The sequence below is a fragment of the Gymnogyps californianus genome, chromosome 2 (genome assembly GCF_018139145.2).
Source record: "Gymnogyps californianus isolate 813 chromosome 2, ASM1813914v2, whole genome shotgun sequence".
Classification (NCBI taxonomy): Eukaryota; Metazoa; Chordata; class Aves; order Accipitriformes; family Cathartidae; genus Gymnogyps; species Gymnogyps californianus.
In genome coordinates this window covers 89,700,332-89,844,510 of record NC_059472.1, presented here as the reverse complement: position 1 = coordinate 89,844,510, position 144,179 = coordinate 89,700,332, and the positions used below count along the sequence as shown (strand labels likewise).

General features: G+C 39.6%; 2 protein-coding genes across 2 annotated transcripts; one reads left to right on the top strand and one right to left on the bottom strand.

Annotated features, from left to right (window-relative positions):
* Window positions 1-26,398: 26,398 nt before the first annotated feature.
* C2H5orf22 (chromosome 2 C5orf22 homolog) lies at window positions 26,399-42,204 on the bottom strand. Its single transcript, XM_050890886.1, has 9 exons — window positions 42,100-42,204; window positions 39,303-39,448; window positions 37,950-38,099; window positions 35,161-35,623; window positions 33,115-33,177; window positions 30,880-31,001; window positions 29,890-29,956; window positions 29,116-29,255; window positions 26,399-27,717 (listed from the first exon to the last, which is right to left on the bottom strand). Exons 1-9 carry the CDS (start codon window positions 42,202-42,204, stop codon window positions 27,588-27,590), a joined length of 1,386 nt encoding a protein of 461 aa, XP_050746843.1. The 3' UTR covers window positions 26,399-27,587.
* A 2,907-nt stretch (window positions 42,205-45,111) lies between these two features.
* DROSHA (drosha ribonuclease III) lies at window positions 45,112-117,936 on the top strand. The gene is made up of 32 exons (XM_050891971.1): window positions 45,112-45,962; window position 46,031; window positions 49,219-49,301; window positions 50,910-51,141; window positions 52,053-52,194; window positions 55,304-55,458; window positions 58,549-58,629; window positions 60,703-60,789; window positions 60,897-60,983; window positions 64,146-64,217; window positions 65,784-65,865; window positions 67,169-67,243; window positions 70,665-70,834; window positions 75,497-75,621; window positions 78,830-78,929; window positions 81,918-82,025; window positions 86,763-86,870; window positions 88,539-88,677; window positions 89,358-89,418; window positions 91,356-91,415; window positions 93,412-93,511; window positions 96,222-96,324; window positions 98,794-98,864; window positions 99,959-100,003; window positions 103,023-103,180; window positions 104,036-104,141; window positions 107,777-107,918; window positions 108,888-108,970; window positions 109,084-109,187; window positions 111,234-111,326; window positions 112,134-112,180; window positions 115,155-117,936. The coding sequence occupies exons 1-32, from the start codon at window positions 45,112-45,114 to the stop codon at window positions 115,283-115,285; spliced, it is 4,002 nt and encodes a 1,333-aa protein (XP_050747928.1). The 3' UTR covers window positions 115,286-117,936.
* The last annotated feature ends 26,243 nt before the right edge of the window (window positions 117,937-144,179 follow it).

Below are 144,179 nucleotides of genomic sequence, written 5' to 3'. Positions count from 1 at the left end.
TAGAGGACCTACAGTTCTCCCTCAACTCTTCTGGAGGTCAGCAAAACACTTTGATTTTTCCTGTCCTGTGTTTGGGATGTCCTTGTTCCTGAACCCAAGGCTCCTGCAGTGAGAAGCTGGAGTCAGACTGGGATTCCAGTCTGTAGTATCCTAGTGTAACCTATACACTAAAGCATTTCTTCCTGAGAAGACAGCCATAAAGTACCATTTTACCTCATCAGAAAGCAGGAGATTTCACATGCAAAGGCTTTGCATTATTGAAGAGTTCTCTTACTTTAGGAATACTGGCTGGTCCCCTAACTAATAGGGAGCAGTAACAGTGAAGACTGTATGCCATTGACTAAGGACATGAAAAGCAGGCAGAGCAATTTATGACCAGCAATGCTGAAGTATTACAGGAAATAAAACCTCACTTAAATATAATTAATATTAGGAAGATCTCAATGACAAGGTCTCAATGCATACATTTTGCAACCAATAGCTCAACTTTCCTTTTTATCAGGAATTTTGTGGTGGATGACAAAGACAATAATTGAGCAGCTTAACTATCAAATATGTGAAAAAAGTCTTTGCAGAACAATCTCATGTTAATTCAACTCATAGAATAGAATCATAGAATAGTTTGGGTTGGAAGGGACCTTTAAAGGTCATCTAGTCCAAGCCCTCTGCAATGAGCAGGGACACCTTCAACTAGATCAGGTTGCTCAGAGCCCAGTCCAATCTGACCTGGAATGTTGCCAGGGATGGGGCATCTACCACCTCTCTGGGCAACCTGTTCCAGTGTTTTACCACCCTCATAGTAAAAAATTTCTTCCTTATATCTAGTCTGAATCTACCCTTTTTTAGTTTAAAACCATTACCCTTTGTCCTGTCACAACAGGCCCTACTAGAAAGTCTGTCCCCATCTTTCTTTAAGTCCCCTTTAAGTATTGAAAGGCCACAATAAGGTCTCCCTGGAACCTTCTCTTCTCCAGGCTGAACAACCCCAACTCTCTCAGCCTTTCCTCATAGGAGAGGTGTTCCATCCCTCTGACCATTTTTGTGGCCCTCCTCTGGACCGGCTCCAACAGGTCCATGTCTTTCCTGTACTGAGGACTCTAGAGCTGGATGCAGTACTCCAGGTGGGGTCTCACCAGAGCAGAGTAGAGGGGCAGAATCACCTCCCTTGACCTGCTGGTCATTCTTCTTTTGATGCAGCCCAGGATATGGATGGCTTTCTAGGCTGCAAGCGCACATTTCCAGCTCATGTCCAGCTTTTCATCCACCAGTACCCCCAAGTCCTCCTCAGCGCTGCTCTCAATCCCTTCATCCCCCAGCCTCTCCCTTTATTTCAGTTGACCACCACATTAAGTAGTATTCTTTAATAACAATTAGTTTCCCAATTTTTCTAGTTATTTCTCCTTCATCTCTAGGATTCCACTATCTCACAAATCCAACATGGTTTTTAAAAAGTGAAAGTTCCTGCCATTTTATTTCATGTTTTCTCATTCTGAGAGAAAAAAGGGGATAAAATGCATGTAGTCCCTGGCTACATACATTACAATATTACACAGTTCCCATCCTCAGCAATAAGAGAAAACCCTGGGTGACCTTTTCATTATGAGGGCACTCCAAGAAATGAGATATCAGCCTAAATGCGTTCAGTGAACAAATGCTGTTTACCCAAGGCTACTGAGACTAAACAGTATGCACTGCTCCAGGTTATTTTGGCAGCCCTTTTAGTTTCACCTGTATAATCCAGCAAATAGCTGGGACTGGGGCAGCTAATTTAATAGAGTAGTTTTCTTTCATAAGCAGAGGGCTAACTCCATGTCTCACGCAACACCACCAGTGTTTTGAATGATCCAAGTTTCCAGGAAGCACTGTTCCCCACATGTATGCAACTCCAGGCATGCTTCCCAAACTCAGTCTCCAGTTACCCTCTCTAGTTTCAACAATCTTCTCCCACCCACTAGTTGATTAACGAGAAGAAACCCAGTGGTTCCCAGTCCCTACTCATAAATATGCACATCACAGACCATTTTCCAACACAGCCTGGCTTTCAAGCAGCTCCTCAGACCCACACCACAGCTTCTTCCTCCTCCTCTGCTTTTCCCTTCTCACTGTGTCACACATCCTCTTCACCAGCTACCATCTGCTACAGCCACTAAACACCACTTCTGCCTCATTACAGCTACGGATTCACCCTATGAACTCCCTGGCTCCTCAATTATATGATTTCCCCAGTAGAAGTAGAGCTTGTGGCATCTCCTTGTAAAGGTCTGTCACCATTCTTAACATGCTTTTTATCTATCTATCTCCTTGATATATGAGGAATGTTGAAGTATAAACCCATTTGATGAAGTGTAAAAATCTAAAAAGAGAGCTATAACTAGTTACACTGAGTTGGGGAAAACTGAAAAAAGCCTGAGGGTCTCATACTCTCTGGGTGAAGCAGCTGTTGCCCTTACAGCAGGTAATTTAAAGATCAGAATTACCAAGTACCTAGACATCTCTAAATGGCACACTGAGCACCGCAAGTAAAAGTAAATGAAGCGTTAAGCTACCCACAAATGCCTTTCATTTTCTCACAACGACAAAGAAGTGTATGACTATGTAAGACCAAAGCAAGTAATTTTATTTACAGATCTAGAACTTTCCAGATGACTGAAAGAGCAAAGCCTGTCAGTAAAGGCCTAAGATAAGCTACCACAGCAATTAAATACTCCAGGAGGAAAAAAAAAAAAAAAAAAAAAAAAATTTTTGTGATTATTTCCTGAGTCTTGTATCTCAGTGTGCAGTTAAAGACTAGTAGGAATGAAATCTGCTGTACACATATATTACTGATTACTTAATTTTTATAGGAGGTAATATCCAGCCCCTTTAAATGTCTTGAGGTCCCAGGTTTCACTTTGCAAGATGAGGTGGTGAGACCACCTTTAGCAGCTGTTTTATTTTCCAGTAAAGAAGCCTTCTAAAGTATCAAAAGGGCTCAACTTTCAAAAGAGTCAAAATTGTTATAATCTTCCTTTAACCCATAGAAAAGGGAATAACTATTGTCTGCAGTAAAGGGCTGATTCAGATGTTTTTGTCTTTGATGCTGCTGTTGCTATTGCCCAAGATGCATACTTCCCTGATTCTCCTTGGACTGTCAGACAATTTCTACTCAGTCTCCAGCAGCATGAAACTCATTTGTTTGATTAGCTGGAAAACACTGTGTAAGAGTCCACATTTCCTTCTAGCATCCCCCTATCCCATTGTTAGAAAAACCTCCAAAACTAGTAAAAGTATATTCACAGACAAGTGTCATCAGAGTCAAAGTATGTCTTTCTCCCAGGCTCTGTGTTGCACAGGAGTTTCTTATCTTGGGCAAACAGTGGTGCAGAGAACAGCTGTATCCATTGTACTCTGAGTTACTGACCTCGATTTTAACTGTGTTTTCCTGCTGCAGATGTTCTGGAGCTGTCTTTGGTCCCAACAAACCTCTGGTTTGCTGATCCATGAGTTTCCTCTTCATCTCTGACTGCTGCATTGTTTCTCATGGTTGTGTCCACACTTGCTGTGTTTCACCCTAGACGCATAAGAGGTGACCCCTGGGATAGACAGCTTTAGCCCAGACCATGGCAGGCTGGGTGAAGATCAAAGAGACTCAGATAGACTAGAACTAAGGAGGCTTCTTTCCTTGTGCAGTTGTGTCTTCTGCGTGATGCCATTGTGTCAGAGAGACTAAGCAGCTTCCAGACTTCTCTCCACCACTGGGAGGTCCAGAAGGGTTGTGTGCGTGTGTTTGAGTGTGTGCATGCGTGCGTGTGTGTGTCTGTGTACTCTCTAGAGTCTAATGAAGAGTCGGTTCATGCTGCTGCCTCACTGGGAGCATTTGTAATGTCTCTTACCAGTTCCTGGTTTGCTCTTTACACAGAGCTGATGGGAGGGTGAGGCTGACAAGTCTGAGATGCTGATCGTCTGTAGAGTTTGCTTGAAGCAGATCAACGGAATCGGCACTCATTTCGGGGAAAGGGAAGATGAAGGACAACAGTCACACTCACTCCCACACTGTGGTGGTAGATGTCTCATTTCTTTAGGAGGCTACACATTTTTGAGAACTTCTCCAGCTCTCCTCCAGACCAAATTGTTTCTCTGTCCTCCATCTACAGAATGGATAGGGCTTAAAATGTTAATTCAGCTCCTTTTCCTTGATAGCTTATTACAGAGTGCAGGTAAGTAGGTCTGTCACTGTCCCTTCCTTCCAGGAATGGAGAATCATCACCAGCATCCTTTGTTGTCCTGAAATATTCCTCAGCTTATGAAGTAATTAAAGCTTCTAGACCATAGCTGGGAATATTTTTCTGCCCTATCAAATTCCCATGTTACTTGTGTATGTGACTATATATGATTTCTGCTTCTGGAAAAAAAAAAATAGAAAATTGTTTTGTCCATAATTTCTTTCAGGTTTATGTTTTGGAACTGGAAGATCAATTTTCCAAATGTGGCAAATACAAACAAGACATTATTTTCCTTGTATGTTACTTTCTTTTTTTTAAAGAAAAAAAAAAGTTTTTCCCTCTCTTTAGCTATCATTGTTTGAAAACAATATATACAACTCAACCTTTACCAGCAGACAGCTCATATCTAATGCTATTCCATCCTTAGGAAATACATAATTCTGAAAATCAAAACTATATCATCAAAACATAGCCACAGTATTAATCCTGCTGGCCACAGGGAGAACTCTCAGAGAATAAACATATTTGAGATAATGTCAAAGGTACTTAATATATTAATAGTCATCCTTTCAGTGACAACTTCCTGTGTTTTCGCTGGTCAATCAGAAATACACAAAGAATCAGGGAGATAAAAATTCTGCAGTGACAAACATGATAAATCATGGAATAGCATTTCCTTCTTTCTCTTCTCCTTTACTCAGTGGAACACTCACTGTGATTGAGAAGGTTGAATAAAGTGTAGGTTGATTTAAGATTTATGTATGTCTAAAAGAAGTTTTAATAAAAGATGAACTGCTATACACTCTATAATTACAGTTGTGTGTACAGTTATAGGTATGCACTAATGTACATATGAGGGATCGTATCGTACAGGTTCCAGCTACAGAATTTAGCTACAGGTTCTTCTAAGACCAGAGACCAACAAGCTGTTTATAACTCTATATAATGCTTTCTACGGGTAAATCTCTACAGCTGTTGATGACATATACTATTCATACCTGCCCTATATTTACAAGTTAAATCACGTATTAACTTGTCTTAAGTGATTCTTAATATGCCATGTTGCAAAGTGTCATCAATACAATGATCGCTTTCTTTTTATACCTCGGTAAGAAGGTGAACGTAGGATGGTCATATTCACATGACAAAATAACTTTCTGTTGGGAACAAATAAGTACTGGCCTGATTTGAAAATCATCAAAGCTAAGAAATGGGCACAGACAGTGGAAGGAAGTTTTTAGAAAAAAATACGTAAATATTATCAGGAATAAATAAACTCTTTGGTGCAAAAAACAAACATTGTGGAAAGCTATCTTTCATTCATGCAAAAAAGCAAACAATTGCACATAGCAAACCAATTTGTAAAATCCAGAAGTAGGTCATGCTTTTTACTAATAGGGAAGAAAGCTAAATGTAGTAAATAAATTATTTACAATAAATAATCTAGCTGTTAAAGCCCTTTCATCAATTTTATCGATTACTCCTGTGGAACTATGGACGTCACTAAAAGGGAGGTCTTGGAAGCAGACTTAGAAGCTGCTGTGACTTGCAGACTACTGTGGTGGGTTTTTTTAAATGAACTCTTTCTTCTTTCGCATTAGATAATGTGACATAAAATATGACAAGGACTGCTTCTGGAAGAAAAATACAAAAGAAATTAAGTACAATAAATCGCCAACCCACAATTGTTAAGTTTTAGACAGTATTTTAGCATCCTGGTTGACAATATTTTTCTTGTTCTTAGCTACTGTTAGTAAATTACTATATTTTTGTATCAGAAAAATGTATTTTTCTTCTGAAATATATAAGTTAGAATGTTTTAATATTATTTCAATTAAAAGTTCTCATTTTTCAGATGAAATTATTTTTATTCACATAGTTCCTTAATCTTACGTAAAAAAATATTTCAAAGACTCCACATTGAAGCAAACACATCACAAACATAAGCAATTTTGACCAACTCAGTATGAAAAATTTTTACAAACTAGTAAAATTACAGATAAAAATGCTTAAGTTTCATTACTGCCAGTGAATCAAAAGGGAGGTGGATTTTTTTTTTTTTTAAATGACCTAACCAATATTTACCAACTATGAGTTATAAAATTAGGCATCAAAAATTAGACATCAAAACACAAAAGGGAGAAATGGAAACTGAGGGAGTATCTTTTGCAGGGTAAGGAAGGATATAAGACACAAAAGAAGGGGATAATACAGCACATTTATATTGGGAAATTTCTCCTAAAATACCTTTAGGTATGCAGACTGTCTTCTGTTTCCAGTCAGTTTTTAAAAGGTTATTGACCTGCGTCAGGTATTTACCAGGCTTTCCTCAGAAACCTGAAGAATCACAAGCAGCACCAAAAATAAACACATTAGTGGGAAGTCGTCCCCAATAGCATTTGGTGCTTTAAAAGTGTTTCTTCTCCATGGGGCCAGTCCCAGGCACTTTGTTCACTGACTAGTCCTTTTCAGCTGTTGGACCTAATTATGAGGACATTTTGGCAAAGGGCTTAAGCAGCATGACTGTGTAACTACCTATCCTCTCTTTAATAAGATGTCTAGTTTGACGTTTTTAGTGTTACTTTGCATTGTGCACAGGGTTGTGACTTAAAGTAGGAGATTTAATACTATGGCATTAGAAGTGGCTAAAGTAGGATATTTAATACTATGGCATTCAGGGCTTAGAGCTTTCTTGTGCCTTATGTGTTTTTAAGGCTGAATGTTGGGCACAGCTCGCAGCTCTAGCACACCCGTGTTTTCTGCTGTAACACAGAACCCAGGACCAGGAATGGCAAAAGGAAGAGCCTGAAAGTCTGAGGCAGTAAGAGTAGCTTTCTGTTCTCTGCTTGCCTGAATTGAATGAAAGAAGTTGTGTAATTGATCAATACAAAGGCAAATTAATAAGAAAGGTGTTTTTCAGAGTATGTGAGGCATGAATAACTGTTGTCTAAAGTCAGAAAATATCAACTGAATTAAAAGCTTAGAAGCAAAGAGGAGAGAACCAAGGGGAAGGAAGTAGATTTAAAAAAAAGGATGAGCAGCTGGGAGGGGAAGGAGCAGAGGTTTTGTTGCTGGGATTGCTTGCCTCCTTGAAATCTGAGAAACAAAGGAAAAAAAAGGGAACTACTTCCATTCTTCTGCACTGTCTAATGATACATGAAGTGACTTGTTAGAAAAGAAGAAGCAGCATCCATAACCTCACCAAAGGCAGGAATTTTAATCCACAGATTTTATTCTGTCAAACCTCCGAGAACAGTATCTCTTTCCTAGGGACTGAAGGACTGAGCAATTTGGGTTTTTTGCTGTCAAGCACCCTGTGTATCATATATATTTTATAACCCTATTTCTATTCTTCTTGCAATTTATAAACAAGGAAACAAAAAATCCTATTAGTGAAGTATTTCTGTCTGACATGATATTGTTGCCTGCATTGAAACTTTTGGACTATCTGGGAAATGGAAGTCACTAATGCATCAGCTTTGAATTGCGTTTCTCAGGAACTTTAATGAGCCAGCTGTGAGGAGTCTCATATTTACTTGAAATAAAATAGCACTTAGAGGCATGGAAACAGAAGACGTCCAAGATCTGGTTTCAGTTACAGGAATTTACAAAATGCCACACTTTAAAAAAAAAAAAAAAAAGTTGTCTTTTTCGGTGTTTAAGGTGTGAGGAAGGACTGAGATTTATCACATCAGAGTTGCTTTTTGAGAATAATTAGCCCTGTGTGCTGATTGAAGAGGACCATCCACCTCCCAGTTTAATGACTAGCCTAGAGCCAAGGTAGGGAGGGACTTGGAGAAGCAGTGGGCTGCCTGAAACAAGGGGGCATTCGAGTTCGGGCAATTGGAATTACAGAGATGATAGCAGAAATTCAGTGTTAATGGGAATTGGGTAGCTGGCAACCTGTACTGCCTTTAAGTGAAAAAATAAATAAAGCTGAAGTAAAGAGAAGAAAGCCCCAAGGCAGGCTTTGATGCACTGAAGTCAGGTATTTGAGTTAGCTTGGATGTTAGCATTCAGAGCTGAGCGAAATCAAGCGGCAGGGAAGGACCACCTTGTGCAGGGCAGAGTGTTCCAGAAGGCTTTCATACGCCATGGAGTCTTATTAAATTTGTGTTTTCCAAAACTTGTTTATGGCAATAACAAGAATGGCTGGAAGAGATGCTGGGTAGCAAGCAGAGTACAAAGGACATAAACATTAGAACAGAACATAGTACAGTGAGATTCAGCATATTATCTCAGCTTCATATTAATAACACTGCTGTGAGATGTTTCTTGACTGACTCACACTGTACATTGAATAAATCTAAGATTTAATATCACTTACAGCAGGTGAGGGACGGGCATATGTTAGAACTGTTTTAGGAGGTCTAGCCCTAAGTTTGCACTTAATGGACCTCATTCTGTAGTGTAGTGAAAGACAAACACAAATGTAATATTATTTTTCTTTGTTTTGCCAAGGGCCTTGATTAAAATTATATGCTAACAATTCTGCTAAAGGTAAGCAATACCATATGAAAGCTCCATAGCAGACAATACAGTCCCCTGTGCTAGATGTGCAAAACCATTAGGATATTTATGGAAACTGCTGAAAATATGTAAGTAGCATTTAGCGAGGGAGGGCTGGAATGATTTGTCTCTCTCCAGTGAGGTGGCTCCTTCCTTGAGAGGGCTAAATATCCCCACTTGAAATTATGTATGCCCAAAGTGAATTGCAATTAAACTGTAAAAAAAAACCCAAACCACAAAACAGAACCAGATGAAAGTTCAGACGAGCGCCATTTCTTGAATGTTTGGGGATACGGTGAGCAGCAGCTTTTCCTTGCAGAAGAGAGTTCCCTTATCTGAGAGAGGAGGGAGGTAGGAGTCCCTGTAAGGCTGCGGGGAGGTAAGCACCAGCAAAGGGATCCAGCACCTTCGCGAGCTGTGCTTGTAACAGAGAAGCAGGGCAGCCAGGGGCCCACAGACTGAAAGAAAGGTAAGGAATTAATCTGCCTTTGCAGGGGTGTTATGGTACTCCCCTGTGGTCGTTGTGGACCTAGACAGACTGCCGCTCTCCCGAGATGGGTCTGTGGCTGAAGCTGAGGGTGAGGGAGAAGGTCTGAGCCAAGGCAGGAGCTGGGACTGGGTTTGCTGGGTCCCTGACTTCCATCTGCACTGAGGTGTGGGAGCTGCACCTTCGCTGTGGGGACAAAGGAGTTCCTCCTGCAAGAGGCACTGAAAGCTGAAGGCAGAAAACTGATATCTTTCCTCTCATCTTCCCTCCTGAGAGTGGATGGGACATGCAGAGGGTTTGTGGCACTGATGGGGCTAGCAGGGGCCATCAGGCAGGCCAGGAGGGGCCCTTCCAGGTGGAGGCATAAGGAGACAGGACCCTTATCCTGGGTCTCCTAGAAATGGGTCTCTTCCCCCAAGACTAACCTTGCTGGAGAGTGATTTTTCTTCCTCAACAGCAGCAGCAGAAGGAAAATGTTCATGCAGTTGACTCTTTGGCCCCCACAGTCCAGCTCGGTCCGTGGCTAGGAAGATCGACTCACAGTGCAGTCATCAGGGGAAAGGAAAGGATAGAGCTGCCAAAGACAGAGACAGAAAGCCTGCAATGAGGGGAAGAAATGGTAACAGAGGGCACAGTAACCTCAGCCATCTGACTCATCTTCTGTCCATTTTTCCTGAAAAAACTCATTTCCTTCCACAGTGACAAGCAGGGATACTGCAGTGTGGCTGGGGTGGAGAGCTGGTGATGCACAGGGAAGACAGTCACTGCTCGTTATATCTGGTTTAAGACCCTATTTTGTATTGCACACAAATGCGTGATAGTTTTACTGTTTGTACCAAAATGCTCAGGCTGATGGTCCATCTTGGAAGCTGAGCCACAATTAAGATAGAGCTATCTCTGCATACCTCTGCTGCTGAGGAATATCTATAAATGCCCTCCAAAGTGGGCATACTCACTCCTCAAGTGGTGCCAAAGGGAGCAGCAGGGCTAGCAGGGGCAGCTAGCTACAAGAGACAATGTGGAGCTGCTGTCCTGTCTGGCACTGCTATGCTGATATCCCCAAGTGGATATTTCTAATGGGCCTTCATGTCCCATCCTTACAGCACTGATTAGAGGTGTCATGCATTACAATTTCGCTGTCTTGCTCTGCATAATAGATATTGAAATAAGCTGAGAGGAAATTTAGACAAACACAGGTAATGGAGGATTTGTACATGTGGTCAATAAATAAGCTGTATCCAGCAGAAGCGAGAAACAGAGATACCTGTTTCTGGTTTTGTTTGATTATTTTTTGCCAAAGTAGAAAACAACCTTGTAAATGTCCTCTTAGTGTAGAAATTAATGTCTTTGTAACTATGTAAGACTGGCTTTTTTTGGAACATATTGCACCGTCTGTGTTAGTCATAGATTTCAGATGATACCAATTTGACATTCATGAACAAAAACTGTGTCTGAAAGGCACAAATAACTTGGCTAACACATAGACAGTTCATGATGTTACTTTAATTCTGCAGAACCATAGTGAACGTGTGTGTGAGAGTCAGCACAGACAGGATGCAGGAACAACCACCACACCATGGACGAAATGCAAAGAGTAAACTTATTTTCGCTTCCTTGCCAACCAGGGGATCCCCAAAGCAGGACCCAGGCAGAAGCACACAGGTGGGGATGCAGGCACCGCTGAGCTTGGTCCATGCTAGAGGATCCCCCGGATGGCAAGGTAATGAAAATAAATTTACTCTTTGCATTTCGTCCGTGGTTTTGTGGTTGTTCCTGCGCCCTGCCTGTGCGGACTCACACATTTGGCTTAGTCGGCAGGATCCAGGAACAGCTATACCATGGCCGGCAAAAAAGCTGGGGACTCGGGAGGCCACGACGGTGACTCCCTGTGTTCCAGGATGGCCCAGTGCTGAGTGCTGGACCTCCGTGGCCACTTTCCTGGCTGCATTGGCTCCGCCAGAAGCATGGCCTGAAATAGATGATGGGGGGGTGGTTACCCCCCAGACAATTGAAACGGCTATGTGCAGATTGCCATGGAAAGTGGCATCAGAGTCTTCTCGCAAGTTAGCAGGGAGATTGGGATGGTTATAAGTTACCGGTCTTAGAGCTCTTGATCGTGAAGTTGTAGCATTATGGAGTAAAATGAGAGAATTGGAAAGGGAAGTCAGGACTTTATAAGATGCAAAGACGATGGCGCAAGAAGTAATTACTACTCAAGCAGAGCAGTGCCATGGGCTGCAAGGTACTGTAGAGCAGTTGGTAGCACGTATTGCTAATAAACGAAGGGACAGATACGGAAATAGTAAGGTTTCGATTTCCCAAGTTCATGCTCTCACCACAAAACCTTCATGGGATCCCGAGGAATGGGATGGAAATATCTGGAGTGAATCCTCGGACTCCGAGGTGGAGTTGGATTTAGAAGGCAGGGAAGTGGTGGAAGCACGACCCCTCTTACAAATGAGGGGGCAGCAGGAACAAGAGGATGGGGGAATGCAGATCATGTGTACTTACACCCCAAAAGAGTTAAGGAAATTTTTAGAGATCTATCAGCAAAACAGGAGGGTTGGTGATCCTCTAGCACGGACCGAGCTCAGCAGTGCCTGTGTCCCCGCTTGTGTGCCTCTGCCTGGGTGCTGCCTCGGGGATCCCCTGGTTGGGGAGGTAATGAAAATAAATTTACTCTTTGTTTTTCGTCCATGGTTTGGCAGTTGTTCCTGCATCCTGTCTGTGCTGACTCACACAGTGTGCTCCAGTTGAGATACGCTACCAGTGATTTTAACAAAGAAACATCCAGACATAACTAAAGACAGACAAATGAGTACATAAGAAACAAATGGGAATTTTATTGAAGACACCCATGTACTGTAACAGTAGTATTTACAGTCTTAAGACTTTTATCCAGCACATTACAGAAGGCCCTGTACTTTTGCAGGGAAAATATCTATACCATGTTTGGGTCAAGACTGTTACTAAAAAAACATATTCATGAGATGAGGAGGTTTTTTCCCTTAAAAATCAGGTATGTTAGGATACTTTGTCAGTGCATTCTTCATATTTTCTTATTTTACTTGGAACTATCCTATTTCTTTGCAAGTTTTTTTGGAGATGCATCAGCTATTAAAATGGTAAAAAGTAGTGCTGAGCTTTCAATATAGAAAATCCTTGAATACCCAGGAGGGAATTATCCCATTGCTTTTTCATGATCACAGTTTAGTCAGGGGATGAACTTGCAAAGGTTCCAGGTTTCTTCCACCTCATTTCCAGCCTTTCAAGCAGCTTTCAAATGATGCATTTATTGCTCCACCTAGTGACCACAACAAATATCTCCACGGTCAGTAAGGATTCCTCAGTTCAGGAAACAATTGCAACTCATGGGGTCCAGGAATTGGAGGGTCATAAGAGGATGGTTAGCTGTTTAGATGCTTTGAGCTGCACAGAACCACAAAGCAACATGATTTACTTCTCCAAACATCACTTTTGGTTGACATAGAAAGTGTCTGCACAAAGGATAGTGGTGAGTGATGAATCTAATGCTAAGCTGCACGAAGTTGAAAAGTCTGCATTTCATCCCAGGGTGGGATGCAACTGAGTTTTGAGTTTTTTAAAAGACAGAGAACTGTCTCCAGTTCAGTCCCTAACCCAGGGACTGGATTGGGCTTGACTTGCTGTCTGAGCTTCTTCTAGAGTTTCTTTCTGGACTTCCTTCACTCCAAACCTAAGACCACTCTTCTAACTAATAGCTGATTCAAAGCCTGTCGTTTGCAAGACTCATTAGGATCATTGCCTATTACAGACTGGTTAAACTAGCAAAGCCCTAAATGTTTGTTCACCCTTGGGGTGACTTTTGACTCCTTCTAGGGCCTTTGGTTTCCTCAAGCAAAAGGTGAAAGCCAACTAAATGTGATGAGCTCCTACATGAACTGGGATTCCAGCCTTTCCAGGGTTTTAATAGACCTCTTTTTCTTCAGGCAGAAATCTGACGGCTGTGTCTAGCCCAGGATGAAGTGGAATGTCTTCATATGCTGTTTTTTTTCTGTTGTTTGAAAACAACAGAAAATTGTAAAATTCAGTTTCACTTTGGTGATTCCAGGGGCATGTGTGCATCCATAAAAATAAGATCTAGCCTCAAGAAATATGTGTTTAAAAATGTGTCCTCTTGTACATGAAGATGATAATATGGATGAAGTAAGTGATGTTTTTAGTCAAGAGATACCACTTGGTTCCCTTATTACTGCTGCATACTAAGAAATTTGAATTCATATTGCACGTCCTGGTTCAGTACTAATACACAGCTAGTGTAGCTTAAGCCAGCTCATCTACAATGTGTTCCTCTTTAGAAAGTCTTCTACATTTCTTCTGATTTTCTTAAGCATATGTAACATATTTGTGCCAGAAGGAAATAGCCAAACTTCCTACAGCATTCTTGCTTTTTGTACCCACACAAAGCAAAAGAAAGCACAGGTGTTACCTTCTGCTTCTGAACTTGAACTCTCCATTCAGTTCCGCTTTAATTCTCTGTCAAAGAGGAAGCCAAAGCTCTGCTTTTTCAAGACTTGTTATAAAGTTTGTGTGTCCAAGAAATTACTGCCCATTTCTGGATGGCTCTGTGGCTTTCCATCTGAGTTTTACCCAATCCTCCATCTGTGCATAAATGCAAATACAATCATTGCCTATCTCCAGTTCATAAGGCTGCACCAAAGACTACATTTTAAAACATAAAGACCATATTGAAGCAAGGTTAGCTATTCTGTGTTTCAAAGTAGTAGTGGATAAATGCAGTTTTAAAAGGCTTTTCCTCTTAAAACTTGAAGAAAAAAAGGCTTGTATTGCAAACAGGCTCATCTTAAGTGACTCCTGTGTCGATGTCTCAGAGAAGAGAAGAAAGCATCTTTTACTGCAGTGCTGAAAAATGTCAGTTTTATTCCATTTTTTGATGCAGAAGAAAATCAGTGCTGATGGATTTAAGAATAAAAATGGAAATCAAGTGTCATTTTAAACAGTAATTTGAATTCTAATTGTAAGAGAAACCCCACAACATTCTCAAACTTGCACTTCGTTGTAATACACTGCTGCTGTTCCTGGCTAATTAATCCAAGTCAGTTATCTAAGTATAAGGAATAAAGAATATCATTATGTGTTCAAAAGATTATGTATAACTGGTATGAAAGTCTCAGAGCGAATACTAGGTCTAAGATGAATGTTTCCACGGAGACAACCATCTTGACATGCAGACATCTTGAGAACTACTTAATATAAAAAATTTCTGGATGTTTTCAGTTCTATTCCCAGAGTCATCCTGGCAATGTCTTGATTAAGGTCAAGTAAGTGCAAAAGAGTAATGGTAAAATTTCAAACAGCAAAAGCAGATGAAGATGCAGAAATCTGTTTTTGCAGTGGTGATAACCAGATTGCGGGTGGGCTATTTCATTCAGTTGGCAAAGACCTGCCACAAAACACAGTGAAGCAAAGGGCAAATTAAAAATCTCATCACTCAAGCTGCAGAGAAGGGTTCCCTCTCCTTTATTCCCCTTTTAGATGAGTTTCTGCCAGTGAGCACAACTTGCATTCCCTACATCTTTAATCTTTGCTCCTCCATGGGAGGTGTAGACCACCAAGGAGTTAATCTTGACTGTTTTTGCTTCTGAAGCTGGAAATCTACCCTGACAAAACAGTAGATTTCCCTGGCAGGATCCAAATCTTGATACCTCTAAAATCCAGTGTAGCTGATGTTAGCAGGGGCCTGAGGGGTAGCTGAGGCAGGGATGACCTGAGTCCATGGTGGTAGCTATCAATCAGCCAGGACGAGGGATTGCCAGGTGTCCCCTAGGCCTGGTGTAAGCCCAGGGTTGTTGTGCTTTTCCCCCTGTGACTCTGAATGTGCTGGGGCACCAAGGGGGCTCAGCACATCTCCCAGGTCATTTCAAGGGGGTTGCAGTCTACACGTTGGTGACTGTGTTAGAGTGGCTAGTCATTGCCCTGTTATCCTAAGCGCCACTTAAGGGGCTTTATATGGAGCAGAGCATGGCAAATTTATCAATAATTTAATTATTACTGCTTCTGCAGTAAAGGCTGGAGATTTCTCGAGTTGTTCTGTATGCTGCCCGGGGTTTGCACAGGCTCTCAAATTTCAGAGGTTGATGGAGTAGTGAATACCTATATCAGTCACTCTGCTGTTATAGGTGCTATTTAAAATCAAATCCATTCTTCTCTTAAAATTGGCAGCTGCTCATTCCTTGCAAAAAAATGTTATTGTATTCTTTATTTAAACTGAATTAATTACAGTCCTGGTGCCTTCATGTTGGTGTTTAAAAGCAGTATTCTGATCAAATTTCTTTAATAGCATATCTGTACAAGACAGTAAATGGCTTAAGCTTGTTTCTAATAATTTTATTTTTCCAAACACAAGGATATAACATACTTTAACTGTATTACTTAAGTGTATTACTTAAGTAATGCATACTTCCAGTTCATTTAATTACAACCTTTTCCTTTATCCTGAGGAAGTTCTTTACAATGATGTACCTTATTTTTTTCTTTCCTTTTCTAGATGAAAAATGTGAAATGTTAAATGCAAAAGTGTCCAATGGTACTGGGATAAGTAAAAACTTATATTGCACCAACTCCTTTTGCAAGAAACAGAAAAAAAACACAGCGGGATCTAGGTCACTGAAAACATTCCCCATAAAGAAAACTGTTACTTTGAGTACTCATTGCATTTGTTTAGACAAAGATCCTGACTGGTGAAGTGTTTGCATTAATAGGTTCACAGCAAAGTGGATCACAGGAATTTCTCACCTATATGTGTTCTTCCAGTGTCAACCTGTGGCAAAACAAGCTACAGGAGTTAGGCAAAAAATTACTTGTTGGTCATCTGGAGGGACTTGCAGAGAAAGGTGGAGTGGGAATTTAAAAAATATATTCTAAAGTACAGGTATGACCTTCTACAAGTAGCCAGTAAGTGAAAGCAAGATGAAAAAGTTGCATTGTGCCAGGCAAAAAAACCCAATGAAGACAGAGTTCCTGTTGTCTGACAGACTAAACTCTGGATAGGAATGCTTTTTCGGTAAAAAACTTACTCTTGACAAGTAAATTATATGTTGTAAACCCCATTTGCTATGTAGTTGCCAGATATCTCATGACAAGCAAATTAAGCCAGGCTCAGCAAAGATTCTTTGAAAGTCACCAACACATGTGATAATAAAAATTAAGCCCTCAGACTCAAATTCAGTTTTACCCACCCTAGCCTGAATTCAATAGGTGATGAATCAGGCAGTTTTTCATCAATGCTATGGACAGACAGGTTCTTGGGAAGGCTTTTGTTTGCTTTCCAATCTTTCCTCTAAAGCCCTGTAAGCTGGCTATGGCATAATCATATAAGCAAAAAGCAACCCCACCTGAAGGTGGCTGGTTGCAGTCCACATACAAGACAAATAGCCACAAAAGAAGTGAAGGAAACATTAAATTATCTCATGTTTGTGGGAAACTGTGGGATAAACAGACCAGGTGTAACCCACTAACACAAGGAACGCTGAACCTGAACTGGAGCTTGAGCTAGACTTCAATTTGGCATAGAGCATCTGTCAGAGGAGTGTACACTGGTTTATAAATTCAGCCTTTCCAGATGAATCACAGTAAGTCTTTTCAGCCAGAAACACAGGCTGCAAGGTGCTCAGCAGCACCCGCTTCTCACCAGTTCTGTCCTCTTTCTGAATGATTGCCTTCCTGGATGCCTACTTCCAGACTGGACATGAGCTCTGAGTTTCCCTTCCCTCTGTCCTCTTTGGGAAAAAATGAAGAGTTAATCCTTTCTCCCCGGGTCAGCAGCCTGCCTATTAATTTATCACAGCATCTCCAAAATGAATTCATTTGTACACCATTTTCTAATATGAATTTCAGGGTACTCAGAGACATTGCACTCATACTTTATTAGAGAAGGGTAATTTTCATGGGTATAAGAATTATCTTGTCCTACTGACAGGTGCTTCTGAGAGTGGAAATTAGTGCAGTGCTAATTGCAGAGAGAAATGAATATACTCCATTCAAGCAGGAAGCTGTTTCTGCAGCAAGGAAAATATTTGATCCCTGAAAAGGCAAGTCTAGCTGTAATTTTTTTTATAGCATCAGCAATGAACTTTCATCTTTCTAGTGCCTATGTAGGAGGAAGGACACAAATGGCAGAAATTTCAGGTAGAATTTTTTGGTACAGCCAAATTCACTTAGCATCCATTCTCAGACATGAAAGCACATAGAAACACTGTTAATTTTGTCTTGTTGGCCTTCCTTAATGCTTCTGACCTGAAGACAGCAGAAAGGAGGGCTACACACCGCACAATACGCTTAGAAATACCCCAGAAGTGTACTTTGGTGCTCTGCCTGGACTCTAATACCATCACAGGAGGTACCAGCTGTTGCAGAACTGTTCTTGATCTGAGAGCAGATTCCTCCTGTCAGATCTTCTGAGAAGGACCAGCCTGATCCAGTGCCCCTCAATAGGCTGGGGACCAGCTAAAGGCTCTTCTTTTGGGTAACTTTACGACAAGATTGAAATTAAAGGTCTTTTTCCATCAGGTAATAATTTCAATATCTAACAGCTCCATTTTGAAAGCTTTTTTAACCCTCAGGGGCTATTAAGAATATCTCAAGTTTCTACATTGTTTAAAAATTCTACAGCAGAATAATTCAAAAAGACACTTGCTTTGCCCTTTCTTGAGCTCCTTCCAGACCTTAACTATAGATTTCCTCTCCTTTTAAGTGTTTTTAGTATTGTGTGTGCCTTTTGGCTACGAAAGAAAAGCAAGCTGTGAACTGAAGAGACAACATTACCATCTGTGGTCCTGAAGTAAAACTGGACTAGCTGATGTTAATGTGCAACACAACTTAATTGTGTAAGACAAAACTAGTAACATTGGTGTAATCTTTTCCTTTATTTCCTAATACTGCATTTAAAAATAGCTTTTTTTCTGTAAAAGTGCCATTGATGAAGGTGACTGTTGTGACAAAATCACAAGTATGCTGGTGGAAATAGGAGGCAGATTTGTGATTTTTGTTAGCCTTTCTGAACATGTATAATTGAATTTGGATCTCTAACACTACTGCAAGGGCACTTTTCTCCCCACACTCCTTCCCATTGCACTAAAGTGCCAGTGGTTGGTAAAAACTGCTCCAAAGAGGCAAATGTTCTTGCCACTCAACTTGTTACTATGCAGTGATTTATTTCTGAGTCCCGAATGGCCCATCTTTCTATATAAACAATAGGAACCAGCTTCAGAGACTAAATTCATCCCTCTGTCTACCTAGTAGGTGAGGACACATCATGGGGAGACAGATGCCACAGATACCCCATCCTGATCTTGTTACTTGTCCTGTGATGGGGTTAGAAACTGAGGAAACATTAGGAAGGAAGGTGTTGCATGCTTCACAGACACATAGAATCATAGAGTCATAGAATAGCTCAAGTTGGAAGGGACTCTAAGGATCACTGAGTCCAACTCCCTGCTCCTCACAGGACTACCTAAAACTAAACCATATGACTAAGATCGTCGTCCAGATGCTCCTTGAACTCTGACAGGCTTGGTGCTGTGACCACTTCCCTGGAGAGCCTGTTCCAGTGATCGACCACCCTCTTGGTAAAGAACGTTTTCCTAATGTCCAATCTGAACTTCCCTTGACACAGCTTCATTCCATTTCCTCGTGTCCTATCACTGGTCACCAGAGAGAGGAGATCGGCACCTCCCCCTCTGCTGCCCCCCTTGAGGAAGTTGTAGACTGCGATGAAGTCACCCCTCAGCCTTCTCTTCTCCAAGCTGAACAAACCGAGAGACCTCAGCCACTCCTCATAAGTCTCGCTCTCGAGGCCTTTCACCATCTTGGTCACCCTCCTCTGGACACACTCTAATAGTTTGATGTCCTTCTTATATTGAGGTGCCTGAAATTGCACACAGTACTCGAGGTGGGGCCGTACCAGTGCAGTGCAGAGTGGGACAATCACCTCCCTCAACTGGCTAGCTATACCGTGCTTGATGCACCCCAGGACACAGTTGGTCCTTTTGGCTGCCAGGGCACACTGTTGACTCATATTCAACTTGCCATCAACTCTGTCGTGGTTTAACCCCAGCCAGCAACTAAGCACCATGCAGCCACTTCCCCCTCCCCCCTCCCAGTGGGGTGAGGAGAAGGAAAGGAAAAAAAAAAGTAAAACACGTGGGTTGATATAAGAACAGTTTAATAACTAAAGTAAAATATAATACTAACAATAGTAATAATGAAATATAATAACAATAATAGTAATGAAAAGGAATATAACAAAAAAGGAGGGGGGAAAGGAAAAAAAAAAAACCAGTGATGCACAATGCAATTGCTCACCACCCGCTGACCGATACCAGAGCCGCGATCTGCGCCTCCCGGCCAACTCCCCCCTGTTTATATACTGGGCATGACGTTCCATGGTATGGAATACCCCTTTGGCTAGTTCAGGTCAGCTGCCCCGGCTGTGCTCCCTCCCAGCTTCTTGCACACCTGCTTGCTGGCAGAGCATGGGAAACTGAAAAGTCCTTGACTTAAGATAAGTGCTACTTAGCAACAACTAAAACATCAGAGTGTTATCAACATCATTCTCACACTAAATCCAAAACACAGCACTGTACCAGCTACTAAGAAGAGAGTTAACTTTGTCCCAGCCAAAACCAGGACAAACTCAAACCCCCAGATCTCTTTCCGTGGGGCGGTCTCCAGCCTTTTGTCCCCCAATTTGTATGTATAACCAGGATTACCCCATCCCAGGTGGAGAATCCAGCACTTGCTCTTGTTAGATTTCATACGGTTGGTGATTGTCCAGCTCTCTAGTCTATCCAGATCTCCCTATAAGGCCTCCCTACCCTTGAGGGAGTCCACAGCTCCTCCTAGTTTAGTATCATCAGCAAACTTACTTAACGTACATTCAATTCCTGCGTCCAGATCATTTATAAAAACATTAAAGAGCACTAGCCCTAAAATTGAGCCCTAGGGAACCCCAATGGTAACTGGCCGCCAGCCTGATGTAACCCCATTTACTACAACTCTTTGAGCCCAACCCATGAGCCAAGTGCTCACCCAGCATATTACGGACTTGTCTAGCTGTGTGCTGGACATTTTGTCCAGAAGGATACTGTGAGAGACAGTATCAAAAACTTTGCTCAAATCCAAAACCCCACATCTACTGGCTTCTCTTGATCAACTAGATGGGTGACCTTCTCATAAAAGGAAATTAAGTTAGTTAAGCAGGACTTTTCCCTCATGAACCCGTGCTGGCTATCACCAATAACTCCATTGACTCTCAAGTGTTTTTCAATAACTCCCAGAATAACCTTCTCCATAATTTTACCAGGCACTGAGTGAGACCGACAGGCCTGTAATTACCAGGGTCTTCCTTCTTACTCTTCTTGAAAAGTGGGACAACATTTGCCAGCTTTCAGTTGACTGGGACCTCTCTAGATTCCCAAGACCGTTGAAAAATAATGGAGATAAGTCCCGTGATGACATCAGCCAGCTCTTTCAATACCCTGGGATGAAGCCCATCAGGCCCCATAGACTTGTGTGCATCCAGCTGGAGCAGCCAGTCTCAAACAAGTTCAGAGTCAGTTGGGAGTTTATCATCCCCTCAGTCACGGTCTTCCAACAGAGGGCTCCAGAGGTCCCAGGGCCCATCACTGGTGTTAAAGACAGAGGCAAAGACGGCATTAAATGTCTCTGCTTTGTCTATGATGTCCCTATTTGTGAGGTGACCAACCTCATCAAGTCATGGACCAATGTTATCTCTGATCCTCCTTTTGCTGTTAACATATTTAAAAAAGCCCTTTTTGTCGTCCTTCACAGTCCTGGCCAGCTTGAACTCTAACTGAGCTTTGGCCACATGAGTTTTCTCCCTACAGTGACAAACAGCATCTCTGTAGTCCTCCTGTGTCACCTGTCCTTGCTTCCAATGTCCATACACTTTCCTTTTCCACCTATAGTTCTAGAAGAAGATCTCTGCTTATCCAAGCCGGCCTTCTGCATCGCTTGCTTGACTTCCGACACTTTGGAATTGCCTGCACCTGTGCTCGCAAGAGATGGCTCTTGAACAGTGACCAGCATTCATGGATCCCAATACTTTCAAAAGCAGATTCCCAGGGGACCTTACTAACTAGCTCCTTCAGCAGCCCAAAGTCTGCTCTCCCCATATCCCGGGTCAAAGTTTTACTGGCAGTTTTCCTCCTATCATCGCCAACGATTTGAAACTCAACTGCTTTGTGGTCACTGTGAGCAAGACAGCCACCAACCACCACTTCGCCCACAAGACCCTCTCTGTTTACAAACAACAAATCTAGGAGGGCACCTTTCCTAGTCAGCTCCCTTAGTACCTGCACCAAGAAGTTATCTTCAATGTGCTTCAGGAATTTCCCGGACCTGTTTGTGTCCGCTGTATGATATTCCCAGTCAATGTCTGGGAAGTTAAAATCACCCATAAGCGCAAGGACAGCTGATCTAGAGATATCCCTTAATTCCTTATAGAATAATTCATCCATGTTGTCGTCCTGGCTGGGTGGTCTATAGTAGACTCCCACAACAACCTCCGCTTTATTTGTTTTCCCCTTCATCCTTACCCAGAGGCTCTCAACCATGTCATCGCCAACTGCAAGCTCCATACAATCCAACACCTCCCTTACACATAGCGCCAAGCCCCTGCCACGCCTGCCCTGCCTGTGCCTCCTGAAGAGCCTATAACTCTCCATCATGGCACACCAGTCACAAGGATCATCCCACCAGCTTTTGCTTATGCCAATGATGTTGTAACTCTGGGACTGGGCCAAAGCTTCTGGCTTCTCTTGTTTATTCCTCATGCTGTGTGCATTAGTATAAAGACATTTCAAATGTGCTCCAGTGTACTCAGCACATCATGGAGCAGACTGAAGGACCTCACTAGCATGCTGTCCCTCAAACATTGGCATGACGTCCCATGGCTTATCACTAGTGAGCCTGGTTTTATCCCTTTCCCCCTTCAAATCCAGTTTAAAGCTCTTTCGATGAGCCCTGCTAACTCTTGTGCAAAGATCCTTTTCCCCCTTTGAGGCAGGTGTACCTTGTCTGTCACCAGCAGGCCTGGTGTCATGTAGACCGATCTGTGATCAAAAACCCCAAAATTCTGCTGGTGACACCAGTCATGGAGCCAGGTATGGATCAGCTGGGTCTGCCTGTTTCTTCCAACATCATTCCCTGCAACTGGAAGGATAGAGGAAAACACTACTTGTGCTCCTGATCCCTTAACCAGTTGTCCCAAGGCCCTGAAGTCTCTTTTGATCGCCCTTGGACTTCTTATTGCAACTTCAACACTGCTTACATGAAAAAGCAGCAGTGGATAATAATCTGAATGATGAGTGAAGTGAAAGTCAAAGTGAAAATACTGTGCCTGCAACTACTGCCTTCAACAGAGGCAGCCCCCTCTATTCACAGATGGCTTAGTGAGGAAGCCTTTGTTTAATCGTGGCACTTCTTTTCCCAGCTCTCAAATTACCTCGGCCGTTTTGCTACAGTATTTAGTCTCCCTCATGCTTCAGACCATGGTGAATCAGATGATCAGACTCACATATAAGGCCAGTTAAATGAGAAGTGTGCAGAGGCAGACATCTAAAGCAGAGGCTGCTGCAAAAATCTGTACTAATGGCCGTGGGCTATGGCCACAATGGGCATCGCTTTGTTTAAAAGCCTTGAAGTTGGCAAAAATCACACGTGTGGAGTCAGGGAGCAGTGAGGGCCACTCTTGGCAGTTGGATGGCATCTGCCTCCATGGGCTCCTCCTCCGGGGATAGTAAGGGAGAGGGAGGAAGACATGGCTGGGCTTACCACAGGGTGCAGGTAGGCTCTCCCCTGCGTGCTGGATGCACCTTCTGACAGCGGCAGCCAGGTCCGGCAGGCAATGCTCCAGGTCCTGCGGGGAGGTCAGCCCCCACCTGTGGGGGCTTCCGTTGGCCCTAAGCCACAGTGGGTCATAAGGGCTCACTCTTCCCACCTAGCTTGTGCAGCCAATTTCATGAACCGACACTGTGCAGCCCGATGGCCAGGCCCCATGGCACCCAGATCGGGGAGAGTCATGGGGGCAGGCCCTGGTAGAGCCCAAGGGCTGTGCCTGGCAACGGCCAGCTCAGGACCCAAGAAGGCCTGAGCTGACTGTCAGGGCACAGCAATGGCAGCTGCTCCCTCCAGGCTGGGAGTGGACAGCCAAGGGTGGCCCTGGTGTGGGCCAGGCTGTGCCCACAGCAGTGGATCCAGGTGAGCAGGGCTGGGTGGTGACAGCAGCAGGTCTTATCAGCAGTCCAGTGATCACTGGGCAAAAGCACAGAAACAAGCCAGGTCAGGAAGGGCTGTCAGTACCCCAGAGCCCTGATGCTGGGTGAAGCAGGAGACGTATCATAGACTAATGAAAACACCTTTCACCTTCCAGAGACAGCTCTCTAGCTGTGCAATGATTAAGAGGTATGCTTGGCTACTGTCGTGAACGATGGGGCAGTATAATGTTGTCAGATCATTTTGCATCAAATCAAATGGCTTATCCTTCCCCTTTCTCCCAACACACATCCTACCTGATGCCTCTGCCAACTCCAAAGCGTGCTATGAAAAGTCCCATCTTCTTTATCCCATTTTGACAGTGCTGATTATTGTCTTTCTGATTGTAAATCCCTTCTAAAAATTATGATTGTAATACTGTGCCTTTGTTCAGTAATCAGTTCAACCCAGTAAATATCTTGGGGAGTCTTTCAATAGCCCTGGTACTGTCTTACCAGACAATAAAGCAGATACGTGTTTACTTAATAGATCTATTAATGTGTTACAGTCTTTTTCATGTTCCTCTAGAGGGTTCTTCTCAGTAAAATAAATTTATTCCTAGCCTATATTGTGGTACTCTGTGGTGAGTTTAACAGCAGAAAAAAGGACTTTTATTCTTTGGCTCAGTCTTTAGGCTACAAAACAGCTGAATATGGACCATGAGATATTTCCCTAAGGGCGGGCAGTAACCTTACTGGCTTTGTGGCTGTGAGGGCATTGCCTGAACGGACGCTAGCACGACAGGTTCACAGAAGCAACTGGAAGTTTATTATCAGTGTGGAAAGATTTCAGACCCCTGTTTTCTCTGGGTGCTGTTCTGTGATGATGCTAACTGCTTTGTGTATCAAGCCAAAAGTTGCTTTGGCTGATGTTTTGTTTTGAAAGGGGAGTTTGAGGAAGGGAAAAAAGAGGAAAGATGGAAGTTGGCTTTTGTGTTTGTTCTGAAGCACGGATCAAACGTTTTTGAAATACGGCAATGAAAACATGTCATGGTGTTGTGCCAGACAGAGGTCAAGCCATCCTTCTTCCTTCATTCAGAAAAGTACAGAAGAGGGGGACTGATTTGACAGTAAATTTTGCAAGACGTGATTTTTCCGTTAAGGATCTTTCCTTGGGACAAGTAAATTACACACTGTAAATTACACACTGTATTTACTGTAAAGCAATAGGCCCACACTCTTGTCAAATCTCACAATGTAGGTAGGGCTGATTTCTTTAAAACTGTTCCCCCCTCCAACTTTTAAAGAAAGTGCCCCAAACACCTTGAGTAAACAGGAATTCCCTTGATCTACATGCAGTTTTACCTTCTCAGCCTGTGTTTGGAGAGGCTAAGCAGTCTTGTAGCATTTCTATCAGGAGATAGGTTCTTGAGGAAGAGTATTATTTCTGCAAGAACTGCCCCGTGGGATAGCAGTCAAGCAACGGGGCTGCGGATCAGGAATTCTGAGCCAAGAAACTAATTTGATTCAATGTCGTAAATAAAGTCCATATCTATATATCTAGATCTAAATCTAGATCATCTAGATGGGATGGTGGGGTTAACCCACCACACTCATAAATGAAGAGCTCATTAGAGGACTGACAGGTATCTTTCCTCTTGTAGTCAGAAAGATGGGACAGACAACTGGCTCAGCAGCAGCAACTTTTCCCCTCTGCTCCTTCCCTCCAGCTATCCTGTGAGGGTTGTCGCCTCATTGCATTGTCTTATATGGCCACGGACCTTCCCATTTCCACCGTTACTTCCTTTGGAAACAACTGGAGCATTAGAGAGTCGGTAGCAGGGCTGCATCCCTGGGACTAGGCTGACTTGAGAGCCTGGGCACATCCTGGCAGTGAGAAAAGCTAGTGCAGGACAAACCTGACGGAGGGTGGGGAGAAGTCACCCTCGTTACAGCCATGGTTCCAAGGGGCTGTGTTGTCTGGGCCTGCCCCTGAATATCTGAGCTCCCAGGGCATGCTCAGGACATTTTCAAGGACAGTGATGGGATGGGACAGGGAACAGCTCCTCCCTGCTACCCCTTCCTCCTCACACTTCTCCCCTGCTCCAACATGGAGTGTTCCATGGGCTGCTGTTCCTTCAGGAAATATCAACCTCCTCTGGTACAGTCCTCTCCCATGGGCCACAGGGAAACACCTGCCCCACCGGGGTCCCTCCCGGGGCCACAGGGGCATCTCTGCTGGGGCGCCTGGAGCACCTCCTCCTCCTCCTGCTCTCCCCTCGGGGCTCGCAGGGCTGTTTCTCACCCTGTTTCCCTCAGACAGCCCTGGCTGCCGGGCAGCGTTCTGCCCTTTCTTACCCAGGCTTTCCCCGAGGCGCCCGCCCGTGGCTGCGGGGCTCAGCTGTGCCCTGCAGTGGGGCCGCTGGAGCCGGCTGGAGTTGGCTGGAACCAGCTGTGTCCAGCATGGGGCAGCCTCAGCTGCTCCTCACAGAGGCCGCCCCTGCAGCCTTGCCCCCCGCTGCTGCTGCTGCTGCTGCTGCCAGCACCTGGGCACCTGCACCAGGTACAAGCTGATGTGCTGCAGGGGCTCTGTTTCAGGACATGGAAGCAGAATACCAGTTAGCCAGGCAGAACTGTGCTATCGCACCCTGCACTCTTCTCTTTCTGGGGCTAACATAATTCTCCACAGCGCAGGAGTACCCCTGGCACCTTTAATGCAATGTTTTTTTTGTTTTCTACAACCTTATTCAAAGCCCAGCAAAGAGCATCTCTTACTTTAGAAAAAACAAAAACCTAAAAACTTTACACAAGCAGTACGTGATCTGACTCAGTTTCTGTATGCAATGTACGGATGTTTATGGAGTATTAAGGATCTTGGATCCAAGGCTAGCCACGTCTTTGTGACAGAATGCATAAGAAAATGGGTCCATGGTCATGGAATTTATTCTACTGGAAGAAATATTTTAAAATAATTATATATTTACAATCTACAATATAGTGATTTATATCAACAGCAGAAGTAGTAAAAAACTGTAAAAGTGCACAAAGTCTCTGTAGAGCAAATACTAATGATAACAAATGAACTTAAGTATTTCAGAAGAAATTACAAACAAAATTTATTCATAATAAAAGACAATATTCTATTTTCTCTTTCCCGTTTCAGTTTCATTCCCAAATAAATCCTGTGGGTTTTTTTTTCCTCTGGAAGTGGCAGTTTTCTCTAGAACCAGATTGCTTTCTAAATTAAATGATTCTAAACCTGTTATTTTCCAAATAGCAATACTGAAATGAGCGAAAACCTGGCACAGAAGGTTTTGCTGCTGACTTCAGTGAAGTTAAATCTTTGTTTCTGAAGAAATCATCAATTCAACTCCTTACAGGATTCAACAGATAAAAGCATGCACATGCACTCAATACTTTTTATTCTCAAAAATAAGTAAAAATGAAAATACCAAGCCAATGTCTGTACATCAGGGATATTATCTGAATCACCAATGAAAGACTCTAAGGCAAAATAAGACAATATTAATGCTACGGAGTATAAATATAAATGATATTCTGTGGATGGGGCAGAAGCCATAAGCTGCTCTAGAGAAATGAGAGGGGGATGCCTGGTCATCTCGAGCACAGCAGTTAAGAAAGATCACTATGTAAACCTAATGTCTTACTGGCATTATTGAAATAATTTTTTAAAAGGTACAATGCAACTCAGGAACATGTCTGTTACTCACCAAACTCCATTAAAAAAAATTAAGTACATAAAAGAAATCCATTTATTTTAAGAAGTTACATTTTTTTTTTTTTTTAAAAGACACTTAAAGAAATCAGGTGAAAAAATACATTTTATGGACAAAAACCAGTTTCTCTTGCACCAATATTAAGAACAAGCAAGACAGTAAAAATAATAATCACAGAACTAATCTGAACAAAGCCAAACAGGTAACAGTTCAGATGCAGCTGACTTGGAGAAAGCAATGCAACTCAAAACTAGCTCTTGGTCAGCTTGGGTTCTAGTGCCACCTGCTGAAATAACAGTATTTTTCCCCTTGCAACCATAGCTAATATGCAATTTAAATTAATCCACTGCATTAGAGGGCAACACATGAAGAAAGGTCACTATGAAGATGAGGTGCTTAAGTGATCTAAGTGCACATCCAGGGTGCCATACACCGAACTTAGTAAACTGAGAACCTTCTCTTGAATGACATCAACCTGCTCTGAAGGGCAATAGTCATCCAAACTTGATCTGTAACAAGGAGTTGAAAAAAGCATGAGAGAGCACAGATATCACCATCATCACATTTTGTATTCTTGTAATGCTCTGTGTCTAGGCTGAAGCTACTTTCAAACTGTGGTGAGTTCTGCCTCCCAGTATCCCTTCAAAGAGTAGTGCTGTGCTTCTTCTCACTACTTTCAACAGTAACAGTTTGCCTGAAGTGGAATAGAAAGTCTGGAGCAGATTAGGAATGTGACCTGTTCATCCTTCCAATTCTACTCTCTTCCTGACTCTGACAGAACATGTTGGCAGTCAAAGTTCAAGCAAATGATCTAATTAAAGGACTGGTGGAAAGTTAAGATTGAAAAATTCAAATGCTACTACTAAAAAGGTAGGAAAACTTGAAAATCAAATCTTTACAATCCCTGGGATATAACATTATTTACAGTATCTACTAGTGAACTGCAAACAGCTACTAGTAAAAAAGCAGAGCTGACATTTCTTGGAATTTGTACCTGTCAAGATCTACATAAACAATTCTGTATTTTCTCTGCAACAGTGGATGATAACCCTGCAGCTGGCACAGGAAATACAGCTTTCTTTTATTGTAGGTATTAGCCACACTATTTCTTGTTGACAAAAACAATTTCATGTCAGCTTCTGCTATTGTTGCCTGCCCTTTAAGGGCACAATTAGTATTTTTGAAGTGATTAAATTACAACAGTTTGTCAGATACACTGTGGTCTTCAAATTAAGTTTTCCCAGGACAGATCCCTGGTTCTCCCAGGTCCCTGGCATCAACTCCATCCTGTTCTCCCAAATGCTATCCTTACAGTCCTAGAAACATAACTTTTACCTCATACAAAGCTTTACTAGAGCTTTCTAGAATATAAATCCCTTCCAGCCTATTAGATGAAAACCACTTCCATCAGAAGTTTCACTGAAAACAGAAATCCTATCTGTAGTACAATAAACCCTAGAGCAAGAGACTAAGGACGGTGTGATTTCAGCCCATGCAGGCTTGTCCAAGCTAGCTTTGCTCTAACTAACACAAGTAATAAAAAGTAGTGGAGATGTATGAACCCCAGTGACAGCTATCAATCTCAACAAACACAAGGCCACATCACAGGCTTTATATACCCTCTGCTGAAGCTCATTAAATCATCATGTTTTCACTGCTTTTGAAATCTGTGCTAGCTAGTCCGAAGTCCACTAAAACTGGCCATCAGCACAGAACCTTCCCTTAGCTGTGTAGACACTGTCACTGCCTTACGATCAACATTTTCAAATGTCAATTTTCACTACACTGTAAGGCTTCCACTTCATGACAGAATTTAAGTGTGCCAACCAGTGCTATATTGATAGAATTATTTAGCTTCGTAAGCACAGTCTGAGCATTTTAAAGTAAAAGTTTCTACATAGTCTTACCGAGCAACTGTCACAAGCGTGGGCTTAGGCATATCTTTTAGTAGAACTTTAATGGATTGTATGAGGCCTTCAATCTCCTCTTCAGTGCTAACATGGTGAGGAAGCTCCATATAATCACAGGTCAGACCAGCCTGATGGACCTACATGTAAATTAAACAGATTTAATTTCTGTTGATGAATTATTGATATAGCTTATCTGTGTAAAAAGTCTCTAAGATACCATCCCCAGCCCAGTAGGTAACTTACACCTCTTCAGGCAGTAAGAGTTGGGTTTTTTTTTTCGCCAACTTGTTCTTTAAACAAAAAGAATAAAATTCTGGAGGTTGTATGGATTGTTTCATTATCTCCAGTACACTGTACCTCTCCTATGAATTCAGAGTATGCTGCAGCCCTTGAAGATAATAGGTCTGATCTTTTACAAATAGGTACTTTAAGTTAAGTTCTATGAAGTATATCAACAGACCCTGGTGAAACAAAACCTTCCTTCACAGGAAGCAGCCTGAGACATCACAGTCCTGAAAGATCACAGTCCTGAAAGATCACATTAATGTTGCCTAAATATAGACAAGCAGAGTAGAATTTTAGAAGCTTTAAAAAGAAAAGCTGGCCTAAGTAATAAGACAAAAAAAAAACAAACAAAAAAACAAACTACCAAAATCTCACAAAGTCCTGAATCAAGAAGCAAGTCTGAAATGAAGCATGATCTTTTCCCTCCCTGTTGAAGCTATGCTTTTGAAATCTGTCTACTTCCTGCTCTTTTACCTAGTCACCTACCATTTCGTAGTCTGGGCTTTCCATCCTGGTTTTCAAACTGTGAACTAGTTGAACAAGTGGCTTCATTCTGGAGTTAAAACAAAACCAAAACTTGTTACATAAACAGTTGGAAACACACATATTTACCTTAAGTGGTTTAAAAAAAAAAAAAAAAAGAGAGAGAGGGAGAGGGAGGGAGAGAAAAGAAGAAAGTAGAAGTTATCATGGCCTAGGATTTGAACATGAAATTTGCCCCTCTGTGTCATCTTGCACCTCAGAAAAATGGAAATTATCAGTACTATTGTACTGTTTCACCAAGTCTTTCTTAGAAAGCCCCTACACTCATACCTGCCTCTGGCAAGACCTCTTTGCGCTTCTTTTAGGGCAGACCTGGAGAGAAGCTGTTGTAGCTCAAAGTTGTATGAACTTGATAGGAAATGCTTGTGGTCACTGTTACACAGGTCTGGCAATAACTGCTGCATTTGATGGGGAAAATGAGTGATTTTCCTATCAAGGGAAAGCTCGGACTTTTTCTGTTTCTTTTCAGCTGAAAACATTTAGTTTAAAAGCATAGTGGATGCTGCTGAGATGTTTTGTGGACACCGTTGCTCAGGTACAGCCTTTCATTCACTTCCATTTTTCCACAGAAAGCAGAACGTTCAGGAGCACCAAAGAAGTTCTTCTCCATATCCTCCGTAGTTTGTTGCTTTTTTGAGAGCTCTGCTTCACACAGATCACTAAAATTTTAGTCACCAAATGTGCCTCCCTCCACAGACAACAGAATTTGCATGAAGCTGTACAAGGCTTATCTTGGAAGGCTTACCATGGCACTGAAGACAGCAGGCTGCCTTTCCTCTTGTTTTGTCTGACTCTTTCTCCTCTAGAACTAAAGGAAAAATGGTAGCCTTGCATAGATCCTATCCAGCCTCTCTCCTTTTCTGTTAGCAAAGTGCTGGGCTAATCAGTTCCCCAACTACTGCTTGCATTTTAAGCCATTTAGAAATCTCCTACCCAGGATATGAAGCCCACTTCTGTAGGGTCTCCTCGTCATCACTGTCACACAAATCTGCAAATGCTGCTTCCAGATCTTCTAGCTGATGAACACGGTTTTCAACACAATCCAGCAAGCCCTCCTTTAAATAAGCACATATAAAAGTATGTTAGGAAAAAAAGAAGTAAGAATGTCATGGCTTAGCCTATGATTTAAATTCTGAAATGATTGATCTACTGAAAGTGGGGACTCAGAAACAACTGATTCATTAATACAAAACATCTTTTCAAGAGGATCAGAATGAATGCCTGCAGGAGCTGCTATACCTTCAGAATAAATCACCTCTCTTTGCTCTGTCTTTCCCACAACAAATAAAAAAAAGCCACATCTACATTCTGGCAGAATACACTGGGGAGAGCTAAGAAACTGTATATGACTAATTGTTGGATTTGTTTCTATAGCGCTGAAATGCTCAGATGAGTACAAGCTTTACATTTTTAAATTTTTTTCAGTTAAAAAAAACCCTATTAAATCAAATGCATTTTCAGAAAAACAAAACAAAATTTGATGTTTTGAGGTTCTTGCAACTCTGTATGCCTGAAAGGACATGGAATTAATTTAAAATGTCAGTTATTGCTCTGATCCTACAAAGGTTTATGCCCTTTCTTAAAAAGTCCAGAACACATAAGAGGCAGTCTTCTTGGAGTAAGGCTACATACATGAATACAGTTGTGCATACCAAACATTTGCAGAAAGAGATCCTACCTAACATATCAAATGAAAAGCAATGCTTGGCATATTTGGTATTAAAAATGCTCAGTGCAGTGGTGTGTGAAGGAAATTAAAAAGCACTTTGGAATAGATAGGTAACAATTAAGAACATAACAATTCCCTCTTAGGATTCTGCTGGCTGTATCATATAACAGATGCTGCTTCTTTTGGCCAATGATGTCAACTCTGGGCTCATTTTTAAGAGGAGCTGAGGGGTTATCAATCATTCATGAAGTACAGCTTTATGATTCTGTCCTGGGATATGAGTAAGAGACTTTTCTAAGAATCACCAGTAACTAACCTTAAAGACACGTCCGATCCCCCTCTATACTACTTAAAAAACAAAACCAAACAAAAAACCCCAAAACAACACAATATTATCTTGTAGTATGATAGAAGTGTAACCATACTCTGGAACTTTAAGAGACTAGACATCTAGGATATTTTCTGAAACTTTGAAAAACACAAAGTTCACTAGTTTTCTACCTTCAAACCCTTTAAATCGACTGTCTAACTATAAAACCATCCATGAATCTGGTCTTGCCTTGTTCAGTTCTATACCTATCCATTACTCACTGTCTGCTAACCATTTCAGTTGCCTCCTATAAATTTGTTACCTTCTGTAAATAATTTATGCCCTGAAACCATATTGGGAACTTAAATCACAAGTGTTTACCCCTTTCACATTTAACTACCTTTTAAATAGGTAACTGTTTTTATTGCTGATTGACTAAGAAACATGAAAATCAATTTGACAATCTTAATTAGGATTCATTAATCTGTGATAATTATATGTGTTGAATCTCTCTGTAACAGTGTTCAGATGACATTATGAAAGCAAAGACAAGATCTTGTTTAGAAATTACTTGGTGTAGTGACCATTAACATGGCTGTCTCCACGGTTTGGGCTCAGAGCTGAATGGCTATTTTGGCAGCTACAGCAGGCTTACATTTCCATGATTCAGAAGCATGCAACGCATACAATGAAAAGTACATTACAGTGGTATAACACTGTCCTTTCCACATCTAAGTAAATAGGTAAAATACCAGTTAGGCACTCAGCACAGCTCTGACTGTCAAGGAAGAGCAACTATGGCAAGGAAGGGGAGAGCCTGGAGGGAAGAAAAAAACCCAAACAAACAAAAAACCCACAAAAAAACCCCCAAACAAAAGCCCTGTTGAGCCATAAAAAGAACAAGATTGCAGATGACTGTTTTCATTTCTTCCTTGTCAGTTACCACTTGTTTACAGAAATTGATTTTCACACTCACGCTAAATATTTATGCAGTTCACACATTTAACCAAAATGTTTAATAGGAAAGAACTCCTAAGATGATGCTGATTAGCATTCAGCATGCTGTATAGCTTAATTGGAGACCACTTCATTAAGCACCTTTCATGGGTTCCTTCCTTGTCGTAACTCATTTTTATTGGGTATATCAAAAGAATCATTCCCTCATACATCCCACAAGGAAATACCATACCTCTGTTGCATTTCTATGAGGCTTCTTGAAATTGTACAACTCTTGCAAAAGCTCATATTCTGTCTTTGAAAAAGAAAAAAGAGGTAAAAAATTAGGCTCTTCAGTTGAGAAACAAAGCCCTCCTTCAAAAAAAGAATTTGATCACTAAGATCATTCTGCTACTCCAGTACTGCAGACAACTCTCTATAAATACAGGTGAAGAGGCTGTGAGGCTTGAGAAAGCAATAGTTCATGGCCTCAGCCAAAGATTTTGCAATTGCTTAACTTTAAACCTGACTGCAAGAACACAGCTTTAAAAGCTAAGTATTTACAGTCTGTTAGTTAAAGAGTCTCTGATTTTAAACATACATTTTGCTGAACTATGGTCCCAATGGGATGCTGAGTAAAACTGAGATAGCAGATTTAGGCAGACAAAACCAACAGGAAAGTATGATTGTAAAGGTAAAGGTTTCAGGCTTGTTGGTCAAGTTCACAAGTAAACTATTACAGGGGCTTGTCAGCCCTACTCCTTGATAATATTCAGGTTTAACTAATCAAGGATAAACAGATCTCATTATTTATTTAACAGCATTCAAAAGGTGAACACTCATGAATTTTTCAGGAGTAGAGAGAGAAAGAAAGGATAGACTAGTCAATTTTTACAAAAATACAAAGCATCTTTAGGGCAATGTTTTGGATTTTAGACTTTTTTTGGTGGGAAGACAATACTCTTTGTATTGGTGAACCATACTTGCTTTTTAGCTTTTCCTTGTTTGTTACATTTCAAGTGTTAACTTGTGAAAAATTTTTGGCTGGAATTATTGTAATTTACAATAGAGGGAACCTAGTTAAGAAATATTAACTGCAAATGAAATTGTTATATCAAAAAAGGTACACTGGGTGCTCTGCACAAGTCCACCTCCAAAACTTGTTCCTAGAACTGAGAACCTATCATAGCACAAAACCAAAAAAGGCACAAGAAACAAAACAAAAAAACCCTATCGCCACACAACCAACCCCCCCAAAAACAACCAAACAAAAAAAAAACCCCAAACTCCTCCATTATTTTATTCAGAATGTATTTTACCTAAGAGAGGTATTGAATTTTACTCTTATATGGCAAGACCCCCACGGTGCTTTCCCTTTGCTGTACGCTTCTCTTTGTGATTCAGAACAACTGGCATTGCACATTGTCTGAAGATACTGTGATCCTAAACACTGAATGTCAGAAGCTAACAGAGGGCAGGGACACTATATTCACTTCTTTACGGCGAACAAGGAAGCAGTAGTCTAGCTGAAACTCAAAGATGTCAGATGTTCTCCAGCATAGGCTGAAGTTAAAACAGTGTTCGAAAGAGATTTAAATGCTAAAAACAGTCAGGATATTGCAGAAGAATTTGTAAACCTAAATGCCACACCTGATTATCAGGGCAGATTAGTTCCTAAAAATCACGCTCATGTCAAGAAAAGCTGCTAACTGCTTTGCACCTTTGAGGATCTACATATTTATGACTCTATACAGGTGAGCTACCTTTGCTGTGTAGGCAAGTAAATAAATGCAATACAAGGCAGAGTCTTAAGCTCAGAGCCATCGCATCAGAGAGAACAGCTGCTTGCTCACCCTTATACTCAGCAGTTCAGACAAAGGAAATGAGAGTTAACAGCGTCTCATCAGGACAAGCTACCACTCTTTGGAGGTAAAAAAATGATACAATCTGTCATGCCTCCCTGATGAATCTTGCTGTGGGTATTCGGAACACTACCTTTGGAAACCCAAGCATAGCTTTTATGTCCCAAGCAACAAGCAGAAGTGAGCCATACATCTTTGAGCTTGAACGTGCACTCAATACCTCTTTCAAATATAAGGATCTACCCCTACTAGGTTGTTGTACTTCTTTGGAGTGTACATTCCCTTAGAATGTCTCTCCTTCAAATATTACCATGATTCATTAATCATGATCAGCTGATCTGCTAATTTAGCTTAGATGAAAGTTTCTCCATAGACATAAATGCTAGGACTGGTACTCTTTCGTGAATGGTAAGAGGCCTCTCCATTGTCATGCTCACCTGTGTGTACATTTCTTTGAACGGATTTTTAACTGAAAAAAAATCTAAGTCAATGTCTAAAACATATGCATCCCCTTTCTGCAGTATTTGGCAGACATCTTTAACAACTTCCCTTATTGGGCATTCACTGTTTCTGAGAGAGCCTGATGCTGAGCACTCTGACAATGTTTCTGCCTTGTTCAGGGCACTTGCATTTTGTACTTCCTTTTTCTTCAGACTTGGGGTGCTGTGATCAAGGTCACCAGGAGCCACTGATGAAGAGGCAGAAGCGGTGCTTGCTGTGTCATCTGTATTTAGCTTCAGTCTCTTAGCAGATACTACTTCGCCATTTTCTTCCCGGCTGTTTGATGCTTCAGTAGGACTGATGAGAATGACATGCAAATTTAAAGGCTTCTGGTTTTCTAGCTGATCAGCAGGGACATAAAGACCATCACTTAAAAAGTAATGATCTGTACCTGTAACCCTACAATTGACAATAACTCACAGTTAATATACATCTTTGCAAAGAGCTTAGGAAAAAGCATGTGCACTTAAGGGATTCTGAGAAGAATAAATAGATGATTGATGGGTAACAAAAGCAATAAAACGGTGTACACAAAATTATTTATTTTAATCTGCAGGTTTTTAAATTGAAGTTTTTTTATACTTCTTTATTGCTGAATCAATATATTAAAATTCACTCTACATTTTTTATGATAGCCCTACAAGATTTTTAATGGATAAGAAAAAGATTCTACATTATGTGCTACTAAGATTTGCCATTGAATTGCATTTTAAAGACAACATTCAGAATTTAGCAAGATATTGTCAATATTATGGCATATAAGACTGCAAAGCTATGGATATTTCATCTTGGATTGCCTATTTTTTAAGGAAAATTCTGTTAGTTGTGTTTGAGAATTGCCCTGAAACCCATGGATATAGATTTAGTAAAAGTAAAATATTATGAATTAATAGGTAGCATTTAACTTTTCTTTACCACCAATATAGATTCCCTGTTCTAAGTGGGGGAGAGCAGGTAGCTCGAGGATGAATAGCTACATATCAATCGAATCCACGTAATTAAAAACAAACACACACCAACACTAAAAACTCCACTTACAGTGAAAATTTAAATAATATTATTTTCAAGCCATATTTCAGTACATTAAACCTTAAGCATCATAAATTCAGATTAAAAACCAAGCTTAAGAAGAAGTGTGAACAACTGCTCACTTGTGTTAAGGCCTCATTTGATTACAGGATATCATCATCAACCAGCCACAAAGACAAATAATTTCATGAGCAGCAGACATTTGAAGCTTAGTTCCCCCGTGTCTTGTGGCTGGATTATCCTAAGCCTGCTAAGGTGAGAGCCTGGATCACAACTTTATCTTGTTGATGGGGCATTCACAGGGCCTCTTCTCAGAAATTCTCCAAGGTTCAACACGAGCTCATGCTACAGCCTTTCCCTTAGTGGGACACTAAGCTATCTATTGCCTATCCAGCCACCTGTTGTCAACAAAACTTTTAGGAAGTTCACATTTCTGAGGATTCTTTCCCTTTCTTCCTTCATGATTTTTGTAAGCCTAGAACCTAAAGAAAAGATACTTGACTATCTTCAAAAGGCAGCTTGAAATGTTGTTTTCAAGGTTGCTAGCTAAGGTGACCAGAGGATCTGTGGGAGAGCTATTCAGCCATCATGAAGTCTTTCTACATGTGTGCTAGTTCTCATGGTTAAATGTAGCTGAAAGCACTAGCTTTTGTCTTATTATTTAGGTTTACTTTAGGCCTCAGATTCAGAATTGTAGAGCTTCTGTGTTTTTAGGTGGTAAAACAAAGTATTTCTCTGCTGTCTTCTGTTAAACGTGCCTCAAAAGATTTATTCTGATATGCTGGCAAGAGACATGATTTGTAAATGTCCATTCAAGCTGTACAAAATCACAATGCAGTGCATATGGTGAATGCGAAATTGTCATTGACTGCATCCTGCAGAATTGTGAGGCACTGTCACTGGAACTTGAATCACAGAATGATTAAGATTGGAAGGGACATCTGGAAGTCTCTTGTCAATCATCTCATTGAAGCAGAACTAACTTCAAAGCTAGATGAGGCTGCCCAGGGCCTCGTCCAGTTGAGTTTTGACTTTATCAAAGAATGGAGAATTCTCTGTCTGCCTGTGTACCTGTTTCACTGCTTAACTAGCAGATTAACCTAAAAAAAATGACAAAAACAAACCAATGAAAAAACCCAAACAAAAAAAACACACATGAGAAAAACAGACTCATCAAGGGAAGGGAAGAGATTTCTCCTCTTATTCAGCACCAGTGAGGTCACATTTGACATACGCTGCCCAGGGTTGGGCCTCCAGGACAAGAGAGATGACAACAAACCGAAGAAGGGCTGCTAAGGTGATTAGGGGGCCAGAGCACATGATGGGGAAGCTGAGGGAACTGGGTTTGTTTTGTCCTGATAAGGGAGGACTGAGGAGGATCTAATTGCTGCCCTCTGTTACCCAAATCCTCTGTTAAAAATTACTGCTTTCTGAGATTTTTACTTTAATGAAGAGAACCAATTTAAAACTTGGGTAACTGAAATGAAATGTGAATAGCTAGAATTACCTATAAAAAAAAAGAATTTAAGGCACAGTTTTAACTGTACCCACTCACACAAACAGTCAGTCATATTAGGTCCTAAGGAACTCACAAATACGAATTAAATTTTCATCTTTATCAAAGAATACAAAAAAAAAAAAGAAAAGCTATAGAGATAGCATTTATATTACTAGCATATGACAGCAGACAATTTACCTGATGGTAGTTGTTGATATGTCTTTCCCAATTAAAAAATGGTGTTTTCCTTCTGAGATCTGCTGAGCCCATGGTGGGTGAAGCCACACTACTTGAGAAATATGGCCAGCATAAACAGCAGGCATAATCCAGTTCTCAATACTTAATTCACTGTAATGAATGGAAAATGACTGGAGATAATACTGTTACTTTCCCTGTAAGTAAAACATGGTCAAGAACACAACAAACATCTTCCATATCTTGAAAGCCCTCATGCAAATCATCTGAAATTAGTGCTCTGTGTAAGGTTCACATGATCAAAGAAACAAAAAGAAGGAAATCTTTATTCGTAAGACAGACCAAAAATGTCTACAGTAGCGTTTAAAAAGTTAGGATTATAGAGTGCAATCAGCTTCACTCTTAGTATGGCACTTCGAGTATAAACTACATGGATTTGTTGTCCTTTTTCTCTTGATACATCACACGGAGGAAAGTACAAGGAGCATCATCAACACTATTCTAAATAACTTCAAACTGACCTCAAGGGAGTATTTTACTGTAAACTGCTCTAAGTAGATTTTAAATATAATCTCAGTAAATAAAGTGAGTCAATCAGCACCTACAGAATAGCAACTTTCCTGATTATCAACACACCATTTTTTTAGGTGTACGATATAACCCACAAAACTTCTTATTCATCCAACAAAGAAAACAAAATATTGGCTATGGGTAGCATGATACTATTACTTACATACCAATTACATCATCTTGTCATTGCTGTAAACCACCATAACACTGAAGTAATCAATACTTATTTTAAAAGAGGAAAAGAAAGACAATAGCAAACATCACTCTGTGGCTTGTTACCTACCGAAGAAGTTGGGGGAAAAGATTGGTCTTAATGATCTTAATAGGAAAATCCTGTTCAACTTCACATATTCACCATGTCAACGTAGGAGATGTTATTTCAATCTCAAAGTCAATTTTTCAGTATGAAAAGAGAAAGGCTGTTTTAAAAATCACAGCTATTCAGACATAAAGCATCCACTCAGGGTGCTGTCCTGTTACTCAGAGGAACTACTAATTGGCCTAATAACATGATACACTACTGAACAACTGAACAAAGTAAATTTGTAAGTCTTAAATGGCTTGATATGCAACAAATATTTGACCACATTCAAAAAACACCAACATAACTTTTTTCGTTAAAAAAAAAAAAGCGTTCAGCAAAAGTGAAAAGACAGAAGAAACAACTTGAGGCTGATTTACATATCTTCTGTTCATACGTCCTATGCAGTCCTACCAATATTCACTGTAAATCAAAGGCAGCAGGAAGTAGACACAAAGTATGCTCATGCAGTACACAGGACTTACCTAAAAAGAGCTTCTTTGTCAAATACAGTGTCTGCAGGCATATTCACAGGAATGAGAAGGTCTGGATGGGAATCAAGATGAACAAAGCTGATGTTACTGGCAGGAAGATGCTTTGAACCAATGGCACGATAGATGAAAGGCAGCACCTAAAACAACACAAATAAAAATATTTCCATTGTAACCAGTGAGCTGAAAAATGCAATGGCTTTAACAGCAAAAACACTAGTTCCACTCTTATTCCTTTAGAATTTGAGTTAGAGGGAGGAGGAGATGGAAGACAATACAAAGGAAAAACAACTCCAGTGGCAAGACAGCTCATGGACTGTAATCATTATGAGCCCAAGAGTTCCACACATGAGAAGCTGCTGAAGAATCACAGCTCTACTTCCTCTTTCCTTCTTTATAGGAAGTCTTGTTTGCAGAAGCTCTTCTCACTAATCATTCAACTCAATTCCTAGTTTTTTTCATTTACAGCTGAACCCCAGGAATGCCTTTCCTCTTCTGCAGAACATTGCCCCTGCATTGCCTTCTCCATGCTATAAAGCTTCCTCACCATACATGGGTGCTGTGGAGATAAAAACATCTCATTACTTGTGTTTTAGAAGTTAACTGATAGAGAATGAAAACTGACCCCACCATCATTTAAACTGTAGCTGATCTTTTAATTTATTCCCCTTGAAGAAAGGGCTTAATTCCTAATCCCTACATGATTTAGTGGCTGCAATAAAGAGACTACCTTTCTCAACTGCCCAACCTTATCCCCTGCTGAAGGTCTTCACTCAAAGGTGGGAAAAACAGGAGATGAGGCAACTCATCAATTTATAGCGCAGCAAACCACTGAAGTGCAATAATGTAGGGTGGTAAAATGAGAAAACTGATGGCTGATTCACGATACATCTTACACTGAACTGCAGTACACGGAGTCCCTCCCACAGTTACGGGACACTAACTGCCTTAGCTGCCAGAACAAATCCAGCAAGGATTGTGACTCACAGCCCTATTATACAGAGAATGTGAATACTGTAAAAGGACCGGGCAACAACAATTACACATGATCTCTACATTGCAACAGAAACAGAGCTAATTTTTTGGCATAAAACTGATTAAGAAGACAAATCCTGTTGTACTGCGTGGGCATAACCATAAAACATGACTGACAGCTGAAATTTGGACTGTATTCCATCTGTCCAGTAATAAATTCCTCAGTTTACCCACTACATATGCAGTTACAGGTACACTACTGTAATAGTAGATAAAACAAGGTTAAAAATAACAAGGGTTCCCTGATCCATGACTTTTACTTCTTTGGAAAAAGGAAGTAATCTGGCCGACCTAACAATCTACAATCTTTGCAATTGAAGTTTCATCTCAGGTAAGTGTTACTACACATTGTGAGACTAGGAGAGGATGGAGGAAGACATGAGCGACTGAGATCTCTAACCTTGCAAGTTCTCCTGCTTTGGATTAAGAACAACATTTCCTTTACATCAGCTGTTATTATTAATCAAAGTATGATGCTTCTAGTGACACCTTGCCCTAGAGGAACATCCGTGTCAGCAAAGGACCACATAAAGTTTCTATGAAGTTCTTACACTTTGGGATGAAAGGCCATATATGCTTTATGCAAGATAGACCAATGCATATACACAGATATATATGCTGTGTTTTCAGTATATTTAGTATGAATAGACTTTGTTAATTTAATTGAAAACAGAAGTATAGAGAGTAAAACAAAGACGAATCATTAATAGTCATTATCTCAGTACTCCTATCACAGTGACACTCTTAGTCCTCGGTTACCACAGAAAAACAGCTATCACAGCATCATACATTTCAGTGAGTCTTAGCAAAAATTACCTGTGTTAAAACTATTTACTTACAAGTTCAGAACATTATTTTCTTTAATAAACTTTATTACACTAAAATTTCTGTTTGCAAGACACTGATAGCGTTAATATTTTTCATTTTTATCTCCACAAGGTCTTCATGCCCCCAGCAATCCTCACTGAAATCAGTGGGCTTCTGCACCACTGGGTAAAGAATCTGCTTACCTAGGACTAATGCCTCAGCTTACGCTACTATAGACAAACCATATGGGAAACCAGAAAAAGCAGTTCAAAAGCAACTCCTTCTTCACCCCCTTGTTTAATTACTTAACTAAAAAAGGAAAGTTCCAAATTTAACATTTCTCATCAACTGGCAGTCATTCTGCTTGTTAGGATTTGATTATATTTACCAATTTGCTGTCGACATGTCATACACTGTGTAGGGTTGAGTTTCCAAGTACTGCACTGATGCCTAGCTAATTCTAAGAGCAGTGTAATATAGATACTATTTCCTTTCAACTATAGCAACTACGACCCAAAGGAAAAAAAAAAAAGTCAGCAATAATTGGTTAAAAAGATGGCAAAATCCGATCATGGCATTAATTAACCTGAATCACTGAATCAGGAAGGAAATTCAGGTCACCTGAGCATTGAACTTCATTTATGTTTCAGTAGTGAAAAAGAACGCAAGTTTTAGGTCTGTGCATGGCTGTGGAGACGAGGACTATTCCCAAGGAAGCGCCCAGAGTAGGGAAACCCCGGTTACACCGCGGGAAGGCGCATCCTCTCGAGAGGCCGCCAGCGACTGCACAGGGGATCCACCGGGCACCTCCCCTCGCTTCCACCTACCGGACTAAGCCTCCGCACCGCGGAGACGGAAAGAAACAAACGCAGCTACTCCCCATGCAGCACCTGAGGGACTCCCTATTCCACCGCCCGCCCGGCCCCGCCGCCCAGCGCCGGGCACTCACGTCCTGGTGGTCCTCCACCACCCACACCGGCAGCGCCGAGTAGGCCCGCAGGCAGCCCCCGCGGGACCGGGCCCCGCTGCCGGCCACCGGGCCCCTGCCGTTCATGCCGCGGCGGCTACGGGCTGGGCACGGCGAGGCCCGGCAGAGCAGCGCAGCCCAGCCTCCCTACCCTGCTCCCTCCCGGCGGGCGGTCCTTCCGCCCGCAGCGCCCTCCCACCACTTTCCTCTTCCGGAGCCGGCGCGCAGCGGGCCAAGCTAGCCTTGGCGGCGGGGCGCCAGGTGGGCTCGGCGGGCCCGGCTGCCTGCCGGGGGGCCGCGGGGCGGGCGGGGGCTTCCCTTGGGCCGCTCCGCTCCGCTCTGCTCGTGGTGCCGCGGTTCTCCGCGCGGCGCGGGGGGGCCTGGAGCCAGGGCGGGCGGCGGGGTCAGGTCTCCGGGGTGGGGGGGGGGGGCGGCGCGCCGGCGCTGGCGGGGGTCGGGGTGGCCGGGCCCAGGCGGCCCCTGCCGGCAGCGCCTCCCGCGGCAGCCGCCCGGCTGGCCTGCGGCTGAGGAGACCTCTCGGTGTGGGGAGCGGGGCCGTGCGGCGGGAAGGCAGCGCGGCCGAGCCTGGCCGGCCGGGTGTCGATCTCATCGCCGGGTTTGTCTCCGTTCTGTTTTCTGCCGACCCTTCGGTGGCCGTTGGAGGCCGTTACAGACCGTTGGGAGGCCGTGGTTGGATGAGGCCGGGTCTCAGTGCCCTGTTGCGCTCAGCTGTGCGTCTGCAGGGAGAGAAGAGTTTTTTCAGTGTTTTTTAAGAAACCTGTGTTACTTTTGTGTGTGACAGCTTCCACCAGCACAATAAATTTCCTCTTCTAGGTGACAGGAAAAGGAGAGTTTGTCCTTTCCAGTGTTTTTGAACTTGCTTAAATTGAAATGACAATTGAATGTGACCAAAGTTTGCAGCAGAGGGAGCTTTAAAATAATTTGGGCATTTAAAATCATTTCATGTATCTTTTTTGTATTTTATTGCAGCTGTGATTCTGTGCATTCTGAAGCACTGAATTTAAGGTGGTAGAACCAGAGCAGTTCTCTGGTGTTGTGGAAGTCTTAGAGTTCTGTTTAAGAGAGAGCTGATAAACAAGACCTTTTGTTTGAATGTTTGAATGAAATAACATGTTAAAAAGAAATGGCTTTAAGGCAAGGCACCATGGTACAGTAGCCTTTGCTTTAATTTGTTTAAGGTAATAAGAGTTTAGCTCAGCCTGTTTAAATAAAATGTGTATATAAATGTCAGCAAAGTATAAAACAGTTTTCTGTTACAAGCCTGAGCTATGTAAGATCATGACTGGAGAACTAAAGCAAAATTCATTCAGGATCTAATGTATTAGAATGAATAATGACAAAAGGTTGCACTATTGCAGACAAAGTAATGGAAATGGACTTCCTCCCTCCCCCTTGTTTCTTTTTGAGAGCTTTTACAAGGTTGGAGGGTACTGAGCAGGCACAGGCTGACTGGAAGGAAGAAGTGGCTTTACCATCATGGCCACTACCTCCTAGAAATGCGGGATTCTCACTTTGGCCTTTGGTTGCTCCGGAGAGGGAATGAATGCCACCGCCACCAATTCTAGTGGCTTCCACTAAGCCCTGTGTGTGTAAGGAGAGACTTAAGGTCCTCTTGGTTCTGAACCCTTGATGTCAGTCCTTTCCCCCTTCGTTTCTTTTCCTTTTTCCCTCCGGTTCACCAGAAGCTGTCTGCTGTCTGTCAGCAAGCTACATCTCTTGCAGCACTGGCACCAGAATGCAGCTGAAAGCAGTGCTCTGAGCAGTCCAGGTTGGCCATGTTGCATGGTGGCAGGTGGGAGAATATTCTGTGTGTGTACTTCAGCATCAGCAAAGCCTCAGTAAAAGGGAGGCTTTGTTTTCTTTATGTAGTGATCTTTCCAATTATGTGTGTGTCTTTCCTTTCTTTCTCTCCCTCCCCCTTATGGAAAACAGGATTTGACTTATGCAACTGCTTAACTAATTTTTTTTTTCCTCTCCTTCCATTCCAGCCAAGACACCGTGAATGATTTTTTTATTTTATTTTAAATGTTTTTTTCCTTTTTTCCAGTTCTTGAAACTTAACATTGTAATTAAAGAATGAATTTTAACTTTAATGAAGCACAGTGGTTTTCATTTATAAACATTAATACAATGCATTAAATACATGCATAGTTTTGAGCAAGACTTAAGCCTACTTGAAGCAATGGCAATTGCTGGAAGGGTAACAGGGCCAAGGAGGCAGCTGAGGGATTTTTTAGGAACCATTTATTTCAATGAAAATGGAGTAACAGCACAGTCTATGTAATTTTTTTTTCTGTAACCTGTAAGATTCTCATTCCACAAAAATATACTTACCTAGCTTAAAATACTTTGAAGTATGTGTTGAATTCAGTCCTTTACTAAATTGGGGTCTCAATTGTGAATGTAAATTGCTACTATCTCATTTAAAATTTACATGATTTGTTGGACCAGGTGACTTGCAATGAGGTGTTAGTAAAGCCATTCTGCCTGAAGTTTAGAATCATGTTCTAGAAAGGACTCCTCATTATGGGACTTTGGATGACAATCGCAGTTGTTAACATGAGTGGTTTCTTTGGTGTGGGGTAGCTGAAGGCTTTATATCAAAGTGTCTAGTGAGTACTAGTAGAGGTGCTTGTATCCTTGGCCAGTCATCATATCAATCATTTGTTGAAATTAACATTGCCTTAAGTCAGAGAGCATGGTCCAGTTTGGGTTCTGGATTAAAGACAGTAGAGTGTTTTCATGGATTAGAGGCTTAAAGGAATCAAAGGGGCATTAAATGACCTGTACTAGACGTCCAAGGAGCACAAAGCTCCCAGTGAAAGTCAGTGGACATCATTCACTGCTTCTGTTAAAGGAAACTGCAGAAATTGTAATTTCAGTGCTTTGGGAGTAGCTCCTGCAAATGCATTAAGGACATACTACAAAAATTGTGTGACACTGGACTTTTATTTTCCTCATTAAAGGTGAGCCATGTCTTTCCATTCCGGGCGAGGATGTCCCCGTGGTCAAGGGGGACCAGGAGCAAGAACTTCAACACAGACGTACCGCCCTCAGAACCTACGGCAGCTTCACCCACAACAGCCCTCTGTACAATACCAGTATGACCAGCAAACTGCCCCTCCAACAACCTATTCAAACCCTCCAACCACTGGTTACATGCCTCCCAGGCCAGACTTTGTGCCCTATCCTCCTCCAGTGCCCCCTTCCACGCAAAATCCCATCAGCCAGTGTCCCATGAGGCCACCATTTCCAAACCACCAGATGAGGCAGAGCTTCCCGGTGCCTCCGTGCTTCCCTCCTGCTCCTCCACCAGTGCCAAATCCTAGCAACACTCCCATGCCAGGAACTCCTGCTGGGCAAAGCACCTTTCCTTACATGATGCCTCCTCCCACGGTGCCGCATCCCCCGCCCCCGCCAGTCATCCCACAGCAAGTCAGCTACCAGCCTGTGTACTCAGCAGGGTATTCACAGCAATCGTTCCCGCTACCTAACTTCAATAGCTATCAGCACAACTCTGGCTCCTTTCAGAGCAGCACTGCCAACAGCAGTGGCGGCAGCAGCCATTTTCGGCACACGAGTCAGTACCAGGGAGAGAAGTCGCAAAGTGATCGGCGGTCTCCAGACAGGAGCAAGCACTACGATGAGCACCGACATCGTGAACACGGTCACATCCACGGTGACAGGCATCGGTCCGCTAACCATGGGGATCGTCGGGATCGAGGCCGGAGTCCAGATAGGAGGAGGCAGGAAAGCAGTCGGCACCGGACAGATTATGACAGAGGAAGGGTATCGCCTCATCACAGAAGTTACGAGCGTAACAGGTAACTTGAGGTATCTTCTGCCTGCAGAGGGAGAGCTGTCATTGTCCCATAGTATTTGTTTGCATCAGTGTTCTTCCCTCACCCTTGTTTTTCCCTCTAGCTTGCGAGGTAGCCACTACTCAGGTCTGATGGAAAGAGCTACTGTTTTGACACCTTTGAGGTGTACTGCTTCTGCCTCACCTTTGTGAGCTGGCAGACTTGTCTCTCTTCCATGGAGATAGCTGGAAGCAAAGAAACTCTCATTTGAAAACTGAGTGGATTGCTGAGTAGTGCTCTACTCCCTTGGGTATTTACCATAGCAACTTATGCACATGTGGCATGAAAGTAGAGTTGGCACAACTTTGTTCAAAAGACTGTGTTCAAAGTTAAGCCTTACAAACAGTTAAGACCCAGCACTTCAAATTTCAAGATTTAGGTACCAGAGTTAGGGTTCCAGGTGTTACTTGAATTTGGTCTTTCTTTGAGTAAGCTCTGTATTTGTAGAGAACCAGCACTTGGGAGGGGTTTATAGTCTGATAGGTGCAAATATCTAATCCCTGCAGTGACGTGTTTTAGTGAAAAGCATATTGTGCAGTGTTCTTCATCCTGCTCTGTCCTCATCCTTGTGGGAGAGCAGCACAGATGTGTGCAGACTTCACAGGACCTCCCAGTGGGTGCTTAGACCTGCCTGTGTGATTCTGTTCAGGATGAAGACCTCAGCAAGCCAGTCTGTGATCTCAAGAGAGGACTGAGGTGAAAATCAGCATACCCCAGTTAAAAGAAATAGGCAAGTTGTAGGCTACGTTGACATCTTATGATTCAGATGGATGAGCATGGACTGCTTATTTTGGGATGTATCATGAAGTTTCTGTCCATGTGCTTTGTAGACACAAACAGCTTGCAAATTGTGAACTGACCTGATGCAGTTTGCTGCGTGGTGTTTTAGAGTAAACCATCATCAGTTAAATCTTTCAGATGTCTTAGGTTTGCTCTTTTTGTGTCTGATGATCTAGGTCAGAATATTCAGAGAGAGGTACTGGAAAGTTAAGTATCTGAATATTTATCAGGGCATCTGGATCACAGGCTCTAATTTTAGAAGCTCTGAGCTTTCTGTCACAGGTGAAACATGAATTTATACATAGTGCCTGTGGAAATGAAGCCACTTTGATTTAGATATGCAGAGATTTAATTGCGGAACCTTAGACAGCTGTATTCAAAAAAAAAAAAAAACAACCCACACCTCACATTCAGTAAGTTTACTTTGATTTCCAAAAGAGGATTTTCCTAAAACTAAATGCAGCTGGCATTAAGGCACTGGCCTTTTCTGTATGATGAGCTTGTGGAATTTCCTGCCCTTTGTAGGTAACTCAAATATTTGCCACATAATTTCACAATTTATTGTTTAGATTTTAAAGTTCAGTTTTAAGTTTTGAAAATGCATGTTTGCAGCAGCTTCTTTCTCAAACATTTATGGTTTACTGCTTGAGGCCAACAGCTTCCAGGTCTACTTGACAATGTATCTGCTTATTTTAATGAGAACTGTTTGCTGGGCCTGGTGTGTTTTTTGCACAGCATCCATCTCTGAAGCAAATCAGATGGCATAGAATATGCTCTCTCTGAAGACTGAAATCCATGCTTGAACAAGGCACAGGCAGAGAAGGGTGAACAGGTGTGGGGAAGAACAATAGATAATTTATATGAACTTTGTGCTTTGTAAATTTGTGTTCTATTTCATGCTATGCATATGGAAACATACATATATATGTTCATAAATAATCTTGACTCATTCTGTTAGCCCACCAAACCACCTGAGGCACATATTTATAATTCCTTGTGTATCAGCAGACTCATTTACTAGGAGATTTGACATACACAAACGATTGTGGACTAACAAGTTGTCAGCTGTTAGCAGAGTATGAAAACTGCCTGTGTGATCTTTGCTGCCTCACGTACACAGTAATTTCATAGAATCATTTAGGTTGGAAAAGACCCTTAAGATCAAGTCCAACCATTAACCTAACACTGCCAACTCCACCACTAAACCATGTCCCTAGGCACCACATCTACATGTCTTTTTAATACCTCCAGGGATGGTGACTCGACCACTTCCCTGGGCAGCTGGTTCCAGTGCTTGGTAACCCTTTGGGTGAAGACATTTTTCCTAATATCCAATCTAAACCTCCCCTGGCACAACTTGAGGCCATTTCCTCTCGTCCTATCGCTTGTTACTTGGGAGAAGAGACTGACACCCACCTTGCTCCAACCTCCTTTTACGTAGTTGTAGAGAGCAATAGGGTCTCCCCTCAGCCTCCTTTTCTCCAGTCTAAACAACCCCAGTTCCCTCAGCCGCTCCTCATAAGTCTGGTGCTCTAGACCCTTCACCAGCTTCGTTGCCCTTCTTTGGACATGCTCCAGCAGCTCAGTGTCTTTCTTGTAGTGAGGGGCCCAAAGCTGAACACAGTATTCGAGGTGCGGCCTCACCAGTGCTGAGTACAGGGGGACAATCACTTCGCTAGCCCTGCTGGCCACACTATTTCTGATACAAGCTGGGATGCTATTGGCCTTCTTGGCCACCTGGGCACACTGCTGGCTCATATTCAGCTGGCTGTCGACTACCACCCCCAGGTCCTTTTTCACCAGGCAGCTTTCCAGCAACTCTTCCCCAAGCCTTCAGTTAATTTAAAGCTCTTTTGCACCAGAAATATGTTTGGATGGTCAAGTTCTTTATGTGTATGTGCAAGTTGAGTCTTGTAGATCAGATTCATAGTTTCAGCATGATGCAGATTTTCTGTGTCTGTCAGTTTTTTGTGTGTGCTTGAGGTGGCTGTCAGGAAGAGAGGACTTGCCTGAAACACTTGAATGACTGCTGTGCTTACAAAGCTATTGTGCATGGAATAGGTTTTCTTTCCCTTCCTTGAGGCATTAAGAATGGTTAAAGATACAATAATCTTACCCTTTGTCATTCGTAACAAGAGAAGAGGAAGAATGGCAGCAAGTCCTGTGGTGAATTTATAGAAGTTACCTCTGTATAGTATGAATTAACCGTCGTGTTGAGATAGATGGCTTTATGACAAAGGCGGAGGAGATAGGTCACTGTCTTTTACAAATTTCTTGAAGGTCAGCATTAAGAATGTCGGGGTTTTTAGCAGTCAGCACGTGTGTGTCATTTTGCATAACATGATCTTAGCCTGCTTCTGTGCTCCTTTCAGGTGTGGAATGTATGAAATGCCAGATTTCTCATTTAACTTATGTTTTGAACTCTCCAAGGGAGCGGGAGAGGGAGAGGCATAGGCACCGTGACAGCAGAAGATCACCATCACCAGACAGATCTTACAAAAAAGATTACAAGAGAGCAGGAAGGTAAGGAAGGTTATATTCGGTCTCTTGTGTATTTGAGGCTCTGTGCATCCACACGTGTGGGTTTTTGTGTATGCATATGTGCCTGGTTTGAAACTCAGAAAAGATGAGTGTCTTAAATTTATAACCATCTGTTTATATGTGCAAATGTCAGTTATCTCAAGACCTTTGTCCTGGTTTCGGCTGGGACAGAGTTAATTTTCTTCTTAGTAGCTGGTACAGTGCTGTGTTTTGGATTTAGTGGGAGAATAATGTTGATAACACTCTGATGTTTTAGTTGTTGCTAAGTAGCGCTTATCCTAAGCCAAGGACTTTTCAGTTTCCCATGCTCTGCCAGCAAGCAGGTGTGCAAGAAGCTGGGAGGGAGCATAGCTGGGACAGCTGACCTGAACTAGCCAAAGGGGTGTTCCATACCATGGAACGTCATGCCCAGTATATAAACAGGGGGGAGCTGGCTGGGAGGTGTGGATTGTGGCTCGGGAACTAACTGGGCATCGGTCAGCGGGTGGTGAGCAATTGCATTGTGCATCACTGGTGGTTTTTTTTGTTTGTTTGTTTGTTTGTTTTCCTTCCTCCCCCCTTTTTTGTTATATTCCTTTTCATTACTATTATTATTATTATATTTCATTATTACTATTGTTAGTATTATATTTTTACTTTAGTTATTAAACTGTTCTTATCTCAACCCATGAGTTTTACTTTTTTTTTTTTTTTTTTTTCCCCCCTCTTTCCTCCTCCTCACCCCACTGGGAGGGGGAAGGGGGAAGCGGCTGCATGGTGCTGAGTTGCTGGCTGGGGTTAAACCACAACAACCTTGTAGAGTTAGAAACAGGATTAATCTCTGGAGAGGGGGCTTCACTGCTGCGTCCTAAAGACTTCCTCTTACATCTGCTTCCAAGATTATTTAAAGTCATTCTATGTTTAGACCATCTTTTAGGAGCCTTTTTTATATTGATGCTCCTTTCCTTCTGAATCCTGGATAGTTGAAATCAGTGCAACATTATTGGCTTTGTAGGCAGAGGAGATTAAAATAAAAAGTAGTTTTTCTACATTCAGCTTTTGAAAGCATTACTCTTGCAATACATAAGAAATATCACAGGTTGTGTTGTTCAAAGGAGTGCCAGAGTTAGAGTAACACAAGCAGTGTGGCTTCTGTATAATCCTTCTAATAAAACCCTAATTCTTTTCTCATGCAAATAGTTTGTGGGCTATGTATTAAAACTTCTTTATATTGTAACTTTTAGTTGTGAATTATGTGACTTTTCGTTTTTAGTGATGAGTTGCCAACTTTGGAACAAAATTAAAAGAAAGTCATCCAAAATGCAAGTAGGAATTTTAATCTAAAATAGCATATATTTTTTCATTCTAATTATTGAATAAGGTTTAAAATACAAAAGCACTTTCAATTTTAAGTCACTTTTTATAGTAGGTCAGAACTACAAAGTACTCTTTATGGTGCAAGTTAAAAGCAGGAAAAGGCAATTGGATATTGCTGTAATTTATATGATAGAATGATGTACTGATCTGAAGCAAACTATTTGTTTTTCATTATAAAACTGTCACTGTTAAATAATAAAGAGAATTGCTTTTTTTTTGCTTTTTCCCACTAAGCCGGTCTCCAAGCAGAGAGAGAAAGAGACCCCGATGGGAAGAGGACAGAGAAAGGTGGTCTGAGAACCAGAGCTCCAGCAAAGAGAAAAATTACACCGCTATCAAAGACAAAGAATCAGAGGAGAATGCATCTGAAAAAAATGAAGAGGAAGATGAGGAATTACTTAAGCCAGTCTGGGTTCGCTGTACCCATTCTGAAAGCTATTATTCCAATGACCCTATGGATCAAGTGGTATGTTTGTGAGGGAACTCTAAAATTACTGTACACAGTCCTTTATTGATTATTTGATTACTTGATTGATATGAACCCTTCAGCAGGATCATGTTTTCTGTCATTTAATCCTTCTCTCCTCCCAACCATCTCAGTCTTTTAACGCTGTTAAGGGCTTTATTTGTGGTATTCTTCTCTATTTTCATCAGTTTCTTCTGTCTGTTTGCATTCAGATTAGTGGTACATGGAAGAGGGGTACTTTTTTGTCTCCAGGAGGGAAGGGTGGGTTTTTTTCCATTATACCTGTATTTGAGCAAAGAGGCATCAAGCACCGTATATTCCCACAACCTTGGAGAAACTTTGTACAGAAGCAGGAAGTCAGGATTCTTTGTATTTGACAATAATGCTTGCTGGTGGAGTAGTGATGGGGGGGGGGAGGTTTCTGGGATTTTTGTGGGGGTGTTTGTGGGGGTGTTTGTGGTTGTTTGTAGGGTTTTTTTGAGAATGGCACGGAGAGTGAATTCATGGTAATTCAAAGCAGGCAACAAAATGAGCTGGGTTTTGTGTTTCTTGTGTGTGATAAAATTCTTTTTAATTGCAAAATACATTCACAGGTCTCCTCTTTCTTCTGAACCTGTTAAAAATCAATGCTGAGCTGTACTAAATATGCTTAGCCATAGTTCTGCTTCATTAGGCCAAAGGTTTGATGACAATGCACCAGCAAATGAAGTAATTTCTCTGCTAATTCACCTTCTGGAGCAATGTAGTGGTATGCTAAAGCCTTAACAAGTATTTCCATGTTTCATTGAACTACACAGATGTGTCTGTTCCCACTCTTGCTTTTCATCGTGAAATGCTGGTACATGTTGTGTTCATGTGCTATTTCAACACAGTCTTTTTTTGTTGTTGTTGTTCTGTGTTTTAATTAACAGGGGGACTCTACTGTGGTAGGAACAAGCAAGCTCCGAGATTTGTATGAAAAGTTTGACGAGGAGTTAGGAAAGCGACAGGCCAAGGCCAAAGCAGCCAGGCCACCGTGGGAGCCACCAAAGACCAAGCTGGATGAAGATTTAGGTAGGCAGAAATGATGGCAAAGCTCTGAAATGGAATAATCTGTAGTTAACCTGGTTTTGGTAGTTGTGTGTATTTAATAATGTTGGTAGGTTAATCTGTGGTTTTTATATCTGTCCTTTCTATTGCATATCCATGCGAGTTTTACTGTTGCTTTTGACTGAAGTAGAGCTAGATTCTTGACCCAGAAAACCTGAGGGAAAATTGAGAGTATCCAGCACTGCCTTATGTGAAAGTCTCTTCCATGGCATGAAAGCACCCTGAGCATGATCAGATAGGCCAAAGTATGGTGCACAAGAGGCTTTGAGGAGCTCCTGGTCTTATATTTCGAAAAAGGAAGTAAGAGTAGTGGTGATAAACTACATTTTGAAAACTGATACTTCTGCGTAAGATCATAGTAAGCAGAGTTGCACAACCAAAATACAATCCAGAAGAAAGATGAACTCAGTTCCATAACAAGCAGCCATATGAGTTTATTTGCATTGTCATGCACCACCCATATGGATCTTCTTGCAGTGAAATAAGTCTGCTAGCTCTATCAGTTATTGGGGAAATACTGGTTGAATTAGCAGGGAATACTTTTTGATAGCAAATTGTCTACTCAGAAGTCAGTGAAAGCTATTTTTCTAATTTTGTTTTGTGAGAACTGTTAGCTGTTCCTTTTATACTTCCAGCATTTTGGTGTTTCATAGTGTGTTTCTCAGTCAGTTGCATTAGTTCAAGAAATTCTTAGGCATATGACATTAATTTAGATACTCTGTTGGGCTTGCTTTTTAACTGATGCTTCATGTTTGCCTGTTGAGCTGCTTCAGACTCGTATCTGAGCTTAGTAACTCTTTAAAAGCATATATCAAAAATTGTGAAGTTGAAATACAGGTATATAATGACATGGTCAGTTACATGCTGGCAGTATAAAATGATACAATAAAGGTGAAAGAAAAAATAAACACAGATTAATAAAATGTGAATTCACTTTTGTAAAGGAAACACCTTTTTTATGTTTTTTTGAACAGCAGATTTGCACATACTTAAATTCACTCAAGAATCACTAGCAAAGTTAACTGTGGGGTTTTTCAGGAGGTATATTTTCATGTGGATGAAGCAAGGACAAAATTGCTACGTTCAACATACCTGTGTAAAGCTTTACTTCCTCAGATCTCTGCAGAAAGAGTTGCTTTGCTGCTCCAGGCTGAAATATGATAGGGCCAAGAGCAACTTATCTGTGTTTCTTTTTCCACTCTTTTCTGGAGGACCCGAAGGCTCTGCATCTTCTGCACTGGTCCCCTGGCCTGACTTGATGTCTGTGCCAGCTTCTCCTACAGCCATGCTTCTATAGTGTCTAATAGTTTGTCTTATTTTGTGCGTAAGTAAATGCTGTCTCTGTTCTGCCTTGTGTTAGCAGTAATTGTGTATTGTAGTGAGATAGCAATGCACTCCAAGAGTGCTTTTAGATCATGAAAGGCTGATTTCAATACATGAAATCCCAAAGTTCTGCATTGGTCTTTCAGAACTCCAGCTTACTCTCACAGGTCCCACACTCATTTTGCACCTAAAATTAGTCTTATACAACTGATTAATGTTTATCAGAGAACTTTTAAAACTCAAGTGTTTGTGAATATTTTTAGCAATGTACGTGTATGCACGTTTAGACAAAACTTGATTTGAGCTGAGCATGTATGACCTATGTAAACCATATGTCCCAAGGACATATTTTAATAACACCTTACACTGAATTATGGACTGTATAAAAATACATCTTGATTTAAAAAAAAAAAAAGAGAAACATATTTTACTAGTAATATTTTACTAGTAATATTCTCTCATTTTCTTTCTCTTCTTTTTCTTTTAACTAAGGAGAGTCTTGTATTCAATGAATACACATATTTTAAACCATAGTTTCACAGTATTTCAAAGCATTGGCAGTGTAGTAATATGTTTTCTCTTAAGTCAAAACTTAGAAATGGAAGAAATGTTGCATCCTTCCTTCCAAGAATAATAAACCTTACTTGCATCATGGTATATGTCTTGGCTATGAAGGCACGTATTTAAATTGGAGCAGAGGAGATCTGTGGAAATGAGTGACATTACATGCATAAGAAAGGGAGTCGCTTGTAAGTACCATGGGAGGTTAGAGATATGAGAGATCGGGCTCTGGGTTTTTTGTGTGGGGTGTTGTTTTTTGTTTTTGTGTTTTGTTTTTTTTTAAATTAAGTCCAGACACTTATTAACATTACTTTGACAATACCACAAAGGAGACATTTTAAGAAGTCTCGGACCGTCTTCTGTTCTTTTTTTTTTCTTTAGCATTATTCTCCCCTCTGATACATCAGAAAAATTGTTTCAGTTAATACAAAGAAAGATGTCTTAAAAAAAAAAAAAAAAGTAAGCAGGACAACGCACAGAACAGGGCTTCCAAAAAACTTATGACTGGATTCTCTCAGCTAGTAGTTCCAGGTTTTCTTCTTGTCTGTGGTTTCTAATATGTGATAATGAATTTATTAGGCATAATTGATTTTGAAAAATGAGTCTTAACAGTACATGTTCTATAATAATTCTATACATATGTGCTGTTTCGAAACTCTTAAATAGACAATAGCTTGCTATAGACAGGAACATTTTTAGGTAAAATGAAGCTAGACATAAGCACTTTGCTCATAGCAAGCAGAATTAACTTAAACAACAAGAGGTTCTGTTTAGCTCATGCTAGTGACCTTATGTGTATTCTTTCTCTTTTCTCTCTCTCTCTTTTTTTTTTTTTAAACTTTACAGTAATACTTGTATTGGTTGTAGCTCTATAATCTTTATTGTCAAGTAACTGAAATTTTTCTTATACAACTGATCAGTGGTTCTCCTGGACAGCTAAACAGCAACCTCTCATGCAGGCAAACAGATGCAGTTGTTACAGGCATTTAATATCCATAGCATTTGCTGTCATTTTTAATTAAAAATGCAGTTGCTGTCCCTCTTTTTGTTAGTGTGAATGTCATGCACAACTTTAATAACTTTCAGTATGCCACACTTAGCTATGTCATGCTAAAGAATGCGTTGCTATTGGAGAAGAGAGTGTGTGGAAGTGTTTTTCAGCTGACTTTATTTTTCCTGTGTGAATCAGAGAGCTCCAGTGACTCAGACTGTGACTCTGAAGATGACAGCAGCTGCTCTAGCAGTTCAGATTCGGATGTTTTTGACGTCATTGCAGAAATTAAGCGTAAAAAAGCACACCCTGATCGTCTCCATGAAGAACTGTGGTACAATGATCCAGGACAGGTACAGTGAGAGGAAAAAGTACTGTGTGTCTGAAAGTCATTCTCCCCTGTAAACCATAAATTCTGCATTGTTGTCAAACACGCTGAGTGACATCTATTTCAATACGCATTTTTTACCCCCCTTTTTGCCTTTTCTCTCTCATCTTCTTCAAAGCACTTCCCTTTTGATTTCAGGAGTGTGGTTCCAGCTCATGAGTCCTGGGGATTATTCAGCTGGAATCACGTCTGACAGTGTTAATAAAACCTGAATTGCTAACAGTGTACTAATGCTATCCTCTTAGCCCTGAGATAAAGGTACACAGATGAATTCTGGGATGGAGAAAAGGCAACATGTTTACCTCCTTTACAAATTTTTCACCTAAAAGCTCTCAGCTCATAATGATAAATAATGTTTTAAATATGCAGTTAGCGCTCCTAATTTCTTCTCTAATGGTTCTTTTGTAATTGCATGGAGATTATAGTTCTCATTAAATGTAATTGCTGAGCTCATGAAGTGTTGTTTTGAATGTATACATTGCACAGAAGACTAGTTTTTGTTTGCAAATTTGCCATCTTCATCTTTCTTAACTATTTTACAGTCTATTGTAACTCATTGTCAAATGGCACCTCAGTAAATTTATTTTTCTGGCACTTTGTGTGATGCATGAGTTTAGCATGCAACAAATCATAATGTGAAGAAATACTGCAATGCTTCTTGCCACTGTGGTAATTCAAAGGTCTGTTGAATATTCTATTACAGATTCATATTTATGCTTCTAGTTAAAAAAAAAATAATAATTTGACTGAGCATAGCTAGCTGTTTTTATTTGTATGGAAAACAAAATTAGCGAACTGTTTAGATATTTAACTGAAAAAATTGTGTAGCTCTTGGGCACACTTCAAAGTAATGTTCTAGGCCAGAATATTAGCTAAATAAAAAGTAGTGGAATAACTGTAGGATGAATAGATTCAGGAATGTGTGGTTTATGGGTTTCCTGCTGAAAAACTTTCTTTCCCAAAAACTTTCTTGAAACTGACTCTTCATCTTTCTTGAAGGGGCTGAAATCAGATCATGGTGAGCTTGTCAGTGCTGTACTACTTCTGAGTAGATTTTATTTGAAAACGTTTGAAGTTTTCCTAGGTATTTATCTGGTATGCCAAAATGCTTTCTAACTATCACTACATAAAATGGGAATGATCGCTGTGCACACTGGTGTGTACAAGTACACTGTCTGACATGGAACTAGATTTTTAGAATGGGTCTTCCCAACCCTTCAGTCTGAGCAGTGTGTTTGTTACTTTGGATAATCTCCAGCAATGCTGGCAGTTGCCGGAAAATAAACTGTTGAAGCCTATGCCACCACAGTGACCTTTTTCTTACAAGTGTTATCTGCTTGTTTGTGTTGCTCTGTTGGTCAGAGAAAGTTAGAAGCCATTGCCTATGTAAAATTGTGATCTTTCAACATAATTTTATCATCACTTCATGATTGCTCTTCTGCATTTTTTTCCATGAGTGGTGTCATTAGGGACAAGATAGATATGTATCTGACTTGCTTCTCAAGTCCTGGGCTTTACAGGTACTTCAGATCTTGGTCAGTTTTGGTCCGTGCATTTAATGTAACAGAGGCAGTGTTAGTGCTGAACAGAGCTAAGAATTAAGGAAGAGATTTTAAAAAATAAGTGATGATTACTTTAATAGCCTCAGTAGGCCCTTATTTTTGGGGGAATTATGAGCAATTTGCTGTTGACTGTATTTTTTAACTCTCTTCTGTTTTGTGGCTGCATAAGCCAGTGAGGAAGTATGCTTTTACGTATAAGCATGATTCAATTTCATTGAGCCTGTACTTTCCTCAGGGGTTTCAGAGTGTGGAAAAAAATGCATGAACAAAAAGCCGTCATGTCACTCTTCAGATTGCATGACTAACTTCCCAAAGGAGTAGAGAAGTGCCCTACTTCTTATGTTCCTTTGCATGTATGCATTGTGTCAGTCTGAAGAAATTAAACTGAGATGAACATTCAGAGAATTAACATCAAAAATAAAAAGTTACGTCTGTCTCTAAGTACAACTCTCTAAAGACTACATAAACAGCAGTTTGGTGGTTCTTGCTTCCTGAGGTATTTTCACGTTGTATCTATTGTGTGATGATGCTATTTAGCCCCACCATGGACGCTGTTCACATTTTCAAACTGCTTATAATGGCATGGAAAGTTCTGCTGTTTTTTTTATTGCATTGCAAGGTTGTCAGGTTTTCCCTAAGTCTAAAAAAAAAAATGTTTCAGTTCTTGGATTCAAACTTTGAAAAACTCCATTAAAGCCTGGGATTGGGAGCTTAATTTGTTTCTCTGGTTTGGTTCTGATTTTTTTGTTGTTGTTGTTGTTGGATTTCTGCAATGGGCATGATGTTAAGAGCAGAAAGCTTTAGGGTATTGCAGTAATTCATAGTGTGCATTGAACTTGGTCATAAAAGTGAAAAGACAGACACTAGCTTTATACTGTGTGCAATGGCCCTTTTTGGTATAGCTACTTGATGCACCCATACAGAATACTGAATTGGATATTTTTTCCCCCTTCCTCTTTTTTACTGATCTGTTCGCAGGACGGATTTGAAGTGGTCCCATTAGTTCTGTAAAGTACCAAGTAAATCTCAAATGGTCTGCTTTGCGTACTTAGGATGATAAACTTGCCGCATGGCAGAGGGGTTAGTGAGGTATGGGATTTCAGTCAGTGAACTTAGTGGAACTGTTTGAACGTGGAGATTTCAGCATGTAAATATTTGCATGTGCGTGTTTAGGGCCTGAATTTCATTTTAGGCAGACAGCGTGCTGTTTGTATGTATAAGAAATGGAAAAGGTGTATATGATAGTAGAGTGGTACAATTCTGCTGACAGCGTTTTTCCATCTTGTGCTACTGAAACAGTGATGAAGTTCTAATGCTATTGTGCAGTTTTCTTATATTAGTCTATACTGTTTTCAATTTTATTGGCTTAAGAACATCCACTTAATCTAAGCAAGACAGGCTTTTAGAAGCATCAGCACTCCAGGCATTAAAACCAACATACCCTTCCAAAACCGTTTTTCAATAAAAACATAATCATATTTTGTTTTTGACAGATGAATGATGGACCTTTGTGCAAGTGCAGTGCTAAAGCCCGACGAACGGGAATAAGACATGGCATTTATCCTGGCGAAGAGGTAAGTAATTCTAAGAATTGCAATTATGAATACAAACTTGCTGCTGTAAACTCATACTTCGGTTGATTTGAGTTTTTTTTTTCCATGATTTACAGGCTGAGTAAAAACTCCTGTGCGACTTTAAATCACTTAGTTGTGTAACCTCATATTTCAAATGCAATGCTGGTAATGAAATCCACCTGAAAACTATGGAAAACTTTTGCCTGCATTTGTTTAGTTCTAGGGGTTTTTTTTTAAGTTTCTGAAACACAATTACATTAATAAAAAAGAACTTGTGGTCAAAGATCTACCATCTTCAAATGAATGAGTATGTTATGAGGGCCCTCTCTGTGAAGGGATTGCTTTAAGAGTAAAAGGAAAAGTAAATAAAATAGTAATTCTGCTACTGACAGGAGCAGGAAGCTTGTCAGGAGGTGTTCTTGCCTTAGCACTAGAGCAAGTCTGCACTGCAAACTGTCAAACAGTTTATTAAGTTCTTTATGAATACGTGATTAGAAAAAATGACTCCATCAGCTTCCTGAAACACATTTCAGAATGGTAGTACCTTTCTTTTTGAAAAATGTTGTTGAAATAGTGTTTGGTTATTTTCCTTAAAAATATTCATTTATACAGAATGTGCTTCGTGATCAGTGTTGTTTCTGGAAATAAAAACAGTGCTTGGATGACCTCAAGCTTTTTTATTCTAAAAAGCTTTGTTCTCGTGAAAGAATTGGAGAACATTAATATGTAGGTTTTACAATTTACCTTTGTAATTTTTCTTGAAGAATTTTATTTTTCAATATGCCTTTTTACATATATTTACTGAAACATTCTTTTATTTCTCTGCAGTTAAGGATTTATGAATGTTTCTGTGAATTACTCCATTTCAGAAAAATGACTTTGGTCTGAAGCTTACTATATATCGCTCCAGTTCAGGATCAATTCCTCCCCACATCGTCTCTAGCATTTTTCTTGCAGAGGAGGAGGGAGAAAATTTAGGAGAAAACTGATATATAAAACTTGCTGCACGACGGCAGCTGCTCCTTGGAGCAAGGCCAGCTGGGAATTTGAGGTTTCAGAAAATCTCCTAGGATATACTAGTTTTTACAGTGTCCTGTAGATAAAACTGCCTGGCTTTAAACTAGCTGGTTTGTAACTGTCGTTGCAGCAGTGAGAAGCTTAATTTGGGGCTGAACAGCCAGAGTAATTACCCTACTTACTGGATGGGTTTTGCAAAGTGCACAGAGCTGCGTAGTGGTGTAGCTATCTTGCCATCGCAATCAGGCCAACTTTTGTAATGCTGTTTAGAGTAGTACCCTGCTCGCTGCAGTGATTTTTTTTTTTTTTTTTTTTTTTCCATGCAGACAGATGTATTCCAAACAGGCTTGTGGCAGCCTTTGAACTGCAGCAAATTGGATGCAGGGCAGACGAGAAACTGGTTTTGTCTGACTATTGAGGATTTTTAGGTCTTTAAACAGGACTGCTTCAGAACAAACTGGAAGAAAACATGAATCCCAGGCGTCTGGTGTTGCATCAGAGTGCATGGAGGGCTGGCTGCCTTTGAACGTCACAGGCAGGCATTACAACCTGGCAGACAGAGCAGGGTTACCAGAGCTGCCTCTGTGGTGACAGACTAATTCCTTCTCTTCAGGCCCCAGATTTGCCCCAAGCAGATGAGCTGATACCTGTCTATCCTGATAACATACTTTGAGATCTTCTCGTGTGAGGTCCAGTTTCCTGTTTGTAAGCTTTTAAAATCAGTTTCCTGAAACAAATTTATACAAAAGAGGAAATTAGTCTGGTATGTAAACAACTGCTGTGTATAAGAAAGATGGAGCATCAAATGGAAAATGAAAAAACTACAGCAATGTTTTTCACCTTTTTTCCTTTTGAATAGCTTTAAAAGTATTTCTGGAAGTGAAAATGTAGATAAGGCCACAGTTTCCCTCTTCCCAGAATGCTTAATTATGACTACCTGCTTTTATTTAATTTTTCCTAGTGCATATTTCATGGCTATTAGAAATGCTTTATTCTCCCTTTTAATCTAAATTTGCCTTGACTCTGCACATAATTCTACTTATCTCTTTCTTTAAGCCCATTAAACCATGTCGCCCCATGACCAACAATGCTGGAAGACTATACCACTATCGAATTACTGTGTCGCCTCCCACAAACTTCTTAGTAAGTACTTTATAAATAATTCTAACTAGGACTCTAATTTTATTTTCAGTGATGGAAGTAGTACTGCTTCTTGCTTACTCCATGGTGGTTTTGTTTGCTTTTTTAAGACAGACAGACCTACTGTTATTGAGTATGATGACCATGAATATATCTTTGAAGGGTTCTCAATGTTTGCACATGCCCCACTAACAAACGTAAGTACGTTCATTACTACATGCATGGGGTTTGTTTGGAATGTAAGCTCTTTCTGCCCTGAAGTAGAACTTCTCTAAACCAATGATACATATTGTAACACATACATGTAACAAGATGTTACAAACATCTTGCCAGCATTGGGGACAGGGGAAAGACATTTGTGCTAATGAGTCTCAGGTTTTGTCCTGACTAATTGTGGTAAGCATTGTCTTCAAACTGTGACTGAGACTGTGATGTGCATCAAAGTAATGTTTTTACATGTTCCACAGTTTGGAAGTGAAATAAAGCATGGAATAACTTGTTAAAACTGTTAATTGGATTTAAACTGGATGGGGAGGTTTATTAAGTTGGAAAAGTTTAAAAAACAGCAACAACAACAAAATAATGTTTTCCCTTTAAGCGACAAATGGACTTTTTTCAGAGATCCACTGTAAAGGGATGTCGCTCTTCTAAAAATTTACCTAGATGTATCCACCACTTTCTAACATCTGTTAAGATTCTTCAGGAACTAAGCAAGTTATGATTTTTATTAAAAGTGGTAGGTATTTAAAGGCAATTAATTTTATGCTTTGAAAGCAAATATAAGAAGAAAAGGACATGATTGGTACCTTACTGCCCTGCTTTTCCGATATAAGCCAACTTAGCCATATCTGAATGAAAAATATGCAAATACTTAATTTCTGTACACTTGAAGATTTTTTGGTGTCTTGATATTTCAAGAACTGTTTTTTCAAATGCTCTAGTGTTTGTTTGTTTCCTTGGTTTTATACCTATTACTAGCTACACCACCAATGCCAAAACCCAGTATAAGAATGGTTATCAGTACAGGACTAGGATGTAAGAATACTGGAACTGAGAGGCACTGAGAAGAAAGTATTTTTTTCCTTACAGTTTGCTTGCATAATATATATGACAACACTTTACTTTTGGTGAGCAGGGGAAGGGACTCTTGTTGACAAGAAGTCAGTGAGAGAGGGGAGTTCAGCCTGTGGTGTGGCAGCGTGAAGCACTCCTGCCCAGTAGCATTAACTCGGCCTTGGGGTTCAAGGCAGATTTGTCCCAAGGTTTTACATTTTCACTTTGCAAACAAGCAAAAAGGAACAGTTTTGTTTTACTCGCATTAAAAGGATAAAGAAACCACCTTATCTTTATAATTTTTGTGTCTACTGCATGACAGGAAGGCAGAGAGTTACGGAAATCTTTAATATACAGAGAACAAGGAAAACTCTTCTTGTCTGACATGAGTAGTTAGTGAAGACATTGAGCTTTTTCTTACTGTAAAGTGCATGTGTGTCGTGGTTTAACCCCAGCCAGCAACTAAGCACCACACAGCCACTATACCAGCTAAGAAGAAAATTAACTCTATCCCAGCCGAAACCAGGCCACTGTATTTTTTCTCATTCCAAATAGGGGAAGTGATCAGCACCAAATGATTACTTTTTTACAGAGTTGAATACAAAGCAACACTGTATTGTCAGTTCCTGTTACTAACAGGTATAAAGCCCTTTGGAAGGACTCTCTTGAGATGATTTTTGGCAACATAAAAACTGCTGTTTGAGAGACATTTTGGAACATATTTAATAAAAGGGAGGTGGCAAAGGGTAGCAAAAATAGAGATCTGAACACCAACATCTTTGAATGAACCAAATTTCTGTAATTTGAAGTCTTAGCTTTGCATACTGTTAGAAGTCTTACTACTGTTATTACTATTAGTAATAATTGAGCAGGTCGGATATTAGGGAAGATGGTTAGTACAGTCATAAAAGAAATTATAATTTTCTTAATATAACTACCAAAACAATTTTACAGTACCAACCACATGTTCCTTTGCTATGTATTTGCTTGTGTACGTGGAACTCTAATTCACAGAGATTTTGGTCATGGTCACTTCTCTGAAGCATTCATTTTCTATGCAATACAAAGAAAAATACCCCAGGCTACTGAGTTTCTGAATCAGAATATCTTCTTCTGGTTGAACTTGCATGTTAGAAAGTAAGCAAACACTCCCTGTATTTTTATTTTTTTTAAAAAAAGCCCTGCTGATTTAAATGTGACAGGTCTTCCTCTCCTCAGATTCTAAATGGGACATTTGACTTCCAAGGTTTTTTATTTTTGTATTCGCATTTAATATTGTATCAAATTGTAGGAAATGTGGTTTTTTGTTTGGTTGTTTGGTGTAGCTCCTTAGTTTATCATGCAGATAACAACAGATTTTTGTAGACAAAATAGTCAAATGTTTGACAGTGGGCTGCAAGAAGATGCAAGCAGAATATTGCACCTCTGCTAAGTCCATTGATTTCAGTGCCACCCCAGCACCGTTCAGATATTTGTTTGTGTGCTTATCAATGCAAAATAACCTTGGGTTGCCTCACTTTCACAGACCATTGAATTGTTCTAAGATTCTTTTATGCTTACAGGGCCACTGAATAGTAAAACGTGCTAAGAGCTGTAGATGTGTAGGGTAGGATTAGGCATTTCTGTAGTCTTTTAGAAATTTAGCTTTTTTGCTTTAAAAAAAAAAATCCCATTTAAAAAGCCAAACAAACCAACACCTTCAGCAGTCCATGGACTTCGCAAACAAAGGAACCTTTTTTCAAAGGTGAAAAAAAGGAATTAGATGTTTGTCTTACTAGTTAGTTGAGTGAACTTCTGAGAATATTTATTGGATGAAATTAGTATAGACCTATAAATTTATCCTGAAGTTCTTACATTGTGTTGCTATGACTTAAAGCCATATTTTAAGACAATATAGCTAACAGAATTGGCAGTGTGCTAAAAACACCTTGCCTTCAGGTCACTGTATCAATCTGACATGTTGTGTCACCAACAATAAATTCACTTCTAAATATACAAGTGAGAGAAGATACGGGCTTATTGAGCTTTGCTTTTTCTTCTAAACAAAATTTTTTCTCCAGTAGATGGCATTATTTAATCTTCCTTTACCATCCCTCCTGTCAGCCCTGTGTTATTACAGAGATAGAGGTTAGAACTGTTACTCCTCTTGCACATGCTTGTGTTCCTGTCTTTGCATGATCCCCCAAAGCAGCTGTTTTAGTAAGTGCCCTTTTCAGCAGACAGTAATACCTTTGCATACAAAATTGTATTAAGTATACAGTTGATGCTGTATAGTTTTTCATGCTGAATTTCTATCTTCCTTCCAGATTCCTCTATGTAAAGTAATCAGATTTAACATTGACTATACAATTCATTTCATTGAGGAGATGATGCCTGAGGTAAGAAGGATAATTAGTCAAAAAGTTAGAGTGGGTTATGAGTTGTTGATATGCTTCATGGATTAAACTCTTCAGAATCCCATCTCATGAAGTCTCTAAGAGACAGGCTGTGTTCTGAACGAATGACTGAAAAGAAAGTTTCACTCACAGGTACTAGCATAAATCCATCTACTTAGGCTATCATATATTAAAATCAAATAGTAAGAAGTGCTTATATCCATAGCTTCTTTTCATTTTAAGTCATATACAATATACGTCAGGTACTCTTATCTGTAAGCTGAGTTAGGCATTATCCTCCTTTTACAGATACAAAAATAAGGGTCTGTGCTGGTTTGCCAGGACCACATAAGTCAGTGGCAGAGCTGAAACTTAATCATGAGTTTGAAGCTCTGAAGATTGCTTATCAGTACTTAATATAAGCTGTTGCCAAAACAAATTTCCGTTGGATACAAACAAAGCACATTCAGTTCATAATTTTTTTTTTTTATTACAAATTAATCCCTGGTGAAGCCAGTCTGTGAAGTCAGTTGTTGCGGTAGAACAGCACGTGTAGGTACAGAAACACCCCTGCATATTAACTACAAAGTTCATAAGGCATATTAACTACAAAGATCAGTGTTTAATTTAGTCACATACATTTACATTTTTCTTTCTAGTTATCTCTCTTTTTGTTGCTCAACAGCATCTAAATATATGCAAGAACCCTGAAACTCCTCAGCAAGATTAATGTGATCAAAGCAGTTCGCTTCTTGTTACTGAATCTGCTGTGTTGTCTCCAAATTTTGTTCTAAAACAACAAATGGCCACCAAGCAAAATAGGGAATTTGACTTCTTTTGGACTCCTGGTCAATTGGCTACAGCACTATTTGCAGACTGTCTTTACTAACGTGTTCTTGCGAAAGAGATTGTGTTGTTGGGTTTGAAATTTATGGCTGGTATCGTACACACACAATTTATATCAACCTGGCCTGATTTTGTTCATTAAGGAAGGCTTTTTAAGTTCCTTCATTTCTGAATGAAAGTTATTTGCTTTGGAGGAGCTGCTTCCCCACTTGATGAGAAGAATCTCTTTTTTTTTTTTTTTTTTTGGTTTTTTTTCCTATCCTTTCCAGTTGGCTTTGTGTTGTACTGATATGTTGCTATGGAAGTGATCATGATATCACAGATTTATAAACTTTTAATACAAACATGTAGGAAAAAGTGAATTACAAAAAAGATCCTTCTCAGAAATATGTCATCTGCTTAGCTTACTCAGGTGAAAGGGTTTTAGTGCATGGCGAATTATTGCAGATTCATAATTTCTGCCTGTAGTGCTGATTTGGACATTGACTAAAGAGTCTTCATTACAATGCTTTCTTGACAATGCTTTCTGAAGAGATCACTGTGTTATGTTACAGTAGATGGTTACAGATACATCAATACTGTTTCCAAAGCCCAGTGTCTAGCATTTGGCAAATATGAAGACACTGTTTTTTTTATTGTTTTATTTAAATATACGTGAGTAGCATTATTTGTATTACAGTACTATATAATTATAATTCTGGTTTATTTTTTTTCTTTCCCCAGAATTTTTGTGTGAGAGGTCTTGAGCTGTTCTCTTCATATCTATTTAAAGATATTTTGGAGCTCTATGACTGGAATCTTAAAGGTAACTTTTAGGGAAAAAAACCCATACAAAACCCCAATTAATTGCAGCTTTTGTAAGTAGGACTCTATTTTGTTATGTTCTTTGGTTTAAAAAGAAAAAAGTGGGGAGGGACCTCAAGAGAACAAAGTCGAATGCTGGTTTACGTGAGAGGGACAAACTTCCACTTTGTTATTCAAGAAGATGAAATATATTAGAGTTCATTAGTGTGGGCTGTAGCAATTAAAATGCGCAAACTTGGCGCTGTATTCTTGCAGATAAACTAAATTTCTTCCTTAATCCGAAACAGTTCTTTTTAATCAAACAGTAAATATTATTGTACGTTTAATATTGCACAGTATCATGTGCATGGTATTTTGGAAGCCAAGGTGTCAGGTAAACTATTCTCTCTGTTTTTACAAGCTAACAAACAAGTTACTCGTACAGTATTTCTCTACAGTCAACTTACAAAGCAGTGTCATACAGACAGCCGTAGAGGGATAACATATCATTATAGCTGAATTTTTTTGACTTGACAAGATGAAAATGTATGTTTCCCTGAAGACTGCGACAAAGGAGAATTTCAGAGATGATCCTTCCCTTGGTCTAAAAGAAGACTGAGAATACCAAGGGAATTTCATTTCAGAACCTGTAGGTGTGTTTTGGTGTCTTGACTTTGTCTATGGAGGTGCGCTCTGCACTTATTGCAGTTAAACAGAGGAGCATACAAGTTTCATAGATTTTGTGTAGCCTTCTTTGGTTTGATACTAAATGTATTCTGATATCAATGTTATCTTTCATATCACTGGTTCTGATTGTTCTTTCTTTTTTAACACCAGATACTTACTGGTTTTGTTTTTATTTTCATACAAAGCTTTGGATGATGAAATAGGAAACAAAAAACCCCACAAAATAGCATCGTGGAAATTTCCTTGTTATCTTTGTTATTGTAACCAAAAACCACCCCACTAACTGGGAGGGATTCATAAACTAGTGCTTTTATCTGTAAGGTTTACGTGAATTAACTATATAAAACAATTTTTTTCTGTATCACTGTTTTAAATAAAACTACTGTGGTTTTTTAGATTCTTTTTATTTTTAAGTTATTGTAGCTTTCTTTGAAATTGTCCATGTGAAAGCTTTCACTAGAAGTTGTTACTCTGTTCCTCTCTGCTGTGTATTTTGTTACTTTTCTGATTGAAACTTGGGCCCTATCAAATGTAATCACTGCTCATTGATTTCCTCTGCGACAGGGTTGCCTTCTTTTTTTCTTCTTTTACAAATACGTTGCTGTTCATAAATTTTCCGTATTTTTTTCATGTTTAAGGTCCTTCACTTGAAAATGATTCTATTTGCTGCCCTAGATTTCACTTCATGCCGCGATTTGTGAGATTTCTTCCAGGTAATGTTATTATGTAGCTTTGTTATTATGTTATGTTACCTGGTATATGTTATTATGTAGCTGTATGGAAATTAGATCTAAAAAACCCAACAAACTCCACAAAAACCACCCCCCCCCAAAAAAAACCCACAAAAAAACTTACTGCAAGTCAAGTGGTTCAGTCAGTGTAGCGATCTGGTGCTTCCATCTGAAGTCTTTAGTGCTTGCTGGCAGTGTGGACGGTATACTGAGAACTGGGATTCAGATGGGCAGGCCACGTCTTGCCTCCAGCTTTTGTCTCTGTCGTGGTGATTTTAGGCAGTGCTGGGTCATCCTTGTCCTGCCCTACGATGGAGCTGTGGCATTTGAGGAGTGCTATTACCTAATCTCGGATGTGAAACTGAACTTAATGTCCCCTCTGCTCTTCAGGATACCGTGTGATTGTATTGAAATTCTTGATGTGCAGTTTTGAGGGTCAGCATGATTGGCACCCCGAGCACATGTTGTTCTGATTGTTTCTTTCTTTATCTTAATGCAAGCTTAGACCTTGCAGCAAACGGTGAAAGACAGAAAAACACCATTCCAGTGCAATTCAACCCTAGCCTGCCAGCCAAGGACAAGCTTCAGTGTGGAGCGTTACGCTCATTTTGAGTGAACAGCTTACGCAGGCATTTAACACATCCTAAGATACTAGGACGGACTTTCAGTTAATATAAATGTCATGGCTCCATTGAAAATGTGTCCTGCTGAGATCCTGCCAGTGATTGCTCCAGAAGGGTTGTATGGACAGGAGGATGCATTTCAGCTGCTGGGCTGAGGATGCAGATGAGACATGGAACAATCTTCATCAAGAGGGCTGTGGCCTGGAGGTGCTCTCTGCTCTGGGCTTTGAAACTTAGTTGGGATATTAATTATAGCTGTAGCTAAATGAGGTTTGGCTCGTTACTGTGGAGAGTACTGATGGCTAGATGACTACGTTTCTAATTGTTGTTCCTTCCTGGATACACAACACTGTTCAATCAGAAGCAGAGCTCTGAGGCTTGCTAGCAAACATTGATTTGGTTCTGCTGAAGCAATTTACAAAATAAGCCATCAAGCCACATGTGGCTGATTAACTTGACCTCATCACAAAATGAGAACAAGTTTGACCTGCCTGGTTTGTGTAGCTTGAGGGTGTTTTTCTGTTAGTTTGGGGGTTTTATATTCTGATATGTTTTATTTTAGTTTAGAAGTCAGCTCTTTCTGCACTGTTGGATTGTTTACTGATAGGGAGAGATAAGTCTCTATAACATGTATTCCTGTGTGCTTCCTCCTTAAGGTTCCCAGCCTTCTAACTCTTTTTAAAAATGTCATTTTCCTGATATTTCTGCATATGTAATTGCCTTTTGGCATCTTTATGACAGATTTTTTTTTTTTAATCAAGTTTGCATTTTTTATTGATTATTTTCTGAGATGTCCTTGGAGATTTTTAATTGCCAGAGAGTGGGAATCTATTTCCTTCAGATATGTTTGCAGAACATTATATATGTGTCTATTCAAAGAAGATATATTGGTGTAACAGATCTCCACACATCCATCAACTGTCTCTTCAATGATAGAAATGAATTACTGATTTCCCATCCCCTCTACTTTTCTTTCTTTCTTATTTTTCTAACATGGTCTAAAAATATGAGGTTTGGGATATCAGATTTTCTATGTGGATTACTTAGAGACAGGCCTTGGGTAGCTCTGAGCTTTGAGCTAATCATACCGGGTTTCCTGAGTGCCAGAGATGCATAGCATGCGGAATAGTTTCTGTATTGTATTCATTGTGATAGATTTTTATGATGATAACTATATTAAGAGAGTAAAAGACTAGAAAAAAACTTTTGAGGTCCCAAGTACTGCATGTTCTGACCCAGGAAAGGTCAGGTCTCTTAACTACTGTCTACCACAGCTATCTATAGCAGCCTATACCCTTCCTGTACATGGTCTTCAGTGAGTAAGGCTACACTTTTTACTTAGTGATTGTTGGACATGGGATACCTCTTGCGTAACAGTATAATCTAGTTGTTGACAAAGACAGGAGTCTTGTAAACTGAGTCCCCCTTTAATTTGAAGGAAAACTTTGCACATTTAAAAATCTGCCCCTGTAGCTATTTTAGAAGTATGTTCTGTTTCCAGTGAGGTTTTGGGTGTATTTTCCCCCATTTAAGATTCCCTCTTGGAGTTTGAATGAGGGTAATTGTTCTAAGAGGCCAAGTTATATCATTCCCTTTCATCTTTTCTGTACCATAGTGCTGTAATCCCAGCTGAAGTAAGAGGAGTGCTTGTTCCCTCGCACGTCTTGTACAGGACATCATCTTACGCAACACTGCTGTTATGCAGGAGTTCTGCGAGGCTTTTCCTGTGTGCCTGGGATCACATTCCTTGTGCTGTGGCATCATCCACCATGTTGCTCTAAGGCTTTACTTCTGTTTTTTCTCCATTCCTTTTTTTGTGTGTGTAGTGATAGAGAGAATGTATTCAGTGACAGGACTAGATTGTTCCTGCTCCCTGGGGAAGGGAAATCAATGTTGGTGCTCTGTGGGGATGAAACTTGAAGATGCTTCCATACCTACAGATTAACACCCTGTTGTTGAAGGAGAGCCTTGGAGAGATGTGTGTCAAACTTAAAGCACTGTAGTAACATGTCTATCTTTTTGCTTATATGAGTGGACATACTGAATTTGAATGGTCAGTGTCTTCTGAGTGGTGGTCTGTCAGGACCGTCACTCGTCTTTCCTGTTAGCATCTTCACATCTGTAACTGGCTACCTGGAGCCAGTCAGATGTTTGTTATACTGTCTTCCTTTGTTACAAGCAGCCTTTGCTGTGCATGTTTGCTTGGGTCTCAGAAGTATTTAGTAGTTTTCACATGCCCTTGATTCATTTAGTGACAGAAGACAGCATGAGGCTCTTTAGTCTTCATTACTGCAGGTACAGCATGTAAGCACTACAGATGAGTTTAAAATGCGAGGATAACTTGCTACATTCATCCAGAAGTATCCTGTAAAATTTTGAGTGTTCTTTAAAAAAGCTGCATAAATGCCTAAAGGCTTTTTAACTACCATTGTAAAAAGAATGATAAAAGTATGAAAAGGAAGATATAACTGGACAACGTAACTGATTGTTCTGCCTACTCATTTTAAGTTTTTTCAGGCAAGTTAGAAACTTCAGCTTTACAGTATGATGAAACTGTTACTCTTGCTACCATTACCGTTAGTGCTTCCAGTTTAGCAAAGTGTTTGTGCATGTGCAGTATTCATCAATAAAACATTTGCCTTCATATTTGTCAAGTTGCTTAAGCATTTTGCATTTTATTTTGCTCATCCAAATATTTTATGTGTTCTGCATATTTTCTCTTTTGCTCATGCTTTAGGAGTATCTGAAATGTGTTTTATTTATTTATTTATGTTTTTAAGATGGAGGAAAAGAAGTACTCTCAATGCATCAGATTCTTCTCTACTTGTTACGATGCAATAAAGCTCTGGTGCCTGAAGAGGAGATTGCCAACATGCTTCAGTGGGAAGAACTAGAATGGCAGAAATATGCAGAAGAATGCAAAGGGATGATTGTTACCAGCCCTGGCATGGTAGAGCAAATAATTCAGATTTATGAACAACCCAATGACACGTACATGTCTTATTTCAGAGAGTTTGCTACAGGCCGAATTGGAAAGGGAAAAGATGACCAGTAACAGTTGCAGATTGCTATAGGAATAGTTCATTGACTTGTTCTAACCCTGGGAAGAATTGCACCCTCTGCTGCTCTACTGAAGGGCAGATTTCCAGATGAGCACTGTTTCAATGTGTGTGTTAAAAGGAATGGCTATATTTTATGTATGTGAAACTGTAGTTTGCTCCTCTGCTTTCTTATTTTCTCAGACAGTCTTTATGTGCATGATCTCATTCTCTTTTCTCTGGCACAGGACCAGAGAATTAGTAACTATTTGCTGTTTTCTTTCATCTTCCTCTTTTGACCCCCTAGCTCTATTTAAAGTGCTCTATGCAGATTCTGCCCTGAATATGGAAAAGGTGTTTTCTGCCTGTGTGTTTTTTTCCCACATTGTTTCTATGTTGTCTTACTCACACTGAGGAATTTTGTGTACATTAATGAATGCATCCATTAATTTTCAGTGCCAAGCTTGAAACCCCTATGGCCTTATTATTTTTGGAACAATTAGTATTTTAAAGCATATGTTCTCTGAACACAGCTCCTTTCAACTGCAGTGTTTATGTGAATTTAGCCCATTTTTCTGACTCTCACACTTAAGCGATGTGGGTCACAAGAATAGATGATGTCCACTAAAAGCTGCAGGGTTCTGTTTGTGTGGTTTGGTCAGTATCGCAAAGTTGTGTCTCAGTATTAGAGGCATGTTTTGGACCTAATATTTTAGACTGCCATGCAGCTTTCTCAGTTGTAATGCCTTCCTTTCTCTGACTTCATTTTCCTCCTTTGCTCATAGCTCAACTTCTTAGCTTCTGCAGAAAAAGTGTGACTTGGTATCATGCCTAACGGGAAATTTAGTTTGCTAACTGAAAAACCTTTCTCCAAACTGCAGCCAGGGTGACTGTCTACATATATTTTTAAAGTTCATATTTTTAAGTATGGCAGCATTACGTTTAGTAAAATACTTTATAAGCTAATCATAACTTGGGCAGGATAATTTATTTTTCCCTTAATTTAATTCTGAGTGTTTTCATTCTGGCTAAAACTTTCTAAACCAAAAGGAAAATAAGATCATCTGTGGGAACATGAAATACAGAATACATGTGAACTCTCACTATGGAAAGTTCTACCTGAGCTGGTTAAAACAGTGCTAAACCCGAATCTCATAATAGAAATTGTTAGACAACCTTACCTGTTTAACTTAACATTGCCTGTGGTTTCTGTGATACGAGGTACATGCTAGTGCAGAAGTCATCAGCATCTGAATGGCATACGCTGACATAACTTGAGTGGTTTTGCTGAAGATATGCTGATTTCAGCTAGCTGAAAACTTGCTTTTTTGTTTAGCATGAAGGAATGCATATATGTTCTTTCCTTGTGTCACTCAACTGTAAATGTCTGTATTCGCAAGGCAGTGCAGTTTGTGAGTGGTACTGTTAATTTTGAGATTTTGTGTGATTTTTACTGACAAATTTTGCATTCTACAAGACAATGTTTTTAGAGATGCGTGTGGACATCAAAATATGTAAGCATAAAAGAAATCTGCAGCACTTTGAAACATTGTCATGTTATAATGCCATCATTAGAACACGTTTTTTCTCTCAAGAAGATTGCAGTGACTTTATTCTTAGTCTGTGGATTTTTTCTGTTCATTGCAGCATATTCTATTGAGTATGAAAGTAAGCGAAAAACAGAGTATGAAAGTATTTTCTATGCATTTTACAATGTTAGAAGATAAAACAGTTCTGTTACAGAGACAATGTGAAACTGTTTTTGAAAATGACAGCTCTTCGATTCAATTTTATCCACTTGACACAACAAAGTAAAACCACTAAATTTTATTTTGCTACTTTCCTCCACAACATCACTTCAGAAATAATAATTCGTCTTGTGAGCAGATCTAGGTTTTATATTTGTATTTTATTTTTTTTAAAAGTGAGGTGTGTGTATATATGCATGACAGAGAAGGGAAAAATTTTGATTAGGCATATAAATCTCATTTACTTAACTAACAATAGTTCACCATTATTTAAAACCATTTAATTTATTCATGGCGTTTCATTAGTTCAGTGAAACTTTGTGTTGGAATAGATTTAAAGGTTCACAAATTTTAATCCTCTTTAATACTTCACTCTTTCTTTCTAAAATATTAGTGCTTTTCTCACTAGTACAAATATACATGTATTAACATACTTTTGTAATACATCTGCATACAATCTCATCATGTCTTCTAAAATCAGCACAGCCTTGATTGATGAGGTTTGGAGTAGGAAACAAAGATAATGGGCCTCTGTTCTGTTAGAATTTCTTTGGTTTTGATGAGATTTTGAAAGCAAGGTTGTGATTATTAGATGGTCTCTCACAGCACTTTTAAAAGAACACGGGGATAAAAATCTGGAATAACAACATCTAATTTGCTTGTGTCCTGTCTGCTGGTGCGCAGTTTATACTCTGTGTTTCTGTATGGTGCTGTTTGTTCATTTAACCTTCAGAAACAGCACCAGAGAGGAAGCTAGTGTTCACTGTGCTGAAGCAAAAAAGCATAGCCTAGCTACGCCCCTCTCATAACTGTCAGTGAAGGAACAATTGTGATTAAGTCTCAAACAAGGAGTTCTTTTGTCCTGGTTGTTATCAGGCATCTGTGAACAGCTGTGTAACTGAGTGACAAAACTCAAAGGCAGTGGCATATAAATAAAGAGAAAGAGTCTGGTTTTGGGTGATCCCGAGGCCACGCTTTTCACACAGACCCTGCTGTGGGCATGTTGAAAGCTCTCCTCCCTTTCACACTTTTGAGGATCAGACTACTTCTATTTAAGTGTCTAAAATGTGAAACATTTGAATAGGAAAATATTGTCTGTAATTTTTTTAAATATATTGATTATAACTGGTGTATTGAGTATAATTATTGTTTCATATTCTGTTAATCATATTTTGCCACCTTGGTTCTCAGAGGACTTGTGTAGCAAGGCTGCTTTTTTGAGGGGGGTGGGGATGGGAGAAGTTCCTCATTTTTAATGTTAAGAGAGGGGAGAACCAATGAACAACTTTTGTGAAGATAAAACTTTTCAAATTGGCTTTGTGCAAACCGCACAAAACCAGATAAACTTAAATTTCAGGACTTTAAGTTCTGGTTTAGAGAACAACATTCTGCCTGCTACAAATCCTCCCTATGTTTTTCATTAGATTTTATTGTCCTAATCCCTTTTTGTTGGAGGTGCTGTGGGGAAAACCTTTTCTGTTCTTTTTTCTTCTCTTTTCTTTTCTTTTTTTTTTTTTTTTTTTAAACCTGACAGTGTGAGCTAACTAACTTAAAATTTTTTATTTTTCTCTTTTTTTTTGGCTGGGGAGATGTAACTTTATGTTCAGTCATCATGTCCAAAGGGAAGCTGATAAGTATTTTTCCCTTGGAAAATGTTTCTCTATCTGAATGTCAAAGTTTTAAGTAAGTTTTTCTTTTTCTAGAATAGATTGGAAATGTGGCCACCTGATGAGGCTTACCTTTATTTATAGAATTGGCTTTGCTTGTCCATGCAGAAAATGATTCCTGTGAACAGTTCTACCAAGGTGGTTTGAAGGGTGAAAGCTTTGTTCTTGACGCAGTTTTTATTGTTTTGTGAAGAGAATGGTGGGAGCTGTTTCTGTAACTCTGAAACTCATCTTTGAGAAATTCACAATACTAAATTAGAAGTTTTGAGATGCAAGTAACTAGAAGTAATGCCCTTTTTCTGAAACCTTAGACAAGCAGAAAATACTGGCCTCATCCAGCTGATTGCAAAGTGGGGAGTAAGCAGGCATATAACAAAGCAGCTTGCCAAGTAACGGAGAAAATGTTTACTTGGAGACAAACTGTGCACCTTCAGATGAGTTTTTAAATATGTTAGATAAGTGATCGAGAGCTCTGTAAGCAGCATGTCTTCTACAGTGATGTGCAATTACTCATTTTCTGCATTTTTAGAGGTGAAGCGAAAGTTGCCTCCTTCTACGCTGTCCTTTTTAACTATAAAAAGAACTTCTGTTTTGAAGTGTAAAAAGGACAAAAGTCTCCTCATTATACAAGACTGTATTCCTCATTGTACACATCAGCCTAGGAGCCTTTTCTAAGAGTAGCATGACAGATTTTTTTAATGCTGTTTAGTCAGTGTGATTGAATGGATCTAATAATGGCTTCACTTGGTTTGGGAAATCAGGAACAGAACTAAAATTAGAGAGGTAACCTGATCTTAGCGAACTACTCAGGCATGTGGGAGCTTGGATGCCAGAATGCTAATCCTGATTTTATTTCCAGTGTGATGTTCGATCAAAGAAAGTTGCTTTAAGTTCTTGGAAATAATCAAACTGTAAATTTCCTGACTTGTAAAATTAAAATAAAAAGACTTCTTTTTTTTGCTGTGAGAGCTAAGTCAATTAACTCTGTTTCAGTCATTGTCATTGCCAAATATTTATTATAATATTAATGATTAGTTTTATGTGTATTTTAATAAGCTTGGAATATTGCTGCTTCATGGTCCCTGGATAGTGTGGGCTAGAAGCAATAAATTTTCCATGGAGCTGTTGTCAATTAGGTATATTTTGTTTTTTCTCCTAGAAACCCAGCTCAGTTCGTATTGATCAACTGGACCGTGAACAGTTCAATCCTGATGTAATTACTTTCCCCATTATTGTCCACTTTGGGATACGACCTGCTCAACTCAGTTATGCTGGAGATCCTCAGTAAGATGCTTTTCCTTCCATCTTTCATTCAGAAACTCATTACTGTTGTCATTTGTGGCTTAAATAGGGCTTGTTTATGTGCTTAATTGAGTCCGATATAAAGCTTAGTGCTTATGACATTAGACACAAGCTCTTGTAAATTAGAAAATATAAGGTATAACTTCTTTTTTCTGGCATAATTCAGGATCTGCTGAAGTAAATGTGCATGCATGTGCAGTATGAAATTTCTCAACCTGAGAACAGCTCTTCTAGGTCAGACCAAAGGTTCCTCAAGCTCCATGTTATTTCTCTGAGAGGCCAGTTGCTGGTTTTTAGAGAGAGAATAGTGTAACAGGAAGGCAGAGGGGAAGAAATACCCAGGCTTCCAAAGGTCTGTAGCATATGGTCTTCTGAGCTAGAGGATGTATTTAGATCATTTTGTTTAACAGCCCTGAATGGACCTTCCTTCTCTAAATTTTTCAGATCACAGTTTGAATCTTTTTATGCTACTGACAGGGAGAAGATTCCAGGTAATCACTTCCCCAGTAACGCTGTGCCTCATATGAAAAAGGACTGACTTTTGTTTCAGAGCTGCTACTTGATCGTTTAATTGGATGGTCTTCAGGTCTTACATCTAATAATGAAGAATATAGCCATTTTCTGTTTGCTTTCTTCATGACATTTATGTTTCTTGCACCCTGCCATATGCTGCTTAGTTGTCCCTTTCTATGCCTTGAAGGATCAAGTCTACGTACTGTTTCCTAGCTTGGAAGTTGTTGCGTCCATGCTACTTTTCTCTGTACCTTTTATATCTAGTGCAGGAGTGGAGAGGGAATCAGAACTTCAGGCAGAGCAAGAAATACTGTTTCGCTGTGGATTCGTGTAGTGGCATAAAAGTGATTGCTGGATTTTGTTCACAATTCTTTTCTTAATTTCTGACAATTTCAGGGAACTCTTCCAATGATCTGGAGATCTGTTTTCTGAATGATGACAGACAGTATAGAGCCCATCTCTTGTGCATTTATAGTTAAGGTTGTCTCTTTCCTAATGCATTTTCCTCCAGTATCTTGTAAGGACATTGAATTTCACCTGCAATTTTGAGGCCCAAACATTCATATGTGCATGTATGACAGACATATTCTTCTACAACTACTTGCTGAGAGTTTTAGATTTAATATGGTGGGAAGTGGGAAGAGTGAGTGCTTATCCAGATAATAACATATTTTCTTTTGGCTTTGAGCATGACTTTCAATCCTCCTCATCTTTTATTTTTCTTATCTGTAAAAAGAAAATAATTAGACCAAAGAATATAAGAACGACCTCTATTTTGATGGTGAGTTTCTTAATATTTGTAAAGTTCTAGTACCTTGCATTGAAAACAGTATAAAGATACAGAAATTATTCTTCCCACACTTTTTTTTTTCTAACTTTCTTTAAAATTTCCATGGCTTCCCCCCCAACCCGCCCCCGCCCCGCCCGCTGCTTACAGGATTTAGGCGTGCTTCTTTTTATCAAAGGAACAAATCAGTTTTTGTGAAAGACCTGTGCGGTGCCATCATAAATCTCAGGCTTAACTCTGGTGTATGTGTGAAATAGGTAATGCCCAGAAAAGATTTTTCTCTAGTGTCTTTTCTTTGAGGTTCTAATACAGAATTTTTATTATTGTAATCTGATTATTAATTTTCAAACTTAACAGCAATAACAGAGCTTGTTCCACCCATATTAATACTAGTAGTAAAACATATATTGTAGATCATAGTTTCAGGTTCTTGCTTTTGGGTTGAAACCTCCTCATGACACTTGTTTGTTTTCTGGTTGGTTGATTTGTTCACTAACTCATTTTTCTTCTTTGAATGGGGATTTGTCAGAAATAGACGTGCTATTCTGCAGATTGCAGAAATACAGAGAACAGAGCGTAAGAAAAATCTATGGATTGACAAGTTCAGATGTGTTTATAGACTCAAAAAATATCAACATCTCTAGAGGCAGAGAGTATATGTTCAAGAATGCTGCAGAGAAATAGCTATGGAAAAAATGCCAATAAGAAAAGATCTGTTTGTGTGCCTGTGAATGTGGGATGCCGGGAAGATTATCAAATAGTAAAAAAGCTGCTGCTTCACTTACTGCTTTGCCACTAATGTGGTAACTTCCTACTAAAACCACTGCTCTAAGTTGGTGCTGAGGAGGATCTTCTTTTATAATGTAAATATAAAAGAAAATAAATTACTTGGGTAAACTTCTTCCCTCTGTCCTCTAATTCCCTGCTTCCTATTAAAAGTCTGGTTTTATGGGTTTTCTTGAAAAAACTCTACAGAGGTGATGCTATTTTGAAGATAACATCATTTCCTAAGGACACAAGGTCCATGTCATGATTCTCTTGGTCCCTCCTCCCATAGTAACTTCTGAACCTGGTGATCAGTTGCAGCTGAATATGACAGTGGGATGTTGTCTACAAATGCAGAAGGTTCTTACAAGTTTTGTGAAAATCCATGCTAGATTGCAGAGGGACTCCCACCAAAGAAGAAGTTCTGTTATTGAAGTTCATGTGTAATTAGATACCCCCAAAATAAGAAAAGGCTAGACAGTTGGAGAAAACCAGAAACCTTAAGTATGTACTAACCACAGAGAAAATTTGACTTGCTGTTTCTATTCAGCACAAACCCATAGGGAATGAAACTTTTATTTCACTGTTTGCAGAATGCCTTCGTGTTGCACATGACTTGTAGAGCTCTTCCTCATGTGCTTCACTGAAATGTTTCAGCCAGTGTAAGGACAGACGCTTCTTGGGAAAGGTTACTGCTACTTTTCAGTGAGTGATAGGTAAACCCTGTGGAGAAGAGGGAGTTTTCACCTGCCTGAATTGAGATGTCATGCTGCAGGCAAGTCTTTTCAGCATGCAGAGATGGCCCTTTGGAGAAGATGAGTGGGTATCTGGGAGACCTGGGTTCTGCCTTGAGCTTAGCTGTTCACCTCACACTGCACACTAATGCCTCCTCTCTGCTCCTGTGTCCACCTCGCTGGAACAACTGCAGAAACGCTGGAACCACTGCAGAGACACTGTCACCTCTCTTGGAAATGCTTTGAGATTTTTTCTGGAGCAAAAAGGTGCTTGTAGACAATCTGTGTATATGTGGGTGCATTATTAGCAGCTGGCGTGTTCATAAGGACAAACGGTGAGAGACTTTTGTTGTATCAACCAAAATATTTGTTTTCTGTTTTTGTCCTTCAGATACCAAAAGCTGTGGAAGAGTTACGTGAAGCTGCGTCACCTGTTGGCTAATAGTCCCAAAGTCAAACAGGCTGACAAGCAGAAATTATCACAAAGAGAGGTATGCTGGGCCTTCCTGTAACTGATAATTGAGCACGATAATTCAGGATGGAATAAAGCCGTATGACCACCCTGTTTATGGAAACAATAGAAATCCTTCACAAAATATTTTCTTTTCAAGCTGTTAGCACTGATTTTATTTTTTATCTTTTCTTGTTAGTGAATGGATTTTTTTCCTTTTTTCAACTGTCAAACTACTGCAAGTTTTTTACCCAATTATAGAAATGATCATTATAGAACCATAACTTCTTTATAGCCATTGCCATTAATGGTTTCAAGAATTAGCATAGGGAAGGACTTTTTATTTCAGAGTGCATTTTTAACTGGCTCATAATTTTAAACATTTCTCTTCTGAGATAAAAACTGCCACACTTGTGCATGGTTTTAAACTGTAGTTTATTAGGCAGTCTTAGTGACATTCCTTAAGATCTTTGAGTTGAAATTATCTGTTATTTTCAGTAATCTTTAATGACATATGAGGTATTTGTTGAATTTTTGTCTTTTCTCACTTTTTTTTTCCCCCCAAAGTGATGAGGAATAAGCATTTCCTAAGTGCAGATGCTCAACCAATCAGGAATTAAAATCAGAAAAATAAAGTCACCTAAATATAGACTAAAGCAGCCTGCTCTCAGGTATTTATTTTTTTGAGATCTTGGACTGAAGCTTTGAATTTGTCTGGTGCATGTCTACCAGGCACTCTTAATTGGACAACTTACGTAAAGAATACATAGAGGAGAAATAAACTTCTTTGGTTCCGGATGGAATTTTAACTTCGTGGTGCTGTATTTTTATTTATTGATTAGAAACCCTGATGATTCATAGAATCATAGAATATCCTGAGTTGGAAAGGACCCATGAGGATCATTGAGTCCAATTCCGGAGTCTTCCCCAGTTTGCTAATTGTGTAGCTTTGGTTGCAGTAAATGTTTGATACATTTGACATTCCACCTGATTTTTATTATTACTGCAAAGCATAGCATGCTGTTGCATGAGCAAGAGTCTTAGTTAACATTTTATTTATGCTGAAATTAAATAAGCCCTTAGCTTCCTTACTTGTAAATGGGAAAAAACACAATGTTGTGACTTAACTGTGCTGCAGTTATAAGGAAAATAATTTTTGTCCCTATAGGAGATGAGTTAGTTTGCTACAGCTTTCTACACTCAGAGTAAGTAGAAGGGAAGACCATTGTTTTACAGGAACCTTTTCATTAGGGGCTAATGGATGACTTATTTGTAAAATTGTAGTGGATTGGATGTAGGGGGGTGATTATGTTTTGCTTCAAAAGATAAAATGCTCCTTTGGTATCTATCACTTACTGTGTGGTGTGCTGATTTTTGTTTCTAGACCGTATTAGCTAGCAGAATGAGTTTATAAAGTAGTTTGCCATCAGAGAGGCATATGGGGCTGAAGCAGAAGCTTTATGTTAGGATAACCTATGCGTTTTGCCAGTGGAGGTGTCAGTAACTTAGAAGGAGCTGTAGGGCTGCACCTGACTGGTACATGGGCTTTTAAAGATTATGAATCATATATTATGAGTAACACTGGAGTGCTCCTGAGCCCAGTCAGCCTGAAAGTACAGCTAGGTCTAGCAAACACTGTAGCACCCATCTCAGAAAACAGCCAATGACACAGCCTCAAAATGCAAATTTTATTCAATGCACAAGGAGTGCAGTGCTGTAAGCGTCTCTGTTTGCTCTGCCAGAGGTCATTCACTACTATGAGATTGTATGATGTTATTATTTGTGACAAGGTTGTGCCTGGGGACTTTGTTCCTCTAACCTAACTTTGAGCATTTACAGCAAGTGCATAAATTGGGACCTGAAGGCTCACTTTGAAGTCAATGGAGAGAGAAATGCATTTTTTGAAGCCTTTTATCCCCCATTCATTGAATATAAAAGGAGCCAGGGCTAACCAGTCTCCTACCCTAGACGCCTCAGTATTGAGGTGTCTGAGGTTTGATGAATCTGCATCTGGATAGATGGAACCACTCTGTGAGTCTCTGCAGAACAGAAGACAGAGCCCATTTCTGCCCAGAGGTGCTCACAGGCTTTGGACGGAAAGCTGGGAAGAGACAGCTTTGAGCAAGTACCCTGTCGTGAAAAGGAGAAGGAGAGGGAGGATGGGCTGCAGCTTTGAAAAGTTTTGTGTTCTGAAGAAGGAAGAGCACTGAGGGAGTCTTTACCGTTAGTGCCTGCTGTGTGGGGAGCTTGTGTACCCCGAGGTCTTTGTACTATTGGAACCAGGAGATCCTGATCCAGGAATGATTTATTTTAGCTGGTTTTGTTTCATTCCATTTTTACAGAAAATATTTTCTTTTAATGATTCTGTCTCTTTCATAGTTTCTAGACACAAATAAACTGTTTGCACAACACCAAATGGCCAGTGGTCAAGGCAAAACAGATTTTTTTTTTTAATTTATTTTTATTTTTTAATTGAAATAATATTGGTAGATTTCATCATAATAGGCTCCAGGACTAATGAATGCTGACCCCTTTCCCAGGCTGGGAGTACTGACAGTGTTGAACAGGAACTATTACGAAGTAGCCGAGATCACAAAACAAAGCCTTTGTTTTACTTAGTCTGTTTTACTCCTACTAAATGCTTCAAACCAGGAGTACTCATGGTGACAGACTTGAATGAAGAGGTTGTTTTGCACACGGGGTAAAGAAGGTGCTTTCTTTATAAGGACCTTAACTTGCTTACTTAAGTATCATCTTGGATGTATAAGTTGGACAGGTTTGTTCTGTCATTTGCAGTAAAAAAAGTAGTCACCTCTGTTCTCTTCTTGGTCTACCAAAATCCTCTGTCTACACTGTACTCCAGCACGTCCACCACAGTCTGTGGCTGGCAGTTACAAGATTTGGACTAGTCTTAGAAACTGCTCACCAAAAGTGAACCTTAAACAAGTGTGTTCACAATACCCATTTGCATTGATACTGCTTTGTTGTAGAAAGTTCTTCACAGGAGCTCTGTTCTCTCCCTGTCTAGGAAGCACTGCAGAAAATTCGTCAGAAGAACACAATGAGACGTGAAGTGACCGTCGAGTTGAGTAGCCAGGGGTTCTGGAAAACAGGGATACGCTCTGACGTCTGCCAGGTGACTAAACCGCAGAGATGTCTGATGTATTTTCTTTCTTGATAGGGGTGATTTACCTTTTGCAAGCATTTGCTGTGATTCTAGGCTGAAGAACCAAATAGAAATTAATACCTTTGCCTCAATAAGATCTGTTGACTTAGGGAGCTATTCTAGTGTCCTGTCCACCCCCTCCACATACAAAAAAAGTTTTTAAAATTTTAGTTTTCTTTCCAGTAGTTGATTAGCACAAAGGAGAGGGGGTCAGAATGGCCAGCTTGAGGCTGGAGGTTAGCCAAACGTTGAGTCTAGTGTGGAACTGCAAGGGTTTCTTCATCAATCAGGTTGGTTTTAGATATTTTTATTTTAATATATTTTTCTATTTAGTTATTTTTGAAAAAACAGATTTTACAGTGAAGCATGAAAAAATATATTTCTACTTGAAAGAAAAGAAAGAGAAAAAAGACACCACAACTAACTTTTGGATTAAAACAGGTGACCCTCAGTAGGAAGATATCTTTCAGATACTCTGTTTCATATGCATGACATCTCCAAGGTACAGATCTCTGCCAGATCCTATTCTGAAGCAGTTGACAGCCACCAGCTTTGTGATATGATAAGAACAAGTGCAATTTTTATATAATATTGTATTAGTAAAATTCAAGTAGTTATAACAGCCAAATAAACATACTAGAGGTATACTTGCATCATTTTTTTAGCTGTTGTTTTGGAGATGTTAGTTAAGAATTAAATGCTTACAATTTAATATTAACTTAACAGTATGAAGTATAAACTTTGAGGGTTGCTAGGCAAAGGTATGGGTAGAAATCCCGTTGTTATCTTAGAAGTCTGGTAAGGCCAAAGGGGAAACTCTAATGGGAGAGAAATGCTAATAACTAAAATTGCTTTTCTTCTGTCTGAAACATTTCTTCTTGTGATTCTACTGTTGCTTCTGAAGCTGAAGAAAGAGAGTAGTGGAACAGTATCTTCTTACATAGCTGAGAAAAATTACAGCCCTTTTCTAATTTTTTTTGTTGTGAACTGTATCTATTTTTACAGGCTAAGTAAACAGTGTAAATTTCTAATTTGGGAGCCTTGAAACAGTTCTGTGTTGTTCATAATATCTTCTGTGATTCATCTCTTAATGTCTTTTTGGATATTCCTGTTTCGTTTTATTGTTCAAGGACAACAAAACACCAAAGAACGATGAAAGTAAAGCTATTTCACGTTTTTGTGCCCATCTGGAGCCATAACATCTAAATCAGCCAGTTCTGGTATGAAGGTCCTTTGATTTGATGTCTTTGAGAGGCCAAGAGTAGGCAAACTGTATGTCTGTAAAATGAAAGATTGCTGCTGTTGCTACATGCTTTTTCCCAGATTAGGGAAGACTAAACTGAATACGCATAAATCAACTCTGTGGGCAGAGCTAAAGTGCAGTGATTTAAAATTAATTCTTCTAAAAGCATTGCAGTTTAGAAGATTGAAACTCTTCTAAGTCACTCTGATAGCTTATAGTTGCTCTAAGTTCCGCACAGCAGTAATGACACTGGTCTTTGCAGTCTCAGAAATGAACCGCTTGGAGGGGGAGGAAAAAGGGTGAGTGAAATGTTCCAAAAATGTAAAATGACTGTGTTCTGCCAGGCTCACTTGAAGTTACTCAGTAGATGAAGTGCACTACTTGGCCACTAGGCTGGGCAGCACTTACTATGCAGTCTGGCAGGATGGGGCCATCCTGAGAAGATACCACCACCCCTGCCACATACACCCCCCCCCCCCCCCATCATTGCCTGTATTGTTGCTGGTGTGCCCTCAACAGCTGTGTTAAGTGTTCAAGGTGAGGAGAGAAATGATGCATTTCAAAATATTTCAGCTCACCTCGTTCTTCTTAGTAGCTTCAGGTCAGGAGCATCTGCCAGCCTGGGGGATGGTGGCACTAGCTGGGGGCACCTGAGTCTCTGCCTTTCCATGCCAGCTGCAACAAGAAAAGAACATGCAGCATAGTTAAAATCATATATATTTAAAAACAAAAAAAGTAGTTACTTGTATGTTTATAACCAGATGCAAGTACCAAGGTTATGGGATAACTCCTGTGGCCATATGGTTTCAAGAGACTTTTTTTAATCACTAGCCATTCTTTAGCCTAATACAATTTTTAAAGCATATATTTTATTTTCTTATAAGGAGATAAATACATAAAACATCAGAAACATCAAATAGCTATAATCCTACATTGATGCACATTAGTTGAATCAATCAAGTATTTAGTGCCATGAAAGCAGCACTTTGTCAATATAACTGCAAGAGTCAAATTAAAGGCCTTCTGTGTCCTCCCAGGGAGATGTCAATCCTTCATTCACTGCTCCACAGCTGATAAAAATCTAAAACTTTATATTTCAGTCCTCAAACTTAGGGCCCATGTATTGGTATAAAGAATACTAAACCTTGCTTGAGGGACTCTTTCTTCCTAGTGCAGTGGAACATACAGGCAGGGAAGTAGAGTTGTTTCATGGGACAAGTTTTGGGTTGGTTTTTTTTGGTGGTTTTTTTTTTTTTGGTAATGAATTCCTTCAGTGAAGGAAGGCATAGGAAGCACACCTGTACAGTTTATATGGAGATAAGAGGGGTGTTCCCCTAGCTTGTAAATTACCCTAAGAAAACTCTAAATGAGTGACATGGTAACAAAATAAAATTTCACTTACAGTTACTCAATTTGCTTGGAGTGGTTTTGCATTTTTCTGTCATTCAGAGATCCAGAGAGTCTTTTTCTTGCTGTTAACAAGTTACTTCCATCCGGCAGAAAAAGACCTGGAGGTGTTGGTTGACAGCCAGCTGAATATGAGCTGGCAGTGTGCCCAGGTGGCCAAGAAGGCCAACAGCATCCTGGCTTGTATCAGAAATAATGTGGCCAGCAGGACTAGGGAAGTGATTGTCCCCCTGTACTCAGCACTGGTGAGGCTGCACCTCAAATACTGTGTTCCGTTTTGGGCCCCTCACTACAAGAAAGACACTGAGGTGCTGAAGTGCATCCAAAGAAGGGCAACGAAGCTGGTGAAGGGTCTAGAGCACAAGTTTTATGAGGAACAGCTGAGGGAACTGGGGTTGTTTAGTCTGGAGAAAAGGAGGCTGAGGGGAGACCTCATTGCTCTCTATAGCTACCTGAAAGGAGGTTGTAACGAGGTGGGTGTCGGTCTCTTCTCCCAAGTAGCACGCGATAGGATGAGAGGAAATGGCCTCAAGTTGCACCAGGAGAGGTTTAGATTGGATATTAGGAAAAATTTCTTCACTGAAAGGGTGGTCAAGCATTGGCACAGGCTGCCCAGGGAAGTGGTCGAGTCACCATCCCTGGAGGTATTAAAAAGACATGTAGATGTGGCACTTAGGGACATAGTGTAGTGGTGGAGTTGGCAGTGTTAGGTCAAGGGTTGGACTTGATGATCTTAAGGGTCTTTTCCAACCTAAATGATTCTGTGATTACCTGCCAGCTATGTGTTCGGTTCTCAAGAATTTTGCAGTCTTTTACTTAAACAGAAAGTATTGCCATTGTTTATTCTTAACTTCTCAATCTTGTAACATTCACTAGTTTGTATTTTCTGCTCTTCTTTCTTTAATGACATGCAGAAATCCATAACATCATTTATTCCGTAAATTATACATCATCTGCTTTGTTTGCTTGTTTTTCTTGCATCTCTCCATCATCTTCTGTAATCATACACATTCCTTTTTCTGAAATTAATAGTGATAGCCCTCAGATTTTGATTCCCTTAAAGCATGTCATTCTTTTGAATATATTCATGTCATGTCACTAATAGGAATGATTAGAAGAACTGAAATTTGATATCAGTGTTACAAAAATAGTCACATGCATAAAATTCTTTAAACACTGACGTTTCTCCTGTAGCTCTTACTTTTCACTCTTCCGCAAGTTTTTTTGATGTTGATATCATACTTGCTATACTACTGTACTGATAAGCTGTACTACTTGCTTATTTCAACCCAGATCCATCCAAAGTCAATATTAGTGTAGAATTCCTGCTTTAGAACCCTGAAAGAGGGAGACTTTCGTTTTTGCAACATAGTTTGTTAAATTTTTATTGAAATTTTCCCCAACAGAAAAACATTATCTCTTTCCTAAATGATCAAACAGCAACCTTTCTGATACTTTTTTAGCACATTAAGCCAGGAAGTGCCAGACTACAGCATTTCAAAAAGCCCTTAATTCTTTCTCAGGAGTAAATGAAGCAAGGCGCTAATAACTGTGCTTGAAAATCAAGTAGCTACTGTTGTTTGGTGAAAGCTGGTTAAAGTGGTATAAAGTGCTTCTTCCCTAATGTTACCAGGCAGAGGGGAAATGGTCTTTCTTCATCTTTGATACTAACCTAAAACTGCAGGGTGTTAAATGAGAAGGTACAAACATATAGCATCATATTCATTCACAACTTATTGAAATTTGATGTCACTGGTGACCAGACATTTTTTACCTCATTCAAAATACTTAAGTAGAAGGCCGGTTTTATGTATTTATTTATTTAGTCTGGGTGGGGCTGTGTCCCCACTGTGATTATGCAGATGGACAAATCTGATTTAATTAAGTGCTCTGATAAGGAAGGATGGGAAACCATGATTTTTTTTTTTTCGCATTTAAACCAAAACAGTAAAATTCAGTGTTGTGACAAATGGAAAGTGTTTGTATTTATAGCTTAGTCAACTGAGTACTCTGTACACTGAAGTTGAATGCTTTTCCTTATTGCAATTGTTTTTTAGCACGCAATGATGCTTCCTGTCCTCACCCACCATGTCCGCTACCATCAGTGTCTGATGCATTTGGACAAATTGATAGGCTACACTTTTCGAGACAGGTGCTTGCTACAGGTAAGATATGAAAAAAATAAACTATTTGCTGGTTTGTCTTCCTAATATTATTGAGTTTATCCGTAATCCTGCTTGCTGTACAAACTTGAGAAATACACTGCATTGCCACAGCTTGGACGTACTTGATTACTTGCACTGCAGATCTTTCAAAAGTTTCAGTTATCCCAAGAGACTTCTAGAGACATCTATTGTGCATGTAGGCATACACCTACCTTTGCTCCAGTGGTAGGTCTACATTTGCTTGTAATCTGTAGAAAGACAAAAATATGCGTACTGAAAAGACTGTCAGGTACATTACTCATTATTTCTGTGTAAGTTTTTTTTTTTTAGATATTTGTGAAGAATACGATGTTATTCTGCAGATGAGCATACATGCCTTGCTTCTTCCTTTTATAGTCTGTTGTTCCAAAAAAGAATAACTTAAGTGTTGCCTTTTTATTTTGCGTTTATAGCTAGTGAAAAGGAATTGGCAAACTTTGGTTCCGCTCTTGATTTCTACAAGTACATGATGAAATTGTTGCATTTACAAACAAGGGCAGGAACTGGAAAGGAGAATTTATTTGTTTTAAATGCATCCGTGTTGCCTAACCACTCATTTATGTAAGTGCGTATTTGGAATTGATCAGCTCCAGAAGGCTGACTCGTGGCATGGTGGCCACTTTCCCCTTACGTTTTTTCTGAAGTTACAGAAGGGAAATGGAGACTTCTGTTCAGGATTTCCCCCTGAAATAAGCATCATCTCTCTCCACTGACTGGGGCTGAGAAAGGTGAATTTTCTCTAAGTTCAAAACATGCAGTTTCTGAATGTGTATGGAGACTTTACTGCCAAACTACTTTAAGCAGAGGCTTACGGAGAAATCTTTTCTCATAGCTTCTCGGTTTTCTAGAAGTTGGTTTCCAGGGTTTGTCCTACTGAAAGTTACATTAAAAATTGAGCATCTTGTAGGATTTGATTGTTCACAGGCTGCCTTAGTTTTAATATGAAAGGTAAAAATGCAGTGATGGAAATCTTCCAAGTGTTGAGACCAAACACACAAACCAAAAGGCAAATTGCAATTGAAAAGGGGAGAAAGCATAAAATCAAGTGTGTCAGCATTAGTCAAATTAATGTTTAGTTATAAAAACAGTACTTTTTAATGCTTGATCCTTATGCAAATTTATTTAAAACCTACAAACTTCTTCCAGAAGAGAGAGAGCTTTTTAAAAACGTATATAGCACCAGTCACCTACTTAAGCATAGGCAATATTAGATGTATAATTTTGCATTGATTTTTACTTGCTTCATCATGATGTATTAGAGTGAATATATGTTTAAATAAGCAAATGTATTGAAATCAGATCAGCAAAGCTAGTAAGCAAAACTTTTTGGGGCAAATTGACAGTTCATGCTTTATCTCTTCTAAACTAATTTTTCTTTAAAGAAAAAAAGTGTTGAAAGTTAATTAGTTAAACTGATGATTGGGCATAAATGTTGCTTCTTTCTGACATCTGAAATAGCACATCCTACATTCAAATTGCTGGAATCAAGCTACTAATTGATGATATCACTTTGTAGCCTTTCTTCAAACTAAAAAATAATAATTGTTAGCTACCAGTCTAAGATTTTTTTTTTCTTACGTTTGCAAAAATACATCTAAGACTTTTTTTCCTGTATGTGCTACATTATAGCTTGCCATGACTCATCCCAGCCATCACTTAAACTTTGGAATGAATCCGGATCATGCCAGAAATTCCTTATCCAACTGTGGCATTCGACAGCCAAAGTATGGAGATAGAAAAGTTCACCATATGCACATGAGAAAAAAAGGTATGCTGTTACGCCACTACCATTTTTCTCTCACCTCACACTTAATCAGTAAGAAAACCTTTTGTCCATTATTATTTCATTGGCCATTGTTCTTCTGAGACCCCCCTTCAGTGGAGGATTTCAATGGTTATACACAGACACTAGTGAGAGCTTTCTAAAAGACTGGATTTTGCAAATCAGTCAACAAGTAAAGAGCTGAGAAAAAGCAAGGATAATAAATGGGAGGATGTGTTTTCTTTGATTTTTGGCAAGTATTGTTTTCTTAATTTGCTGTTCAACATGGTGAGCAAACTGGAGGATATTTTGTAAAAATGTCTTATTAATGTGAAAATATGTGGTCTGTCTGCTGCAGAATATTCCTTACCCCTTAAAAGTATATTCAGCTGTAATGAAGTAAATTCGTTATTGTTTATGTAATGTTTGGAATGTCTTTTTCATGAAAAGGTGATATTTTTATCTGGCTCTCTGAATGCAAAAATACAATAGTATTGTAATGGGACTGCGGTCAGTTAGGCAGAGAGCATCTGTAAGGATTATACTTGCTGTAAGTAAACCCTGTAAATAACAGGATGATCTTGTGTACAGCAATTACAAAGTAACATTTTGAATAATTATTTTCTAAGCCTATTCAAATTGAATTAGTGGTTGTTTATTTAATACTGCATTGTTTATATTTCTAGGGATAAACACCCTGATAAATATTATGTCCCGTTTGGGACAGGATGATCCAGCTCCTTCCAGGTAATGAAAATAATTGTTTGCAAGTAGGGAAGCTGTTGCAGAGGGAGGTATTTAATAGAAACAACCACCTTACAGTCAGCAACAGCTTTGGCAAATAGTTGAAATGAAAAGTCATTTTGAATTGACTTTTATATTATGAAGATGTGCTGAACCTCCATTAGCAGTGACATAGTAAATGTTTGGTCATGCCTGTAGAAAACTCCTGAGGAAGGTTTAACAGATAATTCTATCATTTTTGCTTATCCTTGAAATGAAGAGGACTAAAAGGCTACCTTTTTGCTTTCTGGAGAATAAAAAATAAGATTTGTTGTTATGGTTATCATTGCTATAAATTGGATTCTCCATCACATTTCCTCACAGTAGTACCTTCCTGGCATGGCACCTTGTTAATGTGAGTGTGATACTGAATGTGGGCTTTGCTGATTTACTGGTCCAATTTAAAGACATATGCAAAAAACATTAATGTTGTAATGTAATAATCCTTAAATGGCCACTAAGAATTCTGTGCAAATAAATAATGTTTGAGATGTGGTTTATAGCCACAGGCACCATGTTTAGCCAAAGTGAATAAACAAAGCTCATAGGGCTAATGCAAGAAACAGTTGCATGTGAAGTCTCCTAAATGCATGAACTAGAGGGCAGAGTGTATTTTAGTTAACTAGTGCTATAACTGGACCTTTTAAGAGTCATCATTTTGGAGGAAGCTCGGGAATGGGAGGAGTTGAATTCTGAATAAATTATTGTTGCAGTGTTCCCCAAATGCTGCTTCAGCTAGACCATGACCTTTTCTTTGAAAGTCAGCCTCGAGCTTATTTCAGCTCTCTTAAGATAACGTGAGATAAGGCTAAATTGCATTAGTTCTCACAAAATAACACACAAATATAAAATCCCACTTCTGAGAGATCTGTGTTTTCTGCTATGTTGTTACACAGAGCAGTTGTAGTTTTGCTCACACTTTATTGTTTTACACAGCAGAGGTACTTGAATTCTTTCAGCCCATAACAAAAGCTTGCTATTTCAGAAATTAGACTAACTATATAATTGTTGGGGGAGTGCAAATTACAGTAAAAGCTGTCAAACACTTGAGAAGGATCTTCTGGATTAAAAAAAAAAAAAAACCTCCTGTGGCAATGGCCTTGATTCTATTACAATCATGTGTGAAGTCAAAATGGTGCTACTTACATGCTTTGATGTGTAGAGCAGAAACATGTATATATTCGAAGACAAACTCACGTTCTTTTTCAGCTGCTGTGTCCTGTTAGTCCTTTGTTATATAAGCAGACAGAGAGCTTGGAGGAAATGAAACTTTATGCAAAACAAAGGAAAATCAGGAGCAGTGATAGAAGAAAAGGAAAACACAGGAAATACAAGATTCTACTAGCTTAATGGCATCTTCTTGTACAGCCATTTTTTCTTTTGAGCTCAAAGGAAGTTAGAGAAAACAGGGCATTTAAAGGTGTTATGAAAAATGAAAGTACTTGCTCCCTTGTAGCTCTGCCATACCAACGGATCTGTTGCAGAGTCATCACACCCTGCAGGTGTTGATGTTAATTACGTACACTTCCCTAGTTGCATGCACAAGACTGAAGACAGGCTGTTTGTTTCAATCACCTGGTGCCCTCTGATGGACAAAGAAACCCGACCTCAGTGCCAGTCAACAGCACTGTTTCCTTTCTCCGTTTGTTAAGCTCTGACAATAGCTCAGAATGGAACGTGACAATTTCAAAGGTGGTGGTGTCAGTCCTGAGTTTCAAGATTCATGTAGTTGTTATTCTGTTTTGGAAAGGATTGTAATGCAGAGAGGGTGGGGGAGGCTGCAGGAATGTCTATCATGGCTGATTAGCAATCAGCTCTGATTTGTTCCATTTTAATTGTATTGTGTAAATAACCAGCATGTGTTACTTTGCTGATAGTAAACCTTAAAATGCCTTTTTCAGGATTAACCACAATGAGCGTTTAGAATTTCTGGGAGATGCTGTGGTGGAGTTCTTAACAAGGTAAATGGGGAATTCTTCAACAGACCTCACCTTTTATATGTTATTGTCATACCATTGGGCTTATTAAGCTTTGCAGTGTCTGCTTTATGACTGTGTATGTTTGCAGTCCTGCCTGATATTTAGAGCTGCACGTCTGCACACAGCTCTCTTGAAAGTTCCTGCAATGCTGATGAAACAACATGAAAGATTACAAAATGAAAAGCTAGAGTTTCTGTTTCATGGAGTGCAATTTTAAGTTGATTGGGGTTAGAGATTATTCAGCTACAGACAAGTTGAACTTTGTACCCTTTTTTTAAAGGAAAGATATTTTTCTTAGCATATCATTTTGTTTCCATGGGTTCTTTTTCTCTAGTTGCAAGTGAAAAGCATTTATTGGTAATCTTGAATGTGTTGCACTTCTTATATTTCCAGTTATTAGGGCTGCAGCTTCCATAGTGTCTGTATGTAAATAAATTAGTTGAGCACAAATGTAATTTATTTTGGAGTAATAACAAAAAAACATGGGTCATCAAAAATTGCTCCAGTTTTGGTCTGTTTTGAGTATTCTGAAATCAGTGAACAACACAGGGATATTATCAGTTACCTCCATTGGCCCCTCTTACCTGAGTACTAGAGGCAGGCAGTTTGCACAAAATAAACATTATAATCCATTTTCAGCTGCTTTGTTCTACTGTTTTTAATAGGGGAGTAGTCTTGTTTACTGTAAAGCTTCTCTTTAAGCAAGTTTGTTATATGAATAACAAAACTGCACTTATATCTCCATTCTCTACTAGCCTCTACTAGCCATTAGCTACTCAGTATTAAAAGCTATTAGTCTATAAAGGTCTCCACTGCCCTTAAAACCCATGACCTTTACTCTGATACAACAGTACAGGCTGATAAGATGGAAGACTTGCTGATTAAAATGTCTTGCATTTTTCATTGTCATTGTTCATCAGCCATCAGCTGACTTTCTGAGCTAACTTTTGTCTCGATTCAGAAAAAAACTGAGCTATGTTTCTGTTCAATAGAGCATGTAAGCACCTATTTAAGTCTGAATTTTTTTTCTAACTCTCTTGACTTCAGGTCTCTGCTTTTGTGAATCATCATGCTTGATTAGATTGCCTCTAAGTTTTATAGCAATTTTTGTCCTTAAATAATCTTGCGTCCATCTGCACTTTTCTCTCTGTGTACTAGGTTAATAAAATATTTTAATAACCAGTGCCATCCACTACCTTATTTGTGGGATGTTGAAAACCCTCTCTGGATTAACTTCTTTCCAACATGGGTTAGATAGTCATATATGAAGATATTCAGAATCATTTATCTGTTACTCAGATCTTTGTTGGATCACTGAATTACTTTTTTTTTTTGTTTCTGTTTTATTGAAGTATCTTACTTGCATGATGACAAATATCATTAAAGGCAGTTGAAAGCCTGTGATTTTTACTCTTTTTTTTCCTGTGGTATTAATGACTTCACACATTTGATAAATACAGGTTGTTGAGTTCTGTTCTTTGGCTCTGTTAGCATCTGTTAAAGTACTGTAAGAAACTTGTAAAACAAGTATCCTGAGTGGTGGTCCAGCCTGACTCAGTAGTATTATCTTAAAGCACTGCATACCTGCAGCACGGAGTTTCTCAAGGCTGACGGTTCCATTGTGCTTTATTCCTCAGCATCCTCTAGGTGTCAACCTTACTGAACCCACTGCTGCTGATAGATGGAAACCTATGTTAAACCTAAACCCTGCATGTCGTTGCAGGGATTTAGAGATCATGTGCTGCCCAGTAGAGAAACAGCACTCTTCCTCCTCTGCTGCCAGTGCTATCCAGTCAAATAGTATTGAGCATTGTTTTAACATTTGTTTCTTTACCTTACTTCAAGCTGAGTTGCCACCTTGGGAAGGGACCTGTGTTACCAGCTAGGATCTGAGGGAAAGGCACCGTTCCCTAAAGGCACACATGGTTCATCTTTAACCAAATTCTGACAGCATCTGATTTGATTTTTGTTTTGCCAGTGTCCACTTGTATTACCTGTTTCCCACTCTGGAGGAAGGAGGATTAGCTACGTACCGCACTGCCATCGTACAGAACCAACACCTGGCCATGTTGGCTAAGGTACAGTTTTATACATCTCTGCATTTGACACCCATAGGTAGGATACTATTAGTGCATGGATTGCTTCTTGAGGGATCTGCCTGCTTTGAACATCAGTGGTTTTACCATGTTTTGTGTACAAGATTTGGGATACAGGAACTCTTCTCAGTTTGAAAGTAGATTTTAAAGATGAAGCAGGACTTAGTGTTTTCTCCAAAGCATGTTTTTAGGATGCTTATGCTGAAAGTGTGTCTATATTTACCTTTAAATTGCACAGGTAATGAAGCTGATAGTAGAAATTTAGTGAAGAAAAAGAAACAGACTGGTTGTTTATAAAAGGACTTCCTGATAGAATATGTAGGGAGAACATGGCAGCAGGTGGTAGAGAAAGCGAGGAAAAAATGATTTTGTCTGCTCCCTAACCTATGCAGTCATTTTCAGATTCACTGTGAAATGTGAAAGAGAAAGATGTTAGAAAGGCTTTTGGTGAAAAGTTGTATTATCTCATGGGAAAAATTGAGATGCCTCTGAATTTTATTTCATTTAATTCTGTGAATGACAGAGCTTTCTACATTTTTACATGATACTGGAGGGCAGGCATATGATGTAGAAAGTTGATTAAGTCTCTATTTGTAGATAATTTGGTATTCCCTTATTCGTACTTGATTTTGTTAGCATGTTTTTTAAAAAACAGTCTGAGACTTACTGATGTAAGGTATTAAGCTGTGCATGCACGCATGCGTGCACACATGTCCACTGTATACTGCTGATAGTTTTCAAGTGCTCTTTTTATCTTCTGTGTTCATATTCACACAGTAATTTAAACAAGCATATCCAATCTTGAGATTTTGGCAAAAACTGCATGATTTCTAACATGTCGTCTTTTTGCTCAGTTCTCAGGAGAGGCATAGGGTAGGGAGTGAAGACAATCATTTTCCTCCAAAGCCTTCTTTAATGATTTAGATAAGCATGAATTGATTGAAATGTTTCAAATCAGAGTTTTGTTTACAAATATGGTATTGAACTGCCTGACATTTGAATTCGTGTTACTATTTTAAAACCTGCATCAGGAAAGCTCATATATTCTTAAAGTCTGTTCACAGCCTTTATCATTGTACATGGACAATTTTTGAAAATTTTTATTGCAACATTTTTAAAACTTTATTTATATCAGATACAACTGTAAATATTAGATATCTGTACGTTCCTGACTTCCCAACTCACTCTTTTTTCCTCTTGTATATCTTATACGATGTTCCTGGTTTCATCCCCTTTAATTATCCCCTGCAGTGTCATGTTGCATTCAGTTTACTTACTCAATATAGTTCTCAGCTCCTCAGCTTTTCTTGTGCGTGTGGAATGCTGTTTTAATTGAGGATCAAACAATAAATTTCTGTAGCTTCTAAGGGATATTGTAGCAGAAAGTTTATAAATAATCTGAAACATGTTGTGATCAAAAAATGAGAAGCAAAACACATGCAAAAAAAGCTGAGTGCAAGCTCCGAAAGTGGAGATAAGCCATTGGAGGTGGGGGAGACCAACACCCAAACAACACCTGTTAACGTGAACAAATGACAATGATCTGTAAGAAGTTTAAATTCAATATAAAAATTAATGTTCCACTTTTATGTTGACTCTAACAGGTGCTCCCTGCACTTTATAAAATGCGATGGAACATCATAAGTGGTAATTCCCTGTGTTCTGGAGCAGTGAATAGGCTCTCTTCATTGAAAATGGAAGACTCCTTTTTTCCAATTGAAATGTGTCTAAACCACACACCTTAAACAACTTACCTCTTAAATATACTTCAAGAGGATGAAGTTGAAAGTTAATGAGAAATTAGTCAGTAGAAACTTACACCCAGCTGGGAAAAAACTATTCTCATACAAACTGCGCAAGATGCACAAATCTCTTCTTTAAAAATCTCAATAATGGTTTTGTGTCAAAAAGATGAATATGTAAAGAGAATCTAGTAGCTCTTGCCTGCATTTCTATAGCAGAATTATCATATATAAGATATCTGACTCACTACTTGAGATTCTGACTGGCAAGCAGAAGGTTTAAGCAACAGATGAATGTTAATGATGCACGTTTGAAAGGAAAAAGAAAGCTAGGTGGCACTGTGGATTAAAATATCAGTCTTCTACTTGCAGTGCCCAGAGGCTTTTGTTACTACCACCTGTTGACACTCTTAAAGGAAAAAGCCAAATGTTCGATGGATTGTGTCTACCAGAGTTCCTGTTCTCGCTGTTCTACTGTATCATCTTCTTGTAGGCAAAATCTTTTTCCTCAGTGCTAACTCCCCTCCCTTTGAATGTCCCTTTAGTGTTTCTGAAGGCAAATCACATGAGGGCAAACTACCAGCAAGAAACACAGCACATTGCACCATCCAGCCGGTATCAGGCTATTTTTCTGTCACACCCTCAGCCCTCCTCTTGAACTCGTGCCTAAATCTCACTAGTAACATATTTTGATCTGGCTTCCCTTGACAATTTGGTTTGATAATTCCTAGCTTTTCCACACTATCACACTCTAGTTGCTTGCCTCTGATAAACAAATATGAAGTCTTCTAATTCTAGCCTATGTCTGAACTGAAACTATGGAGAAAAGCTTTAAAGTTCCCTCAAACCCAGTTGCTGCATAATAATAGTGTAATTGAACTCTAGTGACTAGAACTGGTACTCTTGTACTTCTAAAGCCATAGTTTTAACTCTTTCCACATATTCTGCAGAAGCTGGAACTAGATCGATTTATGCTTTACGCTCATGGTCCAGACCTTTGCAGGGAATCGGATCTCCGCCATGCCATGGCCAACTGCTTTGAAGCCCTAATAGGTAAAGCATGTGTATTTGTGTGTGCAGACAGTTATATTTTAATATGTCTACATGCCATGTTGACTGTGATGGAGGAGACGTGGGTCTGTGTTGAGTAGTGTTAGTAAGAGTAGGCAATAGTAAAACTTCTTAAATCTTCTTCGTCTCTTCCCATCTCCTGCATATATGCTGTGTGTATAACATGATGAGTGTGCAGTATTACAGTGAAAAATCTCATCTTCTGTATCCTGCCTCCCACGCACTGAAGATGCAGCCATTTCATATTGTTGTGGCACAGCACTTCTGTCCGTCACTGCAGAACTCCACCTCTCATGCACCACCATGGCCTCCCACCTGCAGTCATCTGGGGGGAGTAGTTCAGTCACCATGGCCTGGCAGGAAAAGTGGAGGTTCACTGCTTCCAATAGTACTTGCACAGACCTGCAAAATGTGGAGTTGCACTTCAGCCCTGAATTTTAAGCTCTGCAGCTTGCTTTCTGAATGCACCAGGCACTCCCAATGAAGTCACCAGCCCGCTTCCTCTGTGCCCTGCTAACCTTCTCCTGTGAATTAAACGTGACATTTGCCAAGTAAATATTTTTTGGTCTTTGCATTTTCCTTACAAATAAGCATGGCAATATGCCATGGCTGGTGTAATAAAGCTACCAAAACCCCTCTAGCTGAGGATGAAGGGGAGTTGTGTCAAATTTGCTGTTGGGCGTTGAGATGCTGATTAGTGACTGGCTGTGCTGGTCGATAAATTTATGTTGGAGAAGATACCAGGACTGCCTGACCACAGTTACCAAATAAGCAAGCAGTAAGGTGGAAATCTGATCCGTTATACCCACACAAGCTCTATTTTAAATAGCATATTTTTATAAAACTTTACTTGTTTGAATACACAAAGCAAGCTAAATCTCACTGATTTGGCTTCATATTCATCCAAATGTACTATACATGATATTAACTATGGGAATGGTTTAGCCCTGATCCAGGTCTTTACATACTACACAAGCTTCTAAAGCATTTTGTCCTGCTTTGAAAAATAGATCATAGTTGGCTTAAATGTCAACAGTTCTGTGCATTCTGCGTTGGGCCAAATTGCATTTCATCTTATCAAGAAATAAGTTTTCTTTTTAACTCTATTTTGCTTTCCATAAGTGCTTTGATCTTTAATTTAAAAATAAAAAAAAATCAGAAAAGGAACACTATATATGTATCTGTGGCTTTGTTCATATACTTCAGCTTGTCTAGGATGTAATGATGAGGACTATTTGGCAAGCATTGAGATTTGCTAAGAGAGCAGACTTGCTGTTTAACCTCCAATACAAAGTTGTTCACAAAGTTAATTGAGCAATAAGATTTTTTTCAGCGCCATAGCTAAAATCTTAAGGGACTATAAAAGTATATGTAGGGTCTGGAGCTCCTACTTGAGAACCTTTGTAGAAGTCTGGTGCTTCTTCCCTGTGATGAAAATAATAGCCAAAAGTATAAGCAGGCTGCCTAGGACCTGTTTGAAATTCTGTGCTCTCATAATATGCCTCTGGCAAGATAGTCTTATAAACCCCCAAACTGTTCTCGAAAGAGTCCAAAGAAGGTAGTTGACCTAGTGAGGAATTAAAAGGAAAGAGGAGGGGAAAGACACAGCAAGGCAAACCATGTTCTCCCTGTATGCGGGAACATCAACTCCCTTTCTCTGTGTTCTTCATGTAGCTATGTATTCCCTTTGCTTTTATACAGATGTGCTTGCAAGAACTAGTTTGAGGTTTTCAGAAGCTCTCCTGTAAAGAGTATCAAAGGACAAAATGTTGATACTGAATTTATAAAGTGCCTGTGCAGATACAGAGTGTATATGGTACACCCAAAAAATATAATATGCTAGCACAAGTTTTGCAGAGCTTGTTACTAAGGGGCATATGGAGGGCTGTATATGCAGTTAAAAAAAAAAAAAAGTACCATAATCTCCAGAAATTGGGATGCAGAGGTGCAGTGTCCAGTTCAGACAATGTGTTATTGTGATACTGGGGAGACATTGAGGTTTGGAATAGTCCTGACACATCATTTATATGCAGAATGTAATGTTCTTGAAAGTACAGAATAAATGAAAATTATTTACTAGCTATTGAAATGTATTTTATGGCTTTCACTATCTACGTATATGGTATAGTTATCTGATTACTGGAAACTACTTTTAGAAATAGATTGCTTCTAGCCTGATTTGTTTAAACTTTGCTCTTTGGATGTATCGTTTTCTATCACCGATTTAATTATTTCAGGTTTTTCTGTGCATTTTATGACCATTGATTTATGTTCGTGTTTAACATGCTTTAAATTTCTCAGAAAATTAGGTATTACTACAGAAAGCATGCTTCTAAAAAAAAAAAATGTATTGGCGGTGAAGAAGGCAGAGATCTTTGACTTTCCTGTGCTTAGTAGTTTTCTGAGTACTAATGCATTATTGACCTTTGACGTATTGGTCCCCTCATGCAGGAGCTGTTTATCTAGAAGGGAGCCTAGAAGAAGCAAAACAATTATTTGGACGTTTACTCTTCAATGACAAGGTATTTATGTATTTATATGATTTGATTTCCATTTTAAAAATAACTGAAGACATGCTTCCTTGTCCATTGTTTTACTTGAGAATCACAAATGAACAGGAATACACCTGTTGTACTTAGTTCCTGGAAACTGAACATAGCATAGCGTGTTTAGGACAGCAAGCTGCACTGGTTCAGGCAAAAAAATTACAGTGTTTCCTCAGATGTGCTGTTTGTTGGTTGGCTTAGATAGGGAAGGGCAGGTGGCGTGGGAAACCTGCAGACTTCCATTCACAGTGCTGCTCTAACAACAGAGATGGGTGCTGTGGATCCAGGCGGCATGCCTCGGGGAGTGATGCACATGTAGAGCGACTATTCCTGTTTCATCAGTTAAATTGTTCCACCCCTAAAAGTTTGAAACATATCTTTGAAAAAAATACAGGGCATTTCATCCAATGTTTACCCAATTGCATAGTTAAAGTCTGATCCATTCTTGCGTACTGTATCTTAGATCACTGTTAGTTGGAATTTATCCCATATAATGGCTAAGGAAAGTGACCAGTACATACTGCTGGGACAATACATGTGGCAGTGGTGAGGGGATGAATTATACCGTATTTTCCTTCTTGAAAGTCTCCGAGTCTATGAAATGACAAAGCTTATTAGAAATAAAAGTATTTTGAAGCCCATTGTAACTCAGTGTTTATTTGGTGCTCAGTGCCTGTAGTGAAGGAAGCCTATACGAAATAGAAGAAAATAAGTTTGTTTTTTTTCTTTTTTAGTCCTTGCCTTTGGTGAAGTCAAACTTGCTACTGAGGAGTACTTGCAAATAAAGTTAGTCCTGAGGCTTAAACAAATCTTTTTCTTGCTTTAACCACTTTTTATTTGGTTCAAGGATTTTTCCACCTCTTTGACACAAGCTAATTGGGAGAACTACAGGCAGTTTGAACAGCAAATACACGATTTTAAAAATTAGTTTGCCAGCACTATTGAATTTGCAATAAGCAGAGTCAGCATCTGAAATAGTTCAGTATTTCAAGTAATGACATTTTATTTAGTACTGTGGAATTTGTTAAATGACTCCTTTGAGCATTAAAGGCATCTCTCAATGTTTGCAGGACCTGCGGGATGTATGGCTTAATTATCCACTACACCCACTCCAAGTAAGTGTATCCCTTTCTGTAATAAATTTCATAGCTCTGTTTTATTTTCAGGGATGCTTTTCCATAGGTTTCCATTGTAATGATAGCTCAGAAATTGTGGTAAAAAGTAGCCAAAGGAGTATATATATTTGCCTTTGTGTTTGGATTTGGGTTTGGGGTTTGTTTTCTTTTTATAAATAATGTGTCTCTGCCTCTCTGAGTGTTAATCATTCACCTTTCCTTGACTCATATTTGATATATAGCTGTGCTTATACAATAAATCTAGTGAGAGGTAACATTTTGGCGGCTTCTTGTTCATCTTCTTGAAGTTAGGGGGAAAAGGGTACAAAAACAATCTATATACATGTTTTGTTAACCTGAAATTAAGACTGAAACCTTAGTAGTAGGAAGGCACATTAGTTGAATGGAATAAGAGTGGGATTCTGATTTATTCTTTTTTTTTGTGTGTGTGTGCGTGCAATGATAGCATGTTTGTTTCGGTGATTCCAGTAGCTTTAATACCAAGTAAACACTGAAGTTATGAAGGTGTCTGAAGGCTAATTTATCCTCCATGTATTGAAGCATACAAGTTCACAAGTTGCTAGTTTACAAGGCTGGAAGTTGGGAGAATGGTTTCCCAGTCCTTGTTCCCTGACTGAATTCTGAGGGAGGCCTAGAGCAAGTCACAGAACCTCTCTGCACTATAGCTGCTTGTCTTCACAGCAAACATGGTAGCATTTTCCAGGTGTGCAGGGGTGCTGCAAGAATAGCTGTATTCAAATTGTCATCCAGTCAGTTAGTAAGGTTTTCAGGGTCTTATGAACATCTGGGAGATTTCTTTTGTCCAACCAAATCTCGGACGTTTTGTGCAGTCAGTTTGACTCCTTTGAAACTTTTTATGAGTGCACCCTTCCAGCAGAAGGTCACTTTGAGGCCTCCATCTGAAAAGTCTCGTATATTTGTACGGATTTTGCAATGGGTACAAAGTCTTCAGCAACAAATCAGTGCGCATGAAGCGTTTTTACAACCAGCTCTCTGTGAGTGTAAATAGAAAAGAGTCTTAATGGGAAGATGAACTTTTGAGATTCAGCACCAGCTATCCTGCATGGTGGCACAAGTTCCCAAGAAAATTCTTCGTACTCTGGATTTGTTTCTTTTCTCTTACTTTATTTTATTTTAACCTTTTTATCTCTGCTTTCATAAAGAAGACTTGGACTCTGCTTAGAGATTGGAGACAGTGTATGCAGCTTATCATTTCTTGCTACTACTTTAACTTGTGAGATGAAAATTTATTTTCTTCCATGTCCCAGAAGCCATCCTAGCTCTCTACTTGCCAGTAGGGAAAACACAGGCTGCTCAGGCTGGCCTTTGGGCACAGCTAGCCTGAAAAATGGCATTTTAAAAACTATTAGAAGTCACTGTAACAATATGACAAATAAGATGCCAATTAAAAAAAAAAAAAGCTCTGGGTAAGATATACAGAACTGAAGGCCTGTAGCCCTGTTATTTGGCAGTAGTCAAGTCAGTAGAAATAGTGATGAAAAAAATTAGTGGTCACCTGGATAAATGTGGTCTTTTTAGAAAGAATCAACATGTAAAGACAAGTCCTGCCTCACAAATGAATAGGAGATTTTAGAGGAGACAAAAAAAGCATGTGATGATGCAGATAATACTGTCCACTGGGTTTCCTAAGAGGCTGTTGGAAAGGCACTCATGAAAGGCTTTTAAAAATGTGTTTAAAAAAAAAAAAAGAAAGGAATAATAAAAAAAAAAAGCAACCCCGGTGAATACTGTCAGTCCTTACAAGATTTAAAGGAATGGCTGAAACATAAGGAGTGGAGAACAAGAGTGAAATGACCACATCTTACAAGGGATGGAGATCACTGGCAGATTTCCCTAGGGATCTTTGCTGAAGTACAGGCTGTTCGCATCGACAGCTTAGGGAAGAGGATGAGCAGTGAGGTGGCAGTTTGTTGACAATACCAAATTATTCATGGTAGCAGGGACAGGAGCAGGCTGAAGAATTGCAGTCTGATTGCGAGAATGCAAGAGTGACTAACTATGGAGTAAAAAAGCAGATGAAATTCTGTGTAGGTAAATATAAAGGACTGTGCATGAGGAAGCAAAAAGCAGTCTCAGCTCCACATACAACTGAACTCCAAACTGACCATTATCGCCCAAGTGTGGGATTTTGGTGCCGGGATATGTAGTTCTATGAAAATGTCAGCTGAAAGCTCAATAGTGTTTAAGGAAAAAGACAAATGAATAGAAAAAGGACAGACAACAAACCAAAAAAGATCTTAATGCCACTTTAAAAAACTGTGCCTATTTGTACTTTTCCTTTAGGCATCCTCATCTGGATGATTCCTCCTCTAAGGCATGGCTATACAAGAGAGATGCCCAGAGTGGCTGGAGGAAATGCTTAAACCATTTCCCAGCTCCAGAAAGCCATTTAACAGTGTCACCACATCAAGGACATTAGACAAGAAACTGATAAGAAAAGATACTGACTCAAAGTGATAATTTGAATTTTCTTGTGTTATTGTGCCCTTTTGAATTTCATATACTAAGTATTTATTCTTGATTTTTGATACTGAAGGAAAGTGGGAGAAATAGATTTGGGTTTCGTCTCATCTTGACATGCTGTCAGTCTGCCAGTCCTATTCTAATAATTTTTGAATCCGTTGCTCAGTTGCAAACAATGTGATAATATTAGAAAACTCAGACATGTACATACAATTGTACGTGTTTTGTGAAAATACGTAGCCCATGCTATCCACATGTAGAGACAAGACCATATAAGCAATGTGTTGTAAGGGCCTCAACTTTTAAAAAAGCATTCATCAGAACTCACATCTTCTTTGAGTGGTAATTATCCAAGACAAAAAGCCAGAGGAAACTCGGTTTTCTCAGTTCAGCTGTCCGGAGAACGACTTGTTCAGTGTATTCTTTGCCCTTAGTTTACAGAAGGGTTGCTTTTCTCTGAAAAGTTCTGAAACAGTGTCAGTTTGTCATTATTTACACTTCATTTTGTTTACAGCTGCAGGAGTCCAATACTGACAGGCAACTCATTGAGACCTCTCCAGTTCTTCAAAAGCTTACAGAGTTTGAGGAGGCAATTGGAGTCATCTTTACTCATGTTCGGCTTCTAGCACGTGCGTTTACTCTGAGGACAGTAGGCTTTAACCATCTGACTCTGTGAGTACACAGCAAAAGTGCTCATGTAGCACTGTTGGTCCTTCTGTTAGTATCCCAGATCGCTTTATTTGTAAACAAACTCTAGATGTTATATCTGCCCTCCAGAAGAGAATAGAGTAGCTATGTTTGCAAGCCCGCCTGGCTCAGTGTCCCATCTCTGACAGTAGTCAGTAGTGGATACCTTGGGAAAGACTATAGAAGATGTCAGAGAGCCATCCCGGTGTTTCTTCTGAGCTTCCTGCATCACTGATATTTGCACATCGCTCCTGAGACAGTAGCAAAACATACTTGGAGGTACATTTGGGCAGAGGAAAGAAGTAACATCATGCTCTTTGGTCCAAGTGCAACCCTTGTGTTCCGTGAAGTGTACAGCTGCCAGGCCTTGTTTTAAAGCAAACGGTAGAGCCATACCAGTGGTTACCCAGTCCAGGATCTCGCATGAGTTTAAACCCTGATCTTTTTATTTCCTGTGAATGGACAGACCTTTTTCTCTATTGAAGTCATTGCATTCATTAGTTCACTTTCTTATAAGAAGTTGCAGGTAGAGACCTTATCCCATTACAAACTTGATGTAAACTACTCTTCTCCTTGTTAGTCCCAGATCTAGCATGTAATAATTGTGTTTATATGTAGCTGCCCTGATTTGCTTTCTCTCTGAAAGTTGGTGTTACAACAGTAATGAACTGTGTTTTCATCTCACCTGGTTAACACTGGAAAATTGTCTTAAATGCGTTTGGAAATGAGCGAGGCTCACTCTCAGATCACTCTTTATTTTAATTTGTGTGTGCATACTGGTTTTGTGTTTTCCTCCCTGAGTGCTTATTGATTTTGCTGCATTGATGTCTCATTTTTCAGAGGCCACAACCAGAGGATGGAATTCCTGGGTGACTCCATAATGCAGTTGGTAGCCACAGAGTATTTATTCATACATTTTCCCGATCATCATGAAGGGCACTTAACGGTGAGACTGCCATCAATCATGCTCTGCAGAAGAGCAAGAGTGGGATGGAGACTGAAATTATGGGAGCAGCTAGTGAATTATTCTGGATTTGATTAATAAAAGAAGCCTCAGCAACCACTGCTCTTAATAAGGCATTGTTAATTTTAAGTCATGAGCACTGCAATGAATAGGAAATGATGATTTATGAGCCCAGTGCAATAATTTTTGTTCTGTCTGTGAAATGGATCAATAATTTTAAGGGTGGCAGTGATGAAACTGGGAGATGACTAGTTCTTGTTTAAAGATGGGTGTCTTAAACCATTTATTTAAATAGGCACATCACATGACTTTTTATTCATGGCTTCTAGTCTGTTGAACCTGCAACCAGGCAGGGTTATGTTTCCTGATAAGAAGTTTTTACATCTATTTTAGTCTGGTTTTCCTGTTGTCTTCAATCTGGAGCTCCTGTGGTAGCTTTTGAATTTAATTTTACTATTGTTATAGTCATCTGTTGTTGTTTACTGTAGCCTTTCAGCCTCTCTTATCTGGGCTCTGAACAACCCAGTTTGGGGATCTTTCAGCAATTTACAGTACTTTAAACATAGGGTGGTAGTATATGTAGGTTTTTTCCTGATTGATTCATTTAGTACTGCAGCTAGAAAACTGTGGCTTTGTTTGTGAGGAAGAAATTTTCTTAGGCTTACTAAATTTTTCATAGTTTTCAAGTCTTGACTAGAACAAAAAAGTGATACAGGTATCAGGAATATGAGTCGAGTCTCCTAGTTAAAATTAGGAAGTAGCACTGTAGGCTTCTTAGCTACTCGGATTGGTTTTCTCAAATCAATAAAGGGATGGTGATGCTAAGTCTCTAGCAGGCAATGTGTTTTCAAGAATATGCTTCTTGGGTCTTTTGGGCTAAAGCTGTTTACAAGAAAAAAAGTACATGCTCTGACTAAAAGTAATTTTAATTTTTCTTCACAAGTTCTTAAGTTTCATTTACATTTGTATGGATTCTTCTGCACCGTTCAGGAGACAGAGTAGATAACTTTTACTTAAAAGTTCAGGCTTTGAAAGGGGAAGAGCCTTGTCGTATTAATTCTTCAGAGAAACAAAAACATAAGGCAGAAATCCAAGACTGATGGGGTTTTTTTTGCTTTGTAGGTGACTTTTAAGAATGTAGGCATCAGTGGTGTTATAGTAAGATAAATCTTTCAAGAACTATTTGGCAGAAAGGATATGAAGTGTTGCTATTAATGGGTGTAAATACTCAGAACAATGATCAGAATGTCTCCGTGTTGCTTAATTTAATGATTAGTGAGTTGGCAAGTAGAACAAGTTGCACAGTCCAAGTTTGTAGGGGAAACTACAACGTTAGAGTGGAATGGATGCTGAAAACACATAAAGATTTGGAGAAGTAGGCAATACCTAGAATAAAATTTCAACTCTGGGGATGCACGTGCGGTGAAAAAGAAAATTGTCTTAGAATGTTTTTAAATTTGAGGACAAATGAAATGAGACTCGTGAGAAAGGAAACTAATGATGTGGGATCTGAAGAGAAACAGCAAACACTGAGCTTTCTCCTGTCATCTGGGAACGTACTTACATTCAAAGTAATAATGGAACATCAGCTGAATGGTGTCTTGGTCAAGGTTGGGAAGATTCCACTTGACTGGCAATGCAGTGGCTTCCCAGTGTGTAGTGATTACTTGTGGAGAGATGTCTGTAAATTAACTATATTTAAGAAAAAGAAAGGAGAATGTAGTCTTGTGTACGTATTTTGAGATAGCCAAGTCATCTGCCATAAAAGAGGATGAAATTTTGTTTGCTGTTGGAAGATACAGCTTCTCCAGTACTGGCTTATGCTGCAGTCACAGGTAGTAGTATGCTGTGTGAAGACGGAAGAATAAAAAAAAATTGCTTTCTAATTAGAGTTAAGCTCCAGTTAAGCATCCGTCACATGTTACAGCATCTGCAATGATGCAGGCTGTGTGTTGCCAGAGTGGAGACTTGCTCTAAAAAAGTTGCTGGGAAGGCACAGGTACCATGTCTTCCCCGTATTATTAAGGGGAATTGAGTTTCTTGCTAGATCACACTTGTAGAGGAGGCAAATTCTAATATGGAGCAAGTTGATAACCACAGTGCTAGAAGGATAACCGGTTTTTTTTTCCATCTCTAATTCACTGTGTAGTGTATATGTTGCTCTTTGTTTTATGATACTACTAATCATGATTACGGGTCCTATCAAAATAACTACTCTGCAAACACAGCAAGAGAGATCCTTCTTCTCCCGTTACAAGAAACAGATTTTTGTCAAGTGATACTGCACTTCTGTCTCGTAGGTTGCATGTCATACTTAGGATTTTGTTGGGGAAAGTATAGTTTATTTATCCTAAGGACATAAAAGGGAAGAATTTTGGAGAGGAACAAGTAGAAGATGGGTTTAAGCAGAGGTTAGGGAGGCAGGTAATAATCCTATCTGCAGTCTGCCTAGTTTATGAAGATCAAGTTGTGAGTATCTGCTTCATACATCATTGCCAGACAAATTATGAACATACTGTTCTTCGTTTATCTGTTGTCAGAGATGAAGTATCAAGTGCAGCAAATAAATCTTGATTTTCATAAGCTCAGTTGACATGCTGGAGCCAGGTAGCATATAACTTGGATCTAATAAGCTGAGCAAATGTGATATGGAAGACAAAGAGAGAAAAAAATGTGTATGCAGCTTCTCAACTCTAGATTACACATAAACAGTGGAAAAGAGAGACATTCTTTCCCTCTCACCTGCACCTCCTATAATATCCCTAACTTCTTAAATTAATGCTGTTTCATTTAAAGCAAAAAAGCAAACAAACAGGAAAAAATCTCACCTTAACCAGGGGTTCAGAAAATTGTATGAAACCCTAAAATTCCAAAATACTCCTTTAAGCTATATGGGATTGTATCTTTGGCAGAGCTCTATGTTTATTTAAGCAGTCCGCCTAGAGCCAGGGTTAAGCATTTCAGGGAACTCTGCTGGAGAACCAGGTGTCCTGGATATTGTCATACATTGAAAATGTTAGAGCCAGATCTTTGTCAGGGGTGCATTGGCTCAGCTATACTGCCTTCAGTAGAGCAAACAGTACATACAGGCTGTACAGCTATGCATTTTCTTCTCTGGCCAAATGAATGGAGCAGCTTCCTCATCTGCTTGTTCTGAAACACTAGACTGTCTTCCTTTAATGTGTATTGGTTTTAATTACTGCCTATTTATTTCTTATTTGGTGGACACTGGGGACTGATCTATATGGGGACATTCACTTTATGTGGAAAAATGTATATAGCTGTGTATTACTTAAACTAGAAAAATGCAGATTGGCTAAAAAAGTACAGGACTGATGAAGAGATGCTATATGATTGCAAAGAAGCTCACAAACAAGCTTTTTAAATGCAAGACACATCTACAGAAGTAATGTGTCCATAGAATAAATAAAATTTGGTGAGAAGAATTGAAACAGAAGGAAAAATCAGCAGTAGAAAGAATGTGTGTGTCTGTGATTATGTAAATCATTTCGAGAGGCTACAAGGATAAAAGTAACTTTGTCTCCCCAGCTCTCCCTACCTTTCATAGTTTGATATTGCTAATTGTTACCATTGAGTGGAACTTCTTTCTGTTGCAGCTGTTGAGAAGTTCTTTGGTGAACAACAGGACACAGGCCAAGGTGGCAGAAGAGCTGGGTATGCAAGAATTTGCCATCACTAATGACAAGACAAAAAGACCTGTAGCTCTTCGAACTAAGACTTTGGCTGATCTCTTGGAATGTGAGTTAATTTGGTTATAACAGCTTAGTACTTATGCGACTTCTCTTTCCTCGGGGCTTGTTTAAGAAAGCCATTAGAAAAAATGGCTATTAAAAATGTATGTTCAGGTTTTCAAATGAATTATGCCTATACCTCTGAAAGCCAGATTTTTTAACAGTAGCCTAGATTTTTGAAGTCTGTGTGAAAGCATGAAGGAGGCGTAATTGCAGATACAAAGGTGTAGGCTTAGAAATTGAGGGGTCATGATGACCAGGTCAAAAGCATGTCTAGAAAGTTAAAGCTTGTAATCCGAGTTGAGCTATTTAACAGCATTTTCAATGTTTCATTGATATGTTCTTGTTGTCACTATTGGAAGATAAAGTAGTTCCTTCAGCAGGTGAATATTTCTGTGGTTCATTTGACTGCATTTTAGGAGGTTTCAAAGTGGTCATTCCACAAGAGGGAAAGGTACATGAAAGTTAAATTCTTTTTAGTCCATTTATGGAAGTTTGTGCTACCTTCTTTCCAAAGAAAGTGGAAACAGTGATAAATATTCTGCAAAGAAAGTTAATCCGTATCTTGTATATTTTGATATATTTTGTGAGCCATTCAGACCCCTTGGCTTTTGCCAAATCCTCTAAGCAAATGGAAATAGCACACAAACAGGAGTGATTTATATCTAAAAATTTTTATGGTACCCAGTTGTGATTTATTTGTAAGTATCCATGGTCTCCTGGTTAAAATGTGAGATTAGGAGCTGAGTGTTGTTTCTAGCTCTTTAAATGACTGAGTGGATTTGGGTAAGTCACTTAATCTCTTGGTCAACTTTATTTTTTCCTGTGTATGCAGGATAATAATACCCTCATCAGATCACTGCTGTGAAACATAATTGAATATGGCTTTAGAGTACTCGGAGATACTTGTTTCTAAAAGTGCAAGCCATTAACATCCTCCTTGGATGAGTGACAGTACCTTTTTTTCCCCCCCCAGCTTTTATTGCTGCCCTGTACATTGATAAAGATTTGGAATACGTTCACACTTTCATGAACGTGTGCTTTTTTCCACGGCTAAAGGTAAGATCAGTCAGGTTCCTACTTTCCTGGCACTATATTTTAACACATTATTGCATTTGGGACTCTTACCACAATCTCTCAATCATAAAAGCATTTATGTGAACTTCTTACAGGAGTTTATTTTGAATCAAGATTGGAATGATCCTAAATCTCAGCTTCAGCAGTGCTGCTTGACTCTCAGGACAGAAGGAAAAGAGCCAGACATTCCTCTTTACAAGTAAGAACTGGCATCATATGGATATGAGCTAATTGTCAGTCTTTCTTCTGTGTGGAGGAAGATGTGATCAGTCACCCTACGTTTTTCCCATAGTTTGGTTTTATTGTAGTTATCCAAGCCCTCCAGTCTCTCTTTGACGATGGAAAATGTTGAACCAGTGTTTTCCAAGTTTAGGTGTTTTAAGCCATTACAAGGAAGAATTAGTAAGCATTTTACCTTGTACAGTTGCAAGGGAAAACATAATTTTTGTGTTTGAAAGTAGTATTTCATTGGCGTCATTATATATTTGTTCTTCTTTTAATGTAAGGAATGGCAGTATTTTAAATGAAATGAATGGAACAATGGCTGTTTGGGTATGAAGTCAAGACACCTCCATTCTATTTTCAGTAATAGTATGAAGTTTCTCTGCACACTACATTATTATGCAAACATCATAAATGCTTTGTGTTACGCATCTGATTGTAGGCTCTATTTCTAATCCACAGAGTCAGGCATTGAAGGGCAACACAAGTTTTGGACATTTTCGGTGCACAATTCAGCCCACGTTATGTCCTCCTGTTTAGTGACAGAAGAGCTCAGGGCAATGAACCTCTTAAATTGTACACCTCAGACACCTGAAGCTGGATGGGATGGATCTCCCTTCTCTCTTTCAGTTGTAAAATAGCATAATAGCTGCTTCAAAGAGACAATAATAAACTTGAGATTGTATATTACATCCATATCCATTCAATTAATGTAGGAATGGGTGCAATGTTAGGCCGGAAAGGAAGAGATAAAGGCTATGAAAGTTCAAAGCTTGTGTTGTTGGGATTATTATATCAAAAAGGTATGAAGAATGAAAGTCTAAGTGCATTTGCCACATTTACTGAGGTAAAGTTTTCAATGAAATGTAGCAGTTCAGTTATAGTGACAAACAGTGCACTTAGAAATATGATCGCTCTAGCACTGCAACTGATGCTCTGCAAATCTGACTCCTCAGTGTCTCTGTGTGAGGGCTCACAGCTTTGTCTTGGGTGAGGGAGATGAATACAATAAAAACAATTCCTGATTCTTGTAAAACCCACTGAGTATCAAGTACCAAATGTTTGTTTTGTTTTGTCGTGATGATAAATTGATTTTTTTAGTACAGCTTAGAGCTAGTAATATGCTGTTATCTTCCTATTATCTTGTTAAATTCCTTTTCTTGGGGTTATCTTTCACTGCAGTCAGTAGTATTGCTTTTAAATTTGAGGTGGGTTTTATTTGCTCACAGCGCACGGAGACAGAGTACTATAGTTAGATACTTTCAAAATTGATGTGAAATTGGTGCTCCTTCCAAAAAGAAACAGCGTAGTGGACAGAACTCAAGCTGACAGTGGGGAGAGATTTGGGACAGCAGGAAGAAACAGCAGAAGCAGCAATTCATTGCATGTCTAGGGAATTATCTTTTTTCCCCTTTAGATGGTTGTTGATGCATGTCCTAGACTTTAGCTCAAATGGAAAGTTTGTTTCGTGACAAACTGTAACTTTTCAAAGCTGATGAAAAATTTCTTTGTACTGTGATAATTCAGTATGTAGAGAGCTACCATGACCAATATAAAGTCCTTTTAAAACCTTGCTAACTGCACAACTCTCAGGGACTAAAATTTTAGTGCACACAATAATCATATTGGTGTGATTATTTGCAGTTGCACAGCTACTCACCATTTATGACTTTATTACAAGTGTTTTCACAGTGTTTAAGTACTTTGTGTTATAGTTTGCATGTTTGCTTATAGGTTAAAGTTTTAATTTTCATGTGGTGCTCCTGAGTGAACCTGGAGGAATAAATATAACCAATATAAACAAGATGCATTTTATGTAAATTTCTCCTTTTTATTGCGCACCATACTGGTTATCTCTGGGTTAATGTGACTTATACAGGCATCTTTCAACCCTTGCTCTACACTTTGCACTAATTCCACTATATGTATTGACCAGACTGAAAGCTTGGTGATGTATGTGCCACAAACAGATTCTGGTTTTTAATACTTCCTGCTTGAATAAATCCTATCTTTCTTATTTCAGGACTTTGCAGACAGTGGGACCATCTCATGCCAGGACATACACAGTAGCTGTTTACTTCAAAGGGGAAAGAATAGGATGCGGTAAAGGCCCAAGGTATAGTGAAAAATTAGTCACATGGTGTTAAAGTTTCGGTGCGGCAGTGTCCGAAATGACTAGCAGTGAAGATAGACAAGTATGTGGTTGGCCTTAGAAAAGGAAAGCTATAGAGCCTTCTTCAAGCTGTTCTGAGTTTCTGCCTCAGGAATACCTGAAGGGTTCAACGTCTGTATAGTTTTGGGTCTTAAGCTTTTTTGGTGAACTTGTCTACAAGGTGGCTAGCGATGCTAACCGATTTGTGGCTCTCAGACTAGAAACTGCAGAACAGCTTCCAGGAAATAGTGACTTTATCTTTGGCTTTGCTACTGGATTACTGGCCAACTTAAGCTGGCAAGTTAAGGGTGCAAGGCTCTCAGGGTTTTTTTCTGATGTTATTACTTCTAGGCATTTTAGAAGGGTTTCTAAAGTTGCAAAAACTTCAACCATGAACCCCAAAGACCTCATCTTATTTTCTGCTACCAAATGTAGTGGTCGTTATAAAAATATCATTGGTTTTATAGCATTCGCACCTCTGTGATTTTGTTCCTTTTTTCCTCTCAAGTAAAAGCAAATGCTTCAGTGAAGAATGGACTAGAGTATTCTGTTAGTGTTATTGATCTAAGTTTAAAAATATTCTACTGGAGCTGTAGTGCTATTGCTCACATATTTATGGAAAGGCTGATATAAACTCTGGGAATTACTAGCTACTGGTTATCCAAAGAGTTTTATTACAAAAGAGTAGCTAGTGTTCCACTTTGTCAGAAACTTCAGTTTATTCTGTACAACTGAGATCTCATGTAACATGTTTTTGTTTGGCTTTCACAGTATTCAGCAAGCGGAAATGGGAGCTGCAATGGACGCACTTGAAAAATGTAAGATATTTAGGCAACAAAGAAAATAATTTATAGTCTACATCCTTGGTCTTTAGTGAGGTGAGGTGCAGGTTTTGTAGGGGATAAGATTTGAACAGAACGTATATGCTGAATGTTGTCAGCTTCTAAGCAGCAGGTTTTCCTTTTAGTACTTTCAAGACAATTTTGTAACAGGTGAAGTTAATGTGATACCAAAAGGTATTTTTTAAAGGGAGTTGGTCAGCTACAGCGGTTGCAACTTAGAGGGAATCCTGTGCAGTGAAGCCTCTGAGATTTTCCATGCTTAAATGTGCAGTGGGATAAGACTGCTTAGTCTCTGACGGTGTGGTTGTCTCATCCTCTAATTTAGGGGAGGAGGAAAATTACTTTTCAGTTGCCAATTTAGAAAATAAGATTTGTTCTCAGATTATACAGTAGACTAGGTTAAAATCTAACAGGCAGATCCCTAGCCAATGTAAGTCAATATTTATCTGTTAAGAATGGCTTATATCAGCTGAGGATCCAGTGATCTGTGTATGCATCTCTCAAAATTATGCACAGGATAGCCAGCATGAGAGCAGTCCTTCATTGCAATGGAGTCTCAGGTGTGAAAGGAATGAGTGTATGCAAACTTCTTATACAAAAGATCTTCGGTCAATTGAGTTAAAGTGCCAGGTGTGGATGTACTGTAAGCAAATAGATTACAAGCATTTTGTGCAGCAGAAGCTCTCTATTCAGAAGAACATGGGGAGGTACATTTTTTGCATTTGATTCAAAGGAAAGACATGCAGTTCCTCAGATGCCAAAGGTTTTTAATCTGTTATCTCTGCATCTGGAAATCCCAGGGCTTAAAAATTTCAGAAGACAATGAATCCCTGTAATTCAGAAATTTTTTTATATCCATCTGCTAGGCATATACTTCTCACCACCAGTAATTTTGACAAGTAGAAAATGTAGCTTTCCTTCTCTGCTGAATATCTGCAAACTGTTACTGAAGTTTTGTTTGAGTGTTTTTTCTTGTGACAGTATCACCACTCAGAGAGCTGTGAGCTTCATCGCCTATCAGTCCAAGGACTTCACAGCTCTTTTCTGACATACGTATTTGTTTGAATACCATAGACCTCTAGAGGTCTCTACTCCAACCACCCCTCAAAACAGAGCCAACTTTCAAGTTAGCTCATGTTTCTCAGTGCCTTGCCAGTCAAGTTTTGACTATCTTTAGGGATGGAGGCTCCACAGCCCCTATGGGCACCTGTTCTATTATGTATATGTTTGTGGAGTGGAGTTTTTTGTTTGGGTTTTTTTTTTTTTAATGCATAAGTGGTTAACTTCAAGTAAAAGTAACGTTCATGTACCTGTTTATATATGTGATAGCCATGATGAGTTTATTACATAAACTTCTCAACATCTTAAATGGATTATAAACGAACAGGTTGCTACCAAGCTGAGTTCTTCAGAGTTCTTAAAGAATCACATTACAGGCACAGTGCTGAACATCTGATTTTCATTTTATGGTGCACATGAGCCACAAAATATCCCAGAACTCCATTAAACAAAGCACTAGTGTTTTTAAAAACAGCAGCAATTTAAAAACAATTTTCTGTTACTTAGATTGCTTTCTGGTTTAAATAAATATACCCTTCTATGCCTGAGTTGTAAATAACTGATGAATAAACCTTTTATTCCTGTAGTATATAATAAAAGGCACAAATTTCACCGGCCAATAAAACAAAGCAGTAGAAAGTCATTCTGCTCTACCACAAACTCTTGCAGATTATGTGGCTTCTGCACTGTGTTCTTTAGCTGAACAAATCTGTGCTGCCTGGGACCCAGAAAGAGGAGGAAAACGCTTGGTGTCAAGGGACTCCTCCTTGAGGAGCCTCAGCTGAGTTCTCTCTTGGTAGGCAGCTAGAGAGAGAGCAGTCCTTTGCCAAGATATCTCCCAAATTTGTTTATGGCTTTAAAGGTCAGTGTAGTAACCTTTTGCATTCATCTCGGACACAGATAGGTAGCCATTGCTGATTCCAGAGCTCTGTGTGATCCCAGCAGGATTTACCACCAACTGCAGGCTGCCATGTACTCTATGACCTCTTCATTTTCTGACCAGCTGGAGGGTGCAGGTCTCTGCAGCACAGAGACACAGATGAATGTCAGCATCCTGGTCATGCAGAAAATGTCATATTCTGTCAGCTGTGCCCTAAATTGAGAGCAATTCTGATCCATTATATAAGCTGGTTTTACAGCCTCGGTTCTAACTAGTGTATGTATGTACCAGCCAATGGACAAGTGTCTGAAACCAAAAGCATCCGTCCCCCGGCTACTTCTCCATCACCTCAGCCTTCAGTCTAGTCAGTTTTAGCCAGTCTTCACTCATCCGTGCTCTTAGACTATGCTAAGGCTATATTCTGGTACATAGCCAAGCATTAACTTTTTCAGGAACAGATTTTACTGCATTCCATTTTGCTAAATTATTACTTTCCCCTTAGGAACCCTGCCATAATGTGGGGCATCTAGTGGATTCTGCATGGTCTAAAATAATAACAATAATAATAATGGAAACATCTGTACAATGCTTGGAACCAGTGGCTCATACTTTTTGGAGTGAGAACAAGACAAAAAACCCTGACAGCATTGACAGTAGTCTCACATTCGTTTTTCAGTATCGACCACATGTTGCTAAGGGAACAGAATGTAAAATCCAGGTAATACCTGGCCATGTTGCTATACCAGGATTTTATATTTTATTTTTGTGAGTGTATTAGATTTGACAGTGCTTTGTAGCAGGGGAAACAGATGTGGAAATCATAAAGAAACCAAAGTCTTATGACACACAGCCCTGGTTTACTATGGATTATTAGAAATAAATGAGTAAAAATGGTAATAACATTATTCCCCTCTACCCCTAATCTCATCAAAGCTTAAAAAAAAAATAAGAGCTGAGGCTTTCTGTGTTACCAGTTTGTTTATTAATGTAAAATATTTCTCCTTGTGTCAGATAACTTCCCCCAGATGGCCCATCAGAAACGGTTCATTGAACGAAAGTACAGACAAGAGTTGAAAGAAATGAGGTGGGAAAGAGAGCACCAAGAGAGAGAGCCAGATGAGACTGAAGAAGCAAGGAAATAAAAGGAGGGCACAGAAGCAGTGGCATATTTCTTTACTTAATAACTCTGACTGTGGCCTATGGAGACTTAACCTAGTTTCTTGCAGAAGATGAATGAAGAGTGCCTGTTGATATCAAATAGAAAATCATAATCTCTTCTTAAAGTGTGTGTGTGTATAGTATTTCTTTAGTTTGGTTTTAAGTGCAAAGTTTGTTTGGCTTTTTAATAAGATATGTTTTTAAATCCTTTTAATTTTTATGAAAAGTTGTGGGATTATTTTTACTGTCTTATATGAAGTAATAAAGTATTAATTTCAAAAGCCTGTAGGAGGAAAAGCTGTTTAACAATTGTCTCCTATGTCCAAATGCTGTTTTGTCAGTGACCTGCAAAGTTATTGCATGGACTCCACTGTGGAGCAGGAAACTGTTATGAGAAACTAATTCAGCAGAGCACTTAAGCGTGTACCTAACTTAAGTTTTGCAGCTAAATGTACTTCTTGACTGTGCTAAACCAGAGCCATAAACTTCAGGTCCTTCTACAGAAACTGGTACAGTAATTTAAGTAAAGGAAATATTCAGTTTTGTTTTAAATAGTGGATTCCACATCTGGAATGTGACACAGGTGTGTGGAAGGTTGGGGGGTTTTGTCTTTAAATCCGTATTATAAAACTCTAAGAAAAAGAAAAAAGGTAATTATGAAGAAAGAGAATGACAACTTTTTTCGTAGAGAACGTACTGAGTTTACATTTAAAAGTTTAGTTTAATTCTCAACTTCTTGCTCTATCAAACTGGTGTCTACTTTAATGGATTTCTTTGTCCAGAAGATACCAGTGTGACCATAATAGTCAAATGGTGTATTAGAAACTCGATACAGGTGCTGTTCCAGATAGGTTCATTGAAAACTGTTTGTGTCCAAAGGATGGCAGAGTTTGTCCCCAAGGTGTAGTTCAAAGGTGGTATACAGTTTTAAGTCACCCAGTTTCCTTGATTTTCGGTGTCTGTGGCTTGTGTTAGACAGACAGATGTTTCTTCTATAAAAGCTCTGAATGGTACCAAAAGTGGAACATCCACTGTGTCTGTTGGTGGGTTTTCCCACTACCAGCTTCATTGTAGATATTGGTGTGTTGTTCATACTTTTAATTCGCCTGCTTCAAGCTATTCATTTCCATTATGCTGAGTTCTGAGTTAAAACAGTCCTTTAGTATGCATTGTGTAGTCATTTCTCTATCTTTCTTTTCTAATAAGTGAAGCTTATTTTCCTTAACTGCGCATTTTCTTCCTGCTTCAGATCTTTTTTGGTGAGTCATTTATGCATCTTTTCTGATGTAAGTAACACAGATGTATGGGATAAGATACCAGGCAGCTTCGTGAGCGTGGATGCACGAGTCTGGTCCAAAGAATTCATACAGACTCCTGAAAGAAAACTTTTGCCCAATGGCCACGCTACGCTGAGCAACTAATGCAGTGGTTGTCTGAAGCACCTTTCTGTAGGTGTGTGGTGGGCATCCATGAAAGCACTTTATTGCAGGTGCCAAAGTAGACACAAGTGTAGCTGAAAAGTTCAGACTACCCAAATGTCTTCCCAAAGTTTCACTTCTGAGCTAATCAATATGTGTATTTTCATAAGCACGTTTGTACGCATGCAATGTGAGATGCACTTAAATGTGTTTTTTTTAAAACTTGACCCCACAGCACTACCTCACTTCTTCCAGCTTCTATGATTGCCTTTTCTTAATGGATTGATGCTTTGAATCCATTTCAGAGGATGAGAGAAAAGAAAAAAACCAAACACATTCTGTTATTTAGAGAGTGATAATAAACCATTAAAACATAAAGGGGGGGACAAAAACAACAAGATAAAGGCAAGGAGCTGCTCTCTGCTGGATGCTGCTGTTCTTTGACTTTTGAGAAGTGATTGTAACTCCTTATAGCTTCAGTCTGTAAATAAAAAGCTGAAATGCCTCTGAACAGCAGCAGGCTTGAGAAGCAAGCAGCAACAACTCCCCTGCCCTCAAGTCTTTTGTATTTCAAATTCTTTTGTATAATTGCCCATCTGCTTCTAGGAGTAAGTTGAAATGGTGCATTGGTAGAGGGTTGAGGGGAATTGTGGACACCATTATTTTATTTTTCCCCTCTTAACTGTGACCAGATTCATGTGTTTAACAAGTAGAACGTGCAGTGACTTCATTTTCAGGTGTATGGTTGCTCTGCAAATTTCTCATTGTATCTGATATCACCAGAGTACCCTAGTGGAATTGTTAGCTCATAGTTTAACATTACTTTCATTCTTCCTATACATCATTTCACTTTTCAGCTGTAAGAAGACTGTGAGTTTATTCATAAACATTTGCATAAAAATAGATCGAAGTTTTCAGATATGCTGTTTGGGGGGAGAAACCCAGAACTGTTCTCTTTTCTTCTTTGTCCCGGAAATTGCTTGAAAACAAACAAACTTTTAAAACGATTTCTGCATTCCGCTACTACAGTTAATGAATTTTAGATCTTCCTCAATAAAATGTAGATGATAAACATTTTTTCATGAGTGGGCTATTTTCCCTTTTTTCACTGTATAAGCATGGGCTAGGAAGATTGCCTGAAGAAATTTTGTTTTCCTTGTCTTGAGGGCAGAAAACAAAATAAAAGGTAAAGAAATTTGCATTTCCTTTGTCTATGTCAAAACCGTGCTTTCTCTGTATGCACTGTCTAAAAACAGTGGCTGTGAATGTTTCTGGTAGTTTAAGGAGATGCATAGAATGTGTGATGTGAGCACAGTCCTTTATAACACACACTAAGGAGAGAAAGTTTGTTTCTTTAAGTTGCCTTAAGTTTGGGAAAAATGATTACTGAGCTCATGCTAATCAGTGGAACAGCTGTAGTTTATAACTAGGCAACTTTGGCTGCTTTTTTGGAAATGTGAAGGTGTCTCAGGCTTATTGATAAAGTAAGGTCCTTTTTTGATTGCTCCAGAGCCTGATCTGTTCTGATCTAGAGATTCTCATGCAAGATCCGTTGACTTGGTTTGGGTACAAGTAGATAAGCGAAGAACAAGACTGAGATCTGTGTGGATCCAGCAGATCCTGTGAAAGCACATCTTTTTTTTTTTTTTCTTTTTTTTTAATGTGCATATGTACAGAGCGTTGAATAGTATTGTAGCTCATTTGATTAGGAATTTTAATTGAATTTATGTAAAATTCGTCATTGTTATTTGCAGAGCCTGAGTTTGCTTTGTAAGATTTCAGTTTCTGGAAGGTTATTTAACAGCCATACTAAGAGAACCTTGGTCTCTAAGACTGTAAACATTGTTGCTAATAAAGTTTTCCAGAAAAGACTTCAGGCATAGTTGTTACTTGCTAAAACAATTTGGAAAGATCAAAAGGCAAGTCCTGATCATGTGTCTCCCTACTTCAAAGACTCTGATTATACAGGCTACATATTTAAATGAAGTAAGCAGTTCACTTGTAAAAAGTTTCTGTTTGGTGGACGTTTGTAAAGCCCCATAAGAGCTCAGGGAGTTGATCATCTACATTGTACCATTGTGCATTGTCTTTGATGGGGATGGTATTGCGACAGAAATTTCTGTGACCCATACATCCCACCCTGCTTCTCCCCCTTGCCACCCCCCCAGCCCCTGGGTTATATATTTGTCATTGAGCATTTGAAATAGTTTTGCCTAAACGGGGAATAATAACCAGAAAGTGGTTCCTGGTTTGTTCCTTGAAGTGTAGTGGAAACTTGCAGTTGAAGAGTGCTCTGCTGTCTTCTGTTGCCTGCAAGCCTAAATGTTTAGCTCTTGGAATGACTGACATCTTACTGTGAATAGGCTCAGAAATGAAATGTGACACATCTCATCACTGGTTGCTGGTAATTATTCTTGGCCAGTAAGCCATGGTGTCAGGGAACAGGCATTCTGGATTCTGCTGTCTGTTCTTTCATTCATAGTTAAGCAAATATGGTGAATAACCTGGAAAGCAGCTGCAAAATAAACTGGTGGCTGCGTAATGAACTTGCGTTTACTTATTAGACTAACAAAAGAAAAATTGCCATAACAATATGGTAGGCGGAGCAGGGAATTGGATCTCTCATCTGTCATGGACACATCTCAATACCATTTATTCTTATTGTAGAGCTGCTCATTAGACCATCTACCACTGAAAAATAGGTTAACTCCTTGTATTTTGAAGACATAATTTCTCTTTGTATGAAGACGCTAATTAAAATGGATTGCAAATCTGGAGGTGTACTGGTCACTTCAAATTATAGGCAAGGTAGAGATTTTTATTTTAGTGAGAATGGCCTTTTTAAACTACTTCATGACTTTTCCTTCCCTCGTATTCTGATGCATTTTGTGTTCCCCGCTTGAGTTACAAATGGTGTGTTTCTTAGCGAATTGTTCATGTTTATGGACGTACTATGTCTACCTAGCAATGAAATGCTAGATAAGACCATCCATCACATCTCCTTAGTGTTTCTCTGGATTGCCCTTTTAAAGCAATTCTCTGTCTGTAGGAGGAAATAAGGATCAATGACTTTGCACTGGTCTTGTTTTGTTGTTTTTATTTTCTTTTCTTTGTGGTAGCCTACGTCGTTGCTCTTGCAGTTTGTTGCTCAGCTAGAGCAACTCTCCAAAGCTTGCAGTATTGAAGACCATCCTAGGCTCTTGTGTCTGTGCTTTCTGCTCGTAGGTACCTTCTTGACCTGGAAGGTAATGAGCAGAGGGAAAGGAGCATTGCTGGCTGGAGTGCATTGGCTGATATCAGCATGCTGGAAGATCTGCCAGGGAGTCACAAAAGCAGTGCAGTCAGAGAGGCTGACCCCACAGCTGCAGCTGAGTGTATTGGCCAGAACTGGTAGGCTGAGTCCGTGAAGAGAAATTTAAAGGAGATAGCTCCCCTGTTTTTAAAAAGTCAAAAGACAAGGACTGCTTAAAGACAAAGAAAAGAGTTACTATCTTCTCCAACTGTCCTGAATTTTTTGTTTCCATGCCTGATTTTTCAGGTACCCTCAAATTTCACAGATTCTTTCTGGGGTCCTGTCATTGTTTAACCCCAGCCAGCAGCTAAGCACCATGCAGCTGCTCCCTCACTCCCCTCACCCAGTGGGATGGGGGAGAGAACAAAAAAAAACAACCTTGTGGGTTGAGATAAAGACAGTTTAATAGGACATAAAGGAAGGAAAATAATGATGATGATAATAATAATAAAATTACAATAATGATACTAAAAGAATTAAAATATACAAAACAAGTGATGCACAATGCAATTGCTCACCACTTGCCGACTGATGCCCAGTCAGTTTCTGAGCAGCAATCTGACCCTCCCGGCCAACTCCGCCCTGTTTATATACTGGGCATGACATCATATGGTATGGAATATTCCTTTTGCCAGTTTGGGTCAGCTGTCCTGGCTGTGTCCCCTCCCAACTTCTTGTGCCCCTCCAGCCTTCTTGCTGGCTGGGCATGAGAAGCTGAAAAATCCTTGACTTAATATAAACACAGCTTAGCAACAACTGAAAACATCAGTGTGTTATCAACATTATTTTCCTACTAAATCCAAAACACAGCACTATACCAGCTACTAGGAAGAAAATTAACTCTATTCCAGCTGAAACCAGGACAGGTCCTAAGATTAAATAGGTTATGTGCTCCAGCCACTCAGATTTCCCTGCCCATCAGGGAGTGGGTTTAGCTCAGAGGCCCTTTTCTTCACCTGCTTGCTACTGATAACAAAGGGAGCACCAAATTACACCCAAAACCTCACTAACTAGGTATATTTCCCTTTGTCTAAATCCTCACTGCACTCCTCCAAAAGGATTTCAAAATCTTTCATGAATAACGGTATAAATGATATACCTGTGACTTACAATACAATCATAACCTGAATGTCTCAAGCATGTGATTCTGTTGCTCTTCACAGCACCTGTGTGGAGGGAATAAGGGACTATTTATTCTATTGCTGAGAGATGAAAACAAGGATGAAATTGTCACTTGGGTCCAGGCCTCAGGAGGTCTGTGGTAGGGCAATGATGCCTCATCCAGTGGATGCCTTAGTCCGTAGATTAAGTATCTTCTTTTCTTTGAAAGTGTGCTACATTTCTCTTCCTGTGCCTGAGAGTGTCTTTGAGGGAGAAAAAGAGAACTTGGCCGTGCAGGCTGGGCACTGTCACCCTCCTCCCTTTTTCCTGCCGAGTCTTGGGAAACAATGATCGAGAAGATCTCTAAAATTGGGGTCTCTACTATGAGAAGACAGAGCCGAAACAGTGTGTTGCTTGTACACCTTTTTAGAAAAAGTAAATAAGTAAATAAAAACTTCCACTTACAGCAGATGTTTCAAAAGTAATCCATTAGCAAAGAACAGACTCTTGAGCTGACAAATTGTGAACTTTTACTGGTGGCAGAAGCAGCTCGTACATTGGTGGGCCAGAAGTGATGCAGCAGTGATGGGTGAGTGTTTGTCACTGGAGGTAGCTTGTTACTTTATTTAAAGATGGGATGGTGGTCATGGGAACCCATGGGACTCCACTGATGCAAGCTGAGCCAACATTTCTTAAAAAAAAAAAATTACTTCCCTGCAGATTTCCTCCTGTCATTACTTCAGCCATTTACTGTGTCAGAACAGTTCTGACATGGTGAACAGTTTTTGCTGCCAACTAGAATTACAATTCAAATATTGCAGCTGTTTCCAGAGGGATACTTGAACTGGCAAACAAAAAGCAGCCATCTCCCAATCCAGCAGCACTTGAAAATACTAATGTTATTCAATATCCAATTATAAATTTCTTTTTTATAAAAAAGAAAAAATCTAATTAAAATTCTCTAAGATAAGATTTTTTAATGACCTCATTGGACAAGTCATCCAAAATTGCTGCTCTTACCTTCTGTTCCTGTGCTGATAAACGTTGTCAAATACATGAGAATCCTTTAGCTTTGTCATCACTAAGAAAAAAAAAAAAATCATGCTATCCAAAGAAAAAAATAAGAAAAAAACCTGTTTTAATCTTTGATGTTTAAAATTCCTGTCATTCAATACTGTTGTTTTCTTCCTTCTTCCAAAAACCAAGCCAAATATTTTAAATATATTTTCCACCTGTCAGAATGTGTCAGATTTTACAATCAATATCCTGTCTCAGTAGGTGTCTGTACACTAAGAGTTGAAAGCAATCTAGGTGTTACTGCTTACTGTTTTTTGAATCAGGGCTTGACCAGACATCCAAAATGGTGGGACACTGCCAACCTTATAAGCCCTCAAAACTTCCAGAGAACTCAATGGCTTTACCCAGCAACTGGTTTTCAAGACTTCCCATTCCTTTTGCTCCCATTGCTTTCAATGTTTTTTTTCATGTTTCAATGTTTTCATTGTTTTTTTATTTGGTTTTTAATGTGGTCCGTAGAACTACCATCTCCTGTTTCAAAGTTCCCTGATCCTTACTTTTGGTTAGCAGATATGGCATCAATTCCTTGCCCACTGTGAGAAAAGAAAATAAGTGACCTTGAATTCTTTGCCCTTGCAAATCATACTTCAACATTTATATCAGAAATCAAGTGCCAACAGCAAGAACAAAAGCCTCACTGCACACCCACGCAAATACAATACTGAATCTTTCCAGTACAGTTTTGGAGGGATTCTGTCGGACATTTTAAGAGAGATTGTGAAGTCTTCAGGCATGTAGTGATGTACTTTTTACAGCTTATGTCGCGGATTTATGCAAGTGGATTGTTTGGCATCTATTTCAGATGGCAGCTTATGAATGGACATTTATACATGTAAGCAAGGAGAAAGAGGTAAGACAAGGCAGAACTGTTACCTAAAACACTAGAAAAAGGCCTATTTCAACACTGCTGAGAAGCAGATTGATTTGGATAGAAAAATATGTTAACCACTTTCAAATACGTACTGAAAAATATGGGGTTTCATTGTAACATAAATACAATTCTGTGCCATGTGCTTGAGATAATGATGGCTTTAAAAAAATGCATTGAGTTTTATGCGAAGCCAGAGTATGAATCTTAAAGATAAGATATAGCAAATCAATACTTTTTATTAGAAGTTGAAGTGAGGTGATAAAACTTTAATATCTTAAGATACAGAGGTGGGAAATAATCTAGCAAAGCTGTAATAGGTATCTAGTTTAATTAGGAACATATTCGAATATGTGTGTTTGGGGTAAATGCAGATATATATGTATATATTTATTTATGAAACATCTGAAGTTTTCACTCATTGCAACATGATACTTTTTTACCAAGGGAAAAAAGTCTGCTCTGTGTTCATTATTTGTGTTACAGATATTTAAATATTGTTTGTATTGTAGTAGTATCCAGAGATCTTCACTAGCACTGGGACTTTTCATGCCAGTGATTATGAACACAAAGTGATAGGCAGTCCATGACCCAGAAAGAAATAGAAATAAGCAATGACTTACTCAAAGTCATTGAACAGGTCAAGGGTAGAAATGAGAATAAAACCTGAGTCTGTCAAGTCCCAGCTGAGATTCATCTTCTCTTCATACCTCAGCTACTTATTTACAGCATTTAGCTTTAGATATAGTAGTTGTTTTATTTCTGCATTAATGTGGGCATTTTAAATTTCATGCACAGCAGACTAGAATACGGTTTTATGTAATCCCTTTCACACTGAAAGCTTATAAAAGTAATTAAAAAAAGTGAAAGAAAATTCAAGTGGCTGGTGCTGCGTGGTAGGAGTCTCTCTCTGCAGCCAGCATGTTCACGTTTTCCTGCCTTTGCTGTTAAGATCCTGCTGTGGCAGCTTGGGCTCGTAGCTCCAAGGTCTGCCACTCAGCATGTTGTGATGGTGCGTGTGACAAGCATCACTCGGGTAGTAACAAGCAGTGTCGTGCTGCAGCGGAGCTGGCATTGGCTCCGTTATACACGCACAGGACAAGGCAGGTCTCTGTTCCAAATTCACAGCCAGGCGTTAATGACTGTTCATTTTTTAAGTCTGATCGTACCCTCACCAAACCCATTAGAGGTTAATATGGCTCTAAGCACATATAATATACTTCCAGCGTGGTTACAAAAGAAAACAAGCATGCAAACAGCTGTGGTCTCATTTATGCAAAGTACTTGATTTCGAAGTGCCTAAGCAATTTCCTTGGTTCCTTGAAAAGAAATTGTTTGAGAACTGTTTGCCTTCCAGTAATGGCCACAGATAGGTAGAGGGGACCATGGGTTAACGTCACTAAAACAGAAGAGCACCCCCTCTTCTTAGTCTTGCGCTGCCATGTGTACTTGCTCCTGCAGGAGGATTAGCGGCCACCAACCCCCGTGGCAGTAACGGGAGGTGGAGGTGGGGGCAAGTCCACTGGCTGCGTGCTTGAGCACGGTCCCCGGGCTGGGAGCGTCAAGCGCCAGTGCCGAGACAGGCTAGTGGGAAGGCATTCAGTGCATTTGCAGCTGGTAAGAAGGCAGGCGGAGGAATAAGCATGGGTTTTAGCCCAGCCTTGACTGGCAGAAATCAGTAAGACGGGAGTGAGAGCTGAAGGTAGAAGCGGGACCTCTCTCTTTACAAGCAGTGGTTAATCTCTGACCAAAATAGTATTTCCTGCGAGGTGGTGAGGAGGAAGACTAGAGGTCCAGAGGACAGTACATGTGCGGAAGAACTCAGTTCGATCAGCTGTTGCTTCCATACAGTTTGGTAATGGCTTATCTCACAGCTTCCCATGTTTTGAGGGGATTTTTGCCTGGTCCTACATGCACACGATTGTGCAGACATATGTATGCATACATGTGCATGGAGTTAAACAGACGAGAGTGTGTGTCTGTATGTATAAAGAAGTTTGGGACTGTGCAAGTGTGGGAGAGGAGGCCCAGAGAGACAGCTGCATGACTCCTTTGCCTCCTAGGCAGATCTGTCATTTCTGGCTATAGGATTGGTTTGTTTATTCTGTTTAATGATACTGACCTTTGTGTTGAATAGGTTGGCCTGTTGCAAAGCTAGGATTTGTGGCCTTTTGGGACTTTAGTTGTTTGGAAGACCGAGGATATTTTTTACTACCTCAGGTCCAAAGAGAACGACTTCTGATGACCAAGCTGCCCTTATAACTCATTTGCCCTTTACCTTTTGACAGACAAAGTGACTTCAGATTTAGTCATATGTTAGAGACTGTCTAAAGTTGAAGAATATTCTGGTAATAAATGATGTCTTATGGCAAAGGGAAATTGAAAATTGTTTTGAAAATTCCTATTTTTATTATTTTTTGGGGAAAACTAATCACGAATTTGTAGTGTGAGTTTTAGAAAGGACTTGAAAAGTAGAAAAAAAAATAATAATTTGGATACATTGGAGGGAGTATTGCCTCAAACCGTATTGTCTTCCACAAGAGATCTTACACCAATATTACTTTATCTGGCTCTGAAAGAGCAATCAGTTTCTCTCTTACAATGAAAGAAATTGTCCCCAAATCTTATTTGGTTTTGGGACCCCCAATCTGATTCCACAACATATTTTAGCTAAGCGAATCCCTCAGGATTGGTGCAGAAGGGTTCACACCTGAGATGTTTTGCAGCACATCAACAAATAGCCTCATTTGGTTTTTACTACCTCGGCTTGTAGTGGCCCTGATCCTGCAATGCTTATGCCTAAGATTAATTTCAAGCATGTGACTGTCTGACTCTGTTGAGTTGAGCAAGTCAGCTAGGATTGGAAACTCGCCTTGTTTTGACTTGCATATCATCAGTGCAAACAGCTTTGCAAGCTCTGCTTGTATGTACAGCCCTCCGCTGTCTGCCCCGTTAGGTGGTAACTGTGGTCGCAGTCCAGAGACCCGCAGGCTGCTCAGGTGGCCCTGGAGTTCAGTTAATGGTCCCGTAAATACACGAGCCAAAAATCCTGTCCTCTTTGCTTCCCCTCAGCTGTGTTGGTTCTGCTGGGTGGAAAGCAGGGAAGGGGGGAAAAAAAAGGATTTTAGTACTTTTTATGGTAAGTTAAGCAGCCTTCTTTCTGACTTCACACAGGAAAGGGATCTGCTGAATAAGAAAGTGCTAATTTTGCATCATTGTTTTTCGCAGAAGAGCTACACTGTAAGTACCAAGCCTGAGAGGAACGAGAGCATAGTTAATGAAAAATAGGTTATGATGATAAATTATTCAAGTGGATAAAATTACTTTGGATTTAGAAGGTGCTGAAACTTAAGGGCCAGATCCTTTTCTGGTAGAAAAAGATTCAGCTTCATCGCTTTCAGGGAAACAGTGGGAACTTATATCATTCAGCTGAGAATCTGACTATGACTGGCAGCATAAGCAATCATTTAAAACTCAGTGGCACATATTTCATCTACTTTGGGTGACAGCCACGAGGTGAATGTTTTAAATTCTTACATGGCATAGCCTTTCTTTCGAGATCTGTGGTGTGATTTTAAAGGAGGTGAGATAAAAGCCGTGCCTCTCCAAAGGCACCTTTTCTCTGATGTTAAAGGAAACAATGTAGAAATATGCCCACTAAATAAATCATCAGGGACTTTCAGAATAGATCACATCCTTCTGTCTTAAAACTTGTAATACAACTGAAGATGTTCACTTAACTCAGTTTCTTTTGTTCAGCAATTTTTCCGTACAAGGAGGCATATATAGAGAAGGCAAGTCTGGAGGAGACACCCCATCAGAAGAGGTTCCAGTGTACAGAAACAAAAAGCTCCTCTTTTGATTTCTGGCATGGCACTTTCAGAAGTTTAATCCTCATTGGTCCCTCTCACATTTCCAAGGAGGGGATAGTGGAGAAAAGACTGAGGGCTGTTATTTTGCTGAAGGTGAATACCAGCGACCTGTGAACGTACCTGGCTCTGCAGAATAGCCTCGTTTTTCAAGTACCTTAGCCAACATGGTGAAGGAAGTGTGCTGATTTTGCTTCTGCTGCTCTAGGATGAATTTTCAGTAACATTTGTCTTCAGCTTGCATGCACGTAAGCACACAGAGCGGTGGAGGGAAGCATAGGCTGGCACAACAGGCTTTTAAGGACCATGTCTGAAGTTAGAACTTGCAGCAAGTTGCACCTATAGAAAAAGAAAATGCCCCAAACTCAAGAACTCCTGGCAAGTTCCTCTACCATACTAAACTCTAGGGTTGAAATGCATCCTACCGAATAGTAGATACTGAAGTCATAGCTATGGCCCTTAGGCCCCTGCTGTGATAAGCAGAGAGAGAAAGCAACAACTCCAGAGACTAGTTCATGGCTTAGGCAGGATGAATCACCCACTCTTGTCTGAGAACCAAAGGGTGACAGCTCTTTTATCTTTCTGATTAGTCCAATGCCCATAGTTAGATGAGTTGAATCTAGGCTTTAAACTTTTGTGGCATGCAGGTGTAGTAAGACATAAGTGCTCAAATTGAGCCAGCATGGCGTAGCCTCCTTGACACTTTACATAGCCATTGCTGTGAGGATGATTCTTTATCCCCAGGTGACTCCTTTAGCTATCCCCTTATGTGCAGATGTGAGGAGGAGTGACAGTTTCTCCAAAGTGAGAGTATTTTCAAATGTCAAGAAGCTTTATTTTTTAATGTGTTAAACCATATAAAATCCCCAGATAATATATCTCATAAATGAAATGAGACTAATTAGTAGGAAGGTAATGAGAGAGCATTTACAGAGGTTACATCCCAAGGTCTGGTCACTGCTATGGAAAATGCGGGAGAGGGGTAAAAACTGCGGTCTACTTTGTTCCTCTAGCACTGGCATGCATAACTGTTAATTAAACCCAGCAAGGGCAACTTTAGAATGGCAAAATGAGGAGAAAAATGTTAAGGGACTATGAACTTTGTCTTTCCTTTCTCTCCCCTTTGCCTCCCGTCAGTGTCCCTGGGCTGGCATGAGCTCCTTACTGCTGCACCAACTTGCCCTTGCATCCATAGCAGTGCTGTGGCTCCATCCAGCTTTCCCTGTGTAATGGCCATACACTGGGAAACTCAGGCTCAAGTGCTTTTTCCAGGAAAAACTTAAGGGCTACTGGGACACCACAGAAGTCCTTTTGGCATAGGTCATCAAGGTTATGTAGGTGCCCAGCTCCTTTTTAACTGAGAGTCAATTGCCCATCTGCAAAAGCAGAAAATAGCACTTCTTGACCTTATAGTATCGGAAGTGTAAGTCTGTTATGGGTTTTTGAGCACTTGCATGCAAAGGTATGGAGAGTTGTGTGAGGACTTAAAACAGATCATTGAATTAGGATGCCATCTGTGATAGCAGAAGTGGAAGCTGTTGTACTGACTGCAAGGTAAAGGATCAAAATGGCAAATTTATGTTCTGTGTTACTTAAGCTTGAATAGAAGTATAAGGTCTCATTCTAATCTCATCTGAATTGATAGGGTCCTTCCCTTGACTTTAATAAGCATCTATACTGAGCTGAAAGTTGAACCTTGAAATGAAACCTTGGCATGCAAGTAACTGAGACTTTAAAAGCATGAATTTACAGTTTGTCAAAATATCAAGGAGATAGTGCTGATGAAACAACATCTATGCTGTGTACTAAAAAATAATGTACTTAGTGAAATACAGATGTCTCTTGAAAGAAAAGACCTATTGAAAACCAGCCGCATGTTGAACAAGGGTCATCCATTTGCACAGCTTTTAACAGTTGCCACTTACACCTGAACAGCTACAGGCTCTCTTGGAACATGACAGAATTCAAAATGCTTGAGACAAATGCAACTGAAGGAACATACAGTCAAATCAGTTCTCACTGCAAAAGAAGCATCTGTGTCTATATCCTGATTGAAGGAGCTGGAGGGAGAGGGAACAAAATAATGAGCTGAGGAGATGCCATGACTGAAGTATAACTGATGAGAAGTCAAATAAGATTTAAAAAAAAAAGAAAAGAATAGCACTGATGTCAGCTGTCACAAAAGAAAAAAAAGATATGAACAAGCAGGTGTAATGAGAAAACAGGTATGTTGCAAGTAACAGAATTTGAACACTCTGCCAATCTGAAGTTGATTAGACCATTGTGGAGAAAAATCATAGACAGGGTGCCAGGAAGACTTTCTTCTTTTTTTCCTCTCAAAACTTAAATTTTACAGATCTGATGTCTTCATGATTTTATTCTTGGTCCAGTGTTCTTAAATATGTACATTATTGCACTTCAGCTACCTTTGAATTTTTCACTAGCCTAATTACTCTTAGATTTTTGCTCATGTTTAGCCTAAACTTTTCCTTCCTTTGCTTATGGTCATTACTTCTTTTTCTGTTTTCTTCTGAGACTTGGTGTAATTTCCTTCTTTCATTTACATCATTACCTTGAAGATATTTACAGGCTATGTTCATTTTCCTCCTGAGGTTACTCTTTTCCCCTGTGTTGCTCTTTTCAGTTCCTTTCTTTTTTCTTCTCTTTCCCTAATTTGTATGCTCCCCATCTTTTTTTATAACCAGTACAGCTAAGCATTTTGACTAATTTTACATGTGATCTTTTTCTCATATGTTTAAGACTAAGGGTTAGGTAGCAGAACTGACATTAAAATGCTGTGAGGGACTTTTCCACAAAAATACTGCATAATATTCTCTCTTTTATGACACTGTTTTGTGCTTTTAATGTCCATCAGCAGCAAAGTTCTTGTATTGCTAAGCCAGCTGCTGCAGTTATGCAAAAAAAAACCAAAAACAAACCCCTATAGCCTTCATTTTTTTCAAGTAGGACTTTATATTCCCATTGCTTTAATTTCTCACTGGTGCATATCTTATTTGCAAGCTGTCCAGACTTGCGTAGGTTCTGCATAACTTGTGGTACATACGTGAGTCTGGTGCGCATTTGAACAAGCAGGCAGAGTCTGTGCTCCGCAATTAAAACGCAAGAATGGCATTCAGTGTGCATGTCCTGCTTTGGATGCTTTTCCATTTAAGAAAGGCCAGGTCGGGTTTAGAGCTATATTTAAGCACATTGACCTGCAAGCAGATGTCTAACAGGATTTTCAGAAGTGACTAGGCAGGCTGAGTTCCTAATCCTTAATTTCGTGATTCTACTGGTTTACACCTGAATTCCTTTGGACATCTGCTACCTGTGCTTGGTAAGTTTGCTGGGATGGGAACTATCATTTTCTCTGTGCAGTGCTGAGAACAGCGGAGCCCTGCCCTTACCAGTTCCTCAGCGGTACCAACCTGAAAATGCCTAACAGCAGCAAAACAAAACCAGAGCAATGCCAAGGGGCCATGCAGTGGGAATTAATATGAAGTAGAAGGAGCCAAGCAAAAAGACACCATGCAATCAGTTCATCTAACGACGAGAGAGTGAAGAACTGACGATCATAAACATCTTGCTTAGCAATTCAAGATGAGGCGTTGTCTTTCTGTTCTTTGCAAACAGACTGATTAAAAACATCCCCAAATGAAGAAATAGGTTGGATGTATAAAAGGTGCAAGAATGTACTTTTTCTTGCAATCTCTGGCCTCATATTTGTTTATAAAGATTATCTAATAGAGAGACAGCTGCAATCTGAGAATGTGCCTGCTCTGGCAATACGGTGCCAGGGAATGGGAATCTCGAGTCTGTCAGAAAAACAAATGTGTATACAACCCACGAGCCCGAGAAGATACAGCTCCTTCGCCCTGAACCCCCTGTTGTCACTGGCTGCTGTCAACCGGAGGGTTTGCTTTCAATGTTGTGAGAAACCTTAGGCAATCTCACACAATGCAAGTGAGAAAATGACAGCCCTCTGATGATGCAGCCAGTTTTCCTGATCAGCGTGATTGTCTGAGAGCGCTGTACTTAGTTATATCGATTTGTCTCTGAGAGCTCTTTCTGCCACATAAATCTCATCGAAAATCTTTAAAGATCTTGCCCCAGAAGGCCACTATGTTTTCTTTCTCAGTAAAAAGAAGTAGAACCAGGAATTCATTTCTCAAAGTTTCAACTAGACTGGTCCATTTATGAGGCAGGTCTGAATGCATCTCTATTTTACATTTTGAAACATTTAAAAACAGTGCTGCACTTTATGATTAACTTTCACATCTAAGCAGTACTACAAAGAGTTGTATCTATCTCCTCTCCCTTTCTTTCTTAGTTCAAGAGGCTTGAATAAAGAAAATCACCTTTCTTTTAGATGGGGGAATTTGAAGGAGCACTGTGCTTATTGTAGCTCAAGCCTTAAGTACAATAGGCAATGCATTATAAAGATATTATTTGTGCCACTCTAGTTAAAAAGACTGATAGTGCTTCCCTGATGAAATTTTTCTTTTAAAGTAACTAAAATTATTTTTTAAATAAATAAATAAATATTTTAAATTAAGAATCAACTCTTTCAACTCAGCCAGAGCTAAGGAAGCACAAAATACAAATTCATACTAATTCTCCATAGAATTATCAACAAGTCTGAATCATAAAGTGTGTCTTTATGCCTGGCAGACTGATTTCTTCTAGCATATATAGAATTAAATATGAGAAAACATAAGAAGTTTGACCTTTTTTTCCCCTGACCAAAATACTTTTTGGAAAAAAGTGATTATTGAGTCTGAATTTTCTGTAACACAGAAAGAACCTGTTCGTGTAAACACATACACGTGTGTGAGTTTTAGGCTGTTCAGGTACAGAATAACTTGTATGATGGGGCTATAAATGTTTCAGTAATACTAAATGTTTGGTAACATTATTTTTTTTTTCCTCTTTAGTAGCCTGGTAAATTATTCCTTGGCTTGCTCTGTCACTCTGCACAGATGCAGTGGTCTGACCACACACTGTAACAGGAGACTGGAAACTTCATTCCCTTCTCCTCTTTTTTTTCTTCTAAACAAACTAACTCCAAGACCTTTTACAACCAATATACGCCAAAGTGTCATTTATCCATTTAAACTGTGCAGCCCAGTGCTACTTAAATATAATTACCGCACAGCAGAACAAAGCTAAGTTCATAAAACCAGGACATGACAAGCAACATCTGATTAGACAAGCATCCTTCTACAGGTGCGGAACCATTGGTAACAAAGGAGGGTATTGCGTTAATCCAGGACGCAATAGGAAATTAAACTGGCCATCATTTTGTCATTTATTGCAGAGGGATACACCAGTACATTTGTATGGAGCCAATTTCAAAGAAGTGAGCGCTGTAGCCATCCCCTCAAATAGAGCAAGTTTGTGAATATGGCATTAATTGTGTTAATGAACCCTGGCCTAGAGTATATTCACATGTTTGTGAGTTCTCTCCAAAGCTTCTTCATCTAAGTATTCTTATTTTGACTTTATGGTAAATGACCTGAAGTTGCTACAGCAAATGGATGAGAAATCTAATGCAATAAAGCAGCAGGGGTTTTGAGGACTGGAACGGACAGTGCCTAACAGTACATGTGATAATTTTGTCATGAGCATAAACTCTCATACCTGCAGCATATCAGCATGTCTTCATAAGTGTGCAAGTGTTTTTTCAAATAACAGTTCAGACTGATTAGTATTTGAATCCTTGTCCCAGACTTGAAGAAAATAAGGCACCAATCTTGCCCAGATTTATGCATATTTTTCATTTTATGCACCAGGACTAGTGCCTTGAGTTTCAGTGAACTGACAGGCTGAATAATCATAAAATACAAAAAAATTCAAAGTAAATTTCTGAGCTCCCGTCAGGTTCTAGAAACCAACTCCATGGTTTTTGGAGCAGTCTTTGGATTTCTGAGTTCACCTTGATCAGCTCTTGCGTGCCTGCAATATTAATGGCTTATGGGAGAGATGTAAATATGTCCACTAAGCCTTTATGACAGTCCCAGTTATATTTCTGTCAGGAACAACATTTCTCGAGCTGACCCTTAGCACTCCTTTATGTTTCCTGCAGTGTCAACCCCTTTTGTCCTTAGGTGAGACAAATACAGACAGACTCTTGTCTCCCCTTTCCATGGCTGGTACTAAGGGGATGGAGGGGTAGGAAGAGAGCACTAGCTGGCCACTGTTTTCATAGGAAAAAGGGCTTCCTAAAGCTACTTTCTGGGCCTTCCTTTCAGTGTTGGAGGAATGATATTTGTGTCTCCCTTTCCTCTACTCAACATCCCTCACACCAAATAAAGTGTGCCTTGTTTGCTGAGGAACCTAGAAAGAGTTCTGGTGGCCTCTAACTCACTGCTGTCGCAAAGAGACTGGGCAGTGGGAAGGCAGTCTAAGTGGAAAGCGTTTTTCCTTGAGTAATCAAAATATCTTCTGGAGTTTGCATTTTCTCACTTCATCGCAATACTAGCTCCAGTGATGACAGGAATAACTCATGTACTGGCAGTACCACACATACAGAAAAGGTCTTCTGAACTTTACCAACGATTAAAAGGTACCTAGTGAGTGCCCAGAACTATGTGCATCAGTGAAATGTGACTAGTCCATTCACACTTGTAGGGGTAAACCAGAGCATGGGCTAAGTACCTGGCAGGGTTTCAAAAGACAAGATGGAGTAAGATGATAAGACTGAGTAATCATTAGCATAACAGCTTTATATGTATATAGTTAGTGTATAGTGTAAATGTTTATGAATGCATGTAGGCTATCTAGAGGATAAAAAAAAGGAGATGCAAGAACAAGAGCTGAATGAAATAAAAGTTGGCAGTTGAGCTTTGGTCCAGTTGGTCTAGGGGGTGGCCAGAGCTGGCACAAAGCAAGCACTGCCTGCAGCAGGGACATGACCTTCCAGTGGAGAGGAATTGAGAGAGACAAGAGAGACAGCTGACAGGATTTGATGATGTCTCAGCTGACATACAATGAGGGGTTTTTTTGGGTTTTGCAAGGTAATTGTTAACGGGCAATAAAATGAAATGCTGAAGTCTTGGCACAATGTTTTATATATTAGGATCCTCCTGCCAGAGATCTTTGTTCGCATGTGATTCTTTTATTTCATAGTCCTCAGGAGCAACATCTATAATCTAAGTCCCTTTGTCCTCTGCTGCACTTCATGCTGGTCATTAAACAGTTAACCTGTCCCATTTCACTGCTGCCAGAATCAATGATAAAATTCTGACTGTGCAAGCAAGCGAGCCCATGGGCCAGATGGATATTCGGTATCAAAACATTTGAAAGGCTCTTTCTGCAATAAAGAGCTATATGAAGTATTTGCTCTAAAGACAAGTACCAGTCTCTTGTCTCCAGGGCATTTGTAATCAATATTATATTACAGGTTGATTAAATACCAAGATATTAGAACTGTGAATCTCAAAGTGTAGTTCTGACTTTTCTTTGTTACTCAAAAACAACTGTAAAAATTGTTTAGAGAAATGTTGACAATACCAGAAAACAACAAAATCAAAATAGCATCATAGTTACTATTTCTGAACGTGTGAACTTGGCAAGGGGGAAACACTCATCATTGGATCGGTACCTGGCAGATGCTGTAGGTGGGCAGAATATTATAACCTTGTGGGCTAAATATTTTGCCCATTTATCCTGCGCTCTGTGCAAGTAGATAGTAGAACGTGTGGAATAATTTCTATGCATAGCTTCTTAGACTAGTATCCAGCATGTGCATAAAAGGTGGGTGCCTCTCAAAAAACTGGTGGCATCCACGGGAAGCCAAATAGAAAGGTTGAAATCTGTTGTCTTCACAGATACATAATAAGGGATGTGTCTGGTACGGGAAACTCTAGATTTGATGCATTTGACACTGTGACAAAAAATAGGTAAGCAAGAGAACGAAGGCCATGTGAAGAGGCATGGCTAACCCAGCCATAATTTGGAGCAGTAACAGGTGGCTTGGCCCTCTTGTCACTGGATTCCTTTTATCCCTTTAGGCTTTCTGTCTTTGGCAATAGGTATTAGGTTCATGTGCATCCTAACATGAGTGATAAAGTCTGGGACTGGTGTGAGAAGGAGGAAGCAGAGAGAACCTGGCTCCGTACTCTAACTATAAAAAAGTTGACCCATCAAAATGCTCAGCGGTGGCAAAACAAAGGTGCACCTAGCTCTGTTTTTTGGTTCTGACAGAGATGCCTTGGTACGTGGGGGAGAAAAGTACATGAAACAAGTAACAGGGTGAAGAGTGCACCCTCTGTGAGCTGCCAGTAAGCAGACTTATAGGAATGCTGTGTCAGAGACTGAGCCAGTTGGACTCCCACTTTCTCCTGCTGTCCCTATACCGGCTTCCTCACTCTGTCACTTACCAGAGCTCTTTTATTCAGTCCTCTTTTCAATGTCTTGTTACCAAAGTTTAGGTTTGTTCTTTGGGGCGTCTTTGGTTTCATTTTATTTTATTAAAGGAAGTTTGAGAGTTTGTTTGTTCTAATAAGCTGGAGCTGTAATTGGGAAATGGGTTAAGCTTGCTTCCAATTAAGATAATTGACATGAAATACCCAATTGCATCCTGAAAGAGAGAGAGAAATGACTTCCCCAGCTGAGTTGTAGAAGGGAGCAGCTTTGTCTGACAATGTAGGTAGAAGCAGATGTTTAGAAAAACATGTAAAAGCAATCAGGAGGGGATTTATTCATTTGTTTATTAATTAAGATGCATGCATGAGCAGACAGCCAGCAAAGTTCCGAGTTAAGAAAGGCAAAGTTCCAGCATGGGGTACAAGAAAGATGTATACAGGTAGTTCTTGGTTTTCTTTTTTTCTTTTTATAAAGGAGGAACCACCCAAAAGCTTTTTGGAAGATTCAGGTCAGTACGTCCCCTTGCATACAGTCTTTCTGACTCTGTTCCCCTGATCCTAGTAAGTTTTTTCTCTTTTGCTTAAATAAAGTAAGATACATGATAAGGTCCTATCAGGCCATGAGTATCTCTACAGCTAGTAAAAATACACATGTGCACTCTGTGGTTTGCCAAGGTTAAAAAAATGCATAATGAGTACTAGAGTGATTCTGAAATAGTGAGTGACTGAGGACTTCTGACAATGCTCATGTTTGCTTTCTAATTTGTGGGGAATAAGGAAAGTGGAATCAGCCTCTTCTGATTGGAGGAACAGATGCTTGGGGATCTGATGTGGGGACAGACAGCTGCTGAGAACCTGTTAGTTGGTGAGGTCAGTTTGGAGAAAAGACAATGTAGAGGGTGAGTATTTGCTAGATAGCTGGCTGTGCTAAAAACAGGGAAAGATGTACTAGTGCTGGTAAGAAACAGGAAAGGCTTCAAAGGCTTTGGATAAGAATATGTACTTTTTTTTTTTTTTTAATATCTGTACCTTATCCAACAAACTTGGATTTAATTTACAGCATCAAAAGTAACATTATCTGAGATTAAAATTGGAAGGACCAACACTGAATTCACTTGGCTGCTCATGTAAGTGATCATTCCTGCAATTTTTATGCAAGTATTAAAGCATCAGTTAAATGTATTGCTCTTTTCTTTGGTTTCCTTGTTTGAGCTGTCCTTGAAATTCAACAAGGACTGGTTAAACTTTTTTAAAGTAAGAGATTAGGCTTTAATGGCTTGTCTAGCTAACTTGTCTCTGTGATGGCTTTGGTAGTATTAATGAAAGATGAATATTGGGGGGCTTGTGGTTTTTGTGTTGCTTGTTGTGGGGGAGTTATTTTACATAGATAAACCTGGTAAATTAATGTCTGAGAATCAAATAGGTTTTCTGGCTGAAATGCTAGCCTTTAGTTGACTCTTCTTTGTGATTGAGGTGCTGGTTGATATAGTAAATCAAATAAGAAGATAAGAAATATGGCAGATTCCTCTTTCATGTAAACAAAAGTGGTAGGGTCCTTCTGTTCTGCTTCTGGCACTCAGAGCCTCAGTACACGTGAAGGGTTGCAGAGCCTGGACCACCTCTCAGCAGGTGGACAGCCAGGATTCTTGCTGTGGCTACTGTCTTCGTTTAGGACATGAAAAGCTTAAGCGGATGTTTTGTGAAATCTTGTAGGGCTGCTCTAATGCAAGAAGTAACAGAGCCAAGAGATGGGGTAACTGCAGCCTCTCTGTGCCTGTACCTGCAAGTGTGTGTGTCCTTGCTGGAGGGTGTGGAGGGGAAGTAGATACATCCTCCATGTGCAGTACCTAGTTTCTGTGATTTGGTATTCAGATAATGAGATAGTAATTAAAAGTGGGTTTTTCTAACTATGTAGACCTACGTATTTATAACTTTATGATCTGCTATTGAGTGTCGAAGAAAGTTCGTTTCTTGGGATATTCATACAGAAATTTTCTTCTGGAGGTCCACCAAAGATTGCAGGTGGCTGTTTAGGCTAATTCCTCTCATCAGTTACAAAAGTTACTCAGTTATTTCATAAACCACATATGGGTTTCAGTGTTAAACTGGTTGCTTTTTTGTGGTTCATTCTAATACTTCTGATGAAGTACTGCTTTGCTGTGACCTTTCCCACTCTTTTCTTTGTCCTTGTATTTAGGAAGAAATTTAAACATGGTGGAATTTCTGGAGATGTAGACAGACCTTTTATTAAGGAAGTGTTAAAATGAATAATTTTCTCTGGAGGTTGTTCTCTTTATGTAAAAAGATATTGCAAATGTCATTTGGACTCTCCATAAGTGAACCGAGCCTTTAAGTCTTTTTTGGACCTCATACAATGAAAGACAAATAACTAAACAGTGCTATTATAAATTATATGATCTTTATATGCTTCAAGGAAGATATTCCACATGCTTTACTTCAACAAAGCTCCTGCTGACTTGCTGGGAAACCTTGGCTAGTCAAAATTTGGCTTGCAATCATAGACTAATATCCTCCTCATAGTAAGCATCACTAAATGATGCCTTCTGAAATTGTATCACTCTTTTGGGAGGCCTCACTGATCACAGAATAGTGATCCTACTGCTCTTACAGCATGTTGCAAGCCAGACACTTACAAATGGCATTTGAAAGACTGAGTCAATTTACCCCTGTGTCTTGAAGTGATTGCAGAATCTTTTTGAAGGACTGTCTTTATGATGGTGTTGTAAATACAAAACACATATTGAGAGAATTAGGGGAAAAAAAAAAACAAGTTAGAAAAAACAATTTATTAAGTAGTATCATATAAATAACTTGTTACAAAAATCAATTTGCAAAAAGGCAAATTCACTATGTCTGTGCGAAATTGTTGTTCAAATTGGTTTCTCATTAAATCCTTAAATTTCATTTCTCCCTGCCCCCCACCCCCCAAAAAGAAGCCAGTACAGTGAACAGGAAATATAAGGGAGAGAGTGCATGCTTGCCATCTGACCATAACAAATTGCCCATCCACACTGCAGAAGAGATAATCATTCCAGCATGGGTCCCTTTGCAACACAGGGAAGCTTCTAGGTGTAAATCTCTTGAGTGACAAAAATCTTATTGCCTGCAGATGTCCCTCTGTGCTGAGCAGTGACAAGATCCATCCGATGCTGAGGCTCCCTTGGCACAACCAGGGGATGACATCGCAAGAGACTGTGTGGCTGGAACATGCCAGCAAGTAAATCTTCCCAGGTGGTGGCATCAGTTTCAATTTATGCTTGGAAGTATTTTTAATTAAAAAAATCAATACCGAAAAGCATTTATTCTAAGGGTTTAAAAATCACAAATCGCAATAGGAGTTTGCCAGATTGATTTCGCTCAGTAACACAGTTAAGACGCACATAGCATTTATTATAAGGCCTTTCTTTTAAGTTTAATTTTTCAAAGCAATGAAAGTAATCACAGAATTAAAACAGTACAGTGATTCTGAAGTTTTTCATGTGTCAAAATCGAGAACAATTTTGTGTTTGCAGTGTTGTTTCTTTGTTATGTTCACCTGAATGCTTAATAATTCTATACATTTGTTTCTTTAATAAACACTAAAGTAATAGATCATAGAAAACTAAAAGCTTATAGAAAGTGTCTCCAGGTATATTTACATAAATAGTGCAGTCTCGTAGGAAAGGTCAAAAGCCCATGGGAGTGGAAAGGATTTCTCTATATGCTGGACTTAGGCCTTATTTGTCAAATCGACTTTGTGAAAAGAGAAATTTGAAGTTAGCAGCTCTTTTTTTTTTCTGTTTTTTTTTTTTTTAAAGAAAGCAAAAGATGCATGCAGAAAAAAAATAAGAGCAGGTTCTGTAAAAACTCCTTTGAAATCCAGTAACTCTAGGCATAATATGGCAGCTTTGTGGCTTTTAAGTGCCATGGGCCTGCCTTGCATATGACTGATTACCTCCCCCCACCCCCCATGCAATTCACTTTCTGTTCTTCCTGAAACTCCCAGTTCTCTGGCTCTTGTACTCCCTGTAACCCCAGCCATGGCTTTTGGATACCTACTGCTGAATTTTATGAATCGTTCGGGAAAAAGTTTAGTGTATGACAAACACAGGTCTGGGCTGAGAAGTGTAATATTGCAAAATGATGGGCAGGATCAAGATTGTTTCAGCTATGCCTAAATAAAACTACTGAGGGAAGAGACTGGCATTAAAACATTGCATTGGCTGCTGTGGGTTTTTTTCCCTCCTTCTGGAGCAATGCATGAGGCTGTAGATATTAAATATGCTTTTGTTCCTCTTCTTTAAGTACAGAAACAATCTCTAAGAAAACAAGTCGTTCTGAAGACTAAACTGAAAATAAAAAATGTTGTGGCTTTGACATTTATTGGAGGAGGCTGCTGTTTCACAAGACTAGAGGGGTTGGAAAAAACCGCTGCCTTTCACAACTTACGGCATAGTTAATTCTCATTGGAAGTAGCGTAATGACTGTTAATTTGTCAGCTCTGACTTGACAAGGGAGCTCAGACTGCAGTGTTAATTGAAACACAAATGGGCAGGGGATGGCAGCATCCAGTTGGGACAGTGGTCTTCTGAAACACTTCAATACTACTTATAGCCAAAGGAAACATGGAGAGATTTAAAACAGATGGTGGCAGGAAGAGCTAACATGGTGGTGTTTGCAGTGAGTTACCTGCTCAGAATCGCTGTCCATAATTCAACGTGCAGAAGGTCATCAGGATAGATCCGCTGCAGAAATTTAACACGTTTTAATAATAATCATGACAAAAGGACTTTCTTTCCTAGAGATCTGCGTGGAAATGGCCTGGATTTAATTTGGTCTGAAAAAGACAATGTCTTTCTTCCTATCCATGCAAATCTCCCTCTGGTTGCTGTAGGAAACCTGGAAGTGTTAGAAGTGACTGTGCACTGTTGGCCCTACTCAACATGGATAAGTCTGGTTTTGAAACATGGACATCTTCCAATGTTCATTATTGCCTTTCTTTTTATTCATACTGTACATGTGCAGACACACATTCCCAAAGCCATTTCTCCCTGCTCTACTTCTTTATGACCGTTCTGTTTTTTATGGTACTGCAGATATTCAGTTAGTTGGTTTTTGTGGGATTTTTTTGTTTGTTTGTTTTGTGACGGAGAAATGGAGATGTTGTGCCTTGTAATGTAGCCTGCTACTTCCAAAACTGGATCACTTGAAGGTTGCCTCTGCCATTCACACTTAACAGCTAGGAAATACCTGTCCATAGAATGAAGTAAGACCCGACAACTAACAAAATAAAAAATGTCAGAAAAATATATCTGTTTCTTAGGACAAATTTACAAAATATTGGTGTTGGTACAGGTGGACTGTTCTTCTACTCAGAACCTTTCCCAGCAATTTTTCAGCAATAACTGAAAAACACAGACAACTTGTTTTTCCTCATGGTTAGACGCATCTACGTCAGGTTGGGAAACACATCTCAGTCCTGTGATACTGTCGGTAGAGCCCTGTGGAAACCCCCAAATTCCCTTGTCCAGAGCTTGCTGCAAGTTGCACAACTGCATTGGAGGCATGTGCTGCTGTGTCTCCCCATACTGGTGCTGCTGTGGGATAGGATTGGTTTTAACCTGAAATAATCATTCTTCTGGAGTAAAAAAATCATTTTTCTGGAATAAAGTGGCTGTTTTGAGAGCTGGGATGAAATAGCTATATTAGAAACCTTATTCCATTTCAAATATAGAGATGTTATTGTTCTGCAGCAGCAAGGCTGGAAAAGTCTCCCATGTAAAGACGCCTCTGTTTCATGTTAATTCCACTGAACTCCTTGGTATCTTTTAATAGGTTCCCTGTTGTTAGATCAGATGCTTTTCCAAATTAAAAGCCATCTGCATTGCTCATCTCTCTGCCTGGCTTAGCTAAACTTCCTAATAATATTTCTTCTCAAATAGGTGTAGTTGTAAGAAAAGCAGGCTTAAAACAGCCTTGAAACCCACTTCATAGCCCATAGTCTAACACTTGTTTATCTATAAATGACAATTCTAGCATTGTGTGAAAGCATTGTTAAATACTTGTTTCTATCATCTAGCACGCCGGCATGCAACAAAGTGCAAAGAAATACTACTGCAAAGTTTTGTATCCACTGCAATATGACACTTTCAATATTTAATATGCAGTACTGATTTTATAAATTGCACTTTGTGGTACTGCCAAGCAAGAAGAAAAGACAGAATTGAACTCATCTTGCTGTGTGAGAGATGCTAAATCTGTCTAATTTGCAGGAGAAAATAGACCTTAAAACCTAGATGCATAAATAATAATTTGGAAGCAAGTTTGCCTTGGATTTTCTTAAAAGAATCCATTTGTTATTCAGGCACCATATTTGTGGTGACATAACATAATTTTATATATAATATATTTACACAACAGGCACGAGTAGCCACTGTATTATTTACTGTGTCACTCAATGGACAAGATAAAACCAGCTTTCAATTAAAAGAAAAAAAAGAAAAAAATAAAAACAAAACTTGCGCTTCGACTGCTACTAACAATCACTAAATCAGACAAAATCGCTGTACAAACATAGGAAAGTAGTTACAAGGAGATCAGTGATCCTCCTGTCTTGTTATTCCACCCCAAAGAGTGACTAATGCAAGTTGACCTGCAGGGTGGCCCAGCCCTTTCAGAGTGCAAGGTCTGTCTTCAGTCAAGCGACAGTGACTCCCTCTTCCCTGTGAGCTGGGGGTGGCTCGCAGGGCCGAACACGTGTGCCACCTCTGCCATCCCCTCCGCCCACAAATCTGTTTCCTCGGGGCCGGAGGAGGGGAAGGGACAGTTCACTGCCTCGCTTTGGGCGTCCAGCTGGACTCTGAGCTTGAAGTGATTTGATTGAGGCAACCTCATACAGTGAAGGGTGAGACACATGTGTGTGTTGGGGAGCCATTTGGAAGAGCCCCCTGAGGGGTACACTGTCTCCACTGACTGTATGAGGAGAGCAGCCTGAAGTGAGGGACCTGTGGTAGGTGGTGCTGAGCATCTGCTGCTCCTCCACGTATCTGAAATCCAGACGGTCCCTCCTGTGTGCCAGAGCCAGGTTTCAGACAGGTTGCCTCCTGGATGCTCTGATTTCAAGGAAGCCATGAAGGGTTAGACTTTCAAAGGCTTTTATCATCTTAAATTACTGAGGGGCCCTCAGGAGAACATAATAAGGGCCTAGTCGTGCCGTTGCTGCCGTGACAGGCGTGACAGGCTCAGCCCCTGTAAATGATGGAGCTGGGTACCTCGCTCTGCTGGGCTAAAGCACCGTGAGAGGCCTCCATCAGGGAGACCAGGGGCTTAGGACCCTTTGAAACTCTGGGCTCCTCCACTCTGAAAACCCATCTAATCTATCATGCTGGGCATCTGCAAGCCATTACCTGCCTTGCCCTAACCCTATAAATGTGCAGTGCTCCCCACTGCAAAGGAGTCTTTCCCAGTCTCAGCCAGGCACCGCAGCATGGCTGGCTCATCCTCTTCACTGTGAGCCGGTTTGCAAAACATGAAATTATGTCGTCGTGCTTGTAAAAGTCTAATACTTGAGAATCTTACTGCTCTCTTTATTTAACTCTCTAGGAGTAATGAATTCCAGGGATTAATTTTTAATCCCTTTTAATTTTCTGTTTATTAACTTTTTTCCCTTCTCTCTTTATTTTTAGAGTAAATTGGAGCTGTTGTTTAGTTTTCAAACTGATTCACTTAAGATTCAGCAGAAGGGGAAAATAGATCCATGCCTGTAATTCTGGTATTAAATACTGTTTCAAAATGAAATAAATGAGATTAGTTATGTATGAGGTGTATTAAAAAAAAAAAAATCCTACTTTCCTTGGCATGGTGCCATGGGCTGTGTCCCCACTTTGGGACACAGGGCAGCTTTTAGCTTCTGGAATTGGGTATGTCCCATGGCAGCCCCTTAGGATTTTCTCCAGATAGCCTCTCTTAGATGGCTGGATTTGAAGAGCAGCAACTGCATGCATTTGACAAACCAACAAAATTACTGAGTGGTGCACAAGCTATAAAGAAAATTGTTTTGGCCTGAGACCATGGCATCTTTCCCCACCCCACCTCTAGACAAAAATTACTTAGCTTGGCAAAGCAGATAAACACACATGGAGAGACTTGTGATTAAAATCTTACCTTTTGGTGAAGTCTTTAACAACCCTGGCTGAGTTGTTTATTTAAAAAAAAAAGAGTTATAGTTATAAACCCTACTTTTCAGGGCACAGGAATGACAATTTATTCTTGCTTACTTGTGCATTCAGGGCTTGAATCTGGGGGAAAAAAAAAAGAAAACAACCACCCAAAAGCATGAGAAATTACTTCCTCCAGCAGAATGCCAACATTTTCCATCTCTAAAGCATTTTCCAGATGACTTATATAATTCTTGCAACATCCTGATGAGGTAGGCATCGTTTCCCCACTTTACAGATAGCAAAACTGGGCAGAGGGTTAGTCAGGAAGCCACCCTGGGCATCCAGGGAGGGAAGGTCAGGACAAAAAAAGCACTCTTTCCTCCTTTGCAGTTGCTCCTTTTGCCCCAACGGGTGGCAGTCACCTTGGAGGCTACTACTCCCCTCCTGCATATGAGAACAGGCAGAAGCAGATGGATATGAAATGCCCGACTCCCACCTCCCCAGCACAGTGGCCATCACTGAACTTATGTGCAGATGGAGGCCGACCAAAGACGTACGAAGAAAAGCACAGTTATGATCTGCTCCTTCCTCCAAGCCATGATCTAATCTGGAGTTGGATTAGATGACTTTCCCCATATCACAAGGCAAGTCTGGGTTAGAACTGGGAAACCATCTAAGGATTAGATATTGGGGCTACTGACCACACACACATGCACTCACACACATCT

Bases quoted from the DNA above. Each gene is read 5' to 3' on its own strand.
- C2H5orf22 (XM_050890886.1), bottom strand. From the start codon at position 42,204: ATGAACGGCAGGGGCCCGGTGGCCGGCAGCGGGGCCCGGTCCCGCGGG. The intron at 33,178-35,160 runs GTGAGCATGACA...TCTTTTTCAAAG, and splicing joins TCAAAGAAATGTACACACAG to ACAGAATATGAGCTTTTGCA. The intron at 31,002-33,114 runs GTATGGTATTTC...GCTTATTTAAAG, and splicing joins CTCATAGAAATGCAACAGAG to GAGGGCTTGCTGGATTGTGT.
- DROSHA (XM_050891971.1), top strand. From the start codon at position 45,112: ATGTCTTTCCATTCCGGGCGAGGATGTCCCCGTGGTCAAGGGGGACCA. The intron at 100,004-103,022 runs GTAAGTGTATCC...TTTTGTTTACAG, and splicing joins ATCCACTACACCCACTCCAA to CTGCAGGAGTCCAATACTGA. The intron at 103,181-104,035 runs GTGAGTACACAG...CTCATTTTTCAG, and splicing joins GGCTTTAACCATCTGACTCT to AGGCCACAACCAGAGGATGG.